This window comes from Lonchura striata, chromosome 14 (assembly GCF_050655825.1).
Source record: "Lonchura striata isolate lonStrDom1 chromosome 14, ASM5065582v1, whole genome shotgun sequence".
Taxonomy (NCBI): Eukaryota; Metazoa; Chordata; class Aves; order Passeriformes; family Estrildidae; genus Lonchura; species Lonchura striata.
In genome coordinates, this window is record NC_140716.1 from 2,723,232 (window position 1) to 2,827,112 (window position 103,881).

General features: G+C 56.6%; 2 protein-coding genes and 2 long non-coding RNA genes across 14 annotated transcripts; 3 read left to right on the forward strand and 1 right to left on the reverse strand.

Moving 5' to 3' along the window:
* The first annotated feature begins 548 nt into the window (after nt 1-548).
* Nucleotides 549-11,776, forward strand: SREBF1 (sterol regulatory element binding transcription factor 1). Its single transcript, XM_021549992.3, has 19 exons — nt 549-807; nt 4,046-4,429; nt 4,575-4,744; nt 4,814-4,954; nt 5,031-5,249; nt 5,339-5,453; nt 5,535-5,746; nt 6,224-6,428; nt 6,966-7,150; nt 7,237-7,498; nt 7,602-7,768; nt 7,841-8,009; nt 8,087-8,195; nt 8,267-8,376; nt 8,468-8,600; nt 8,773-8,935; nt 9,173-9,358; nt 9,441-9,552; nt 10,119-11,776. Exons 1-19 carry the CDS (start codon nt 702-704, stop codon nt 10,340-10,342), a joined length of 3,372 nt encoding a protein of 1,123 aa, XP_021405667.2. The 5' UTR covers nt 549-701; the 3' UTR covers nt 10,343-11,776.
* RAI1 (retinoic acid induced 1) lies at nt 11,669-85,730 on the reverse strand. 11 transcript variants are annotated; one of them, XM_085592100.1, is made up of 7 exons: nt 85,600-85,730; nt 73,591-73,702; nt 50,489-50,569; nt 15,295-20,878; nt 14,033-14,126; nt 13,682-13,731; nt 11,669-13,324 (listed from the first exon to the last, which is right to left on the reverse strand). In XM_085592100.1, the coding sequence occupies exons 4-7, from the start codon at nt 20,860-20,862 to the stop codon at nt 13,310-13,312; spliced, it is 5,727 nt and encodes a 1,908-aa protein (XP_085448226.1). In that variant the 5' UTR covers nt 20,863-20,878; nt 50,489-50,569; nt 73,591-73,702; nt 85,600-85,730; the 3' UTR covers nt 11,669-13,309. The 11 variants fall into 11 exon arrangements, with proteins under 11 accessions (XP_085448226.1, XP_085448227.1, XP_085448232.1 ...); XM_085592101.1 differs by lacking the exon at nt 73,591-73,702 and adding an exon at nt 73,455-73,554 and having other exon boundaries at nt 85,600-85,676; XM_085592106.1 differs by lacking the exon at nt 73,591-73,702 and adding an exon at nt 21,894-31,010 and having other exon boundaries at nt 85,600-85,638.
* Nucleotides 50,739-52,675, forward strand: LOC146766055 (uncharacterized). Its single transcript, XR_014958505.1, has 2 exons — nt 50,739-50,815; nt 52,334-52,675. It is a non-coding gene; the product is annotated as an uncharacterized LOC146766055 (long non-coding RNA).
* Nucleotides 85,731-85,845: 115 nt separating the features above from the next.
* On the forward strand, nt 85,846-87,249 carry LOC116184157 (uncharacterized). Its single transcript, XR_004148904.3, has 2 exons — nt 85,846-86,083; nt 86,979-87,249. It is a non-coding gene; the product is annotated as an uncharacterized LOC116184157 (long non-coding RNA).
* The last annotated feature ends 16,632 nt before the right edge of the window (nt 87,250-103,881 follow it).

The window sequence follows — 103,881 nt, forward strand, 5'->3', positions numbered from 1 at the left end:
CCCACACGGGCTCCCCGACCTGCTCCCTGGGACTGAGGGGGCTCAGTGCCCAGCCCAGGGGTTTAGAGCCCAGCCCAGGGGTTTGGTGCCTGTCCTTAGGGTTTGGTGCCTGTCCCCAGGAGTGTGTACTTGTCCCCAGGTGTGAATGACGTCCCCAGGGCTCAGTGGCAGCCCCAGGGATCGATGATTTCCCCGAGCTCAGTGTCCGTTCCTAGGGCTCGGTGCCCATTCCCCTGGGGTCAGTGACATCCCCAGAGGACGGTGTCCTGCTCGGGGCTCGCAGCCTGCGCTTCCCCCGGCCCAGCTCGTGGCAGACCCGCACCCAGCCCGGTGCCGCGGGGTCCCCGCCCGGTGTCCCGGGGGTCCCCGCTCGGTGCCGCCGGGGGTCCCCGCCCGGTGTCCCCGGGGGTCCCCGCTCGGTGCCGCCGGGGGTCCCCGCCCGGTGTCCCGGGGGTCCCCGCTCGGTGCCGCCGGGGGTCCCGGTGCGGCGGGCGGCGCGGAGAGGCGGCGCGGGGCGGGACGCGGCGGCGGCCCCGCCTCCACCCACCCCCCGCCCTCCCGCCCGGTGGCAGCTCCGGGCACGGTTCGCGGGAGCAACTTGGCGGCTCGTCCCCGTGGTGCCTGAGCCCGGGCCAGCGCGGCCATGGCGGGCGGGCGGCCCCGCCACCCCTAGAGCCGCCCGAGCCACCGGAGCCACCGGGATGAGCGCTCTCGCCTTCGACGACACGGCCCTGGAGGGGCTGGCACCGTCCCTCGGCCTCTCCGGGGCCAACGACATCGACACGGCCTTGCTCAGCGACATCGACGGTGCGGACCGGCGGGGACGGGGCCCGGCGTGGCCGGGGCTTGGGGCAGGACCGGGACCGGGCTGGGGCTGTAACCGGGCTCGCTGCACGGCGGGCTCCGGGCCCGGTGCAGTCCTGGGGCTCGGTGCATGACCGGGACCGGGCAGTGGCACGGCCGGGACCGGGCTGGGGGAATGCCGGGCTCGGTGCACGGCCGGGGCCGGGCACGGTGCGGTACCGGCTCCTGGAGCATGGCCGGGACATGGCTGGGGGTACGACCGGGGCTTGGGGCACAACCGGGACCGGGCTGGGGGTGTAACCAGGCTCGGTGCAAGGTCAGGACCGGGCTGGAGGCATGACCGGGGCTCGGTGCGTGGCCGGTACCGGGCTGGGGGTATAACCGCGGCTCGGTGAATGGGCGGGCGCGCTCGGTGCAGGGCCGTGCCCGGGGGGTCCAGGCTCGGTGCACGGTCCGGGAACTTGGTACCGGCATTTGGCCGGTCCAGCGGGATCGGTGTATAACCCGGACTCGATGCATGGCCTGCGGACCGGGCTCGGTGCCGGGCCCGGCGTGGGGAGGGGTGACACCGAGCTGCTGGAGCGCGGAGTCGGTGCAGAACCGCTCTGGCTCCGTTACCGGGGGCTGGTCCATGGCGGGGGGCTCGGGATGGGGGAACAGGGGACACCGGGACCCCCGTGCTGGAGGTGCCGCTCCCGGGACAACCCCGACGATCCCCCCCCGTTCCCGGTCACAGCATCGTGTCGCGGGTGGCCCCGCCTCGCCCGTGACGCCACCGGCGGGGTTACTCTCGGTCGTTCCCTCCAGGACGCCTGGGCTCTCCCAACCCATCCCACCGGCGTGTGGTGAGATGGGGCGGCTCTGCCCCAGCCCCGGGGCTGGCACCGCCAACACCCACCGCCCCGCCGCTTTGAGACGGGCATGATCCGAGGGAACCCGCTCCCGCAGGGAACCCACGTCCCAAAGGGACACGTTCCTCAAGGGGACCCACTTCCCACCGTCACAGCACCACGTGTGCCGAGTTCAGTGTTTCCAAGGCTTTAGCAAAAAATTTGGGATCCCAAAAAATTGAAGATCTCAAAAAATTGGGGATCCCAGCTCTCGGCAAGCCCCGCTCCCGCCTCGCCACGTGCCCCACCAGCTCTGTCGGTGGCATCCAGCACAGCCGGCGGGACGCGCGGAAAGGTGGCACGGGACTTCCAACACCTGCCCCACTGGCTGGTCCGTGGTGGTCTCTCCTCCGAGATCTGGGGTGGAGATGGCATCCCAGGTCTGCTGGTTCATCCCAGTGGCTGTTGGGGTGGATCAAAGCAGATCCAGGTGCCACCTGCTTTTCTTGGCGACGTTTTGGCGTGGGCAGGGAAGCAGGAGCGGTGCCAGGGCTGAGTGGTGCCGTATGGGATGAGGTTTTCCCACTGTGGGGTTTTGCCATGCTCCTTTGTATCACAGCCAGCCGGGCCACCTCGTACCCCACAGTTCCCCAAAGTGGGTTTGCCACCGGTCTCTTTTTGGCCACGGCTTGTCCCTCATCCCTGGACCAACCCTAGGGTGATGTGGGATGTGTGCCCACGGATGTGGGCGCCCTGAGCCTGCTAGAACCTGCCAGGACCCACAGACGAGTGGGTCTGCCCCACAGGTTCCCACGGTGGGGGTGGAGGTGGCACTGGTGGGTGCCCCTCGTCCTGCTGATGGCGTGGGTGGCAGCGGGTGCCACAGGATAGAAACACAGGATAGAAACATCTGGAAGATGCCAGGAGGGTGGGACAGCCGTGCCCACCCCAGGCTGGGCAGGAGGAAATGGGAGGGGGGACAGGAGGGAGCACCCCCTCTCTGCAACCCTAGACGAGGGAGCCTTGAGGGGAGGAGGGGTCTCTTGAGTGGAAGGAGGGGGCTGGGAGCCCCCCGGAAGGACACCCACCTGCGCAGGGCAGCAAGCCGGGGGCTGGCCGGGTGTTTTTGGGGTGTAGCGGTGCTGTGCGGACCCGGGGTGACTCCCGGGCGGTGAGCGCGGGGGTCGCACCGGGCTGGGGGGGCGCGGGCAGGGGGGTTCGCGGAGCGTGACCCCGAGTAACCGCGGGCGGCTCGGGGCCGGTGCCCGCCGGTAACCCGGTGCCGGGCTCACCTTGGGCGCCGGGGGCTGTCCGGGGCCGGCCGGCCGCGATTGGCGGAGTCGCATCACCCCATCGCCGGCCGCGCTCCAGCCCTAGCGCGGGGAGGGCGCCGGGGAGGAGGCGAGAACATGGCTTTAAAATATCCCGGCGCCTCTTCGCTGCCGGGCACGGGGCTCAGCGGGGGCTGCAACCTCCTCCTGGAGAGCCCTCCACTTCCACCTCCATGGAGTGCACTTTTGAAGGTACCCCCGCCTCGGCAGCCGCCTCCACCTCCTCCTCCTCCTCCTCCTCCTCCTCCTCCTCCTCCTCGTCCACCGCCGTGGTGCCTCTCGGAGTCTGCACCCCACGGGGAGGGCGGTGTCCGGGGGCTGTGTGGCTCGGCGGGGACATCCCGGGGGTGTGTGCGTGGTGGGTGCCCTGGGGGTATCCCGGGGTTTGTGCGTGCAGGGGGGGTGAGCCTGGGGGTACCGGAGTGTGGGGTACCCTGGGGTCTGTGTGCCCCCGGTGGGATGCGCCTGGGACATCCCTGCATGGTGGGAGCATCCCAGGACGCCTCGGTGGAGGACACAGAGACCCCGATGTGTCTGGGGGGCAGCCCAGGTGCCACTGAGTGGGACAAACCCCGCTCAGGCTGTTTTAGCCCTGTGCTTGCTCCTGAGGGCTGTTGTGATCAAACACACCTGGCACTGGGGTCTGGCACATCCCGGGGTGCCACCCCGCTGTCCCAGTCTGAGCACCCCCTCCCCTTTATAGAGGGGCTGATTTGGGGATTCTCGGGGTTCCCAGGACAGAATAAATGAATGATCTGGCACAAGCCCCCCTCAATATCAAAGACATGCTGAGATGTGCCCTGCCACTCTCAGAGCAGGCTGGAAAACGCTGACTGCTGTTGGTCAAGCCCTGAAAGCCCCGTTTTGAAGGCAGTGCCTCAGTTTCCCCAATGTCAGCATGGATAGGAGGCTGAGAGGAACAGGGTACAGCAGATTCATGCACTCCCAGGGAATTTTGCCTCTGGATTATGGGGATCTGCCCCCTAAATGCTACACTGCGGGGAGGGCAGGACTGGACCAGCCCAGGCCCACCTTGGGAGGTGGGAGCTGCAGCTGATGGCACGGGGGTGTGTTTTACAGACATGCTGCAGCTGATCAACACGCCGGACAATGACTTCTCGGGCTTGTTCGACTCACCGTTCAACGCCCCGGACAGCGCCGTGCCCCCGGGGCTTCCCTCCACGCCGGGCACCCTCAACACCTTCCTGGGTCCCAGCAAGCCGCCCCCCGCCGCCCCCACCGGCAGCGCCTTCACGGGGCCCCCCGGGATGGCCACCTTCACCCCGCCGCCCCCGGCCCCGCTCCTGCCAGCACCGTCCCTGGGTGTCAAGGAGGAGCAATCCGTGGTGCCCATCAGCCAGCCCCAGCCCGGCGTCATGCTGGCCCCCAGCTTTGTCCCTGCATCCCCCAGCCCGTTCGCTCCCCAGCCCTTGGTGGGCTACCAGAACCAGCACAGCTTCTCTGGTGAGGATTTGGGGGTGCAGAGTGGGATCGGGGCTCCCAGGGTGAAGGTCTTGCTGGAGGGGGGATGTGTCCCTGCAGGATGGGGCTGTGTGGGGTGGGCTGGTGCCAGGGGCTCTCTTAACGCTGTCCTCTGCTCCATGCCCAGCTGTGCAGCCTGGGAGTGCGGGGCAGAGCCTGCCAAGCCCTCTGCCCACCCCACCACCCAGCCAGCCCGTGACACTGCCTGGCCCCGTGCAGAATGTGGCACCCCAGCAGCTCCTGGCGCCCGCCGCCCCCACCACCCAGTCTGTGTCGCCGCAGATCCAGTCAGTGCCGGTAAGCCCAGGGCCAGGGGCGGGGGTCCCGCTGACCCCCACGGCCCCGCTGACCCCCGCTGCCCCTCAGGTTCTCCTGCAGCCCCATTTCATCAAGGCTGACTCCCTGCTGCTGACGGCCGTCAAGACGGACGCCAGCAGCGCCAAGACTTCCACCATCGCCTCCCTGGCCACCAGTGCCAGCGGCTCTGCCACCCCGCTCCAGGTGCCGGTAGGTGCCACCGCTGGGAGCTGCGAGGTGGGGAGGTGCTTCAGGACCCTCACTGACCCCACCCTGCACCCCCCAGGCGCTGGTGAGCGGAGGGACCATCCTGGCCACGGTGCCGCTGGTGGTGGACGCGGAGAAGCTGCCCATCAACCGGCTGGCGCCCAGCGGGAAGCCGGCGCTGGTGCAGAGCCGGGGCGAGAAGCGCACGGCCCACAACGCCATCGAGAAGCGCTACCGCTCCTCCATCAACGACAAGATCGTGGAGCTCAAGGACCTGGTGGTGGGCACCGAGGCCAAGGTGGGAGCAGGGGTTGGTGGGGTAAGGTCTGGCAATGGTGGGGGGGCTTTGTCTGTAATTTGGGCTGAACTGTCCCTGCCCACTGGCAGCTCAACAAGTCTGCGATCCTGAGGAAGGCCATCGAGTACATCCGCTTCCTGCAGCAGAGCAACCAGAAGCTGAAGCAGGAGAACCTCGCCCTGAAGATGGCCATGCAGAAGAACCGTGAGTGGAAGGGCAGTTCATGGGGTGGGGGGCTCGGCTCCATGCCCCCAAGCAGCCATCAGCTTACTCTGCTTCCTGCAGAGCCTGTGAAGGAGCTGGGCACCCACTGCAGCCGGAGCACCAAGGCAGAGGCCCCCATGGAGGTGGTGAAGGCGGAGGTGATGGAGATGCTGACACCGCCGCCCTCAGACGTGGGCTCGCCGTCCCACAGCAGCCCGCTCTCGCTCAGCGGTGGCAGCAGCAACAGCAGCAGTGACTCGGAGCCCGACAGCCCCCTCTGTGCCCATGGCAAGGTGAGGGTGGGCTGGGGGGATCTCCTTGCCCTGAGTGGGGCCGGGGTTCTGCTGCTTCATGTAGGAGGTGCCAAGGCAAAGTGTACCAGATGGGGACAGAGCTGAGAGCCCTGGTCTTGTTCTTTGAGGCTTATCCTCACAAGATTTGGGGGTGGGCATGGAGGCAGTTTTGTTCTACTCTAAAATGTGCCCTGTGCCCCATGCCTGTACCCTAAAATCCGTGCTCCTGTACTCCAACCTGTGTCTCATCACCATGCCCTGTACCCATGCCCTACATCCCATTGCCTGTATCCCATGCCCGTCCCCCATCACCACATCCTATATTCCATGCCATGTACCCCATGCTCTGGATGCCATGCCCTATATCCCATGCCCTATATCCCATGCCCTATATCCCATGCCCTATATCCCATGCCTGTGCCCACCACCCCATGTCCATGCCCGTGTCCCAGACTCACAGCAGCTCTGCCTGTGCAGGTGAAGCAGGAGAACCCGCCGCCCTCGCCCAGCAGCCAGGGAATGCTGGACCGCTCCCGCATGGCCCTCTGCACCTTCGTCTTCCTCTGCCTCTCCTTCAACCCCCTGGCCTCCCTCCTCCGGGGTTCTGGCTCCCCAGCCCCCTTGGGGAGCCAGGACACCGCTGGTCCCAGCAGGAGCATCATGGCTGAGTCTGGCACTTTGGGTAAGTTCTGGTGTGGGGTGGGAGATACAGGAATGGAGACTTGGAGATTGTTGGGATGGGTGTGGGATGGAGGCTGTCAGGTGGGCAGGGCTAGAGGCTGTTGGCGTGAAGAACATCAAGGGGTAGGATGTTGGGGTGGGTGTATGGTACGAGCTACCTGGCTCGAGGCTGTTGGGGTCAGCATGAGGTGAAGACTGTTGGGATGGAGGGCATCAGAGTGGTGGTGATCATGGTAGACATGGGGTGAAGGCCATCAGGAGGGAGGGCTGGGATAAGTCTGAGATGGGAGATGATTGGGGTAGCCATGGGGCAGAGGCCATCGGGTGGATGCCGCTGGGGTGGGCACAGGGTGAAGGCCACCAGAATGGATATCCTGCTGTGTGTGTGAGGCAGAGACCATTGGGGTGGAATCTGTTGGGTGGACACGATTGGGTGGAGGCTCTTCAGTGGACATGGGATGAAGGCCACTGGACGGAGACCCTGGGGCGGGCACAGGGCAGCATTGGTGGGGTGTTGCTGACCCCCATCCCTGCACAGAGGACCCGTGGGGGTGGACGCAGTGGCTGTGGCCCACACTGGCCTTCTGGGCACTGAACGTGGCGCTGGTGCTGGGTGCGGTGGTGCGGCTCTTCGTCTGCGGGGAGCCCGTCACTCGCCCCCACTCCGAGCCCTCCATCCTCTTCTGGCGGCACCGCCGGCAGGCCGACCTCGACCTCGACCGGGTACGTCCCGCCGTGTGCCGCGTGCCCTGCCCCACCTGCCCCGTGCCCTCGTCCTGCCCACACCCACCCGTGTCTCCGTGCCGCAGGGAGACTTCGCGCAGGGGGCCCAGCACCTGCGGACGGCGCTCGGGGCGCTGGGGCGGCCGCTGCCGGCGTCGCACGGGGACCTGGCCTGCAGCCTGCTCTGGACGCTGCTGCGCCACCTGCTCCAGCGCCTCTGGGTGGGCCGCTGGCTGGCTGCTCGCGCCGGGGGGCTGCGCCCGGACCCCCCGCCCCCTGCCCACGTCCGCCAGAGCGCCCGCGACGCTGCCATGGCTTATCACCGCCTGCACCAGCTCCACCTCGCCGGTACGGCCCCGCGCCATGGGGGCTGAGGGACGGCACCCCTGTGCCCTGCGCGTCCCCACGGCCCCCAACCCCATGCCTGAGCCTCCCGTCCCCATTCTCATAGGGAAGCAGGCTGGGGGACATCTGCTAGCCATCAACCTGGCACTGAGCGCTGTCAACCTGGCTGAGTGCGCCGGTGACGCCATCTCCGTGGCAGCGCTGGCCGAGATCTACGTGGCGGCTGCCCTGCGGATCAAGGCCAGCCTGCACCGCTGCTTCCACTTCCTGGCGGTGAGTGTGGTGTCCCCTGTGTCCCCTGGCACTGTGTGTCAGGTCCTTCCTGACACCCTGCTCTCCCCGCAGCGCCCCTTCCTCTGCAGCGCTCGGCGCGTGGCCCTGTCCCACGGCGGGGCCGTGCCCCCCGCCATGCAGTGGCTCTGCCACCCCTTGGGCCATCGCTTCTTTGTTGACGGGGACTGGGCGGTCAAGGGTGTCCCCAGGGAAACCATCTACAGCTCCGCCGGCAACCCAGGTGACCACAAGCTCCTGAACCCTGCACCCCAGATTTGGGGGTGTGGTGTACCTGCTGACCCCATCTCTGTGCCCCAGTGGACCCGCTGGCACAGGTGACCCAGCTCTTCCGTGAGCACCTCCTGGAGAAGGCGCTGTGCTGCGTGGCCATGCCTGAGCCCGGCCGTCCCACTGCCCAGGGAGAGGGGTGAGTGCTGGGGTGGGCACTTCTCCCCCTGCCTGCCGTGGGGCCAGCCCCCTGACAGCCCCTTTGCACAGCCGGTTCTCCGACGCCCTCGAGTACCTCCAGCTGCTCAACGGCTGCTCGGATGTCAGTGGCACACCTGGCCCCACACCCTCCATCACCTCCGGCTTGGCGGCTGTCACAGGTGAGGCTGGCCTGTTCCCCACTGGGGTCACTTCATGTGGGGGGCCATGGGAGTGGAAACACCCTGCTCCTGTGTCCCTCCTACCCCGCAGGCACTGACCCCGTGTCCAAGTGGTGGGCGTCCTTCATTGGCATCGTTATCCACTGGCTGCAGGGAGATGAGGAGGGGGCTGAGCGCCTCTACCCGCTGGTGGAGACCATGCCCCGGGCACTGCAGAGCTCTGAGTGAGTGCTGGGGACACTGGGGACAAGGGTGGCACCTCATTGCCTGCCTCTCATGCACTTTGCACTGGCACAACCTCACTGAACACACTTGGAGCATCTGGTGTTTATTCAGGAGGGGTGCAGCCGTGCACAGCGAGGGGTCTGCAGTGACCATGTCCCCTCCACCTTGCAGGAAGCCCCTTCCCCGTGCTGCCCTGCACTCTTTCCGAGCTGTCCGTGCCTTGCTGAGCAAACAGGACGGGAGCCAGGCCACCCTGGGCCACTGTGAGAAGGCCAGCAGCTGCCTGCGGGAGAGCCTGGAGCTGGGCAGCCCCCCCAAGGGCACCATCGACAAGGTGAGCTGGGCTGGGGAGGGACGAGGTGGCCGCGAGCCCCCAGCCCTGGCGGGAGGTGCCCCCGACCCTCGCGGGGGTGCATTGTAGTTGCATTGCATGTGTCAGACTGGGAGTGCAATGCCCCTGCCGTGCAGCCCGGCGGGGGTCCCGCGCAGCAGCACCTGCCCGCAGCGACCCCCTCGGCACCCCTGTCCTCTGTCCCACCCCCTGCTCACCCCCATCCCCTTGTCCCTGCAGGCGGTCCAGCTCCTGCTCTGCGACCTGCTGCTGGTCACCCGCACCAACCTGTGGCAGCAGCAGATGGGGGCGAGCCAGCAGCGCAGCTGCCTCTACCAGGCCTCCGCCCTGGAGCTCCGCGGCTTCCAGCAGGACCTCAGCAGCCTGCGGCGCCTGGCACAGACCCTGCGCCCCGCCATGCGCCGGGTGAGCCCCCCAGACTGTCACCTGCCGGGTCCCCTGGTGCCCTGCACCTGGCTGTGCTCACTGTCCCCCCCCTCCAATCCAGGTGTTCCTGCACGAAGCCACTGCCAGGCTGATGGCCCGGGCCAGTCCCACACGCACCCACCAGCTGCTGGACCGCAGCCTGCGCAGGAGAGGGGTGCAGGGCAGCAAAACAGGTGGGCACGGGGTGGGACACGGGGTGGGACACGGGGTGGGACACCTCACTCCTCACCTGCAGCACCTCAGCAGCTTTGGGTGTGGGATATGTGGTGGGATAGGGATGGGACACATCGCTGTGCACCCACAATACCCCAGCACGTTGGGTGGTGGGACATGGGGTGGGATACCTTTGTCTTCACCTTGGAGGATGGGAAATGGGGTGGGGCACCCTGCCCAACACTACAGCAGCCCTCACAAGTGTTGGGTGGTGAGACACAGAGTGGGAAACCCCATTCTGCACCCACAGCACCCCACCAACCGTGGGTGATGGATACGGGGTGAGACATAGGGTGGGACACCCCTTTCCCACCTGCAGCACTCCAGCACCACAGACGGCGGGTCACTGGGTAGGGTTCCCACCTGCATCACCCCAAGAGCTGGGACAGTGAGTTCCCAGCCCCTCCACTGCTGGTGGCACCAGCTCCAGAGTGAGCAAATAACCCCATCCTTGTGCGGATCACTGAGATTTAGTCATGACTTCCACGGGTGCCCTCGGTGCTGACCTTGGCTCTGTCCCCTGCAGCTGGCGAGCCAGAAAGCCACCCCAGCCCGCGGGAACAGGCCGAGGCGCTGCTGCTGGCCTGCTGCTACCTCCCACCCAGCTTCCTGGCGGGCCCGGGCCAGCACGTGGGCATGCTGGCCGAGGCCGCCCGCACGCTGGACAAGCTGGGCGACCGCCGGACGCTGCACGACTGCCAGCAGATGATCATCAAGCTGGGCAGCGGCACCACCGTCACGTCGGGATAGGTGGGGAAGGGGCCGCCAGCCCCCCTGCCACCCCCGTGGGTGCGGGATGCGGGGTGGCCGTGCCTCAGTTTCCCCACAGGGTGATGTTAGGCAGCGCTTTTGGGGGTGGAGGGGGTGGGTGGGGAGGGGTCGGGTGATGCCTGATGGGTGCGGGGTGGGGGTGCCAGCGTGGGGCAGACACGGGTGGGGTACCCGGGGTGGGGTACCCGGGGTGGGGTCCCCCCCCCACGGCCGTGTCCGTGTCCCCGGCCCGCGTGGGGCACGGCCGTGGGGCCCTCTAGTGGCGCTGTCGCAGTATTGCAGGGCACCGGCAGGCGCGGCAGCGACCCCCGGTGCCACCGGCCCCCCCCCCGTGTCACCGGCCCCCCCCCGTGTCACCGGCCCCTCCCCGTGTCACCGGCCCCCCCCCCGTGTCACCGGCCCCCCCCCCATGTCACCGGCCACTCTCCGGTGCCACCGGCCCCCCCCCGTGTCACCGGCCACTCTCCGGTGCCACCCGCCCCCACCAGTGCCACCGGCCCCTCCCCGGTGCCACCGGCCCCTCCCCGGTGCCACCTGCCACCCCCGGTACCACCCGCCCCCACCAGTGCCACCCGACCCCCCCGGTGTCACTCGTCCCACCCGGTGCCACCCATCCCCGCCCCGGTGTCACCCACAGCCCCCGCTGTCACCCGTACACACACTGGGGGTCCATCCTGGCCCCCCGTGGGTCCCACTGCTGCAGGACCCCTCGTGTTTGGGGTTTGCCTCTGGAGGTGCGGCCCCATGGCACCGGGAAGTGCCCCCTGCCCAGCCATGCCCGTGGAAGGCAAGGGGGGACCCCCACCCTACGCTGTTCTCTCCTCCCCAGCACTGATCCCCCCCCGTTCAGAGCTGCCACCACCCCGGAGCACGGACACGCTTTGGGAGAAGGGGTGGCAGGGTGGCACGGGGCTCCTGGGGGGCTGGCGGGTACCCCCGTGTCCTTGCTTCACCCCCTCTTGTACATAGACCCCCTCCCCTCGCCTCCCCCCACTCCCCTTTTCCCTTTTTAAACGGTATTTTCATAGTCGGACAGTTTTGTACAGACAATTAAAGCTGATTATTTATACTGGTGTGTGCTGGATTGGAGGGGGACCGACACCAAAAGTGGGGGACAAGGGGCCCCCCACAGCTGTGGACGCCTTGCCCTGTGGGGACAGGGGTGGCAGGGATGGGGACACTGGGTGCTGAGGGACCCCAAACACCCCCTCTTTACCCCGTGGTGTCCCACGGGTGCTGTCACATCCCGGGGGGGACCCCAGCAGCCCCCCAAGGATAAAGAGAGGCCATGAGCAGGGCGCCACGTACTTCCAAAACAATCGTTGTATCTTTATTGACGCTCTGAATGCAATGACCTGTTTTTTTACTCTTAAGGAAAATAAACATCTTTTAGAAACAGCTTGTTACACACAATCTTCAGTGTGAAGCAATATACTAATAAGAACACTAGTCTTAACATTTACAGTCTTCATATATATTATATATATGTATATGTATACATATATATACACTATATAATGAGGCAATATATAATACACACGGTTTACCATTTTACAGTCATATGTACAAGATGTCACTAAAAATAGCCAGATTTCAGGCAACACTGCCAAGGACACGGGAGATTTTTTTTTTCTTCTTTAAATTAATTTTTTTATTATTATTATTATTATTTCTACCTTTTTAAAAATTTTTTTTCTCACCTCCTCTTTTTGTTTTTCACTCCTGTGTCCGAGGCAGCTGCTGAAACAACAGACATTGTGTGGCCAGCAAACCTTGGGGTGGGTGGGATGGAGGGGACACAAGAGGCGGTGGGGACATGGGGCGCTGGCTCTGTGGAGGACATGGATGGGAGCAGCAGTGTGCCCCCCTCTGCAGGATGCTGCAGAGGTTGGGGGACAGCCAGTGGCTGTTTTTAGGATGAGATTTGGAGTTGGTTCACCCTGGGCTGGTTGCTACCTGTGTCGGGGTGTGGGTGACACAAAGGGAGGCTGTGGAGCCTGGGGATGTGGGCAGGGGTCAGCAAAGTGGTGGGCAGTCCCCCAGCTCCACTGAGGTGGCCAGGAAGCAAAAGCCGAGGGAGCTGAGCAAACCCAGGGCAGTGAGGGGTGAGCCAGGCCCATATGGAGGGAGGAAACAAACGCCTCCTCCTCCTCCTCCAGTTCAGCACGCAGAGCTGTGGGGTTCAGCACAAGCACAGGGAGCAAAGCCCCCACAAGAGGAGCCACAGAAGGGGTGCTGGTGAAGCCAAGCACAGGCAGTTTTGGGGGGTCCTGGACAGCAGGACCAGGTGTCCCCAGCCCAGCAGTGCCAGCGCCACATGGAGTGGAAGGGTGGGGGGTGCAATGAGTCAGGGTTTGGGATTTGGGAGAGGGGCTGGGGCAGCCTGGTGGATGCCCACCAGTCTGACCGAGTACCCTTAGCGCCCCAGTACCCTGGGTGTGGGTGGGGGCAAACAGGAGATGGAAGAACAAAACGGAAAAAGCAGAGTGGTGTTTCAAACAGCAGGCCGTTGTTTGCCTTTTTTTTTTTTTTTCCTCATTTTTCTCTTTTTTTTTTTTTTTAATGTATTTTTTTTAATCATCTTCGCTGAACTATATACAGACACCATGAGGTTTGCTGAAGGCAACATCTCAGATCAGATCAGTGTGATATTGAGAGCCGGGACCCACGGAGGGTCCGGCGGCCCCACAGTAAGACAACATCGCCGGGACCCCCCCTTGAACACGGACACCCCCCGCCCCCCTGTGCAGCCATCGCGGGTGGGAGATCCCGATCCGTCCCACGCGTTTCCAGACCGGGTTTTACCGGGACCCGGCGGGAGGGAAAGCCCGGCGCTGGCTCCGCCCGCCGGAGCGGGCTCGGGGGTCCCCGGCCCGGCCCCGCTCTGCTCCCGGCGCTGCCTCCTCTGCGGTCCCTCGCTGGCGGCGGGGCGGCTGCCCGCGGGCGCTACACCGGCTGCCTCTGCGGGGAGAACGGAGCTGTCAGCCCGGGAATCCCGCCGGAGAATCCCCTGGGTTGTCCTCATCGCCCCCTCCCCGCCGATAACCGGGCATCCACCCGGGACGCAGCGCTTTGAGAAGGGGTTCAACCATCGTTCACCACCTCGTCGGTGCTCAGGGAAGGGGATAGGACCCCTCAGATCCGTCTGGGGTGCCCCAGACCCAGTGGCTGGCCCACCCGATATCCCCAAGGATGTGGTGCCCACACTGAACTGAGCATCCAGGGCGGGTGTCCCCAGGAATTTGGGGTCTGAAGGCAGGAGTTCCTGCCACAGGGAGCTGCAGAGCATTGAGGGGTGCAGAGGGGGCCCTGGCTTACCTTATGTTTGGGACATCTCAGAGAGAAGCTCTCCTCAGTTAATAAGCAGCCTGTGAGGAGAGGACAAGGATGTGTCAGGGGACAGCCTGCACTGTGAGGCAGCTGCTCCTGAGCAGGGGAATGCAGTGTCCCCGCGGTCCACGGCCACCCACCAGCCACAGCGTTTGTGTGAAGGGCTCAGCTGAGGCCACACAAGCTTGTGACACCTGCCAGTGCTGCCAGCACAGTGGGCATCACCACCCTGGCAAGACAGCGAGCCACAAACCCCAGACCCTGGAGCAACGGGCCCCTCACTGAGCTGTGTCACAGAGTGCCCAGGACCCCGTGTCGCATCCCTGTGGCCGGGCTCACCTGTGTCGATGGCACACGCGTAGTGGTAGGTGTGGGGACACCCCTTCTGGCAGCAGCCCACGGTGGCTCCTGCTTGCTGGCAGCTCGAGCACTTCTGTACACGCACCCGGGAATTCGGAGCAGGCAAGGAGAGATGTGGAGAGACAGAGAGACCCTGTCAAAGCCCAGCACAGGAGAAGAGAACCACGACGGCCCCAGCAGCGAGGGCAACACGGGTGTCCCTGATCCTCTCCAGCCCCTCCTTGCCTCTTTCAGCCAACATTCTTCCTCCCGTGCCAGCGCACTGTGAACCACACCATGCCTGTCACTCGGTTGTCTGCAGCCATGCACGAGGTTTCTACCTGCCATACCACTCCCTTGGATGACACTGAGCCCACAGCCATACTCCATGAGGCAGGAGGTCAAGGGACATGACCTGGGTTGTGCCCTACCTGCCCCGTCCCCAGTGGGTGCTACAGGAATGGGAGCACCCGCCTCTGTGGTGAGGATGGCTGCCTCCAGACAGCCACGAAATGAGCACACAGGCTTGGGAATACAGCCAGCCCTCAAACCTGACACTGGGGGACTTGCTGGAAACCCCCTGCACGGCCTCTGATGGGAGGCTGTCCCCTTCTTCTCCCCAGCATTAAAAATCCATGTCACAGAATCCCAGAATGGTGTGGAAGGACCTGAAAAAGACTCATTCCAGCCCCCTCCCACAGCCAGGAATACTTTCCTCTAGAACAGGTTGCTCCAAGCCCCATCCAGCCATGAACGCTTCCAGGAATGGACCAGCCACAACTCTCATCCCCTTCAGCAACCTCCCCGTTTTGCTCACACGATGTGGCCTTACTCCAGCCACTGCGGGAGAGGAGCAGGGCAGGGTCATCCCCTCCCTGCACTTCCCTTTCCCCCGCTGCCCATCACGGTGGCATCAGGCCGTGTCGTGCCCCTTTCCATCTCCCACCCTGCAGCATCTGTCCTGCTCTGAGCCACCCCGCGCAACACAGGACTGGGCCAGGGGATGTGACAATCCCAGGGGGGCCCAGTCGCCTTCCTAAGACATAAACCGTAGGTTATTTCTCTAAAAGGGAGAGTTCAGGAGCTATCAGAGACGCAGCAGCACGAATCTCGCAGGGCCCCAGCAGGGCTCACGGTGCTGAGCACCTCTCCCGGGCAGAACTACTCATTTTCATCCCGACCGGAGGCGCAGACACGGGAACGACGTTGGCTGAAGGAGGCCAGCGGAAGATGCCGCCTCGGGCGTGCGGCCGAGCTCTTACCAGGTCGGCAGCCGCCTTGACAGCCTCCTGCAGCCCATAGAGCTTCCCCGCCACCAGGAAAACCCCAGCGGTCCATACGGCACAGGCCTCGTGCAGCCAGTGCTCCTGCGTGTCGCCCGCCGGCTCCTGCGGCGGGGACTCGCCCTTGTGACATTCGTGCCGCCGGGGCTTTTCGGCCGCCTCCTCGCCCTCTGTCCTCTCGTCACAGCAGTAGCAGCTCTGCAGCCGACGGAACATGCCCCGCGGGCTGGAGCGCAGCGAGCTCTGCTTGGCCGCCTCGGCCGCCGCCTCCGGCCGCGCCGCCTTCCCGCAGCCGCCCTCGGGCCCGCGGGGCGCCCGCTCGGGCACGGCCGAGTCCTCGCCCGGCCCCTCCGCCCGCGCCTTCTCCTTCAGCCGGGATTTCTTCTTGGGCAGGCAGTCCTCGGGGTAGTAGGGCCCGCACAGGTCCCCCAGGTCCTTGTAGTTGGCGGGGTTGCGGCAGAGGCAGCAGACGAGGCACGCGGCGCTCAGCGCCTTCGACACCACCGGCCCCATGTGCATGGTGGAGGAGGCGGGCAGCGCCGCCCGCGGCCGCGGCGCCGGCCCGGCCGGTCCCCGCTGCAGCCGCGCCTCGTCGCCGGGCGAGTTGACCACGGTGCAGGCGGTGGTGAAGTCTCCGCGCCGCTCCACGCGGACGTAGGGAGCGAAGGGCGGGGCGCGGCTGTCCGCCCGCAGCCGCTTGCAGGAGATGTACTTGAGGCGGATCTCGGGCTCGGCGGGGTGCAGCAGCGGGGCCTGCTGGGGCTGCCGCCGCCGCTTCCCGCGGCTCTTGCAGCGCGCCGGCACCGCCTTGGCCTTGCCGTGGCCCAGGCGCTTCCGCTGCCGCTTGGAGTAGCCGTTGTAGTTGGAGTGGTTGGCCCGCGGCTTCGGGCCCCGCGCCGGCCCGGCGGCGGAGCGCCCCTCGGCAGGGCCGTCGCTGCTCCCCGCCTCCTTCTCCTCAGTCTTTGGTTTCTTCTCCCGAGGCGCCTCCTCCGCGCCACCCGGGCCGGCAACGCGCTCCCGGGGCAGCGGTGGTGCCAGTGCGGGGCTCAGGGGTGCCTTGGCCATGCCCAGCGCTGCTGCTTTGCCCTTGCGGTTCCTCTTCTTGGGCAGGAGCCCCATGTTTTTGGCTACCATGTTGGGGCTGGACTGGGTTCCTGGCGTTGACCCACAAGCCTCCCCCTGGCAGCCGTCATGGGGCAGCTTCTTCCCACCACCCGGCTTCCCCTTTGGCGCTCGGCCATTGGGGTTCCGGCAGAGCGGCTCAGCCACCGGCATTGTGGGCACCTTCTGTGCTGCCCCCAGCCTGGGCAGCCTCGCTTCGCCCACTGCCACAGCCAGCCCACTGTGCTTCACCACCCGCTCCGCCCCAGCCGGGCTCAGGGAGGAGCCATAGGCAGCTACTGTGGCTGCCACTGCTGTGGCTGCTGGTTTGCAGGTGAACTTCTTCAGGTTGGGGGAGGTGATCTTCTGGACGATGGCTTCCAGCTTGAGGCCGCGGCCCTTGCGGGGAGGCAGCACTTTGGTCTTGGTGGCCTCCTGGAAGGCCGCCCGGGAGGTGATCTTGATGCAGACATCAGGGGCCTCCTTTGGCAGCGGGGGCTTCAGGATGGCTTCGCCAGAGCTCTTGGTGGGCAGCTTGGCTTTCACCTTCTTGGCCACCGGCATCTTCTTGAAGAGGCTGGGGGGACCCTCTGGCTTCTCCTCCTTCACGCCACCGCTGTTGCTCCGCAGGACCAGGTTCCTCTTCTTGGTGGGGATGGGGGAGATGAAGGTGGACTTCCTTTTCAGTGAGTGCAGCGGCCGCTCTGACATCTTGCCCCCCACGCCCGGCCCTGCTTTGGGCAGCTTCATCCGGGCACCCACCTTGCCCTCCTTGTGGGGGCTGCCTGGTGCTGGCAGCTTGAAAGCAGGTGGGAGGTGGTTGTTGGATATGAGCTTCTTGGGCGCCTTGCAGTTCTTCAGCCGGACATCAGCTGCCCGCTTGCCCCTCTGCCGCTTGGTGTAGAAAACCTCCTGTGTCTTTGTGCGGGAGCGCAGGATCATCGACCGCTGGTCCCTCTCCCCGGCTTCCACCGCGTCCCCCTCCAGCGGTGTCGGCCCTGCCACCTCCTCCGCCACCACCAAGCCGGGCACCAGGAGGGTGGCATCGCTGGCGTTTTGGACCACCCTGGGGGCCGGCCGGCTGTTGCGCTTCCTGGTTTTGAAAGCCACTCGCTGCTTCACGCCACAGCCGGGTTTCTTCCCCAGCTTCTCCTGGTGCGTGGGGGCCTTCAGTCCCTCCAGCGGGGCAGGGGCACGGGGCTCGGCCAGGGCGGTGAAGGAGCGGGTGCACATGCGTGCTGGCAGCCCCTCGGCTGGAAACCGGGGTGTTTGGCTCTGGGCGCTCTTGCTCGGTGCCTCTGTCTGTCCATCTGGCCCCAGGCTGGCTGCTGACAGCTCATCGAACGGACTCAGCACGGTGCTGCCGGGGCCATCCCCCTCTGGCAGCCGGCAGTGGACCCTCTTGTTGCGGAGGCTCTTGCCCCGTGACACAGGCTCCATCTTCCTCAGCACATTTTCAGGCGTGAGTTGCTGCTTCACCATGACCGATGAGGTGGATTCAGCATCGGCCGCCTCCAGGTGGGATGTCTCCCCTCCGCCATTCTCCTCCTCAGGCTGGATATGGGGCAGGGAGGATTTGAACCAGCTTTTCACCTTGGTCTCCGTGCCCACAGCAGGGCCCAGCAGGATAACAGACTGGCCAGAGAGGCGTGGGGTGGAAGCTGAGCTCTCCTTCTCCACTGTGCTGACCGTCTCCTCGGCAGATACAGGCACCTCGCTGGAGGACAGCACAGCTGGCATCTCTGGGGGCTTTGGTGGTGAGGCATCGTATGTCACTGACTTCTGCTCCGAGCCAGCCAGCTCACAGAGTGAGGAGTACTCCTCTGCCTCCAGGTCTGACTCCTTCAGATCCGGCGAGGAGATGATGGGGATCTCACTAAAGTCCCCAGCTGAGCAGCAGTGCCGGGTGTCCTGCAGCCACCTTTCGCTGTCTGCCTTTGTTGCTTCATCATAGGTCAGTGTCTCCTCCTCCTCCTCCATCACCTGCTGGCCAAAGTCCTGGACCGGCTCACTCTTGGCTGGCTGCTCTCCATCGCACAGGTCCAAGCCGCAGGCGTTTTTTTTCTCCTTGCAGGAGCTCACCAATTTGCTGGGAAACAAGCCCTTGGGGAGGTCGGTGGCCTGGAGATCCTTCCACCGCAGGCAGGCCTCACCCAGGCTCTCCTCCGGCCACTCAAAATGCTCCATGGCATTCTCAGACGCCACCGAGTTGGCGGTGGTATTTGAGTAGCAGCTGTAGCTGGTGGCTCCCGCACTTGAAGTCGCTGCTGGGATGCTGGGCTTGGAGTTGAAGGCCAGTGGGGCAGCGTCCTTCAGCACATCCTTGCTTTCGGTGGTTGGAAACTCCACCTGAGGACCCTCGTACACCTCCTCACTAAAGTCCTTCCCTGTGCTGGCCCCTGAAGCTTTGTCCAGCTTGAGGGGCTCGGTGAGCGTGCTGGAGTCACCCTGGCTGGGCCAGGCACCTTTCACCATGGAGTCCAGGCTGGGCCGGTGGTTCTCCATCTGGAAGGGGGACTTGGTGGTCTCCTTGCCCAGCATGGGCAAGTTGGCCCAGGCTTTGTCTGCCTTCTCACTGATGGCATCCTGCAGGACGATGATCTCAGAAGCCAGCTCCTCCTGGGACAGGGCGCTGAGGAGCAGTCGAGGGCAGTCCCGTTCATTGCTCACATACTTGGTGAAGGTCTCCAGGGGCAGGGTGGCGTGGATGCTCTGGAAAGAGTCATCTGATTTGGTGGACATGTCGTCTGGGGAGGTCACAGAGCAGGTGGACACTGACTCAGGCTTTGCCTTGGAGTTGCTGTTGACTCGTGCAGGGCTGCGGTTCTGGTTGCAGTACAGGAAACTCCTCTCCAGCTGGTCCTCTGACCCACTGAGATAGTCAGCGTCCTGTGTTTCAGCATGGACAGACTGGGGGGTGCTCAGCGGGTCGGACAGGGGGGTCCCCACCTGCTCTGCCGAGTAGGTGCTGCTCTCAGGACTGCAGTGCTGCCCCTTGAGCTGCTCAGGGGTCCTTGCTGGGGTCTTGATGCCCTTTTTCTGGGGCACAGCCGCTTTGGAGAGCAGCAGCTGCTGGACAGTGTTGGAGATGTTCTCCACCTGGGAGGTGAGTGCTGTCAGGCTCTGCAGGCTCAGATCTGACAGCAGGTTTTCGGGCAGCTTCTCCTTCTGCAAGTTTTTGCAGTTCCCAGATTGAGTGTCGGGGCTCGTCCCGTCAGTGGGAGAAGGGTTCAGCAGCGGCATGAAATGGCTGTGGTCAGCAATGCCGGCCGGGAAGGCACCAGCACTCAGGGGCTGCTGGCTGTATTGGAAGTTCTCCAGGTTGGGCATCAGAGGGGAGGGAGTGGAGCTGTAGGACGGGGACCTGCCGACGGAGCGAGCCGGCGAGTGGCTGGCGCTGGGGCTGAAGGTCTGGTAGTACTGCTCCGGCGTCCGGACGGGCGGCGCATCGCCCTGGCAGTAGGTCTGGCCTGGCTGGTTGTAATGTTGGTACTTGGCCAGGTTTTGGTAGTGGAGGGTCTCTGAGGCGTGATGCCGCCCCTGCATGGGCTGTGGGGGCTGCGGGGGCTGCGGTGGCTGTGGGGGCTGTGGTGGTGGCGGCTGCGGGGGCTGCGGCGGCGGCTGTGGGGGCTGCTCGTAGCCAATGCGGTTGGGTTGGTAGCCGTGCAGGTTGGGCACACGGGGGCCAGGGGCCAGGCTGGCAGCGCTACCCAGGGGCCGCTCCAGCGGCGGCTGCCCCGAGGGCGCCGTGCAGCTCTTGTAGGAGTGTGCCGGCTGGCTGCCCCCCGGCACCGAGGAGTAGGTGGAGGAGGCAGGGAAGGACTGGGAGTGCTGCCCGAAGTGAGGGCTCTGTGAGAAGGGCATGGGTGAGGAGACATCGTTGGGCAGTTTCTGCCGCTGCAGCTTGGGGTAGGGGAGCGCGGGCGGCTGCTGCTGCTGCTGCTGTTGCTGCTGCTGCTGCTGCTGCGGCTGCTGCTGGAAGTGAGTCCGGAAGGGCAGCGAGGTGGCCGCCGGCTCATGGTACGGCCGCCCACCCGCCAACGCCACTGTCTTCTTCATCAGGTTGTCCTCATACTTGGCCACGCCGCCGGGCAGTGCCTGTGGCTGGCCACCCCACGCCTGCAGGCTCTCGTCCCCGGAATAGCGGGCCGGATAAGGGCTGTTCTCCTGCACAGTGTAATTGGAAAAGGCCGGCCTGCCCTGCAGCTGCTGCCCCGCTAATTGCTTGTTTCCCCGGTGGTATTTCTCCACGGCGCTGTTCTCATAGCCCGCGTACGGCAGCTGCTGCTGACTGTAGTACTCCTTCGCCACCAGCCTCTGCCGCTCGCAGTTCGGCCCTGCCTGACTTTGATGCCTGTAATTCTCCAGGCGTGATGTATCTTGTGAAGTCGGCTGGTAGCTCTGCTGGTTGCCATGGAAACCACACCTTTCTCGAAAGGACTGCATGGCGCGGGCTCGTTATCTGCGAAGAGAGAGAGGCGAGAATTCAAATGAAGCGTCGCCACCGCGGTGGCCCAGGGTCCGAGAGGGCCGGTGTCACCTGCACCATGGGGACATCACTGCCTCGCCTCGCCTCACCTCAGCTGCTGGGCACTGCCCCGCTGGGCATCGTCTCAGGGCTGCCCTGGAGCACGGCATGTGATGCTGCATCACCTCTCATTGCCCTGCATTGTCTGGTATCACCCCGTGGTGCATTGAATTGCCTGCATGGCCTTGCGCTGCTCTCCAACGCCTCACCTCATGTTTCACCTCCCTGCATCTTGTTGCCTTGCATCACCCCGAACTGCATCACCCAGAATTGCCCTGCATTTCATCACCCTGATTTGCATCACCCTACATCACATTGCTTTGCCTCATCCTGCATCACATCACTTTCCATTTTGACTCCCTGCATTGTGTTGCCTTGCATTGCATCGCCCTGAACTGCATTGTCCTGCATCGCCTCCTCCTGCCTCACCTCACATCACCCTGCACCATATCACCTTGCATTTCATCTCCCTGCATCGTGCTGCCCTGCATTGCATTGGCTTGCATTGCCCTGCATCTCATTGCCCTGTGTGGCATCCCACTGCCCTGCATCCTATCCGTGTGCACTGTGCCACCCTGGATGGCAGCAGCTGGCTCTGTGTCACCTCGCATCACTCTGCATCGTGCTGTGCTGCTGTGCCTCACGCTGTCTGGGCGCTGCACCCCCACCTTGCAGCGTCCTGCATCCTCCTCTATCCCCTCTCCCTGCGTGGCAGCACGGTGCCCATGGGCAGGAGGGTGCTGGGGTCTAGTTGTCTCCTCCCCATCTTCAGTGGGCTCAGCCACCCTCCTGTCCCTGCTGCTGAAGCTGCCCATTCCTGCTGCCCACCCCTCCCTGCCTGATCACGCAGTGCAGTGACCCCCCACACCATCCTGGGGTCCCTCTGCTTTGTGTTTCACACATCCACCACCCCTCACACGCACAAATCACTCCCGCCCTTCTCACACACCTCCCCAGGGATGCCGAGATCCTGCGAGCGCCTCTGCATACCCCTCTTATCGCCATTCTTTTTAATTATTGGGCTAATTACTGGAAGCAGCAGCGCGGAGGGCCAGAACCGCAGGCTCTGCTGCAAAAAAAAAGTCATTTCAACTTGCTGGCTCTGCCCGTCTCTGCCGGCTGCTGCCTCCACAGCCCCCCCGGCCCCAGCGATCCCCCTGCCCCGGCGCGATGCCATCTGGAAGCTGTCTGCTCCCGCCAGCAGCCGTCATTACCGAGCGCCTCGCCACCGTCGTCACTAAAGCTCCCCATTTCCTCAGCCCGCTTGCTCTGGGAGCAGGGACACACCTGGGTCACTGGTTTGATCTCTTAAGGCAGTCAAGTGGCTTGTGGGGGCTAATGAAGAGCTTGGTGGCAGGGGGTGCATCCTGCCTGTCCTCAGTACCAGTGGGTTGAAGGTACTGGGGTGCACACAAGCCTGGATGAGATAAGACATTTGTCAGCCTGGGTTAGGGTCTGTGGCTATCCAGGGACATCCCCAGTGCTGCTCCCTTGGCAGTGACACAGTGGTGACACCAGTGCTGTCCCCTGAGCCTCCATCAGGGCAATGAGTGTAACGAGAGGAGGCCACAGGGTGCTGGCAGTATCTGTCTGACCTCAGCTCCTGGCACACTTCCCTGTGGTGCCAGGCAGCCTTGAGCTGGGACATGGATTCATGTGTGTCCCCACATGTCCCTCCATCACCCGCATGCCACTGCCACAACATGTCAAACACCACACGGTCCCTTTGCTGGCAGTTCTGCCACAGCCACATAAACCACACTGCTGGTTTGACAGGTCCCAGCTCAGCCCTTTACCTTGCAGCACCCACCAGTAACACCTCAGCACCTTTTTGGGGTCTACATGCACATGGGGCTTTATTTAATTCTGTTTCCACAAACACCAGCTGCTCAGGCATGCACCAATCACACAGTGTCTTCAGGCACCACTGCAACCAGGCTCAGTGCCACCCACACCAGCCCAGCACCTCATCCCTCCCTGTTCCCCATCCCTTTCTGGGATGTTTTCCATGTCACTGCCACATATTGCAGGTGCATCTTGCAGGCTTTGTGGGAAACTGGATGCAGCTAAAGCCTAAATTCCAGGGAAATGATGGGTCCAAAAATCTGGAAAGCTGGCTCAAAAGCCCCTACCACAGCATGGTATCCTGTGCCAGTGCTGCTGGAACAAAGGCAGGAAAATCAAAGCCAGGCTGTGGGGCAGCCCTGGGCTGTGGTGGGAGAATTAATGGGAGCAAAGAGCCCTTCATGCTGTGTGGGAGTGGGTTTGAAAAATTAAATCGGGCTTGATAAGACCCTGGGCTGAAGCTTTAGGGGGAGCTTTTCTCCCCTTTCTCCTTTATTATTAATTATCGCGATTAATTAATTATTATTATTAATTAATTGTTAATTTTCCAAACAGCTGGGACAATGTCGGGATGAGCAAAAGCGCATGGTGCGGGGGGAAGAATCAGTCACCGGCACACAGAGGTGGGGATGCACAGAGGGAAAAGGAGTGTTCCAGCTGAAATCCCACAAGCCCAGAGCCACGGTCCTGTGTCCCTGTGGGCCACCCGGGCACCGGGCTGTCCCTGGGAGGGGACGCTCGTCACCAGCAGCACCCGGAGCCGCTGGCAGCGCCGGAGGCTCTCGGATCTGCCACGGCGTTGCCGGGGAAGGGCCGTGCCAGATGTTGTGCCTGATGCAGGCTGTTTCCGAGCAAACGCTTTAATGGCATCAAATCAAGCTGTCGACAGCAGGGAGGTTGCAGCCTTCCCCCGGAGAGGGAGGTGGCTGCGGCTGGCCCCAGGGGCCCTGCCCACTCACTGTCCCTGCCACGTCCCTGCTGGATGTGCTCTCCTGACCCTGAAGAAGTTTCCAGCCACTGCCTCTGAGATGGGAATCGATACGGGGCTGTCGGTGCATGGCTGAGGCTGGACACCTGCCCTTGGCAAAGCTGTGCTGTGCCCAGGGCTCATGGATGGTGTGAAGGGAAGGGAGAGGGCAGGGACTTGGGGCCACCAGAGTGATCAGCACTGGCACAACCCTGTCCCTGGAACACGAGGAGCAGTGCTCACTGCTGGCTACAGCCAGAGCATCCCGTCCCCTTGGTCCCAAGGGAGCATGCACAGCCCAGCACAGCCCCTGTGTCACTCATGGGGGACACACAAGGACCTGATGCACCTCCCTGATGGACCAGGGATGACCCGGGGCCATGATGGTGCACGGGGTCATGCTGCCATGGTGCCGGGGGCTGATGCATGGCACGGGCCGATGCCAGGAGCCGAGTCGGGGCAAAGTGGCACTGCCAGGCCAGTCCGCCTGCTGCTCAGGAGGATTTGTGCTGCATGGCTGGATTTCGTGTTATCTTCCTTCCTTCCTTCCTTCCTTCCTTCCTTCCTTCCTTCCTTCCTTCCTTCCTTCCTCCTTTCCCTTTCCCTTTCCCTTTCCCTTTCCCTTTTCCTTTCCTTTCCTTTCCTTTCCTTTCCTTTCCTTTCCTTTCCTTTCCTTTCCTTTCCTTTCCTTTCCTTTCCTTTCCTTTCCTTTCCTTTCCTTTCCTTTCCTTTCCTTTCCTTTCCTTTCCTTTCCTTTCCTTTCCTTTCCTTTCCTTTCCTTTCCTTTCCTTTCCTTTCCTTTCCTTTCCTTTCCTTTCCTTTCCTTTCCTTTCCTTTCCTTTCCTTTCCTTTCCTTTTTCCTTTCCTCCTGATTGGCAGGAACATGACATGGTTGGATCTGGAACCCTCTGAAGGCAGCCCAGGACATCCCATGGCAGGGACCCTCGGAAAGCACCCACGACCCCCAACACCAGAGCCCCGTGGGGCAAGAGGATCCCCTGTTTCCCTGCACGCTGGCCTTGCCTCCCAGCTGCTGCTCATCCCGCGGGGGCCGATCCAGCCCTGCTGCTCCTCCGGCTGCTCCCTCGCCTTCGCTGCTGCACCATCAACAAGGACTCGGCGACTAAAAATAGCAGCGTGCTCTCGCAGGGGGATGCTCCGCCATCAGAGCGCTGCTGGCACCGCGGACACCCCGTTCCCACCCCAAAGCCCCGGCACAAACCCTCTCCCAGCCCTCGTCCCACTCCCAGGGGTGCAGCCCCATATGGTGAGGTGGTACCGGAGCTGGGAACGAAGCGATTGGACCCCCCTGGATCCCCCGGCAGCTCTCAGGGAGGGGAATAAGCGCCTATCGAGTAGCGTCAGCCCCGGATTTGTTTAATTGTGAGCTGGTGGAGTTTAAAGAAACCCTTTCTGGCTGGCTGCCACACCGCAAAGTGCTCCGGAGAATTTGATTATTAAGGGAGGAGAGAAAAGGGGAGGCTGCGGCGGGGGGGAGCCGGGGTGTGTGGGACAGACCAGGAAAGGGCATCCTGCCTGAGGAGCTGGGAATGAGAGGAACTGGGGGCATGGAATACAGACAGACCCCCCTCAGCAGTGCAGAGGGACCCGAGGGGTCGCCCGGGGTGCGGGCAAACCCTCCACGCGGTTGTGGAGCTGCTGGTGTTTGTCCCTGCACCCCACAGACACCCCGCTGCCAGGGCATCCCCCATTCAATGCCCCCTAATGTGAACCCCTTTAATGCATCCTCTCCCCAGTGCACCCCCCAATGTACCCTCTTACTGCACTGTCCCCCAATAAACCCCTTTAATGCACCCCAATAATGGTCCCCCTCCTCAGTGAACCCCTTTAATGCACCCTCTCCCTAGTGCACCCCTTCAATGCACTCTCACTAGTGCACCCTTGCCCCAATGCACCCCAATAAAGTGCTCTCCCCGCAGTGAACCCCTTGAATACCCCTCCCCAACACCTCCCAGCAGCAGCAGCATCCCCCAGCACGCCGGTGCTCCGTCCCGGTGCAGCGGCCGGGGGGCTGTGGTACCCCCGGGCAGCCGCAGCCCCTCGCAGCCCCCCCAGCCCCGCGTCCCGCCCCATTTCGGCGCTCAGCCGAGCGGAGCAGCTGTTCCCTGCACACTTCACTTGCCCGCAGATGATGATAAATGGAGCTGGGGCTGCGCCGCCCATTGCGTGGGGGTGGGCGGATGTGGCTAAGGAGGAGGAGGAGGAGGAGGAGGAAGGATGGGGTCCCCATCTCCCGCAGCCCCCCCAGATCACGCTGCTCCTCCCATCCAGCTGCTGGGGAATTCCCTGGGCAGGTCCCCCGCTATCCAAACCGCCCTCCCGGGGGTTGGAACCTGCCCAGGGAATTCCCATCGCAATGGGGGCGCTGATCCATCCTCAGATCGCTGTCCCATTTAGGGGCCACAGTCCTTCACTGCTGCCCCCCTCCCAGCTCTGCTCCTCCCCAGTGAGGAATTTTCCTTGGGAAAAAAAAAAAAATCCACCGCCTGCGAGCCGCACTCATGACTCAACGTTTCTGCTGGCCCCGGTTCCTCTGTCGCTTGCCAGGGGAAGCCCGTGGCCGCCCCAACCTCATCCCCTCACATGGAAATCCGGCTCAGCCGCCAGCTCCAGCCTCTCTCCCCTTGGTTTTTCCTCCTTTATTTTGGAAGGGGGGGGTTGGGTCCTTGATGTCAGGGATAGGAGGTTTGCAGAGGGTTGGGCTGGGGAGGATGATGGGAGGTTCTGGGAGTCAAAGCAAGTTGCTGGGGTTTTTTTTGTTTTTTTTTTCTTGGTGGTGGAAAATGTCAGTTGGTAAGGAAGGATTTGAAAAGGAAGGGAGGAAAAAAAAAGGGGGAATAAGAGGAAGAAAAAACTTCCAAAAAGAAGAAAGAAGGGCGAGGGGGGAGTAAAAGGAAAATTAAGAAAAGGAAAATATAAAGAAAAAAAAAAGAAAAACACAGATAAAGAGAAAGAAGAATAATTAGAGAAAAGGAGAAGGAAAAAGAAAAAAGGAGTAAAAAGAGAAAAAGACAAAAAAAAAAAAAAAAAAGAAGAAAAGAAGGGGGGAAAAAAAAGACTGAGGGTTCACAGCAAAACAGATACTCAGCCTGAGCCTTCCTGGGCAAATTCCCTCTCTGGAGGTGAACCATGTTCCACTCCAGAGCAAAATTCATGGCCGGATGTACCATGGAGTGAGGCTCCACATGATCCCACTTCCAGCCAGCGGCTGGACATCGACCTTGGGGCTCTGAGGGGAAGGAAAACCAACCCTGCAGGAGGCTGCAAACAGCTGTGAGGTTAGGAGAGCTCCAGCAATCCCAGGCTCCAAATCCAAATCCAAATCCTGCTGCAGACCTGCCTGGAGCTGTCAGCACAACGGTGCCAGGGCACCAATGGGCACAACGGTGGCCATGGGGTTGTTGTCACCACCGTGGTGACCTTCAGCCAACCCTCCAGCCTCACCCCAAGTGAGCAGCATGGGGCCAGCACAGGGCCAGCGTGACAGCCTGGCCAGTTCTCCACACGCTCACGGTTTTGTTCTTTACTCATTTTCTGCCTGACAGCTTGGGATCCTTCTTCCTTCCTCCCTCCCTCCCTCCCCTCCTGCTCTCGGCCTGACTCACTTCAATCCCAATAATAATTAACCATTCCAATCATTACTGCGACTGCTAATATTAACCCTCTGTTCTTCTCTCACATCCTGTTTGTCCCCTGCCTCAGTTTCCCCTTGAGGCAAGACAGAAGCTCCATCCCTGCCAGGAAAGGCGGGGAGCAGATGCCATGCCCTTGGCACCCTCCTCCGTGATGCTGATGCCCCAAGGGGTTCATGCTGCTTACAGCAAAAATAAAAGCAAATAATAACTCTCCCAAGTATGGAAGAAGAAAAGGACTCTCATCCCACTCTTGGATTTGGTCTGCATCTTGTGAGCTGGTTGCTCATGGATGAGGCTGGCTGCACTCCCTGGGGAATGTGACAGGGATGCCTCGGGGTCCCCTGGCACCTACTGCTGACCCTTCAGTAAACCCACCCCAAACCTGGCACCCACCCAGCAGCTTGGAGCTGGAAAATCCACTGGGTTGGAACCAGGACCACACTCTAGCTGTGCCTCAGTTCCCCCAGTGTAGAGCAGTGCAGGTTTGTGCTGGGGTCCAGTGCTGATGCTGGGAAGTGCCAGCCCAGGAGCAGGGGAATGCAGCAGGTTCATGTCCCAGCCCCAGGGTCCTGGACCTCCTCCCCAGTGGGTCTCCCCATCCCCAGCAGAACTGGAGACCCAAAGGATGACAGGTGGCCGTGACCCCCAGGACATTCCCAGCTCTTCTGAATGGGCCACTGGGTCCAGCCCCTCTGGCTCATCCCTGGTCACATCCTGTTCTTTCTGTCAGGAAAACTCAGCAAATTCATGCTGCCACATCCAAAACCAGGAGGCCTCAGCTGCTGTGGGATGGCTGCTGACAGCCAAGGACAGACCCTGGCACCATCCTAAGCCTTCTCCCCATCCCAAACTCTCTCTCCCTGTCCAGAAGAAGATGGGGTTTTGTCCCAGCATCCCCACCACGTCAGGCACATGGGACATTTATGGCTGTGTTTTATACAAGTGCTATTCAATTATCACTGGTGATCCCAGAGAGATCCGTATCTCACTGGGATTCGTGGTTATGGGGGACATTACCCTGCCTCCCTTTTACCTTTGGGAGCTCCTGCCTTCACTTTTGGGGCAGCCAATCTCACGACCCAGCAACCACCAGCTCCATCACAGCAAAATCTGTGAGGTGCCTTCGGATATGGGGACCCTGCAGATGCCCCGTATCCCTGCAGATGCCACGTTTCAGCATCTGCCCACAGCCAGGTCCGTGCACCGGAGCCAAGCCTGGCTGTGCCGCTGCCGGGCTCTGCCCTGAGCCGTCCCCTGCCGGCAGCAGACAGCTCGGTAATGAAGCGTAATGCTCCGACACTCCCCTGAGTGACAGTGGCCAGCACCGGCTCAGCACAGCCTCCTCTGCCTGCCAAGGATGGGATGAGCATCCCCCTGCCACGAGCGGGGCTGGGGAGTGGTCACCTGCTAGGGGATGCTGAGTGGAATCCCCCGGGGGAGAGGAAAAATAAGGATAAAATGGTGTTGAAAGAAATAAATCAAGTAAAAAAAAAAAAAAACATAAAAGAAAAGAAGGTTGAAAATAAAAAATTGAGGCTTGGTGCTGTGTGGTAAATTATTTCAGTATTATATATCCCCCAGCTTCAAATCCTGAAGACAAATACTGGGGCAGGTGAAGTGGGAAGCAGATTTCCAAAGGCCTTCTCCTGGCTCCAGGTTATTGACTCTGTCAATCACGGCGGGCGCCGTCCCCACCTTTGGCACCCTGCAAAATCGGCTCCTTTTGTTCCTGCTGAAAAACTGGGGGCGGGGGAAAAGGAGGGGAGAGGAATTTGGGGCAGGGAACTTCCAAAAGAGATGATTAAGGAGTTAATCTGCCTGAAATAGATAAGGAGCTTAAAGCTGCTGGTATTTGACTGTCCAAGTTTGGATTCAGCGTGTCTTAAACACTGGCTGGAATGTACTTAGATATGACCAAAGTACATGTCCCCCCGAGGAATTACCAGGTTGCCAATTAGATTTGCTTCCCAGATTCACTCAAACCTTCACAAGCTTCTTCAGAGCAGGAAAATTGCTGCCTGTCCCTGGGGAGACGCAGAGCAGCCGCTGCTGCCTGGCCCCGCAGCCAGCACAGCACGGCACGGCACGGCACGGCACGGCACGAGATCCCCGTGGGCAGCCACAGCATCTGCAGGAAGGTGGCACAGCCAGGATGATGGCAAGGAAGGGATGGATGCCTGTGCCAGGGTATGGGGGCATCAGGCATGGCCTGGTGGGTGCTGCTGGGGGAATTTGGGTGTTTTTGGGTGCTTGGGGTGCCAGTGTGAGCCTTGCCATGGTCATGGTGCTGGTGCACTGGGGGGGCTTTCACCAGAGCAGGCTCAGCATTCCATGGCTCTCCCTACCTCCAACCAGGCTCACAGTTCTGCCACGCAGCCAAATCCAACCTAAAACACCCCAGCTCGACCTCCAGGCAGGGCACACAACACAGAACAGAGCCATGATGGTACACGGGGAAGGCAAGTAAACACCAAAGCGTGAACAAGCCCCTGCGGTGAACACCTGGCTCCTGGTCCCTCTGGGCACCTGGCACACCACAAACTCAGCACAACCCAATGCTCAGAGCAGTGAGAACCCCTGCCTGTGCCAGGCTGAGGGTCACCACTCAGGGTCCACAACAACATACAGCACCAGGACAAAGTGGAGGTAGAAAAGCAAACACCAACCCCTGCAAAAACCCTTCACTATGCATTTATTTTAACCACTCCATTCCCATCCCATCCTTGTTATTAAAGGTGCTTCATAACATGATGGTGAAAGTAATGAAGTCTGGGGGGGCTGCATGACCAACACAGAGGGAGGACCATGATGGAGGATCCCACCACCAGCTCCCACATGCAGGCACCAACTTCCTTTCCCATCCTGGGCAGTATTTACTAAATCTGAGCTCAGTTTCTGTGCTGGCATCCCAATCCCACTGAAAAATGTTGGGAGTGGCAGCCAGTCTCACCAGGCTGGTGTTGGCACTGTTGGAGTGGCAGCGGCACCATGATGGAAAGTTGCTGGAACATCAGCTTTGGATGCTGAGTCCTGGTAACAGTTGCTATGTGAAACATTCAGAGGTGGAATTTACTGTCACAGTTAATAATAGATGAAGGTTTTAGAATTTTTGACGCTTTACATTTTAAGCTGTTTGATTTATAATGTTTCAGGTGAGGGTGGGGGGAGGCAGGAGATGAACAGCAGCACGAGGTAAACAAAGCAAGTGGGGAGGTGGGGAAAAGGCTCCATCCATCCATCCATCCATCCATCCATCCATCCATCCATCCATCCCCTACCCATTCCAGAGATGCACTGAGATGGCCAACAATGGGATGGGGTCTCCCCACCAACCACCAAAACCACTGAGCATCCTGGTGGAAAACCACGGCACGACTGGGACGGAGCCCCTCAATTCCACATCACACTTCATTTTGAGTTTGGTTTTTTTTTGCCTGCATCTCTTCTCCCTGTTTTCATTCCGGCAGGTTGCTGGGTTATTTACTTGCTGGTGCTCCTCTCCTCTCCTCTCTTGCAGGTGTATTTCAAGTAGCTCCGTAAATAGCAGCGCGTGGCGTGCCTGCGGCGGGGCGCGCGGGTCCTGCTGATTAGGAACACGCTGCCAAAAAAAAGAAGGGTCTCAATTCCCTGCCAAGCTGTTTCCACAAAGAGGTGCCAATGTCCTGTAGGGATGCTCTCCCTGGATCCCAAGGGGCTGGAGTGTGTGCTGTGTCCAGCACCTGGAATGGAGCCGGTGCTGTGTGAAGAACCTCGGTGTCTCATGGTGTCCTTTGGTGTCCTCCATGTCCCATTATGGGCACCAAAGCCCTGTGATGGCTTCAGCTCTGGCATATTCTTCCCACTTCTTCCAAATGCTGGAGCATTCCAACATTTCCAGTGTGTGTGTGGAGTATCCCAGTGCCTCAGATGTGTGGTCAGGAGGATTAATCCCAGCTCAGTAGGGCTTCAGGTCATGACACGAGGAGCAGAGCGGGACTCCACACTTCCTCCACCAATGCTGGGCATGCAGTGACATCATGACAAAACTAGGGAGAGAGGGGGTTCCCCTCTACTCCCCCAAACACAGTACAGAGAGGAGGTACTTTACAAAGCTGTTTGGAGGATGTGGTGACTGGAGCCTCCAACACCTGAAGACATTCCAGCCCTAACCAGCTCCATGGCTCCTGCCAAAGCCCTGAGTGCACACAGGGGCTGCCAGACCCCAGGAGGTGGCTGAGGTGCATCCCACACCACCAGTACCCTCCAACCCCTCTGGAGCCCCTGTTTCCCCCAGGACTGAAGATTCCCAGGGGTCCTGGGCTGAGCTGCCCCATGATGTCTCAATCAGGGCTGTGCATCTCCCATTTACATACACACATCCCAGCTGGAGCTGAGTATAATTTCCTTATAAAGCAGCTCTGACACACGGGGCAGCTTGCCTTAATGACAAGGGTTATTCCACAAAGATCTGTCACTAATGGGTTTGGGGCAGGCAGACACCCTGCATGCAGACTCCTGCTGCCAAACCCAGCTCCACATCACACCTGGATCTCCCCATGGACACAGCATCCCCACCAGAATTACACCCACAGCCAAGACAGCGCTGGCAACCTCTGGCTTGGTGGGATCTCACCCTGATCCCAGTACGATCCTGTACCTCTGCCTCCCTGCCTTGCAACAAAACCCACTTGGAGGTCCAAAAAGGCAACCGTGAGGCATGGAAACCACTCAACTCTTCCCAAAAACCAGTGCCAGGGAGGGAGATCAAAGTCAGCACAGCACTGGAGTCCCCCAGTATGCACGAGGCACCTGAAGCACCAAACCATCCACGTCCCTGTCCGCACAGGCACCCACTCTACCAAGGCACCAGCTCTGCCAGTGACCAGCCTGCCATTACCACAACTGCCTAATTAAAAAGCACATTAAAAAACCCGCGACTCCCCCAAGAGCAAGACCCTCCCTGCAGAGCCCTGACAAATTCAAAGCACCGGCCCATCCCCAGCACTCCCCCAGGGACCCCCGTTAGCGGCGGGTGCCTCGTTAGCCGCCGTTGTGCCGGCGATTGGCTGCAGCTCGTTCGTGGCGTCGAGCAGCTCTGCCCCAGACACCTTCTCCTGCGACCGGAGGCGCGCTACGTCCCAGGGCACTGTCACAATATATTAAGACGCGGCGCTAAAAATAAGCAACAGCAAAAATAAGCAAGAGGATCGTGGTCCCTGCCTGCCCCTGCCGGCCTCGCACCGGCGGAGCTCCCGCTGCCGCACACGCGAGCTGGGGAAGCACGTCAGGAACGAGAGGATTTTGCTGGGTTTTATTAAAATGATGTGTTTTTCCCCTCCCTCCGCCCCCATCTCCAGCCTCTCTGTGGAGCGAGCCCCGCGGTGACACGCAGGACTTGGTGACAAATCATCCCGGGGGTGGGCGGTTTCTCTGCATGCTGGTGGTTCCGGGCATGGCCACAGCTGGCGTGAGGCCCTGCCTGTCCCTGCAGGGCTGGAGCAGATCTTTGCCCACCCCGCACAGCCCAGGATGGGGCTCTGCCCCTCGATGGGGACACCCCAGGAGCCACGAGCGCTGCTCCGTGTGCCCAGCCTTGGTGTGCCACCAAAGGGCGGGTGGGTTTTGGCCAGCCCCGTGCTAGACACAACAGCCAGGGTGGCTCCCTGTGGTTATCCCCACTCCCAGAGCTCCCCAAAATCTGCAAACACCCCATTCCCCCCTCTCACTGCTAGCCAGGCACGAATGCCAGTGTGGCACAACCCATGGCATGCGAGCTGGGAGAATCCTCTAAATCCTCTACCCAGGAATGCATCTGGGAGCACCTGGGGAGAGGGCAAGAGGCTCTTCCCGCTGCCTGCTCCCCGGGGGTACCATCCTTCCTCCACGCGGGATTCCTCGGGGCTGTGGGAGGCACGGGCAGGGACACAGCCCCTGCTTGTCTCCGGGAGATGAAAGAGCAGCTCCGGGCGCGGGGACGGCTCCGTGCCCGCAGCCCACGGCGTGCGGCCGCCGCGCTGCCTCGGCTGCGGCTGCAACGAATGCGTGCACATACCTCTGCCCCGGCACGGGTGTTTGCTCTTCTCTTCCACGGCTGTGATTGATTAAAGGATCAGGGACATCTGAGAATGGAGGCAGCAGCGGCAGCAGCAGAAGCAGCTCCCTTTGGACTTGGAGAGCTTCCTTGCCTGCTGCTTGCTGCTGCCGTTGCCTGTCAGGCAGCTTTTAATCAAGGTTTGCTTATATCTGCAAAGGCCTTTCCCAGAGGGATGAAGGGAGGAAAAGAGGGGGGAGAGTATATTAACATGCCAGCCACCCTCCCTCTCCCTCTCCTTTGTTTATGGAGAGGGTCAGTGCTTGGAAACGGCTGGCGGGGACCGGGAAAGGCGCTTTGGGGGTGCTGGGTTGTGGTGCAGCTCTTGGCATGCCCAGGTCTCATGGCACAGCCAGGGGTAGGGAGGGCATCATACTCAGCTGGGGTGTGCTCAATAACAGCACCAGTCTGTGCAGGGAGCAGGACCTGGGGGCCAGGGCTGATGGCTTCCTTGGGATGGCCCTGGATGCCTGGCATGTCCCCCCAGGCATGGCAGGGAGGGGACCAACCTCTATAGCCCCAAATTGGGGTTTTGGCTCTGACAGACCAACACCAACCATATGCTGAGACCAGCACTGTCCATACACCAAGACCACTCAGGCACAGGGAGCCCAGGCCCCTCCATCCCACCCCTGGCCTCAGAACCTCCATCCTCATTCTACAGCTCATCCTACTGCAGTCGGGATGGCCACATCGCAACACCCCATCTCCCTTCTGCAGGGTGGGCTCTGGCAGTGAAAGCAGGGCTCAGAGAGACCAACACGAGCCCCACACCTGCCCCAGGGCTGGGTTTGCCCCATGGGACTAGGATTTCAGCACTTCCCCTGGCATCACCCACCACAGCCACCACCAGAGCCCTGCACACCCGTACAAGCCACGTGGGAGGACAGGTGACCCCCAGCCCCGTGTCCCCTCATCAAGCACTGTCTCTGCCTCCACTGCCATTCCTGCACATCACTTTGGCTCTCCACGTTATCTTATTGCTCAGCTAATGACCTGCTAAAAGTATTATGTGAAAAACCATGCTCTTAGCCAGCCATTAGACTGGTTAGGACCAGCGGGTCATGCTTTATTGCTTTAATAACGGAGTTTATGAAAGGTCGTCTCATAACTGATAACATGCATAATTTTTGTAACTTAATTAATGCTGCTAATATACTGGAGTCTCCATCAGCTGCTGGTGCAACTGATGCGCAGTTTGCATCCCGAACAGGGCTGGGAAGAGTATCCCAGGCCAGGCTCTGCCTGCTGTCCTTGCCAAGCAGCACCCACAGTGGGAACGCAGTTCAAATCCACACCCAAACCCCACTGTGCCACCTCTCCACCCTGGAGCATCCCATTCAGAAATGCTCCAGCACAGACAGGGAGTGCTGTGAGTGGGCAGAGGGAAATGGGAACAGATCCAGTTCCCAACCCCACAAGCCTGAAGGGAAGGAATTTCTTTGCTTCCACTCTGCCCAGCCCTGTGGAGAAGACACGGGCAGATGTGGAACCTGCAGTCAGGGAAAGTTTTACTTGTGGAAGAACCATAAAACCTCTGAGGGATGGGAACTGCTCCAGCAATCCCATACATCTCTGCCTGAAGTTACAGCTGAGCAAAGGAGTTTTGCCTTGACTGGGGATTTGTGGCTGTGCCCCAAGAGGGTTCCCCTGGGAACCCCCAGACTGACTCTGCTCCTCTGGTGATGCTAAGGGCAGCCAGGCTGGCATGGGGCAGGATGCTGCTGGAACTGCTGCCTTTCTTCCCAGCACTGGTTTTTAAGGACAATCTCACTGACAACAATTTTGACAGTATTTTTTGAGAATTTCTTTTAAGAACACCCTTTTGTGAGGCTGGTGAGGCACTGGCACAGGTTGCCCAGAGAAGCTGTGAATGCCCCATTCCTGCAAATGTCCAAGACCAGACTGGACAGGGCTTGGAGCAACCTGCTCTGGTGGAAGATGTCCCTGCCCATGGCAGGGGTTGGAAGAGGATGGTCTTTAAATCCCTTGCAACCCAAACCATTCTACGATTCTGTGACAAATACACACTTTTCTCATTAAAAGGGCAAAAACACAAAAGCAAACAACTTCTCCCCACTACCCGAGCGCACACCTGGGGGGTTGAGCTGGGAATCAGACACATTTTCCAGGCAGCAAAATCAAGCCCTTCCCTTGCACAAAAAAGAAAAAAAAAAAAAGGAAAAAGAAAAAAAAAAATCATGTAAATAGGAGCCCAGGTGCATGCGGTGTGCGAGTCCCTGATATGCTGCCACCAGCAAATCTGGTGAGCTGTGAATCCGCGGCACCGCACATCCAACGCTGCAAATCCGAGCTGCTCCAGTCGCCTGCTTAGTTTTGCAAATTCTTTCCTGCTGGCTGAGAAAAGCCAATATGTCTGCTGCTCCCGCTCCAGCGCAATAATTGTTCAGCACTGGTTATCATCCTGCCAGAAAGGCACGAGCTACCGCTGGGGCACTCTGCTTGCTGTAAATGCAGCGAGATGATTTCCTAGCAAATGCAAGTTTTCCAAGGAAGTGGGTGGAATCTGCTTGTCTCTGATTAGACAGCTTGGGTTTTTGTTTTCCTGGTGCTTTAGAGAGAGAGAGAGAGAGAGAAAGAGAGAGAGAGAGAGAGAGAGAAAATAAAAAAGGCATAAAAAATGTGGCTTTGCATCCCCTCTGCCCTGAATCGCAGGCTCACATGCATCCAGGCGATGGTCCCCTTGGGACTCGCAGCTTTGCCCACACTCTGAGCAATGATCCCGTGGAATGAGGCTATGATCTTTCATCAATCATTGCCGAGCGCTTCTCCCTCCCGCGCCCGCTCCCCGGGCTGTGCCCACTGCGAGCGTGCAGCCCCACAGCTCTGCTTCCCCTTCGTGCCCCCAAAACTCAGGGGGTGCAGGCTTGGTCCCCCAAGTGCCTGGGGGGTCAGGACTCTGCTTGGGCACAAGGGGCACAGGGCAGCCCCTCTTTCACCTTCTCAGCTCAGCACAATCAAGGGATGCTTGGTGGGGATGCAGGATGACGGAGAGGCTTGCAGGATGAGAGGGTAAATCCCGAATTCTGGCGCAGCAACCAGAATAGCCAGGATGCTGCAAGGGAGGTGGGATCAGGACAAGCCCTGAGGCTGTAGAGAGACAGGTCTGCCTCCCCGCCCTTGCCAGGGGAGGAAAAATGACTTGAAATTAAGATTTCCTGATGTTTGGGGGCTTGGAGACCTTGACACCCCCTGCGTCCATCTGGCTCTTCCCCTCTTGTGGCAGCTCACTCCTGCGTTCCTGTCTATCTGTGAATACCAATTATGGTTTAGGAGAATGTATATCTGAGATGTGCAAATACAAAAGGCAGGAAATAAAAGTCATCTCTTACTGAAGAGGAGAGGTAACCATGACTACCTGGGACCTCATTTAAAACTGTGCCGGCCGCAGGCTAAAAGGCAACGCTTCCTATTGTTACACACGTTTACGGAAAGCTTTGAAAACCCGTTTTCCCCCCCAAAACCAGCTGGGAAGTAAGAATGAAAATGAGAATTGGAGGCAGGATGGGGGGGAGGAGGACATAGAAGATATTTATTGGTGTTTGTGGGCTGGTTTTGCATCCCACCTGCACGAAAGCAGCCGGCAAGCTGAAACTTCAAATGAGCAACTCGGAAGGAGACGGAGCGCCAGCGCTGCGGCGTCGCGGCTCCGGTGCCACGTGGCAGCCACCCGGCACAGCTGCAGCTCCAGCACCCCTGGAGGAACGTGGGGTGCAAGTGAGCCTGCAAGTGAGGGCTCTCCATGCTGCAAACACCGCCAGGATGTGCTCAAGGTTTGCAGGGAGCAGTTGGTGGGTCTCAGTGTTGGCACCCAGACATGCTTTGCCCGCTGTCAGAGCCTGCGGTTGGTTGGATTTTGGGAGTGCCCTGCGCTTGCTGAGATGTGGCAGCTGCTGTTGGCATGCCAGATCCTGCAGCCTGCAGGAGGGATACCTGGGATGGTGGGGGATAACTGGGAATTGCTGGCTGCCCAGCTGAACATTTTCACCAGGCAGATCTGCAGGGCCAGGGGATGTCAGCTTGTTGTCCTCAGCAAAGACACCCCATTTCTCCAACACATGTGTAACCACAACCTGTCCCAGCCACATCAAAGACCAGGAAAGCTGTCTGCCAGCCACCAGCCTCGTCAGGACCTCACATTGCTCTTGAGCTCGTGGTTACAAGGCCAATGACCAGGCAATTAAACTGATTTTTGGTTCAAAGGCCATCCCACCTGGCACACTCAGATAGCAGGGACCACCTCAAAACCAGATGCTGCTTTCTCAGGGATCTGTGCTGGGCACCAAGAGGCATCACTGTGGATGCAGACAAATGTGATGCTCACCTCCACCTCCATCATTCCTGGGCACCTGCCACAAGCTCCCAGCAGCAAAGCCATGGTCCTGAGGCCCCTGTGCCAGCACCCTAGACCCACACCTGGGACCACACAATGGGGCTGCAGGCAGGAGCCCAAGCCAGGAATTATGGTCTGTACAAAAGACAATGACAGTGAATCTTGTTACTGGCTTTTCAGCAAACGTAATTCCTTTTTATTAGAAAATTAAAGGGTATGAAAAGCTTTCCAAGGCTGAAGAGCTGAAATGTGCTTTCATAAAATATGCGGCGTCTGATAAAACGGATTTGCTTGTCTGCCTGCCCCGGCCCCCTCCCCCTCCTGGCTATTATTCCTACTGGCAAGGTGATGCCTTTTGCCAAAACACTGACCCCAGCGTGGCCAGTGGAGATTCCTGGGGACCAGTGCTGACCCTTAGCATCCCAGTCATTCCACCATGAGGCACAGTGTGCACCTGCTTGAGGTTGGGTTTGGGTTGGGTTTTTTAGCTAAATAAAACTCTGAGGGGGAGTTCTTCCCCTCCAGTGTTGCAGGTGAAGGCTGACAACAACCCAAACCATCACCCCAAACGCAGCTGTGAGGATGCATCAGTTGCTAGCAGGAGAAGGTGAAGGCAGGCAATGGCAGACATAAAGAAGTGGATTCCCCCAGACATCACAGCAAGCAGCAAATCTTCAACAGCAAGCAGTAAAATCTTCCTGGGAAGTTCCCTCCTGAGGAGAAAGTCCTGTGCCCTCCTGTGCCCCAGCACTGAGCTGCATGTGAGAGGTGCCAAGGGCCCACGGCTGCAGCGGGCAGCTGAGGTAACAGAGGAATCTCGATTTCTTCCCTTTAATCGTTCTCTCTCTCTGTCTCTTTCATCTTTCTGATGGTTCAAGTCAACCTTACACGTTTGTGAAGTTAAAGATTCTTGCTGTCTCCCACTTGGGGCTGTGGGGCCGGCACAGGCCAGGGACCACAGCACCACAGAGCAACGCTGGCAGCCGCTGCTGCCTCTTCCATCTTTTGTGGGCAGGATGCCCCTTGCCAGCCCTCCACAAGGACCACAACCTTGGCGCTCACCTCAGCCCACCAGGTTTTTTATTTCCATTCCATTACCAGGTTAGTTTTGCCTCTGCAAGTCCCTGAGGATGCACAGCAATGGGAGGCATCCATCCCCACACAGAGATCCCCACAGGGACCTCGCTGTGTGCACAGGGCTGGCACCCTGTGATGGTTTGTCACCCTTGGCATGGCAGAAACAGGGGAAATGAAACCACGTCCTCTGAGTGCCATCAGGGAGCTGACACCTTGGCTGGGAGAGGACCTGGCAGCCCTGGCCACTGTCCCCAAATGACTCCAGCCCTGGCGATGTGACACGAGCAGGAGGCAAGGAAACAGCAGGACCCACTGCACATGCAGGACAAGCCACTGGAGATGGAGTCATTGGGCTGGTGGGACAAGGACAGGCAGAGCCAGCTGTGTTTCTGCCATGGGGAGACACAGCTCCAGCAGCAACACCGTGTCCCCACATGCCCCCCTCAGTTCTCTTGCAAGCAAATGTGCCATGACCCAGCTACAGCATCCCCTTCCCACCACGGGTTCCCCGTGCCACTGGCAGCGCTGTGTGAGCGCTGCCCGGCCGGCTATTACCACAGGAAAAGCTGTAACACTACAGCAAACCTCCCTGCTCAGCCCTGCTACAAATCAGGGTCAGGCGGCAGAGCTGTTAGACAGAGCCTGCCGGTACGTGCTCCTGCTCCTAATGTCCTCCTGCCACACACTTAATGGGGACACACAGGAGAGCGACGTGACGAGGCACAGGCTGGGCCCCCCTGCCCATCTGGGGGCTCCTGCCCTCAGAGCCAGCTCCCCACCACTGGCAGAGCTGAGGGTTAGCACCAGGGATGTTTTCTTCCCCGGAGCTGCTCTGGCTTTACCTTTAACATCTGCAAATGTGGTTAAAAGTTTGCCGAGCCTATTTTTAGAGCCTCTCGCCACATGCGATTTCTCCATCGTGAGACAGGAAATGCTGATGAGGCTGTTCGCCTCGGAGCTGCTTTCTCCTCCCTGGATGGCCTCTGAGCTGCTCTGGCCTGCATGGTGCTGCCACGGCCACTGGTGCCCCTGCTTCCCACCTCCCACAGTGGCAGCTATGGCAAACCCAAGAGCTGAGGGTGACAAACTGCTGGAGGGTGCTGGCCCTGCACCTGCCAGTGTGGTGGTCACACCAAGGTCTCAGACAGTGAGGGGACAAATGTGTCCCAATACCACTCAGGAACTTGAAGGCAAAACTGATCCAAGCAATGGAAATAAAAAACCTGGAGGGATGAAACCAGACCCCAGCATTATGGACCTTATCCACCGTTTTGCCTCGTGCCTCGGTTTCCCCAAAGGAACAAAATCTTGCTTGGCTGCCCACCCTGGAGCAGCACTAAGAGCCTTGACCAGGGGATGCATCAGCACTGGGCACGGGGACTGCCAGCAAGCAGAGCCTGGCACGGGTGTCCACTGCTCCCCCTCACACCCACTGCCCCCAGCACGAGCAACTCAGTGCATCCCCCACCATCACACTCCACACAGAACGCTCTGGAGCCAAAGCAGAGCCGGCTGCCCCATCGGCCCTTCCCGGTGCCCGGGTCGGTGCCATGGGCTCGGCAGCACGCAAGCGCGGCGGCGGCCGGGCGGCGCGGGTACCTGCTGTTTGAATGTCAACACCTCATTTATACATCTTGATTGGCTCTCATCAGCCATGCTGAGCTACACCTGATTGCTCCGAGCTGACGCAGGGTGCCAGGCTGCAGTGCCTAATTCCAGTTAATTGGCCCTTCATCCGAAGCAAAACAGAAATACAGGAATAAAGAAACAATAAAGCATCCTCCCCCGCTAAAAGAAAAAAAATAAAATTAAAATCTTGGCGTTCTGGGGGTTGGTTTTATTTCACAACCATGAGTAGGCCATGCTGTGGGCTATGGGAATTCCTTCCCTGGAGTGCTGGGAGATGCTCTGCCACCCCACAGGCTTGGCTCACTCGTGCTCCCCCTCATCCCACAGCGAGCCCTGCGTTCGTGTCACGCTCGCCTGTGCTCCTGCTCCCGCCCGCTCTCGCGAACCACTGAGGCTGAAATTTCAATTAAGAACGAGAAATAATTACCCGCCGCTCCACATTCCCTCTAAAATGGTAGCCAATGCCGGCAAGCCGAGTCACCGCCTCCCGCCACGTCCTGGCGCTCACCGGCGGGCTGGCATTCGGATGACATTTCCAGGATAATGCCGGCCCAGCTGCCGCACGCTGGTGGCTGCTCCCACAGCCACGCCGGGAGGCCGATGCTGGCGGATGCTTGGAAGAGATGCTCTCTTCCTCGGCGAGAGTGGGGCTGCTGCGAGCCCCTGCTGCCCTGGCTCAGCCTTTGATCCCTCTGCCTGCTCCCAGCCGTGCCCTGGGCTGGGATGCTGGTCCCCTGCTCTCCACCTGGCAGAAGTGGTCTGTGATAATGACTTGGCTCATCTCCTTCCAAGCCACACGTCACGGGGAACCACCATGCTGCTGTCCCCAGCAGCCGCTGTGCACAGGGGTGGGGTACACGGGGATGTTCCCCTCACTCCAAGGAAGAGGCTGAAGTGCTGGAGTGCGTCCAGAAAAAGGCAATGGAGCTTGGGAAGGATCTGGAGCACAAGGAGCAGCTGGGGGAGCTGGGGGGGTTCAGTCTAGAGAAAAGGAGGCTCAGGGGAAAACTTCTCACTCTCCTTAAGTCCCTGACAGAAAGGTGCAGCCAGGTGGGGGTCAGGCTCTGCTCCAGGCAACAGGCGATAGAACAAGGGGAAATGGCTCCAGCTGAGCCAGGGGCCATTGAAAGTTGGATATTAGGAAAAATATCTTCACCAAAAGGGTGGTCAAGCATCAGAACAGGCTGCCCAGGGTATTGGTGGAGTGTTCATCCATCTTGGAAGTGTTCAAAACAATGTTTGGATATGGCATCTGGGGACATGGTTTAGTGGTGGGCTTGGCAGTGTTCAGCTAATGGCCGGACTTGATGGTCTTAGAGTGGTTCCCAACCTTAATGATTGTGTGATTCCATGATTCTATGCAGGATGGGCAGCACTGGGACAGGCAGCAGCCTTGGCTGCACCTCTGACATGTGGAACAGCATTGGGAAAGGGCAGATGGACCCAGTTTCAGGACATGTCCCCAGCCTGGGGACGCCAGCAGAGTGGCTGTGTCAGCCTCCCCCATGGTGCTACTCCAGGCAGATGCGCCAGCCCAGCGCTCACCAGGGCACCTCAGACCTGCTCACAGCTGCAGAAATCACACTTCTTGCACTGTTTTAATTTAGCACAGCCAGAAATAAGAGGAACAAGATCCATTGGGGTCGGAAAGGGCAGAAACCCCAATCAGAGGAAGATCTGGCACCACACAAGTGCTCCTGCAGCTTTCCTTGTCGAGACAGCCTGTCCTGGCTTCAGCTCATGCCCGGCTGGGGTGGCACAACCCTGTCACAGCGACACAGCCTCACCCCAGAGAGCTGAGGGAGATGCAAACCCTGGGAGAAGGTAGAAATGGGACACTGACATAGGCACAAAAGGCTCCTCCATCATGAAGATGGATGAGAATGAGGGAAGAATGAACAAGGATCCAAGCTGAAGCAGAACCAGCTGATGTGGAAGATGTACCATGCCCCCAAAACCAGACCCTCTGCCATCAATGTAGATGGTGTCTTATTTTCCCTGGATTCTTTCCCATTCCCCTTCCCATAATCCAGAGCTGGGGGGGCCACTGCAAAGCCTGCAAGCCCCGTGACTCCAGTGGCAGGAGATGCAGGAGCCATGGGCAGTGATCACAAGAACAGGGAAAGCAGCAACCTCAGGTTGCAGATTAGCTTCATTTTACAGCCAGGGAGGCAGAAACCTCCCATGGTTCAACATCTTGCTGCAGACCACACAGGGAGCCTGGGGAAAGCCAGGGGGAGGTCGCAGGTCTCTCTGGGGTGAGAGCATCCTCTCTCCAGGGAGGGAGGGAGGCAGCTCAGCGCCAGCGGGACCCCACAGCAGCCCCAACCCATCGCCGCACCCCAAACCTCACCCGGGGCCCACACGCTGCACCCCTTCCCCCCCGACCCCGAACAGTGGGGGCTGCAGAAACCAGTTTGGCAAAGAGAGAGAGGCTCTTTACCCAAGTTTAAATGCACTTCCCTTGACTCGGTTCCCAGTTCAGCGTAGAGGAGACCCAGCTTGGCCGGCAGCCACGGCGCTCAGCTCTGCACGTCCCCGCCGAGAGACACATTCCTCAGCACTGCAGCTAAGTGCAGCACAGCCTTTGAGGCCTTCACCCCTGCTTCAATGATAATTTATGCCCTCTGACCCAACTCCCCCTTTTAAATCAGGCTGATCAATAGAGAAATCAGACAATCCTTTTAAGAAACTATCTCATCTGATCCTGCCAGCTAATGATCTCTGCTCTTCTTACAGCTGCTAGGGGAAGCAGGAGGGAAAAAATCCACTGGGCCAAATTCCTCCTTCCTCAGTCCAAGCAGGAGCAACAACAACGCTGATGATTTGCATGGAACCAAAACAGGAGATGCCAACTCCTGTTTTTTGGAAAACAAGCTGAGCATCATGCTGCAGGGAAGCACTAGCTCCCAAAATTTGCTCCCTCATCCATCTCACCACCAAACATGCTATTCTCCCATCCTGGGAGCCCTGACAAGACATCCTCACTCTTCTTACAGGTTCCAGCTTCCAGGCTCTCCAATGCCTCCCCACCAAAGAAAACCCAGCAACACAAAGCAACAACTCCAAATCTGGTTCCTGGCTGAGCCATGGTCACCCCCACCCTGCTCTGTGCACAGCAAGGCTCCAAGGGAACGCTGTGAGCACTTGGCTGGAAAACCCCCACTCCTCACAGAGATCCTCACTTCACCAGGGCAGCAAAAGCTCAGGGGTGCAGCCACCTCCTGCCCATAGAGCATCTAAACAAGATCAGCTGAAGAGGGAACAGTGTCCAGCACAGCACTGGGAGCAGTGTGGAAAATCCATGGAACAGCCTCCAGAAGGGCTTTATTGATGGCAGCTGCACTTCTATTTAACTGGCAAAGGAACAGGGTTAACCAGTGAAGAGGGAAGCATCAGAGAACCCTTGAAGTCTTCAAAGTAAATCAGCTCCTGGAACAAACATGCTCGGTAGCCAAATGTCCCTTCTCCTTTGTGTGTGCAGAGATACTGACATTTATTATGATGCCCAAACCACCCAGAGGAAGGATGCTCTCCTTGCATCCAAGGGCCATTTCTCACCCTGGCACAGCCACAGGGATTTCTCCCCTGTCCAGGCAGAGAAGCCACCACTCCCTCCTTTAAACCACCCAGGAGGCAGGATGGGACCGTGTCCTGGGGATACTCAGCACCTTCCCAGCCCCACCAGGAGCCAGGGACCAGGCTCCAAGCCCGGGACACCTCCAAAGTCCCTCCACCATCTCTCCCCTCCCACCCAGCCCTTGCTCTGAAGCCCAAGAGCAGATGCAAAAGCCAAGGGGTCTGAAGGGCTGCGGCAGCACAGCACGGTGCAGGTCCTGCCACAGCAGTCACAGTGAATTACAAGGTATTAGAGCCCCGTGCTGCCGTGTCTCTGTGCAGCAGCAGTCACGGTGAAGGACATGCTATGATAGGACTAGAGTCTCCTCTGGAGAATCCAGTCACTGGCCTGGTGGAAGGCAGTGGTATGAGAGGCCAGCCCTGTTCTATAGATCATGTAGTGACAGGCATGTGAAGGACACACTATTACAGGACAAGGAGGGCTGAGAGCCGTGGGGTTTGGGGAGGGGGGATGGCTGTGCCTCGCTGGATCACTGAGTGCCCACGCTTTGCGAGCCAGCAGCCGTGAACGTTTTTAATTATGCTTTCCTACTTTATCGAGCATCTCATTTTCATTTACACGCCAGCCATCTCCACCTGAGAACGTGGCCACTGCTGCTCCTTTCCAGCACTGCTCCCATATTCCCTCACGCATCAGCTGGAGGGACCCGGCAGAGCTGGAGATCCATCCTCAGCACAGGGGACCCATTTGGTGACAGAGCTGCCCTGCAGCTCCCCTACACTCCCCACACGATGCCAAGGACCGTGAGGGAGCTGGGCAGAGCCTCCCTGATGCTCGGTGTCCCTCCCTGTCGGAGCAGCCAATTTTAGTGGCTGCCATAAATGCAGCAGGAGCAGTGTCCTCTGGTGAGGCATCGAGCGGTGACTAAGAGCGGAGATGACAATAAAGCAGAGGAAGCAAGGTCTGACTGCAAAGCAGCAAACCACCCCCCCGAATCCTGCTGGGAGGCAGTGACTGATGATGCCCCTCCAAACCAGAGCCTGAGCCCAGTGAAGGAGGGCTGGGCTCACTGGGGCTCAGGATGAGCCCTGGTGCAGGCTCGGTTTGGGTGGAAATCCCATAAAGAGGAGGGGAGAAAGGCTTCCCCCATCAGGACACCGGGATGGAGTTCAAGCCTCTTAGCAAAGCACACAGGGAGACTTCTGTACAGCCCCTACAGATAAATCTACCCCCTGAAAGCATTCTCAGTGGTAAATGAGGTAGAGGCTGTGCAGGACTTGACAGCTCGAGGTGTATTTATGGTGCTTTGGCACCGGGGATACAACCAGTTGGGATTTTTGCTCGGCTCTACCACTTGGGCATAGCACAGCCACAACAAACCCATTTGAATACCTCTTGTTTCAACCAAGGCAGAGATCCAGCCTATTCCCTGCGGAGCAAGCGCCAGACCTGGGGCCAAATTAATCTCCGATGGATCTCCATCAACTTCATGGAGTTACAACTACAATTTGGCCCATGCCTGACACGTAAATCTGCTCATTTTTCTTCCAAATTGTCCAAATACCGCAGCATTTGTTAGCGCAGGAGAGGGGACGCATCCTCCGGGAGAGATCTCTTTGGATACCGCGCCAGCCCTTTCTTTTTTTTATTTCCTTTGCTGCCTGGGATAAAAGGCAAGCGAGACAGACCGTGGTACGTGTCTGAGCTGTTTGGGAAAGAAATAGGAATTTCCTCCTGCCATTCCCAGTCTTTTGATAGGCAGGTGGGATGCGAGCAGGAATAACTCAATCAAGACAGAGCAATTTTTAATTAATTTGTGGATCCCTTCACCGGCTGATTGCCTTGGAGACAAAAGGGAAGCCTCTCCTTTAACACTTGTGTGTGCCTGGTACTCTGAGCCTCCCCTTTTCACCGGCACATCTTTGGTCTTGAAAGCTGCACAAAAGGAAGAATTCCTTGATCTTTTGCCTCGGCTTTTGCTAAGATGGAGACACACATGAGGGGGTGCTGGGTTGGGGGGTTTTTTGGGTTTCTTTTATATTTTGGGGGGGATTATTAAAGCCCAAAATTCACATAAGAGAGAGGTGAGGAAGGGGAAAAAAAAAAAAGAAGGAAAGGGGAATAAAAACGCTCAAAGCTAAGAAAGGAGAGCATTTTCCGTCAACACCTTCTGCCCAGCCCGCTCCATCCCCAAGGGGAGGGAGTTGAAAGGTTCAAGCTACATCAAGTGGTGAGTAATGCAACGGGAGGCTCCTGCTCAGGGCTGGGCTCTCGCCCTCTGCCACCCTCCCTGCCCCATGCCCAGTGCTGGCGGGGCAGAGCCCAGCTCTCACCCTCCCCTTCTCCCCCACCAGCGACCGTGGGGATGCGGGAACTTCCAAGGCAGTGAGTGACACCACAATTATCGATTGCCGGCTGCAAAGGCTTGCTCTCGCCTCCCCCCCTCTTCTCACTTGTTTTCTTCTGTGCAGCAGTGCCAGCCTTTAGAGACTGCTGCTGTAAAAGGCTCAGATTGACGGGGTGTCAAGATATCCGCTGCCCCTGGCTTTTAACGTTCCCTTGCAGGGGGGAGCAGGAAGAGCCCCTGCACCGATGAGGGGAGCTTGGATAGCTCCAAAAGAAAGGGAGGAATGAAAAGCCTCCCTCTCTCCTCCGTTGAGGAGATGCTCTTGAACCACAAGCAGCTTTTTCAGCCTCAGCTTGGCTGCGTGCGTCTCGGAAATCTCAAGATGCTGGGAAGGAGGAGAGGCGATGTGCCAGCCGGCCCCTGCCAGTGCCGGTGTCCTGCCCAAAATCAAGGCACCCAGGAAACACACCCCGCTGCCCAGCAGGTCTCTGTGGGGTGGCACACATGCCTGACCACCCAGCAGGTTTGGCAGTAGCCATTTTAAAGGTGGGGAAGACAAGACACATCCAGGCCAGATAAGGTCACCCAGAAGAGGTTGCAGCAAAGGGACTGGGACACCCCAGTCTGGGCAAATCCTCTGCTGTTCAACACTGATGGCACAAGGGGTGCCAGATCAGAGGGTTTTCCTCGCAAAGACTGGCAAAGCAGAAACTCCAGGTGATCCCAGATCCCCTACCAAAGGCTGAGATGTCACCCTGCCCAATGGCCCTAGGATGGTCCCTTGCCAACCCTGCCCCCAGCTCAGCTGGCCACCTACAGCAAGTGCCATCCCTGCCACAAAATGGGGATGGTCACCTGTCTGTGGAGGTGTTTGTTTGCAAAGCCTGGTGGCACCTTGGGACCATGGCTAAGTGTTATGTGCTGGAGACAGGGGCCTGAAATTAAAGCCAGCTCCACGGCTGTCTGTGTCGACACCTGGTGATGGGAGGAGAGGGATCGATGATGGAGAGTCTGTCGCTCCTGATGCATCGCTGTCAGGGTCAATACACAATTCCCGGGGAGATCAGATGTCCAGGTTAACTGCTTTGCCTCCCTGCTAAGCCGATGGGCTGGCAGAGCCCCATCCTGCTCACACATCCTCCTCCCCAGCACGCTCACCCCACAGCCACCAAATGCCACTGACAGCAGCCCTGGGGCTTGTGGCTCTTGTTTTCATCCATGCAGAGCTCAGGTGTAGTTCAAATGGGTGCCCAAGGCTGGGAAAGGGACACAGGGACAGCAAGGACCTGCCCCCCAGGAGCTTTTGGCTGTATCAAACCAGCCCACTGCCATGGGCAGCATCACCATGAGACCTCGTGGGGACACAGGGCTTGGGGACACAGGCCAGCAACTCCTCTGGCCACCCGAGGGGGCTGGGAGGGGAAGTGGGGGTGATCAGACCTCTGAAGGGGGGAGCCCCATCTGCCAGTCTCCCTGAGCACCCCTGAATTCCTGAGCAACAGAAAAGGCAGGAGAAAAGGGAAACTTGCCCAGCACGGGTCCTGCAGGCTCAGTGGCTGTGTCCTGCTCCTCACCCTGGGTGGGCAGAGCATCTGCGTGGCTTTGGCACAACACCTGTCCCCTCCAGGCGACAGCACAGACCCCCGTGGGACAGAAGAGCCGTGCCAGCAGGGCTGCACTGTGCCCTCTGCACCAAGCAGGCTTGTGGCACTCCATGGCACCCCGAAATCACTGCAGTGAGCACAGGCAGGAGGCAGAAGCCGTGCTGTGCTCCCATTCCCGTGTGCCACGCCGGGCAGGACCCGTGCCAGGGGGTCCTGTGAGGACGAGAGCCACCCGCAGCCAGGCTGCAGCATCTCACCCCGACAGCTCCCGGGGGCTTTCAGCTGCTCATCTCCTCCTCCAGCACAGCACAACCTACCCGGGGGAGCCCGGTGTGACCCCCCGAAGAGGGGACCAGGGGGTCCTACCTGCTGTCAGCCCACGGAGCCAGCCTGGGGGGGACACAGCATCACACCCGGCGCAGCCAGACTCGCATCAGCCCCCCACAAAAAATCCCGAGAAAACAGAGCGCGGCATGAATAACAAAAGCAGCGATCAGTAAAGACTCTCCCAAGAGGCTGCAAGTTCTTCAATTAGAGCTCGCATTATAGGAATGAGAAACTCCACGCCGTCTTCCGTAAGGATAACACTTTTTTTCCCCCTCTCTTTTAAAGAATAAAGGGAGGGGAGGGAGAGGAAGGGCTGCATCTCTAATGCAACAGACAGGTCTGCTGAGATTCACTTTGGCTCTTATTTTGACTTTCATCTAAAAGAGCTGCCCTGGGAATCCATTAAGTCCAATTTAAATCGGCTCTCCGCCCTCACGGCTTCTCCCCGCCTTCGCAGCCCCCCCAGCTCCCTTCTCCCCCCTCCTCGGAAGCAAACAAACACAAAAGCAAGGCCAGGCAGGGCAGGCAGCGAAGGGCAGCACCGGCGCGGTTTCGGAGCCCTTCCCCGGGGGATTTCAGCCTTCCCCAGGGCAGTCGCTCCATCTTTATTTCCGCCCAAATAAACACAATCCGGCCACGTTTGGTATCCCCCACCTCGGCGGCTTTTTTGGGGGAGCCGGTGGGATTTTGGGACCTGCTTCTGCTCCCCGCACATCTCCCCCCCCCCCTCCCATCCACACACAGGCATATTTCCCCTCTGGTTTTATTATTTTTGAGGACAATTAGCTCCATTAACGCCGCAAGCGGCAAAGTTGGACGGGATGTAATCACATACTTCAGGTTGGTTGGGTGTTTTTTAGGGTTTTTTTTTTTTCCTCCTCCTCAATGAGCTTCCCCACCCCGAGATCATTCCTCTGCCTTTGGGAATCGCCCCCCCTCGCAGCCGGGCGAGGGACGGACCCCTCGCCTTTCATCTCAGCACACTCATTCAAGCTCTGCTTCTGTCGTATAAGCAGTTTTCCAGCTCTTCCCCCCCCCTCCCGCCCCGTAACACACCCGCTCTGCATTGCATCCTATTCATATGTTTTCAATCATCGCCGTTTCGTTATTTAAAACAAAAGCACACGGTTCCCCACCCCCGGGCAGCACTCCGAGCCCCCTCAACCGGGCTCCACGGCTATTCCCTGGTTTGTTTGTTTATTAATGTCAACGGAGGATTTGGAGGCAAAATTTGCCGTGGGAGAATGGGAGCGGGAGGTGAAAGTCCCATCAAGGGGGTTTCCAAAGGCGCAGCCAGATGTGCAAACCCCACGATTCCTTGGGTTATCTGCTAGATCCATTTTTCCCTGCCCCGCCAGCCACCGAATAAAAGAAAGAAAATCCATCAAGTCAGCGTTCTCACGTGCAGACAACGGCAAGGAGAGCCAGGCGCCCGCCCGCGGCACCGCCGCAACTTTTGGAAGTATAAAACCATGCACATCCATAACTCCTCAATTAAATAAGCCTTCCCGGGAAGCCTTCCCTCTGCAGAGGCTTTCACAGCCCCTTGCCCATTATTATTTTAACTTTCCAAAAGTAGGGATCCAGGACAAGCAAAACGAAATCCACCCCTTCCACACACAAACATTTCCAAGTCTCAGCTGTATCTTTGTTCAGACACCCATCAATCGGCAAGTCAGGAGGGGTTTTTGGACCGGTTGCAAATTTCTTTATTACTTCCAGAAAAGCAAAACAACCCCCCCACACACGCCCCCCGGCTCCTCCGTTGCTGCTGCAAATAGGACACACACACAACACACACAAGACACACACACACACACACGCACGTATAATCCCCCCTCCCTCCCCAAACTCCGCGATGCCGGCGCCCTGCATCCATTCAATCGCAGCAGCACACGAGTTGCACAAGAGAAAAAATAAATCCGGGAAAAGCTCTGTCCGCACACCCTCACCCGCCGCCCCCCCCCCCACCCCCTTCACGCCCTCCCTTCCAATTCTGCTGCGGCTTCAAGGAAAAAAAAAAAAAGAAAAAAAAAAAAGAAGGAAAAAAAGGAAAAAAAAGCACAAAGATGTAGCTTGCAACAATACCTGCGATGGTCCTCGCTCTCTCCTCTCTCTCCTGCTGGCTCGCTCTCCTCCTCTTCCAGAGCACAGTAGCCAGATTAGATCCTTAGAAAAAAAAATGTGAGAAATAGCACAATTCTCCTTTTTTTTTTTTTTTTTTTCCTTCCCTTCTCAGCAGCCCTTCTGAGCTCCTTCACTAACCATTATTCATAGACCACTAGGGGATATAAGGTAATTAGAAACGGCCCTATAGCATCCAGCCTGAAAATGTAATGCCAGCGGTAGGAGTGGTGGAGGGCTCTGGCTGCGGGCGGCTCCGGCAGAAAGTGCTCGCTGGAGCTGGGGACCGAGGTGAGAAGTGGGGTGGAGGAGAGGGCGAGCGGCAGCGGGTGCTGGCAGCTCTCCCGACACAGACCAGGGTGGCCAGGGACACCGAGCGGCACCGCTTTGGGTTGGGTTTGGGCTTTTTTTTTTTTTTTTTTCCTTTGGGTTTTTTGGTTTTTTTTGTTTTTGTTTTTTGTATTTTGGAGTGGGCTCGCCGTGCCCGTGTGAGCCGTGCTGGGGCTATGTGTGTGTGTGTGTGTGTGTGTGTGCGTGTGTGTGTGTGTTTGTGCCAGGAATAGCAATCAGCAGAGGCAGCACACAGAGCGCAAAAATGCCATCATGCAGGGTCAACAGAAAGCTGCAGACATTTTTTTTCTCTCTCTTTTTTTTTTTTTTTTTTTTTTTTTTTTGTAGGCTTAATCCTCTGGAGCGGGGGAGAAGGAAAAGGAGGAGGCTGCTGCCTTCTTTATAGTTTTGATTTTTTTTTTTTTTTCCTCTTCCAACCTCGTAGCACCAGATTAACCCCCCCTTCTCTCCCCTCCACACACACTCTCTCCAGCCCCAGCCATCCCAACCCTCCGCCAGCACTGCACCGGGGAGATGCCGGAGCCGGCGCAGGGTGGGATGCGGGTCTGGCCGGCGCGATGAGCTGGGTGGGATGAGCTAGGTGGGCTCGGCAGGGAAGCAGAGCAGGAGGGAGGCAGCGCGGGGGGGAAAAGGGGGGAGGTGGAGGCAAATGAACAAATCACACCTGCAGCTTTCTGCGTGCCGGAGCCAGCTGCAGCCCAGGCAGCGACCGGCAGGAAAAATCCAGGCGCGCTGGCTCCCAGCACCATCATCTGCGGGGATTTAGGTGCACGGTGAGCCGGTGGCAATCATCGCTGGGAGCGATTGATTTTCGGGAGGTTTATTATTAGCAGGAGGGGAAAAGGGAGGTGCTAACAAAGAAGCAACCCTTCCATACACACACACACACACACACACCGATTTTTTCCAAGGGGTAAATAAATAAAAGCCGTCGCAGAGGCGAGGAGGGGCAGCTGGTCCCCTCGCCAAGGGACGCAGAGCTGTGGTGGCCCTGGCACACCGGGCCACCCGTGCCGTGCCGGGGTCGGTGCCGGTACCGGGACCGGTGCCGGGGTCGGTACCGCGCAGCTCCGGTTGCTGCCCGAAGGGCGCAAACGCCCAGCCCTGCCTCCTCCCACGGCTCCGCTCTGAGCCTCTCGTTAATTGAACTAAAGCTGTTCACCTTGATAACGCAGCACGGCAGCAAGTTTCCGAGCCGTACGCGGGGGGCTGGAGAGCTATTTGATCCACTTCCAAGGCGCTGCCTTTCAATTCAACCCCTTGCTCTTGAAGGATGGATAACCAGGCCCTCTCTTTTCCCTGTTAATTACTCGAGATAGGAGCCATCAAGCTGCAAACCAGACCAAACCTCACAAGGGGATACAGTACCTGCAAAAGCAGACTGCTTGTTCTCATCTGCCATCTTTTTCCTCCCCATCCTCATCCTCATCCTCATCCCCATCCCCATCCCCATGGCAGACCCAGTCTGGCTGTTTGTGGGTAATACACCACAATATGTTCCCAGCCACCTCCAGCTTCACACAAGCCTCTCTGCAGGATGGTAAATCAAGCTGGGACCTCACGGCTCTCCAGGGACTTGGTGTTATTCCCCTTAATCACCAACCTGCCCTGCCCTTCACACACAAGAGCCTGGCACTGTTTGGCATCACAAACCGTGACTACCACCCTAGTAAAGCCAAGGTGGGATGGACCCAAAGGACGTCACCCCCAGCTTCTCCTCTGGGATTGACAGAAGACTAAAGGATTTGTTATTTTTACTCTACAATCCAATAAATTCAACAATCTGGTCTGTCCATGTTATTTCCCAGCTCTGGTATGTATGAAATTCCCACCTCCAGGAGTCCTGTGATTTCAGGAAGACCTCATCTCTGCTCTCCTCCAACCCTGACCTCACTGTGGTGGGGAGAAAGGTTGAAACCACAAACCCCAGAGAGCCCCATATGCAAATTAAATCACCACCAAACACTTTGATTACTAAACACTGTTATTTTTCTGGAACCTTTAAAGTTCAGCACCTACGATTTACGGGTTCAAAGAGGCTGATTTCATGACTTCTCAGCATTTCTGAGGCGTCAACACCCACATCACCTCTGTTTGCATGACACGGTCACGTCTATCTAAGCCCAACCACTGACTGGGTGGGAGACCACCACCTATAACACCAATTAACTTCACTCATTAAAACCTCCAAGCTCACAGAGGATGCTGCTGCTCAGTTGTGCAGATTGAAAAGTTTCCATCCCCTTGATAACATCCAGATCCAGAGCATTGTGGAGCAGATCTTCACCCTGAGCTACCACAAAACAGCACGACCAGCACCAAAAAGCCTCTTCCCACCTTCCCTGCCATGAGAGCAGGGCTCACCTTGCTGATCAAAGTTGGAGGCTTCCCTGGACGTAACCCCGCACCTCCTGCCCTGGAGAGGCTAAAAAATAATGACTCATTGCAATGTTATTTCTGGAGCTGCTAAAACAAAGGCACTCTGGCTCCCTTGGTGTCTCACTGCTTCAACCTAAATGATAAGGCATCCTGAGAAAACGGAGCTTTTCCCACCAGCCTCCTCATCCAGCCTTGACATGAGTGGCCAACCTGAGGTCCAAGGACCTCCCCAGCACCTACACAGGATGCTCTAAGCTGGCTCTTTTTCATTCATCTTTCTTTCATCTCTCATCCTGGCAGATTTTCCCTCAGCCCCACTCCCAGCCATCCCAAAGGATGGTTTTTGTCCCCTGGCTGGGGTGCCACACACCCCACGTGTGCGGTGGCTGCTCACAGGCAGGAGCAGCAGCCCTGCCCCAGCTCTCATCAAGCTCTGTGCATCGGCTCCGAGCGGATCCGATGGATTTTCATTTCCTAACTTTACCCTTCGGGCTATTTCTAACAAGCTTCCTCACGCTTAAAAAAAAAAAAATAAAATCCTTCATCTTGCAGTGTAGTGTCAGAACAGCAACACTCAGAATGACTGTGCCTGCGAGGAGGCTGGAAATTAATTATATCACAGTGGCTTTAGGTAGGGATCCATCCACTGACCTCCTTGTCCAGCTCCCGTCTGGGACCCAGAGAACAGCCAGAAATCCCCTCCCAGAGCAAACAGGCTTTTTTTGGCCTTGAAAAATGTATTTTTGTGGTGTGATGTTTGGTCTGTGCAGCACAGCCTTGGGCGTGGAGCCACCACTGTCCTCCCGTGACCCCGTGCCCTCCCCGTACCCCACGTCCCCAGCCTTGAGCCTCCTTGTGTAGCCTCTTCCAGCAGCACGGGTCCACCCACCCTGCTGGACTCAACCTTCCCACTGAGAGGGAGGAATCATTCCTGGGTGCCTTAATTTCCACTGATCAGATGTTTTAATGAGTTTCTCAGCGCCCAGCAGATCCCACTTCCCACCACCACCCCCTGCGAGGCCGGCCCCGCTCCCGCGCCGTGCCAAGGCCCCTGACATCTCGGAGGCTTTCCTTGGTGGGAGAGCAGCGATTATTCCTCTCAAAAGGTCTCTTATAATGGAAACCATCTCTGCAACCCTCCTTGGTCTCCTCCTGCCGTGACCCAGGCTCCATCGAGAGGAGCTCTGCTCCAAGGCAGCGCCGTGTTTCCATGGAAAGAGTGAATAGCAGAGTCTTCCCAGTGGTTTATTAGAATTCCTTTTACTCCGATGGAGAGTTTTAGAGCAAAGTAGAAAGGCTTTAATGTGGGGCTAATGGAGCCCCTGGGAAGTCCAGGAAGGAAATCTCCCCTGGAGGAGGCGTGAGGAGAGGGAGGGCAACTTTCAAGATGAATTCCTGGACAGGTTGAAATTTTTTTGCAGGAGCCATCTCAGGCAGTGAGAAATGGAAATGAATGTTTGTTTTATTTTTAACAGATGTTACAAAAGACCTGCCAGTAATTCAGTGAACGATGCAAAACCTAGATCCCACTCACTTTTCCCAGCATGTCTTCCATCCCCTCCCTCTCCTGCTTGGTACAAATGCTTATTTGCATTTAGCATATCATATTTTTAAAAAAATATTAAGCAATAAAATAACAATCATACGCCACTTCATTTCCTCCCTCCCTAAGGCTTTGGTTTCAGGTTAAATCCTTGTTTGGAGCAGCTATTAATTGTTTTTAATACATTTTTCTGTCTCTTCAGATTTCCCAAACCTATATTCTACTCACCCACTTTAGGGGGTGCCCTCTTGCTGTGCCCCCATCCCTCTCTCTCCCTGCTGTTCCCCCATGGAACAGCTCTTGACTCTGCAAAGTGTTTGGAGCCTCAGTGTGAAACACAGACTGCAGCCTCTTCTTTGGGAAGAAATACAGAGATTTGCAGTTAAGAGATGGGGAGATGGAAAGGAGAGGAGGTACAATGAGGGGGTCCTAAAACCATCCAGCCAGGGGCTGGAAAAGCAGTAAGAGCCTGGCTCTCCAAAAAACACAGTGCAGGAAGTGATCCATGAACACACACCACAGCATAGGGAATTCCAAAGCTGGTCTGAAACCACACCATGATGCCAGAGGGGTATTTGGGATGAGATACAGCATTTATGAGTGACACACACAAAACCCAGACCTGGGAGGCCAGCGGCAGTCATGGAATCCCAGAATGGTTTGGCTTGGCAGGGACCTTAAAGCCCATCTTGTTCCAAACCCCTGCCATGGGCAGGGACACCTTCCACTATCCCAGGTTGCTCCAAGCCCCTTCCAACCTGGCCTTGGACACTTCAAGGGGTGGTGCATTCACAGCTTCTCTGTGCCAGGGCCTTACCACCCTCACAGGGAAGAATTTCTTCCAAATATCCAATCTATCCCACTGTCAATGTGAAGCCATTCCCCCTTGTCCTGTCACTCCATGCCCTTGGAAAGAGTCCCTCTCCAGCTTTTGTAGTCCTGGCCAAAGGAGCCCTGAATCCCACGGATACCAGATTTCCTGAAAATGAGCAACTTTGGCAGCTCCTGGTTTAACTCTTGCCTGCAAATCACAAGCTGCAATGGTTCCCCTTTTCATGCCTAACTGTGAAATACCACTTCTCCTCTGGATACCCAGCTTTCCTAAGGGCAAGATACCAGGAAAACCTGGAGTGGGCAAATGCAGGGTGATTTTCTGCCCAGTTTCCTGTTAGCAACCCTGCATGTATAGCCCCAGGGGGCCCATGATCTCACACACCAGCATGCCTTGTTTGTGGGATCCCAAGCAGGAAAGGAGGAGACAGCCTCTGGGGAGCAGCTACAGCTCAGTGCTGACACAAACAGGGTGTCCCTGCACCCATTATAAATCCTAAAATATGCCAGATTTCCAGGCAGAAAATGGCATCCGTGTGCATTTCCAGGTGACGGAGGAAAAGTGGCTGTTTTCACTGAGCTTTCTCCTCTTCCCGTTACAATCCTGCACCTGGTTAGCAACTGTCGGAAAGAGGTTAATCACAGTCCTTAAATCAGGAACCTTGTTGTGGTATGCTTGGGATGCACATCTGTGCTCTCCATGGCTCATCCCCGGCGGCATTTGGGAGAAGGCAATATGCCAAAAAAACCCCACCCCCAAATAAGCCACCCAACCCCCCCCCAAAATGAGCGACAAGCATCCCAGGGTGCAGGATTGCAGGATCCTGCTGATTATTCCTTGAGCTGGCTCTGCAGCACACACGAAAGGCTCATGATTCCCCCAGCCCTACCACGGCCATGGGTTAAAGGCATCTCAGATAATGTGGTGTTGGCAAAGCCATTATGGGGCAGAAAAGTGCATTTGCCCAGTCTAGGTTTTCCTGGTATCTTGCTTTTGAGGGATTGGGGTTTTACTCACTGGCCAACCTTATGATGGAGAGGAGGAGGCATCACTGAAAATGCCTTGGGAGTAAACCATGGGGACCAGGGGTGGTCTCACATCCCAGCCCAGAGCTCAGCCTTTGGCAGAGTAAAGGCTGGAGCTCCAGCAGCCACCAGCTGCCCAGCTTGGCTCCTGATTTCCAAGCACTGCAAAGCCTGGCCTGGCCTTGCTATTTCTAGGCCTGTCCCAGGGGATTACCCTGCTCTCCCTGTTTTGGGAAAAAGAAGCATTCCAGAGCATCAGAGCCCTGGTGCTCAGCCGGGCCCTGGGCTGCCGGTGCGGCAGAGACCGAGGCCGTTCCATGCACACACACGTGCACAGCCCGGAAAATGGAGAGGAATTGATCCCGGAGGCAAATCTCTTTTGTTCTAACCCCGCTGCTGTAACTGGATCTCCCCAGGTTCTCGGCTCAGGAGCTGCGGCGGATCACATCGCTTTCATGCCATCTCCCAGTGCCAGCTTGTCACATTCCCCCGTCGCCGGGTGGGAAGGGGAGGCATCGCTCCCAGTGCTTGTTTACCTCGCCGCCGTGCACGGGGGGTGTACGGTGGTAATGAGCAAAAACCTGGAGGGAGCAGATTGCAGAGCCGCGGCATGAGACCACCCCCAACTCACAGGCTGCCCCTTTTTAATGAGGTCCCTTCCATCCTCCTCCCTGCCAGGCTCCCCGTGCCCTGACATCCTCCTGCCTTTCCCCGCTGTCTTGTTCCGGCTGCAGAAATGCTGATTCACAGAGCCCGGCACAGGAGGCGACTGGGAGGCAGAGAGAGCAGCACAACAGCGCCCGAATGCGCCCGACCTCCCCGGGCGCCTTCGCACCGCTCACTGGAGACCGATTAATCCGCTCTGTGCCCATCCCAGCACCTCTTTCCCAGTGTCTCCCTCTCCTCTCAGCAAGGTGAATCCATCCCCTCCGCTTCCCAGGAGAGCTCGCATGCGAATGTGCCAACCCTTTCTGCACAGGGGAAAGCAAGGTGAAAGGTTTCCCACTGCGCACGGCAGCGGGATGGGGTGGATGGCACTTCCCCAGGGCAGTACTCTGCTTTCCAAGCGGCAGGGCAAAGAGAACAGCACCCTGACCCGCTGCCAGGCAGGTGGCAGACCTCACTCCTGGATGCTTTGATGCATCACCGGCTATCCAGACCCTGTCTCCTCCTTCCAGGGCAGGCAGTGACCGGCAGCGGGGTCCGTGCCCCGGCTGGCTCCTGGCACCCACCGCCACGTCAAGGGCGCTGTGCTGTGACAGCAGCCAGTACCAGCAGAGCTGCCCACCCTGCCTCACCTTCCCTCTCCTCTCCTCTCCCCTCCTGCCAGCACGGTGCAGCTGGTGCAGCAGCAGGGCCGAAATCCGACACAGCAAAAGGATGATTTTTTGGAGCAGGCTGTAGGAAACGGTGTCCCCAGCAGCCCAGGGAAGGCAAATGGCTGCAAAAGCAGGGGATGACTGCCCTAAGATTTAGCTTCTCCAAAGTCCAAGTCTCTTCCCTCTGGGAAAACCACAACACACTGTAGGAGAGCTCAGGTGAATAGAGCCATCCTGTTCTACTCCATCTTGCATTCCGTGACCCCATTCACTTCTCCCCTGAGACCACTTCACCCCGAAGTCACCTGTGGTGCCACAATGGATGCAAACACCTGGGGACCCCGTGCATTGAACAGCAGGATGTGACACAGACTTTCCTGTCACCCTCACACTCCTCCCTGCTCCGCGTCCCTCTGGACCAGCTCAGCACTGCTCGGATCAGGTGGGATCCATCCCAGAGCAGGCCATGCAGAAGATAAACCCAGTAAGCCAGGCAGGGAAGCCAAAATTGAACCTAGCTCTGCAAGCCCATGGGAACACTTTGGATGTGTCAGGGGACACTAGGGCATCACCCCTTGCCACCACCACACTGCTGCATCTGCAGCCCCAAGGCTCAAAGATCAAATCCACCTCTTCTTTTAATCCTTCCACATAGTTTTTCAGGGTTTATCAAAGCTGTGCTGGTCCACTCTGCATAGGTGACCACCTGCCCACAGCCAGTGGCCAAGCTGGGCTGCTCATCTGGCTCCCTGAAAAGCCATGCTGCATCTGAATAGATTTCCACCATGCAACTGTAAAGGCCTCAGTGGGTTTGAATAGAAGCCCCTTGAGGTATTATCTCAGCAGTGCCTTGAGGCAACCACCTGAATCCTTACGTGACTGCTGCACAAACCTGGAATGTCTCAGGCAGCTGGGGATTATGGACAGACCTTGCAGAGGAGCCCCCAGACCACCACAGCACAGCCAGCACCATCAGCTCTCAGATGCTCCCACGTGCAGCCAATCCTCTAAAAACAAGGCACGGTGATGCTAAGAAGACCAAAGCCCAGATGCCAAGGCAGGAAACCAAGCTGAAGTTTTCACATTAATCATATCGAGCTCTATTCTTTTTCATCTATTTCAAGGCAAGTCAAAAAGAGGTTCACACTCTCCCCTGGCAAACCACAGAGGATGACGTGAGCCTGTCTCTTGCATTGCAAGTAGACTGTGTCAAGCAATTAGCAAGTCATCAGGAATTCAGATAGGGTGGGCAGGGTACAATCCCTCAAAGCTCTGTCAGGAGCATTAGCCACCCTGGAGTTTCCCATCAGGCACTGAAGGCAGCAGAGGGAGCAGGGGCTGTTGGTGAGCTCTCAGGAGCAGAGCCTGATGCCATAATACACCTCACATTTAGCCTGTGCTGTAGCTCAAAGGCCCTGGGCATTCAACTCAGATTTCTCTTCGCTCATTCCCAAACTCAGCAAGATGGTCAGGCCAATCCAAGATCCCTCAGGCATCCTGGAGGCCTGTTGGGTCAACCTGAGTACCTCACACATGACCCATCCCTGGGCATTTTTGGCATTGCATCAACTCTTGCTGCTCCCACTAGTTTCACTCCCTGCAGCTCTGACCATGCTGGTTTCCACTCATCCCAGCAGCCCAAACCCTGCTCTCCTGGAAGTTAGTGGCAAAATCCATGCAAGAGGAGGAGCAAGATGAGATTTGTACTTTGGTCCCCCAGAGCTGCTAAACCCACACCACACCAAGGCCTGCCACAGCACACAAGTGGAGCAGGACCATCTCACCAAGATCACCATGGAGGGGAACTTGGTGGCTTGCAGCCTCCCCAGACACCTGGCTGGTCCCTATGAACACCCAACCAGCCCTGAAAGAAAAGAGGAGGATTATCCCAAGGTGTGAGCAGCCAGCCTGGGCACGCACCTCCCTGTGCAGAGGGATCTGGCGTGCTGGGCAGGTGGCACAGGGGACGCCTGATCTGCCACCTGCCCTTTCTCCTCTCCATTGCCAAGGTAGCAGCAGACAATGCTATCTGCTGGCTTGTCAGCCGGCCCTCCTCCCGCCGTCTCTTTAGCCAGAAAACTCTCCATCTGTCTCCAGATGGGGTGTTTCTACCACTCCAGTCAAACCGATTCAGAGTGGAACAATGATGCTTTGTTAACAAAACAATTTTTGTATGTCAAGCCCTCCTTCTTGCGGGTTTTTCTTCCCCCCCCAGTCCCCAGTGGGTCAGCTTTGTGTGGCGTCCTACATTTTGTTGTTTCTTTCACATTTTAAAGGCTCCGTATTTTAGTACAAAAGGTGCCTGCGGAGCAGCTTTTATCTGCGAGGCAAGATTTGACACATACGCAGATCACAATTGCGACAGGAGGTTCGTGATGTGGTGGTTAAGGGTGGTGTCAGGACCTTCAGAGTGATGAAGCATTATTTCCAGTGATTTTTGCCTCCAGGATAAAAATTACAGCTGGTCCAACGCTGCATGTATGGCTTCTGTGAGCTGGAATCCCCCAAGGGCTCATGGAGGGGGCAGAGGAAGTTTGAGCTTGCTTTGGTACAGAACTGGCATCACCTGTGTCCATCCGTCCTTCTCGTGTCCTCCTGTGCAGGACAAGCCACTTCTGTCACTTGTGAGCAGAAAGAATGGGTACATGGAGCAAATCTACGTGCCTGTGAGAAAACTACAACCCTCTCCCCAGCACAATCCCTGTGGTGGCCAGCAAGATCAAACCTCAGGCCTCCTGTGGCCAGAGTTTCTGACCAAAGCTGCTGAGGAGTGCTTGAATTCTCCCCAGCTACCCGGGGCTGGATCATCCCCCTTGACCCCTCACCCAGCAGCAGGAAGGAGAGCCCTCTTTCTTCTTCCAAATACATCTCCACCACACAGGCCTCCAAGAAAACCAGCTCTTCCTTTATTTTTTTCTTTTTTTTTTTCCCCTGAAGCAACAAGCACACAAACCACCTTCTGCTCTGCACAAAACCAGCAACTCCCAGCAAACAACCAAGCCGCTGGCTCCAGAGCAAACAGCTCTGTGTTCCTAAGAAGGCTGGAAATTTCTACACAAGGGGGACTTTTTCTTCCAGCTCCCTCCACATTTGCAGGGAAGGTCCCTCCTCCTTCCTGTCCTCAGGTAACAGCATCTTCATGGAAACACCAATATTTTTATGAGTCATCCCCCTTCTTCCCCTCTTCTTCTCTGTGGCCAACACCCCTCTGCTTTCAAGATCAAAGCCGAAGGGGACCAGCTGTGTTGAGTCCTTTCCTTTCCAGCCCTTTCCATCTCCATTTGCAGCCGTCGCCAGCGCGAGTCCCCGCTGTTCTGACAGCGCCTTGTGCCGCCCCTCCAGCACCGCACCCGCCGTCTGCTCCCCCTGCATCCCTCTCCTGCCATCCCAGCTCCTGCTCCAGCCACGCTGGGAGCACAGGGAACCCTCCCTGGCCTGGGCTCAGTCCCCTCTGGCATGCATGGGAACTGCCCTGCTGGCTGCCCCGGCTGCCCTGCCTGTCATGTGCTGATTCAGAGGCAGAAATGTGCTCAGAGAGAAACGGGATAATCTGCTTCCACTGAAATCCCATCCTAATTCCCTGTGTTTGGTAACTCCTCTGCAGACCAGAGCATGAGACTACATCTCCCTTCCAAACAAGCAACTCCATGGGGACCTTCGCTCCAGGCTGCTTTCAGCAGGGGTACAACCTTGGCTGGGAAAGTCCAGCTCCTGCTACAAAAGCGGCTGAGGGAACAGGAATCTCCCTCCCTATCCAAAAGGCTGAACATCTCACACAGCCCCCGGTGCTGCAGCAGGGATTTGCAATGTGATGGGATAATTAGAGTCAGGGATGTGCTTCTCGTGCTTCTTAACTGCCAGAGGGCAGGGTTAGATTAGATATTAGGAAGAAATTCTTCCCTGTGAGGGTGGGGAGGCCCTGGCACAGTTTACCCAGAGCAGCTGTGGCTGTCACATCCCTGGAAGTGTCCAAGGCCAGGCTGGATAGGGCTTGGAGCCACCTGGGATAGTGGAAGGTGTCCTTGCCCATGGCAGGGGGGTTGAATGAGACGATCTTTAAAGCCCCTTCCAACCCAAACCATCCTGTGATTCTAGGATTCTTGATACATCCAGGAAAATCCGTCCATTTTTGGTCTCCCAGTGAGTGTCATTTGTGCACGTTTGACGGAAGCTGCTTCCATGTGCAGAGACTCACAGGTCTGACAGGTCCCTCTCAGGGTCATACACCCCATCCTTCATGACATCTCATCTTGCACCACGTGCACCTCCTGGGTGCTGCCATCACACATCCTGCCCTGATACAATCCCTGCTTCCCAACACCTCGCAGTAACTCAGCCCAAATCCAGCTTGGAGCTGTCTCTCCTACAAAGACTTTGAAGAAAGCATTGCACAGAATTAAGTCTTGGTGCTTTTTATATGTAAAACACTGAATTTAGCTGCTAATGGCAATTCCCAGCAGAAAAGGATGGTTAGTAGTGGTGGGTATATTTATGAATTCTTTCTAAGCAAATGCCGTGAGGCGGGAAATGTCTCGGTCCTCGTGGAAAACTTCCCGGGTTGCTGCTGCAGGCATCTAAATGCAAAGTTTCACCGTGACTTTTTGAGTTCTGTGCTCTGCTAGACATATTCCTTTCAAATCTCTTCTCTCAGGAATGCTTTCCCAGCCTCTCTCCCTGGGGTCATGCGTGTGTCACCGTGACCTGCCCGTCTCCATGAGGGCGGCAGCATCTCCGTCCTTCTCCAGCCACTCCACTGACTTGCCAGTAAATAAAAGTCAGGAGATCTACTTGACTGGTCTCCTTAGCTGCTCTCTCCAAAGGGCTGACTTATAAAATACCCACGTCCTGGATTTCTGGGAGGTTTTCACTGAGAGCACATTGTTTTTCCCCAACAAAGCCAGAAAAGAATTTACAGTCGGTCCACACAGCGAGACTGCTCTGCTTTCTCTTTCCTGGGACAGGAACTCAGTTTGAAACAGATTGCTAGCAGCTAAATGCAAGTTCCTTAGCAGCTTCCAGAGTGAAAATATTCCCTCTCCAGATCTCCTTTTATGTCCACAACACATTATTCCGGTGGAGGGCTCTCTTGCTAAGAAAAGCTCTGGTAACTCCCAGCCTCGTCTCCAAAGTGGTTCAGGTGTGGAAGCCAGCTTCCCTGCAAGCATCCCTTGGTCCTGCTGCCCAGCTGAGATGTCCTTAATTCCTCCATCTGTCCCCTCCAGGCTCTGGCTGGCTCTGCTCTCAGACAGTGAACACATACAGCAGGCTGCAAGGCTGCTTGTCCTAAATATACACTTTTCCCACAGCTTCAAGAGAAATGATGTCTTCTAAGTCCCCCAGCCCACTCCTTGGGGTGCTTCTGGGGCTTTCCATGCTAAGCTGCCTTTGTCCCACACACTGCATGCAGACAGACGAGAGGTTCACACCAAAACCCACCTCTCCTCTCTGCCTTTAACTGAACCAAAACAAAAAACAGATGGAAAATCAAATGCTGGCAGTGTGAAGCATGTGGGCTGCACTCGCATCAGCCCTCCTGGAGCTGCAGAGTGTATTCCTTCCTGCTCTGGGGTCCCAGGGCAAAGCCAGACCTCCCCAAAAGGGTTATTGGTGGGGGAGATCCTGCTACTCCCCCTTGCTAGCCACCATGCAGCACAGAGGTGGGACAGAGGGAAGGAAAGGAAAGACGGAGGCCAGAGCAGGCTCAGCATTTTAGGAAGTCCAGGAGGAACAATTTCAACCCCGAAACAGGATTTGCACAATGCACAGGGAACAAGACACTGGGGCTGCAGACAGAATACTGGGGGAACAGTCACAAACTGGACACTGAGCTGCTTTTAACCAAGCTCCATCCATTCCACACACTCCCTGAGGCAGAGACACTGCGGAAGAAACACCTTGAGACCAGAGTTAAGGCTGTCCCCTAATGAATGCATGGCATTCCATGGCCATAAGCTGCTCAGATGTCCTTAATTCCAGGATTTCTTACACGCTCCGTGCCTGACTTTGTAACTTAATAATGTATTTTTTAATGCTGCTCTTGTGTGCACGTGAGCGTATCTCCTTTTACTGTGGGATCTTCTTCTCACTCTCTTGTTAGGATAAACAATACCCATGACTCTTCCATGTTCCTCCCTGGGAGTGCATCAGTGTCCCTCAACTCCCCTGAACACTCTTCAGTTTTGCAGAACGAGCAGTGGGGCTGTCCAGGCTCAACTCCAGCTCCTGCTGGGGCCTTGGTCACCCTCAGATGCTTGGAGGTCGCTCCCACATGTGGATGAGCATCTGGATAACCCCAGTGGCACACCAAGGCTCCCTGCAGGAAGAGCAGGAGCAGAGGGAGCCCGCGGTGGGGGCAGGGACCAGCAGCGTGTTTGTGGAGTAACGCTCAAACTGCCATAACGGATTGCCTTGTTTACCCTGGGCCCACGGAAAATCACTCCAGGGACAGAGACACAGAAGCATCCAGAAGCCTCTGAGAGCAGGAGAAGCTCTTCAGACCCTTGCCTCTTAACTTTTGCTTACAAAATCATCCCCCCCCCCCTCCGCCTCGCCTCCTGCATCACTGTCAAGGGGCGGAAGCTTTTAAATCACTGTAGTAAGCAGGGGAGGGATGAGGAAAGGAAAGGAAAAGTATTATCGGATGGGAATGTGGCTTTTCCACTCCTCCTTGCCAAGAGGAGCCCTCAGTACCCAAGGACGCACCAAAAAGGGCTGCTGGGCCACAGGGTGCAGTGAGAGTTTCGACAAATTGCTGGGAGAGGGAAAAGAATAAATGGGAACCACCTTAAGGGAGGGGAGCCACCAGCAGAACAGTTAAAATGACTAAATACTTTCCCAATATCACTCCTCCACGTAAGCATTGCTGTAATTGCCCTTGGGATGTTGCACAACGGCGAAAGGGAGGGGCAGGTGCTGGCAGGGAGGGAGTGAAGGCTTGCAAACCTCCAAATCTCCATCCCAGGCACTGCTGTCATCGAGGAGAGACGCTCATGGATGTCTCTGCCACCTCGGGCCCTGGCGGATTTATCCCCTGAGGGGCCATTCCTCACATGAACTGGAAGACTCCCAGGAGGACTCACTCCTCATGCCTCTGAGACACAGTGGGCTGCCCCAGGGAGCAAGAGCAAAAGGCGAGGAGGAACAGAGCCCACGCTGCACTGTGTGGCAAAAAAAAAAAAAAAAAAAAAAAGAAAATAAAAGAAAGAAAAAGAGAGAGAGAGAGATATAAGGGCTTCATTCAAGCTCTCTTGCTCTCTGGAAGTCTCACGCAGAGCAGCTGGTCTTTAAGACTGTTGCAAGCCAGCCATGCAAGCACAGAGCCCTTCCATTCCTGGGTGCTTTCATTAGTGACACTCAGACAGGGACAGCCACTCGACCCCCACGAGAAGGAAAACGGCTGACTCATTCTGCCAGCAACGTTTGAGAGCAGGACACGGTGCTCGTGCTCTGCAGCAGCAGCCTGAGTCCTCTCCTGCTTCCTAAGCCAGATCACCGGATCTGGGCTCAGATACCACACACACACAGCTAATCCACAGACGTGCTGAGTCCCTGCACAGAGCATCCTCACAGAGCATCCTCACAGAGCATCCTCAGCCTTTGCCTCCTAAAGCTGCCCAGTGATGCTCGACTCAACAGGGAAACCTCTGAGAGATGCAGTCTTGAGGTTTAAAACATCTGTGGGCCATCAGCCATTAAATGGGATGCTATGCTGGTTTGCTGCTCTTGGGTCTCACGCCAGGTTCATCGCTGTGCTGGCTGGGTACCGTCCAGCAATGCATTAAGTGATGTGACTATTTCTGTTCTCATCACATGTTTGCTCTCATCCTCTCCAGGGTGTGTGCAGGGGGGAAAAAACACACATTCATTCTGGAGTGTCATATTTTGGTAAGGCTTTTCGTTTCTCTGCGTAACACCGGGCTCTTGGCAGAGGAGAAGGGGGATTTTGTTTTCCTAATATCCATGTACTCAGGTATTTCTGTTAGAGGAGGCAAAGTCAAAGAAATGCTAATCAAATATCCAGGAGTGCACAGTGCTGACATCCGCACCTCGCTACTATATGGCCTTTCATTAGCATTACCTAAATGTACGACCGTACAAAGAGCAGATTTCCTTAGCAACAGGGCTGCCTTCATATTTCCTCCCCACTACCCCCTGCCCTTAGAAGAAAAATGACTTCAGCTCTTTCTCTGAGCCCTGCTCTGTGCTGCAGCAGTGCTCTACGCCACTGCCAGGCTTTGCTATATGCTGCATCTGGGACGCCTGCCTCTCCACGCTGGGATCCACGAGCCATAAAGCAACCTCTTGACTTAGCTCTTCTGCACAGCCACAATAAAACTCCTCTTTTCCTAACGGAGCATATGCAAAACAGCCCTGTAACAGCAGAGGGGGGGATCCTCTCCTCCAGATGACTTACAGCTCCCATCGCTGAGGGAGGATGTCCAGCATGCTCAGCAGAGCTGGCATTGCTGGCTGGCGACTCCTTTGCTCCCTGCCACCTGGCTGAAGGGTGACAACTGCCCTCGTCCCCAAATGGCACTGTAAACCACCTTTGCCTTGGGCAGGGAGCTGCCAACCCCCCCTCTCCCCGGATCTGGGCCAGGAAGACGGAACACTTCATCCTCCGCGCTCTCCCCCGGTGCCACAGCCTGGTGCGCTGGGCTATTTTAAGAGCTCGTCTGGGAGACTGGCACACGCACCGCGCTGCCGGGAACTCCCTGCTTCTGTTTCAAAAAAGCTGGAGGCTGGGAGCCTGCTGGGACTCACCCCTGTGATTCCCAAGGTCTGACCCTCCTCTCGCTGGGACTGGCGCAACGCTGCTGAGTCAAACGGAATTAGTCCCAATTAGCACCGGTGAAACGGGAGGAGAATCGTGCCCTCCCCGGCATTTCAACCCCCCCAGCCAGAGGCTGGGACCTCTGAGCCTCCCCCTGCAGCCAAGCCCCTGCTCTTCATCTCCCTGCTCTCCAACCTGCTCGTTCTGTGTCGCCATTCCCTGCCTTTTTCACACGGATACTCAATCCCCTTTCCCATTATGATAGGGTCTTTGATTGCACGATCGCATAACTATAATGAGACAAATATTTATTTTGCAGATATGGGTTAATCAGACCGAAGGTATAGAAATATTTCATGCGTTAATCAGAGTACCTTCAGCAATCAGTATAGCAAATAACTCAGGTAAATTAACATAGGAGAGTTCCCTTATCAGGTTTTAGTCTAAGATATATGTGCATTAAGGACTAATTTGCTCTCGCCCCTCAGATTTGGGCTGGAGCCCAAGATGAGGTTGAGACCAAGGTTCCCTCCCATCAGCTTTCAAGGGAGCTGTGCAAGCTTTGCTCCTGGCAGAATCAGACGCCAGGATGAATATTCAGCAGTGTAAACGCCTTTGTTTTCTGTGCTCTGCACCTTTAAATTTCCAAGGGCTCTGCTGTTTTCAGCTCAGACAGCCTTTTTGCATTCAGTTCGCTGCAAGCTGACACAGAAGACACGATGGAGCAGGTTGTGTCTCCTGCTCTGAGCCCTTCACGCCACTCTGGCAGCGTTCAGGGGCCATATTAAGAGCTGCGAGTAATTAGTGAATTCCTCCTGCCCCAGTGCGGCGCAGAGCAGCCGTACCGGGCATCTCGTGGCAGGCTGGCGGTGGCCTGCGGGCACACGTGGTGCCAAGAGCACTGGTGGCAGTGGGGACAGAGGGGCTGAGAACAGGATGAGCCAAGTGAGAGCCCAAGAAGGGCTCCTGGGTTCAACAGGCCTTCCCAGGGCACTCACCCAAGCTCCTGCAGATTAGCAGTCCCAGAAGACACCTTATAGAATCATTAAGGTTGGAAATGGCCATCAGGAGTTGCTTGTAGACTCCTCAGGCTCAGTGTCCCCCAACTCCAGTGTCCCCAAACCAGGAGCAGCTGTGCTCCCGCCCCACAGCAGCTCCCACAACTGCATTTTCCCTGCTTGGCTCTGAAAAAGCTCCCGCAGAGGAAACACAGAGGATCTGCCCTTGCCTCTGTCATGTTTTGGGATCCCAGAGAACAAAAAGCACCGGAGGAATGGCAGGCATTATAGTAACGATGGTGACAAATTTAATTAGAGCAGGAAGCTCTGGAGTGGATTTCAAATGGCAACACGGCATTTTGTGTGAAAGCATTGCCTCGCTCCCCCCGCCGCCTCCACCACGCGGCTCCATCCAAACCCACCCCACCCTGCGGGATGCATCCCTCTAATTTTCCCACATGTCGTCCCCTTCATCCTTTTCCCCCCCTACACTCCTGAACCAACACATTCCCGTGGTCTGGAAAATGCAACCATAGAGCAATTCAATAATACAGCAGCCAGATGTGCAACAGTATATCCAACATGTCATTCAAAGGAGCCCTTCAGTGGAGCCGAGACATGCTATCCCGCAATCTTAACTAATACATCCTGAGGCCCTGGAGGAGTTGATGGATGTATACAATTCCCTTTCCTACAGCTGTGGTCCCTTTTAGAGGGGGCATCCAGACTCAACAATAGCCCTGCTGTTGCTTTCAGGACAGAACCTCTTCAGACAAACCGGGCTTAATCCTGACCCCGGTTACGCCCGCCCGGGCTCTGCCGAGGTCGGTGGGGTTTTGGGAGCAGGATCCAGCCTCATGGAGACGCTGTCTGCCGTTTCACCTTGTGCTACAGGCTCTGAGAAACCTTGGTAACTGGTTGGAATATAACCACCTTGGGGAAAAGGCAAGCGGAGAGGAGCAGGTAATAAGATTTCTAACTGGTGCTGGTAGAAAGAAGGAAGTAATATAACAGTTTAATTAATCTATGCCTATTAGCGTTATTAAAGAAAACAGGGAGCTATTGGAGGTTTACCTCGGAGAATATCATCAAACAGGGACCTTCTGCAGGGAATTTTATGTCTCTGTGCCCAATTTATAACCAGCACGGAGGTGTGGTGTTAGTGACAGCCAGTGCTGAAATGTCACAGTGCTTAGAAGTCATTAGGCTGGGGACACAGGGAGAGAGAAAGAGAGGATGGAGGAGGGGACAAGGGAGAAATGGGGAAGGAAGGAAAAGGAATTAATTTAATTAAAAATATCTTTAGAGCCTGTCTCTTGATTTGTGTGGTTTTGGGGCTTGGCAGAGCAGCTGAGAACGGTGTGGAAGGAAAATCAAGGTTGCTGGGGCTTTTTGAAGCTGATAAAAAAAAATAAGCACACTTTTCATGTTCAGGAAGATAAATCCCCATTTTCTCAGTCTCAAGACAATCCAGTTATTTACTGACAGTTTTACTGTGAAATAAAAAGGGCTTTAAGCTTCTTTCTACTTGATGTCTCCATAGCCTGAATATTATTAGATCCCAGCCTGGTGCAGCTGGAGTTTTGGTTAATAAATTTAACGTCATTAGACAGAAAAGCCTTCGACTGAATGTTGCAATTCTTCCCCCCCCACCTTTTTTTTTTTTTTTTTTCTGTTGCAGTCAGACTGTATGTAGGTGGTAAGAATCAAAAGAAAGGAAGTACGCTTGGCAAATAGGGGAGTGCTAAAAAAAGGTTTTGCTCAGGCTGGGGGTTCAGTGCGAGGGTGTTTCGCCCACAGACGAGGCAAGGCTGAACCCCCCTGCAGGGGATGCACCCTGACGTGGCACTGGTTTCAGCAGCATCTCTCAGGAGACCAAAACACTCCCGATTTCACAGTGATGGCGTGTCTCAGGGTGCTTGTCCCACTCAGAGGGTGGCACTGTGGGTGGCCATGCCACTGCCACCGCAGCGAGGTCTTGGGTAGTCCCTGGCAGCAGCAAGACCACGATGCTCAGGGGCTGCCTTGGTGCCACCACTATGGTGCTGTGCTCCAGGTGGTTTTTCTGAGAAGAAAAGTCTGCTTTTCCACCCAAAATCTGCCTCGAGGCCATTGCAAGGCCAAGTGTTGGGGCAGCAAAATGTCCTGGTGGGACAACGGGGGAACAGCCAGCATGGAGTGGGCGAGGGGAGGGCAGATGGTGGTGGAGCCACTTGTTCTTCCTGTGGGGAGCCAGCTGCGGCTCCTCAGCTCACATGAGGGAGAGCTCCCACCAAAATCCAGCAGGTCCCTGCTCTCCCCCTCAAAGCTGCTTCCATCTCCATCCTCCCTCTGCCACCAACTCTCCTCAGGTGCTGCCCCAACATGGCCGAGCCTGCTGCCCCCGCCATGGCCAAGCCTTCTGCCACCACAAAACGTGCCCACTGGGAGGAAGACGCTGAGGAAGACACCACAGCACTCACATTCCTCACCACACACCTCACCTGCCTCTTCCCCAGCTCCTGCCCTGCTGCCTCCCCACCGCACGCGGGCGGCGGCCATGGCCAGGCCTTCCCTCCCTGCTGAGCCTGAAACATGGCGGGCTCGGGGGGATGCTTCATTTCGGGGAGCTGGTGCTGGCGTGTTGGCTAAAAACATGTCCCACATGCTGGGTTTCTAACCCCAAAACCCTGCAGGTGTTGTGGACACCAAGAGGAACCTTCTGTGGTGGAAGTGGGATGCAGAGTGACCCCCCACCTGGCCATTGGCTTCACTCAGGAGAAAGTCTCCAAGTCCTTCACAAAATAAACAGCATGGCTGGAAGGAGAGGAGCAGGACAGGGGGATCAGGGAGAGAGCGAGGCCGGGGCTGGGCAGGGATGGTTGTGGAGCTGGGGTGCCAGGATGGGAAGGAAGTGGTTGTTGTGGGAGTAACGTCAGGAAGAGCCTCGGCTGGGGCCCGGGCGGGCAGGGAGAGGAGAGATCCGAGTTCATGGCACGGCTACGGAGGGAGGAAACGCCTGAGGGAGATGAGCCAAGGGAAGAGTGCAGTGTGGGGACAGGGAGGGATCTGGGGTGGGGACAGGGAGGGATCTGGTGTAGGGAAGGGGAAGGGTCTGGCGAGAGCCCAGTTTGGGGACAGGAAAGGGTCAGGTGTGAGAATGGGGAAAAGTCCATTGTGGGGATGGGGAAGGGTCCAGTGAGGGGACAGGGAATGGCCCAGTGAGGGGACAGGGAATGGTCCAGAGAGGGGACAGAGAGTGGTTCAGTGTGGAAATGGGGAAGGGTCTGGTGTGCGAATGGCGAAGGGTCCAATGCGGGGACAGAAAGTTGTCCAGTGTGGGGATGGGGAAGGATCCAGTGAGGTGACAGTGAAACAGTGAAGAGTCCAGTGTGGGGATAGGGGAGGATGTGAGCATCCACTTGGGCAGAGGTGTGCTGGAAGTCACCTATCCTGGGAGAACAACCGACCCCAAAATCCTGCTGGATTCCGTCTACTCCCTTTCCAAAGCGATTTCTAATAAAGAGTTTTTATTTATTTTTTTTTTTAATCCCCCCTCTGGTGAATAAAAGCTAAAACAAGTAACCCCAAGCAGTGAGGCTGGGTGATGAGCAGCAGATGGCTGGTGATAACAGGTACCTTCATACCTGTGCACCCCTTAGCCACAGCCTTCCCACTTGGAGCTCCCAAGCTCCCAGCTCTGTGGCTCTAGCCAGCCCAACAATCCCAACCCAGCTAGGGGATATGGGAGTGCAGACAGCAGCGAGCTGCTTTAGGGAAATCCAGTTTGGAGCCAAGTCAATGCATGCAGAGTCATTAATCTAGGTCTGGTGCCAATAGGGATGGCTTTGCATTAGCCGGGCCCCTTTGTAGTTCAGACAATCAGTTGCATTCAACCAGCGCAAGATAACGCTGCAGAAAGCTGAGACCATCGCAGCTCATTCCTCCTGTAAGGGGCGGGGGGAGAGGATTTACAGGCAAAATAGCATTGCATTAATGGGACTGCTCAGTATTCTGCACAGACGCTGGCGGATAATGTCTTTGCAAACTAACTGCAATAAATTAATTAAATTAATCTACTATGCCGTGCTTGTCCCCACCCAACATCAAATTCAAGGATGATCAGGGCTTGCCTTATCCTCCATAGCCTACGAAAGAATCTGATCTCACTTGCTCTAGAGTTTCTGAGGCACTGAATTGCAAAGTACCACCTGCCTCACTAAACTAATCACCAGCCTGGTGGTTTAGATCACATCAGTTTTACATGTAATTAAGACTGTCCAGGAGGGCATGCAGCTGCTTACATGGTCGTTCCCTCTTATACAGCAACGTGCCTCCTGCTCAGATAGGTGCAATTAAACAAGCCTGTTCACAGTCATTAAGCATTAATGCACCTCATTAGCATAAGAACTGGAAGAAGCTTTGATGCAGGGAACCCCGCAGGAGAAGGAGATAGAGAGAGATGTACATACAGACAGGAAGGCAAAGGGCTGGGCCACCACCTTCTCGTGGCCCCGACCAACCATTCCAGCTCCATTTCTCCAAAGCAATGAGCCATGCCGTGCCCTCCTCCCCAGAAATGGGTCTGGGTTATCTTTCTCTCCCCCTCCCCCTCTTTCTAAATTATGCTGGTGGAAAGGAGAAAAGAAAAAAAAAAAACAAAAAACACCACCACACCAAACTGTTGGGATATTAACCTAGCGAATCCATTAATAAGCTGAACTCTCTGTTGGCTTTGACACAGCACACTAAAGCTTTAAAGAGACAGGGCCCCAGACACTGGAGATAGGGGCAGAGACAACAGCGCTAACAAAGAGCCACTGTTGCCACGGCCGTGGCCATCTCGGGTAGGTCCAGCTGTCTTTGGTGTTCTGTTTTCCAGACACAAAGAGCAGACTGAACCGTTTTGGTCTGAATGGCTTTCATTTGATGGTAGAGAAAATGAGAGGGAAGAAAGAAGCTAAGTAAAGTGTCCAGGAGAGAAGAAAAAAAAAAAAAAACAGGAGAGGAAAAAAAGAGCATGGTGTGCTGCAGGTCTCCAGTGAGAAAGACTGCATCTCCCCCGAGCACAAAATGGGGCTGTCTCAGGGAGCAAAGTGAAGGTGACATGGTGATTTTGGAGCAGGATGGAAGTGAGGATCTGTGGGCAAGCAGGATGCACGCTCCAGGGGAGCTGGGATGGATGCTGCCTCTGCCTCACCTGCTTGCCCAGCGCTTTGCACAGCAGTGTACTCAGCACTGCCAGACCACAGACTGCAAATGGCTTTTCTAGCTGGGGTTTAATCTCAAGGGAACAACCAGTGTTTGTACAGTCCCTGGCCCCTCTGGGCTCACAGCCTGTTAGGAGCCTCTAGCCCAGACCAGGCGTGTTATCACACAGAGCCTCAGCCAGCTTCACTGTCACCATGGCGAGAAATGGGCTCGCACAAGGACGTGAATCAGCTGGGAAAAGTGAATCTCCAAGTGAAATGTCTTCAAGGAACCACCACATGCTACCATGGAGCCTCTCCAAACCCACACCTCAGCCCAAACTGTATCCTAAGGCATGAATAACCCTCCTGCTGCAGCCTCAAGATGCCCACATCATGCCCTTGCATCTCTGCCAGAGGCCAAACCTGTATCCTGTAAGCTTAAAAAACAGGCCTGAAATACCCATTCGAGGGTCCCCTATTATAAAGCACAGCTCTGAAAGCCAGAAGTGGAAGCTGAGACCAGATAAATCAGTACCTACCCACTGGAGAGCCACACAGGCTCATCCCTACAATGCGCTCTCTGGCCTCCATCTAGTCCAGCTCGTAAGTGATAAAAGCGTCCACGACTGCAGCTCTCATCTGGGAAGAAGAACAAACAACCCAAGTAGATCTTACCACTGGGAAATGGTTTCTAAGGGTCTCCAGAGATATCCTCTTTCCTACGCTCATTCCATTAGTGCTGTGCATGCTCCATTGTCCCAGTCTCTCCCTCCTTAGTGGTTACATCCTACAAACACAAACAGATTTCAAATCCCCCGTAGCTCTTTGGCCCATGATGATAATAATTTTCCCTCCTTGAGCACCTTTTATCTAGAGATCTGGAAGCATCTCTCTGGCATTAATAGCTATTAGCTTCTCCACCATTGTGCAACACAGGGTGAGCACCGTTACATCTCACAGCTGAGGGGAATTCGGGCACGGCACAATTAGGAATTCACTCCTGCCAAGTGGTGCATCCTCTTGTGCCCAATCAGTGGTGCAGGCATGGTGGTGTTTGGTCCCTGGATGAATCTGGCTAAATCCTAAAAGATTTGCCAACAGCGTCAGCAAGAGGAAGAGATCCCAGGTTTGTGCCTGAGTCACCAAACCCTCTGTTTTCCCTTCTGTGCCTACAGAAGTCAATGGGAAGACTCCCATGGATGGCAATGGGAAATTCAGGCTTTTTGAGTCAGTAAACAGCTTTTTTTCGAGGCGGGAGGGGAGGTTTGGGCAAAGAGGCTTTTACTGCACAGTCATTTTGATAAACCAAGGAGCCGAGCTTTTACCCAGCAACAGGCTGGGAGAATGACTGATGGAGACCATGACCCCAGTGAACCACAGCCTTGCTCCCCCAGTCCCTTCCCATTTGCCTTTTGTGATTACAATTAGTACTGGGGGCTGGCAGGTGGGGGAAAAATGAAATAAAATAAACTAGAAGCCCCCGCTGCCCCGCTGCCAGCCCCTCATTGTCTGCAGAGGCTGGCTGGGGCTCTGCACACTGCAGTCCTCTGCCCATTGTACTGCTGAGAACATGCGAACAGACGCTCTCGGGCGATGGGTTTTATTGAACGCAACTTCAATGGCAAATGGAGAGAGAAAGGGTGGGGAGAGGAAAAGGGAAAAAAAAAAAAAAAAAAAAGCCTTGAAAATCCATGCCAAAAAAAAAAAAAGAGGTGGGGAGGGTGTTTTTTAATGCAATCAATGGCTCCTTCCTATAACTCTGCCTGTTGTGAGGAAATTTCTTTCCAGTAGCAGCCAGCAGCAGTCCCAAGGCTGTGACATTGCTGTAACGCTTGGAGCTCAGCTCTCTATCTCTGGCAGCAGCCCCGTCTTTTTGTCATTATTGGCTGTGATTGCAGGGGGTGCACGCCAGCTCGCCGAGTGCTGAGATATTGCTGCCTTCCCCTCCCTCTGGACAACCTGCCCTCAGAGAGGAGTTTGGGGAGGGGATGAGGGTGAAACAGGGAGCTGAATTCTCTCTGCCTCCCCTGAGTACGCTCTGATCCAAGCCCACATGGATAGGTAGAGGTCCCCAAGGCCCTTTTCGGAAAGCTCATTAGGAAAGTAGTGACAGATGCATTAGCTATTAAAAAAAGGCGGGGGGAGAAGCTATCATAGAACTTTAAAAAAAAAGCAGCAGCAGCCGCCCGACAGTTTTATTGCTGTCAGATCCTTTTTTTTTGTGGGCACGTTGCAAAGCAGGAGAGGTTTGGGTAAATATCTGACGCACGCACGCACTTCCCATGCTCTGGGCTGTCTGTCAATAATCCAGCCGGGGTATTTCTCACACCCTCAGGAGGCAGCTGCCAGCTCTGCCCATTGCCACTGCAGCTACTCACCCTTCCTATCCACCCCCAGCACCTCCTGGAGGGGAGGTTTTGGAACAGGCATGTCTGGCTGCATGCAAAGCTGTGGGAAGAACCTGCCAGGATGCCACAGGGGGTGAAAAAAAATGGGCATCAGCTGCTGCCATCTCTGACTCCGAGCTGCAGCCTGGGGAGGACAGGTCTTGGCATGAGATGTTGCCTCCTGATCTAAGCAGAGGCTGCTGAGATGGAGATTGAGTCCTGCATGCCGGGACCTGCTGTCCCTGCAAGCTCTAGCAATGCTCTCCACGAAAGGACAGAACAGGTCACATTGTGCAACTGCACCCGACACTCAGGCCTCTGTCCATGTCCCACACCCACATCCCAGCCCAGAGCCCTGGGAGCTCAGGGAACAGGTGTACACACAACACTGGGAGGAGCTGCTGCCCTCACCCAGGATCAGTGACACATCTGGCAGCAGCTGGAAGCCACAAAGCCCCATGTAGGGACCAGGCATGAGGAAGGTGGGAAATGCTGGATACTGGATGAAGATGCTCTGTATGAAGGTCTGGGCTGGCGAGCTGTGGTGGGCAGAGGGGCAGATGATGGGGAGGATGAGGCAGGATGATGGCATGGGTTTTGTCCCTCCCTGTCCCATGAACCAAAATGGCCACCACTGCTCTTACACCTGTGTGAAGAGCAGAGCCCAGGTAGTAACAGAAGAACAACAGATGTTGCACCTGCATGACGGCTCCCGAATGGCACCAGCCGAGCTGGAATTCACATCTGAGCCACAATGGCAAAGCTCTTCCCACAGACAGCACTGGGAAGCAGGGATCAAAACACCACTTCCACAGACATGCTCCCAACACTGGGTCCTGCCTCCACACACTGCATTTTCCACGAACCATCCTCATCCTTATGAGACAGTCAAGCCAAACATGTCCCCTCCAAGGCCTCAGCATCCCTCAAAAAGGGGGCACAGCCATTTCAAAAAGAACTATGAGGGAACCAGAAGCAGCCATCAATCTGTGCCCCCCAACCTCACCTCCTGCCACATTCCAACCACAGTCAGAAGGCAGAAAAGGCAGAAACCTCGCTGGAGGAAAACAGCAGCAGCAGCAGCAGAAACCGTCCCCCTCGGTCGGGTTTTAAATGGCTCTCAGATCCCTTCAAACAAATCTAAATGCACCGATCCTATTGTGTGCATAAATCTTTGCACCGGGGCCTGCACGCCTCCACACTATTGATAAAGAGAAACGAGTCTTAAATATTTAATGAGCGAATAAACCCGTTAAGAGGATATGATTAACTGCACGCCACGGCTCTGCATTTAAGGTGTCCCTGCTGTACCTTTAGAGGGGTTTTATTTTTAAGGGAAATCGGCAGCAGCAGCTGGTGGAAGCCAGCAGCCGGGCTGTGCGGGTGCTGCACAAACGGGAACGCCGGCACAACGCTCCACTCCAGAGGCATAAATATGCCACGGGAGCCCAGGCTGTTCAGGGGGGGCTGTATTGACTCAGCCCCATGGCAGGGAGGGCAGAAAACAGAGCCAAGGAGGTTGGAGGTTTTAGGTGAGGTGGCAGGAGCCAGGCTGTCGGTTAGAGGAGACACGTGAACTCTGCACCTTTCCGTCTCGCCCGGCAGCGAGGGGGCTGCCGGGGGGATCAGGAGACCTTGGAGCTATTTCCAGCTGAACCACGGAGCTGGAGTGTGACCTTGGGCAAGTCACTTACAGTCACCCTCTGCCTGGAGTCCAGCTCTGTGTGAGGCAACTGGAGCCTTGCCTGCTGAGGGTGCGGATCGAGGCAGTGTGGGGTCTCAGGATGGTTGAACCTTCCTTTTCTCCACCTCCACTGAGCTGGGAGCAGCCTCAGCACGGGGCTGGAGCACTGAGGGCCAGGGTACAACACACCAGCCAGCCCACAGGATGTTTCTCATGCACACAGAGAGCAGCTGATGGAAGATTTTATGAAACCAAGTGCTATAAATGTCCCCTTGCTATGTGACTTTTTAAGTTTCTAAATTATTTTGATCATTATTTTTACCAGAGCGAGGTGAATAATATACAACAAACCACTGTGAATCATCACTCCAGTTTTTAGATATGTTAAATTTAGCTGTTTTGGTGCCACCTTTTTGTTTATATTCTCCAAGTGTTTCTTGCCAACAAGTTACCGGCAGGGATTTTTAGCTAGGAAGGAGAAGAAAAAAAAAAAAAGTGAGACAGATTGTTAATTTCTGTTAATTTTAAGCATCAACGAAAGATATTGGAAGAAAGTGGATTTCAAATTCTTAATTGCAACAGTTTCCCTCCCCAAACCTCAAGTCTAAAAATTAAGCCTGCCCAATCGGGAAGCCAAAACCCATCATGTGATGTGAGATCCCAATTAAAACGACTCTCATTCTTGAGACCAAGTATTCACAAAAGAGCAAAGACCGCGAATTATTTGCAGAAATTATCTGGAGAACAATTTTGAATACGATGGGGAAAATCGCAGTCACTTGGAATACTTAATGCAACTACAAAAAGAATCACCAACAGTTTGCGAACAGAGAAGAGGTGAAATGTGTGGAAGAGATCATTTAGCACAGTCCTGCCACCACCAGTGACCATTCCAAATGATCAAGGCCCCTGCCTGGCTGTAAATGCTGCAGGAATTAGCAATAGAGTCTGATGGACAGATGGAAGTCATGCTTGGAGATACACCTAATCAAAGAGGCTGTGCCACCACAGCCAACATGCCTGTGACCTGGTAAAATCAGGGTGAAATAACTCGGGAAACAGGATGTTCCAAGCAGCCCCGGGCAGGAGGAAGGGATGCTCCGGGTGACGCAGCCGAGCGGAGAGCAGCTGCAGAGGAAGAGGAGCCCTGACACATGCTGGCCAAATCCCAAGAGGCATGAGCACAGAGGAACACCAAGGACGAGCTTCTGTGTGATTGTGGCTGGTGGAAGGGGTGGGAGATGCCCTGGGAAAGGAGAGGCTCCAGGTAGGTCTGGATCAAACACAGGTGGATGCTGCATCACCAAATGCTGGCTCTGCCATGGGAAATATCATCCCATCAGCCAAGGACTGTGAGTATCCCTGGGTGTCCCCAGGGTGTGAAGCTGAGAGATGGGGCTCCAGCAGAACCCACTCTGCTTCTGCCACCTCTCTTCAAGTGCTGGGCTCAGCCAAACTCTGGCCTCACACTGAGAGCTGCTCCCACGGCCAGACGTGAGAAGCAGGAATCTGCTGAAAACTGAACGGTCTCTCTTGCCCAGGAGCCAAAATCTGCCTCTTTGTTAGATTTCCTTTATCAAAGCACAAGCTTTGCAATGAGCATGGAGGCCAAAATCTCACCACTGCCTGTAGAGTCCAGCTGGGAGGAAGGGTCTGAAGGGAGAAGGCAGGGAGAATCTGGAGGGCAGGAGCAGGCAAAGGGGTTTGGAGGACCTTGGGGAACCACAGCAGAGCATGCAGGAGATGGGAACCTTGTGGCATCAGGCAAAATCTGCAAGCACCACTAAGGTGGGGAGATGCTGGGCCCTTCCCTGCCCCAGTGCTGAGTGAGGAACAGCAGCAAAGCTCTGGTAGAGATGGAGCTTTTTCACATCCCAGCCTGGTCAGCTGACATTTATCAGGGTAACAAAAGGATACAGCCTGATCACAAGACAGGCTGACAGAGCATCTTCCCCTCCTGAGGAGGAAAGTCAAGAGCCAAAGTTGTAAAAAGTAGTCCAGTCATCTTTCATACCTTCTCTTTCCTGCATTTTGACATGTGCAGGGATACTTCCTCTCTTCCTTTGAAATGAAAGATGAAAGAAAAATGCAGAAAATTCTGCACTTTAGGTGCAGGAATTAAAAAATAAATCAAATTCTTCCAATGTTTCAGGTCAAATATTCCCCAAAGCTTCTGTTCTGGCAATTTAAGAATGTAGAGGCTGGATCTCTTAAAATCCCTTGAATTCAGGATGTTTCTATCAATCTGTAGCAGTATTTCAACAAGCCTGGCTGAGGATGCTCAGGAAAGCCTGGTTGTTATATGCCTGGACTGCGGCAACCAGAGAACCACTCAGGAACTGAGAGACTCATTATTTGTTATTAACTCACCTGGAATCTCTGATTTCTTACATGTTATTTTGCTACTTGTCTGCAGAGTGAAACAGCTCCTCAAAAAATAGAAAAAGGAAAAAGTGAACCACCCACCAGTGAAGGATTGTCTTTCCAGTGGATTCTAGTAGGTCACCAGCAACTGCATCAAGAGAGTGTCCTGGGGGCTTCAGTGTTTGCTTCTTGTGCCCCTTTATTTACTGTTGATTCCCTCTGTGGCAGCACTACCAGCCCCTGCAGAGATTGCCCTGTTCCAGCCTCTGTTTTTCCAGGTTCAGGCACTGGGTATTTATTGCATTTGGCTGTTTTCAGAGCGTGGGTGTTTGCTTCACATGTCCCCACAGAGCAGAGTCCCCTTGGAAAACTGTTCCAGGCAGGAAACTGCTGCTGCTCCTGGTAAGGGAATCACATGGGGAAAATCAGTTTCTTTTTCAAAAAATCCTCCAAGTGAGGAGTTTGTTCCGGAGAGATGGAGAACGGAGATTCCCATGGGCTCTGCTCCTGCCTGTCTGATGGATTCCCCCCAGCACCCATTTGGCTGGTACAGTGGTTGCTGTAATGAATTTTTAGGGATAACAATTTCCTGGGATAATGACTTTAGGTGCACAGGGCACATCTATGCCCCAGTCCTCCTGCAGCATCTGCGAGTTACCTTGCTAACCTTGCAGACAGAGAAACTGAGGCACAGGGCTGGCTCTGGAGAGCAGCAGCACCTCCAATTGCAGCACTCAGATACTCCATGGATGCTGCAATATCAGCATCACCCACAACCTGGCTGAACTTCCCAAGGTCCCCTGACAAGAGATCTCCCCTCTGTCCCCAGCTCAGCTGCCATGAGCTGCTGGCCCTGGTCCCTCTCCTGAGCATCACTTTCTGTCTCTGGCACCCAGCAAGCTCCTCTCCAACTGCTGCTGGTGACCTCGAGGTGCCACCTCTGCCTGCACCATCCCCAGGAGGGCATCACAGCAGGGCTGGTGCATCTCCACTGTGGCTGGGGACAGCAGGGAGGACAATGACATTTGCTGCAGGAGCCTGACATTGAACCCAGCCAGTCAGAACAGCGGGTGTTTTGCTGGCAAGGGTAGAGGCTCTGCTCTGACACCGTCAGCGAGGGGACAGGAGAGGGAGGGGAAAGGAAAAAAGCCGAAGCAGCAGCCAGACAGCTGCCTCTTCCTCCTCCTCCTTTTGTGCAGAAATGTGGTTTTGTTTGTCAGTCAAACAGATTGTTTTCTCCTTCTTTGCAGGCCAATTGTTTCTGCTCCTGCAAGATAAGGGATTGAAAAGGGCTATATTTTTATGGCACTGAATCTAGGCCCTCCGAATTGGAGGGGAGACATCAAGTGGGAGAGGGATGCTGGTTCAAACCAACATTCCTCTCCCCAGCTCCACTCTCCAATCCCATTTCCACCCCCATTCTCCTTTTTTCTCCTTCCTTCTCCTGCCTGGAGCTGCCTCTCAGCCCTCTCACTATTTAATCTCTGTCTCTCCAGTGGACTCAGGAGGTTTACACAGCTTCATCCTCTTTGCACCATCTGCTGAAAAGAATCCGCCTTTCCCCTGCTGGTCTGTCCAGCAGCTCCTCCTGCCACCCTCCCCAAAAAATGGGGAAAGCAGAGCCGGTGCCACTGCTTGTGACGTTGAGAACAAAACCCAGGAGGGGAGTTTCCTTTTCTGTGAAGGATTTGCCCAGAAAGCACCTTGGAGAGCCAGACCCCAGAGTGCAGCAAGAGCAGGATGCAGAGATGAGGGAAGAAAATGGTCTATAACAGCAAGCCCAGGCCTGGGTAAGACAGGAGGCTCCTCTCCAGGCTTCTACAGTGGGTTCAAGGAGGATGTGTCCAGTCTTCCTCTTCTTTCTTGTTGAACTCCCCCAAATCCACAGTCCAGATGGGATGCCGTGACTGAGTGATGGGAACGCTGGAGCGATGACCTCTGAATGACCGCCAGCATCCCCAAGCCAAAGGACATGGAGAAGGTCCTTGCTCCAGGGACAGTCAGGGCTGGAGGCATCCTCACCCTCACTGTATCCCAAGCAGGAGCCCTTTGCTCCCAGGCGCTGATCACATCACACACTGAGGACCAGAGGGAGGATTTGCCTCTCCTCCTTGGGGGATGAGAGGCTGGAAGGGGGCAGCGTGGTTCATATCCAACTCATAAGCCTCTCAGAGCTCAGGCTTGAGGACTGAGATTCACTCAATTAATTTTGCTTTGGCAAAAAGTCCATTTTTATTGCTATTTCATGCCTTCAGTATAGATTTTCCCTGCTCGTCTCAAAGGGATAATAAAACCCGACTCGTTCTTTTTATAAAAGTCTCACACTCCCTCTCTCACCAGGCTCTGTGTTCCCCAGCTAGAGATGTAAATTTAAAGGGGAAATGCTGTCATTTAAAACAAAACAAAACCAAAAAAAGCAACTCAGAAAGCCCAGCTTTGAGCATATTCCAGCTCTCGAAACTAGGCCGTGCAACCAAAGCAAAAACCAAGCTGCCACCTTCCCGCGGTGAAGCGGCATTCCCGCAGCGATCCCAACCTCCCACAGGGGAATGGGGGGTGACTGCCAGCCCCAGGAAGCCACTCTCCATCTTGCAGGGATGCTGGTGGCCCTCTGCTTGCTGGGACGTGTAGTTTTTGCCAGCTGGGTGCTGCTGAGAGAGCTCCTTGTGCTTGGATGCGATGCTGGAACCCCAGCACCTGCACCTGCCTCCCACCTCCTCCTCCTCCTCCTCCTCCTCCTCCATACCAGGTGAAAGCCTCGCTGCTGCTGGCCTCAAGCAGCTGGACCAGTCCTCCTGAGGGAAATCCCAAACCCACACAATTCCGAGCAGGTGGATTCTGAGCGTGTTTTCAGGCAGGCAATGGGACAGGATGGTGGCAGGACAATACACGGGCCTGCCTGCTCCACCCCAGCTGGGATGCATCCTGCCTGCTCTCCAAAAGGGCTGTAGCTGTGCAGGATCCCTCTGAGAGGTGAAGAAGGGAAAGGGAAACTGCCTTTCCTCTGCCTTGTGCCTTGCTGCCATGACCTTCTGGGGGGATAGGATGCGAGCAGCGGAAGCCAAGTGGAAGTCTTGTCATCAGTGGGTGGCAGCAATTGCCTGGGGACAGGGCGGGGTCCCCAGCACCACCAGGATTTAAGGGCAGGTTACACCGAGGTGCACGCTTGGCAGGGCTGATGCAGCCTGCTAGGACAGACTCAAGCCTGTGCTGCCTGCCTTGGCTGTGTGTCTGATTTGGTGACGTGCATAAATCCACCATCACTGGGACTCTCCCGGCTCGGCAGGAACCAGGAGCAAATCCAAAACAGAGCAAATCCAAAGCAGAGCAAAGCCGTGCGAGGCAAGAGACAACACACAGGTATCTGCACTGTGCCACCCCAGCCCAGGACCAAACCAGGCCAAGAGGTGACAGCCAAACCTTTCATATCCAAATGTTTCTCCTTCTCCCCATCCTGTACCCTTTTCCTGAACCTCCCTGCCAGGCTGACTGCATGCCCTGGCTGCCAGGAACTCGGGGCCCTGCCTGCATTTGGCAGGGCAGGCAGCACCCACGGCGAGAGGAAACCCACAGCTCTCTCTGCTCCTGCAGGTGTGCCCGCAGCAAACAAAAGTTGTAGGGCAGCTGACAAGGACGGGCAGGAAAGGAGAGACAAGGAAAAACCCAGGTGCTATCACACTCCCTGGCTAACTGATGGTGCAGCACCTCCAGGCTTACCTCTGGTGCCCCCAGTGAAGCTGTGGCACAGCTCCATCAGTTAAACCAAAGTTGTGCCATTTCCTCTGATGGCAGAATAAACGGTCCTTCCCCATCGTGGGCTGCCTGAGGGATGCCAAAGAAAATTCTGCACCTCCCCCGTTTCAGGGGAAAATCAGTTGGAGTGCCTAGATTTTCCTGCAGAGCCCTCACAGGACTCGACCCTCCAGGCTGGAAAATCCTTAGTGTGCTCTGACAACCTCTGCAGCTCAGGCAGAGGCGAGAGATGATTAAGACTGGCTGAAATCTCCCAGGACTCTGACATCTGAGAGGCCCCATGCAAGGCAGAGAACCACCCCAGGCTGCTCCTTGCAACCTGCAACTCCCCTCACCTTAGCATGGAGCTGAAGGGAGAGCAGGGACCCAGCGGGGCCAGGAACCAGGTCACCGCTGCTGGTTTCCAGGCAGCAAAGGTTTGGAAGAGCAGAGGATCATTTAGCAGAGCGACAGTGAAGGTTCAGAGCAGAGCCTTCAAATTACACGCTACAGAGCACTTTTCCTGCCTAAAAGGTCTCTGAAATGACTGTGGCGGCTCTGAAACGAAGCACTCTGTATGCAATTGTTCCCTGGGGCTTGCAGCGGAGACAGAGCCGGGAGAGGAGAGGTGGGTCTGCGGTCCCTGGCACGGGCAGCTCCTCATCAGATGAGGATACACACTTCTTCTGGGCTCCACAGCACAGCACTGCTGCTTCCCTAAATCTCCCTGGTGGTTTCTACCAGTCGTGGTATTTTTTTTTTTTTGTTTAATTTCTCACTTCCTGCCTTGAACTTCACACAGCTCCTGGCCTGGGCTGCAGAGCTGCTGCTGCTCAGGGCGTGGGTACCCCTGTGCTGTGCACAGACTCACACTGCACCCCTCACCATCATCACTCTCGCCACGCCTCGAGGCACACCTCAATCCTATGGGGGAACAGGGAGGGAAGAGCACTCGGGGGGAACATGTCCTGTTCTCCATCTCACTTGGCTTCTTCCCATCTTTCTCCACTCCATCTCCCAGCAGCTCGAGGTCCATTTTCATCAGGCAGTGACAGTCACCAGGAGAAGCAGTCTCAGCACAGCAGGCACCACGCACAGCCAACCCGTGCCTCGCCCGCCGCGGGTCCCCCCACCCTCTGTCACCAGCACACAGGTGACAGCACCCACATCTCCACAGCCACCACGGCGCTGCTCACCCACCTGGGGCACACATACTGCCACCCTGGGAAACACAGCTGTGGGGCAGGAGCGCTCCACAAAGTCCTGGCACACAGCAGGGAACCATTTCTGCACCATCAAGGAGGCTCCGGCGATGCCCAGGAGCTGGGGCAGCTGGAGCTGAGCTGGGAGAGCTCTTGGAAGGTGCTGGCACCACCAGCAATGCTCTCCCTCAGCTGGCACAGGGCCCTAGGAGCACTCTCCCATGCAAAACCCCAACTGTTGGGCTAGTTCCTCCACACCATCACTTTGGGAGGTCACCTGAGGGCAGCCAACACGGGCACCACTGGCAGCCAAGGGGAAAGCGGGCAGAGCCAGTGGCCACAAGAGCTTTCAGCAAGCCAAAATCTGCTCACATCTAAGGCATGGCACCACTCTCCATCAAAGGCAGTGGGGAACAAACATGCACCCCAGCAGCACCCCACTCTGACACCAGCGAGAACCTCCGGCAGGTCTGCAACGTCAGCCCAGCCACGATGCTTCCACCAGCCGGAGCGCCCTGGGGATGCCGACCCCTGGGGCAGCCCAGCACCTCCACTGGGATCCCACCGCCGCGCTCAAGGTGCTGCTCCAGCTGCACATTTCCAGGGAGAGTGGGAACGGGGACAACACACACACACACACACACACACACACACACACACAGAGGAATTCAAATGGAATTTCACAGCTGCAGCAAAAGGGCACAGGAGGGGCTCAGGGCTATCTCTCCGAGATGCACCGTGTCCCCGCTCGGCATCCCGGCACCACCGGCCGGTTGCACCGCGGCCACCCGCACCCGCGGGACCGGGGGGGCCGGGGAGCCCCTCCGTGACGTCACCCAGCTCGCGTTTTGGGGGGATCGAGGCGGGTTTGGGGGGAGTTCTGGGGGGGGCCGGAACGGGCTAGGGTTGGAAATACGAGTGCGGAGCGGTGGGAGCGCGGGCGGAAGGGAAGGGAAGGGAAGGGAAGGGAAGGGAAGGGAAGGGAAGGGAAGGGAAGGGAAGGGAAGGGAAGGGAAAAGGAAGGGAAGGGGATGTGGCGGCGGGTTCGCGGTGCCACCGACGCTCCAGCGGCAGCAGGAGAGCAGCGGGCCCGGCGGGAGCCGCGGTTGCAGCCGCAGCTGCGACGCGAAGCCCCAGCGGGTAACGGGGCGGCGGGCAGGGCCCCCCCCGCCTCCGGCAGCGCCCCGCTCGCCCGGCCCCTCCGCTCCCCTCGCTCCCCCCGCCGGCCCTTATCACCCGCCGCCCTCCCCGGGCCCTCCCCGGGCTCGGCGGCCCGCCCGGTTCGCCCGGAGCCGCGTCCCGGAGCCCTCCTTACCTGGCGGGCCGAGCCCCGCTGCCTCTCAGCGGCGGCGCTGGGCGGGGGCGGCCCCGGCGGCCATGCCCGGGCGGCCGCGCCGCTCTCCCGCGCCGTGCGAGCCGCCTCGGCGGTGTCAGCGGGCGGGAGCCCCGCGCGGCGCCGGGAGCGAGGGGAGGGACGGCGGGGGCATGACCGAGCGCCGTCGGAAGTGCACGCGCGCCCGCCGCCTGCCCGCGACCGCGGCGACACCTGCCGGCAGCGCCGCCGGTGGCACCGGGAACGGCGGCGGGGCGGCGGCGGCGGGAGCCGCGCACGCCGCGGGCAGCGGGGCGGCCGCTGGGCACGGCACGGCGGGCACCGGGGGAATAGGGAGCAGCGGGGCGGGCTCTGGGCGTGGCACGGAGGGTATCCGGGCACGGCACAACAGGCACCGGGCACGGGGAAAGGCGCTGGGCATGGCACGCTGGGAGACGGGGCACGGCACACCGAGCAGCGGGCAGCAGTAGGAACCGTATGGCAGCTCCCGAGCGGGGCACCGGGGACCAGGCAGTGGAGGGTGGAAGTGGTGTTGGGTACCGGGCACGCTGATGGGTGCAGGCACCGGGGGCCATTCGTGAGAGAGTGGCACCGGTGCTGGGTGCGGGGCAGCCCACGGGTAGCACCTGCCAGGTGCTGGTACAGGGCGCTGGAGGGTGACACCGATGCTGGGTGCAGGGCGTCCCACTGGGCAGCATCTAACGGGTGCTGGCACTGGGCAGGATGAGGTCCCTGCAGACACACACCAGATCCTGGGTCCAGGTTCGGAGCTGGAGCTGTCTCTGGGCTTGAATCCACATTTGGATCAGGACTGCACCACGTGTGGGTCTGCACTTGGGTCTGTGTCTGGATTTAGATCAGGATTTGGAACTGGATTCTGATCCACATCTGGATTTGCATTTGGAGCTGAATTTGAATCCACATCTGGACTTGCCTTCAGAGCTGGATTCAGATCCTCATCTGGATCGGAGTCTGGGACATGCATCTTTCACAAAGGATGGATGTAGCCTTTCCACCCCCTGCTCTCCGAGCATTCCATGGGTGCACAGGGCACCATCACCTCTCGAGGTGTTCATCACTGCCCACTTACCCTGCTCTGGGCAGCCTGGGCACCTTCAGGGCGAAGCTGGGGTCTGCAGCAGTGTGACAGGAGCCCTGACCAGGGAGCAGAGGGGAGGGACGAAATGGCAGCGATCCCGCTGGCCTTGGCTGTGCTCAGCGGTGTGTCTGGGGCTGAACGTGCTCCAAGGAGGAGCCGAGGTCAGGGAGGGGGATGAGTGCAGGAAACATATTAAGTGAGGAAAATTGGCTGCAGCCAGCAGCCCTGCCTGATGTTTGCCTGGGATTTTCCTCTCCATCAGGTATCCGGTGTAAGCCCTCGCTGCTGGGTGGTGGCAGCTGGTTATTCATGAGCCTCTTGGATGTGCCACTGGCCACCAGCACCTGCTGTGCACGGAGAGGGGTGGCACCCAGGATCCCCCCCGTGCTTGTGTCCCCTTTGCTGACACCCAGCTTTGGCCAAGGCGACATGTGCAGATATTTTAAGAGGAAGACTCTGTGCTCTCACAGCTTGACTGCTAATTTATAATCCTGTTTTCCTATTAAAATAAAAGCCTCTCTCTTATTCCCGAACGTGAGAGCCAAAGCGGAGCTCTGAGGAAGTGCCCTGTTTGCAGAACACACTGAAACACACAAAGGAAACGAGGCAAAACCAGCGTTTTGCACGTTTTTGAGCCTCATTTTAGCTGGGACTTGGAACAGCAGAAGGGAAATCTTTTTCCAGCAGGATGTGCACAGCGGGGGTGTGCGTGGAGCTGCTGGTGTCCCTTTGGAGCGGGGCCACCTGCCTGCCGAGGGACAGCAACCGCTGCGGTGGCTGCTTGTCCCCGAGGGGTGGCAGGTCCCTTGGGGATGCCGGGGATGAGGGATGGAGCAGCACGTCCCCCGTGGGGCCGGCCAGGCGGGGATGGCAGCCGGTGGCAGGAAATACCTGCCGCTCCGCCGCTTCCCGGCCGGGCCGAACAAGAGGGAGAGTGTTCGGAGAGCGGCTGCGGCCGCGTGTGGCAGGAGGAGCCTCCGAGGGACACACGGGCCATTGTTCCTCGAGGATGTGGGGCGGAAATTTGGATGGACCCGTTGCGTGCCACGCTCCCAGCATTGCCGGGACTGATCGCAGACTGAGTGGGTTCAGGGAATTCATTAAACACCGTGTCTGATATGGGTGGTGGGACAGCCCCAGAGGAACAACCCCCTTGACAGGGTTCTCCTGCTCCTTGCAGCTGGAGCGTGGCAGATGCCCAGGTGACATTTCCCCCCTTGCACAGCTCCCTAAATATTCTAGGCTAGCTCAGAGGTAAGCAGGCTGTGAGGGGAGGAATATCAGGAGATGGCAAAGATTTCCAAAAGAGGATCTTACCCCAAAATACATTGGTTCAGCTCTCTTTATTCTGTGATCTCCATGTGGAGAGCGGGGCAAAAGAGCACAAACAGGAAATGTCAGGGGTCTGTATAGACTTTGGACAGGGTGGGCTTCCCTGGCTCTCCCCCAACCCCGTTGGGGCAGGAAGGAGGGATCCAGGGTTATCTGATCAGAGTCACAGGGTTCTGGGGAAGGGGAAATAGAGTGCCCATGAGCTCACTGTAACACCCAGGAACTTTCAGCCTTTCCACAGCTCCTGCTGGTATTTGCTGTGGCCCTGCAGTAGCTCTGCTGTTTGCCTGTTCCACCCGCACCCCACCAGCCTTGCAGCAACCTGGAAAGACATTTAATACAGGCTGGGTTTGATCTGCACTTTGACATTCCTTCAAGTGTTCCCTGGTGTTTTCCTGTCGCTTGCACGCTGCCTTTTCCCACCAACGCTTCCTCACTGCTGTAGAAAGGAAGAAAAAGGCTTGCAGAGTGTGCCCAGCCTTGCAAATCCCTAATTACGCACCACACATCCTGGCTTCCCTCGGAGCAGTGTTGCTGGCAGCAGGGATGGGGTGCAGGCTCTCCCCAGTGTGGCTGATAATTCTAGTCCTCCCATTGCCCTTGCAGAGAGAGCAGAGGGGTTTGTCTGCCTGCTCCCACCTGGCTCTGCTCTCCTTCCCCCAGCGCCCATCTCTGCACCGGCTTCCAAATCTGAAGCGGTTTTTAAAGAGAGAGGCTGGAAAAGGGGGAGAGAAGAGAATGTGCTGCTCTCCTTCCGTGCTTCACCCTTTCTCAGGAACTGGCCAGATTGTTTCCATTAGGAAAAGCTGAGGATCCAAGTATTTGTCAATGACCAGGAGAAGATTTGCTGATGGAAGCTGCCGTTCCCTAGAATAATGTTGAGCGAGGTGCTTGGCGTGGACCCATCCTTTTATGGTAAAATTAGGGCTAAACGCTGTGGGGATTTGCATTTGAAGTTGATTGATACATGGCATTAGTGCACGCGTAGATAATTTTGTATTTTGAGATCGCTGAGCAAGGAATAATTTTTATTTTGGGTCAAAGATAAGGGCATTGCGTTGAGATGAAATATGAAGGGGTGCTGATCTGTGTCACGGACACTGCGTTTCTCTTGGCTGGGTAAGGGGATGGCAGACCTGCATTACCCATTCCTGCCCTTGCTTTTAAGTGCTTTGGGTCTGTGCCTGATGCAAGGAGTGATCCCCTGCTGTCACTTAATGCCAGGACACGGTTCCAACTTTACAAGCTTTGGAGTTTCCCCTTATTAAAAAAAAAAAAAAAAATCAAACAAAAAAAGCCAGAAGAAACCTCTGTTATATTTTATTTACTTATTTTAGTAGCTGAAGGCCGTGCCATGAGAAACATTAATTAAATAGAGCGGTGTGGCTTGATCATTACGGGAAAGGTGTGGGGAGAGCGTTGCCAAGCTGGCAGTGCCTTCCAAACCCCCCTCTGGCAACCTGGACTGATGCTGTCAGCAGCACCTCGGCCCTCCCAGCTGCTCAGTACCAGTCCCTGCCCTTGCCTTTGCTCTTGCAGCACATCCCAGGCCAGGTGGCACGGCTGGAGTCACACCAGGATGTGCAGCTGTTCCCTTGGCAGTAAGGACAAGGGTTCAGCACTGTTGGGGACTCAGGAGTGGAGGAAAGGGGCTTCCCTTTGGGTTCCAAATCCACAAGGGCTGAAGAGGTGGTGGCTGCTTTTCTAAATGCATCAGCACAGGGCAACTCCAGACACGAGGGGTAATCCCTCCCTCCCTCCCTCCCTCCCTCCCTCCATCTCTATCCATTCATGGAATCATTGAATCCTAGAATGGTTTGGGTTGGAAGGCACCTTAAAACCCATTCCACCCCCCTGCCATGGCAGGGACACCTGCTATCCCAGCTTGCTCCAAGCCCTGTCCAACCTGGCCTTGAACACTTCCAGGGTTGGGGAGCCACAGCTTCTCTGGCAACCTGTCACCACTATAATGGGAAAAATTCCTTCCCAATATCCCATCTAACTCTGTCCTCTAACAGTAGGAAGTGATTCCCCCTGTCCTGTTACTCTCTGCCCTTGTCCAAAGTCCCTCTCCAGTATATATATATATCCATCCATCCATCCATTCATCCATCCATCCATCCATTCATCCATCCATCCATCCCTCCATCCATCCCTCCATCCCTCCATCCCTCCATCTCCCAGCAGGAGCACGTGGACTCTTTTGGCAGGGCTGGGTGGCAGGAGCAATGTGGTTCATGGGGTACAGGAGCTCTAAGGAGAGGGAACTGCAGACATTAATTAGGCAGTCGGTGAGATCCTCAGGTGCTGATAACTCAGCACAAGCACCGGGCCATTTGCATGCAGGAGATGTCCTAGAGAGAAGAAATTATCCCCCGTGTCCCTCCTTGTCCCTTTGATCAGGTCCCAGGGCCACCACAGCTGGCAGAGCAGGGTGACAAACCCCCTCCTCCTCCACCAAAGCAGGTGGAGGGAGATAAAAAGGAAGGGGAAGGAGGAGGGAGCAGAGCTGAGGAGCAAAATCAGCTGCACTACAAAACGCCCCGAGCAGTCACTTGTGCTTGAGGCCATCCCTGCTGTGTGGCCGAGTGGCTTTTTCCAGGCCTGGCAGGAGAAGCCCGGAGGGGTGGGAAGGGGGACTGGGATAAGGGAAGGAGGAAGACGGCCCCAGTTCGAGCTTCGATAGCTTTCAGAGGTATTTTGGGGATGAAAGGTGCCCTGGGGCCCCTCCCAGCGAGCAGCATTGCTGTGGGTACGCTGCGAGCATCGCGTTTGGCTGGCTGGCAGCTTCCTTGGTGTGCTGAAAATGGTATTAAAAAAAATAATAACAAAAAAAGTAAAACCTACAACAACAAAAAATATAGCACCAGCCCCCCTCCACCTCCCCCCACCCCGTCTCCACCACCCAACAACAACCAAGAAAGGCAAAATCTTTCACAAGCCCGGAAGATGTCACCATAGAAACAGAAATCAGACCCACTCCACGGATCCTGCCGCCTGGGAAGGTGATAAAATGTTTTCTATCGATTGCTGTCGGGAAAGTCACTGCTGATAAGCCATCCGAGGAGAAATGGAGCGGGGACGCGGGGACGTGGGAGCTCTTCAAATGAGGCTCCAGATGGTCCCTCGGCTGCCCCTGTGCAGCGGGCGGCACCGAGGGGCCAGGGGGTGGCCAGGGGTGGCTGCTGTGCCCCGGGCTGGTGCCAGCGTGTGCCCAGAGAGGTGGGAGCGTGCCATGCCCTTGGCTGCTGCAAGCACCGAGTGGAGAGCTCAGTGTCTGCTCCTGCAGCACGGCAGCTGTTCCTGGCTTTAAGCTGAAAGAGAGGAGGTTTGGATTGGGTATTAACAAGGAATTCTTCCCTGCGAGGGTGGTGAGGCACTGGCACAGAAGCCCAGAGAAGCTGTGGGTGCCACATCCCTGGAAGTGTTCAAAGCCAGGTTGGATGAGGCTGGGAGCAACCTGGGATAGTGAAAGGTGTCCCTGCCCATGGCAGGGGGGTGGAATGAGATGAGATTTAGGGTCTCTTTCCACCCAAAGCATTCCATGAGTCCATGAAAAACACGCCACGCTGGGACAGATGAACCTTCCCCTGACTCCCTATGTGGCACCACCAGCATTTCACCTTCATCCATTCATCCTCTTGCCTGGCCTTGCTGGGGATCACTGTGATAATCCCCGTGGTGTTTTCCAGCATTCTGCCCTCCCAGAGCCCCCATTCCCGGTCCCCATTTGCAGGCTGGTGGCTGCTCTGCAGCTGGGAGCATCCCCGTGGCTGCGGCGCTGGCTGGGAGGTGTGGGATCTTCTTCCCAGGGCTCCGCACAGCGCCGGGGCCTGGCTCGAGTGCCCTTTGAAGAGATGGAAAATCCTATTATCTGCTCATTCTTCTCGCAGTGTGAAGCCTCCGAGCATTCAGCAGCAGTCGAGTGTGGTCTGCTGCCTGCAGCCCGGCGCTGCCTCCGCTCCCACCCACACGGGAAGCTCTGGGTCACCAGGGATGGGCATCACATTCCCATCCCCTGATCCCTGCATTTCCCATCCCTGATCCCTGCATTTCCCATCCCCTGATCCACGCAGCTCCCCCCACTCTGCTCCTTGCCATAACTCGGGGACCCAGCTGTCCCCAAAGCACCCTCCCAGCTCCCAGCAGTGGGGTGCAGAGGACACGCAGGGAAGCGCTGTGGGGGTCTGTGTGCTGATCCCCTGCTCCGTGGGGAGCCGAGGTTGCTGCTCCAGCCTGCAAATCCTCGCGTCATTAAGGCCAGGAAGGTGTAACCCATCTCACATCCTCCATCCCCGAGGCAGCTTTGCTGCCAGTAATTGGCAGCAATAAAAGAGGCGGTTAATCCAGGGCAGCGTGGGATGCAGGCAGAGGGATGTCTGCAGTGAAAGGCACCCTGGCAAGGAGGAGCTGAGGAAGAATATGCTCCTGGGCACAATTTGCAGCCCTGGAGAGCTGGTTGGATGCCACGGGGAGCATTTGCTGGGGATTTTGTTAATGATGTAGGCGCAGCCTTCCCAGCTTGGCCTGTGCTAAAGCCCTGGCTCACACAAGCTGAGGCTCTTTGGCTTGAACTTAGACCAGCTGCTTTCCACTGGCTGGTGGATTTTTGTCTCATTACTGGGTGGTTCCATGCGGGAGATGAACAAAGGAGCAGTCAGTGGGTGATTTCACCTTAGGGGGGTTTTTTTTGGAGGAGAAGGGAAGGGTTAAACCATGCCTTGTTACTGAGTTATTTTAGGATGGTTGTGCCGAAGGGACTGCGAGAGGATTTGTCTGCACATGGGAAGATGGAATTTAATCAATATTGACAAGAGCCATTCACCAAAACAGGCTCATTCGCTAATGAAAGCCAGACCTGGTGTGTCCCTGGGGAAGGACAGCTTTGGGAAACAGGGGAAGGAGGCACTGGAAAGACACAGCTCCCACTCCCATGCTCCTGGTCCTTATGAAACCAGGCTGCATTTGGGATTGATTTTCCCAGCACAGAAAGACTTTGGCTTGTTTGTCTTGTAGCTGCAGGATGCTCAGGACCAGCCCCTGTGGCTGCAAAGCAGCGTTCCCATTCCTGCCCAAGGATCCGGGTCCATGTCACCCCCTCAGGCACAGTGTCCTAGAGCCTGGCAGAGGCTGGGGGGGGATGTGGTGGCAGCAGAGCCAGTCCCACACAGACAGCTCGAGGTGCAATGGGGCAGGATGGGCTTGCAGGGATTTTTTGCCCTCCAGCTCAGATAACAGCCAGGAAACGAAGTCTCCTTCCATGAATGGACGTGATTCCATCCAAGCCATAAAATCTGTTGAGTCTTCTGTCACCTGTTTAACTCAAAACAACCCACCAAGGTGGTGGGACAAGACTGGCTTTGTCAGAGTCTTGTTTTCCCCTGTATCCTTGCAATTAAAACCAGGAAGTAGCCAAGACACCTCTGTGACCAGCCCCTCCCAGCAATGGAGAAGAATTTCTGTGGTTGGCAGCTGATATTTCCCATCACTGCCAGCTCTGTACCCTGGAGTTGGACTGAGCTGGTTATCCCACAGTGGACAAAAAGTCCTGCCATCCCCCCCGTTCCCCTGTGCATCCCCAGATTCCTGGAAAGCCATGGAAGACAGCGATCCAGGCATCATCCTGCTCCATCACAGCATCTGTGTGGAGCAGCAACCGGTCTCTGCTGTGTGGAGGACTCGACTTAATTTGTTGGGCACATTTTTTTCCCCTGTAAAAGGCAGCACCGTATCCCCCAAGCTTCTGGTGCAGCCGCGGGGCTGCTCCCGGAGCGTGGGGGCCGAGCGGGATGCGATTGGAAAAAAGGAAGATTTTGATCCCCCGCCAAGCCCGCACAATCCCATCCAAGTTCACACTGGCAGATAATGAGCTTTAATGAGCAGGCCACACTAATTGGTAAGTGATCCCAGAACCGGCTGTGGCAGAGGAGAGGGAAGAGCAGTGGCAGCTCAGGGGGAGGAGGGGGCCAGGGCTGAGCAGTCCCTGGTGCTCCGGAGGGCAGGGGCTGCCAGGGATGGGGCTACTGGCATCGAGGGTCTGCTTCCCCTGTGGGGAGCTGCCTGCTGGACTGCCAGGGGGGCTGCAGGCAGGGCTGTGAGAGGTTTTGCAGGATCTGTTCCTGGGTGCCACCCGTGTCCTGGGGAGCAGCAGCAGCAGTGTGGCCAGCGGGACACAGGAGGGGATTCTCCCCCTCTGCTCTGTTCAGGTGAGACCCCCACCTGCAGAGCTGCCTCCAGCTCTGAGGCCTCCAACATCAGAAGGATGTGGAGCTGCTGGAGCAAGTCCAGAGGAGGCCAAGGGCTCGAGCATCTCTGCTCTGGAGACAGGATGAGAGAGCTGGGGGTGCTCAGCCTGGAGAAGAGAAGCCTCCAGAGAGATCTCAGAGCTTCTTTCAGGGCCTAAAGGGGCTCCAGGAGAGCTGGAGAGGGACTTGGGACAAGAGCCTGGAGTGACAGGACAAGGGGAAATGGCTTCCTACTGACAGAGGGCAGGGTTAGATGGGATATTAGGAAGAAATTTTTCCCTGTGAGGGTGCTGAGGCTATGGCACAGTGTGTCCAGACAAGGTTTTGCTCCATGGGGTGATGAGTGACCAGCAGCTTTTGTACCCAGGGTGGGGCAGGGTGAGCCCAGGTGGCCAGTGAGCGGATGGTGCTAATCAGAGACATTCCTGAGGCAGTCCTAATCGGAGATCATTGTAAATTCCCCTCTCAAATGGAGTGGAAAAATGTTATTAAGCTAATATAACATCACTGGGAAGGACGCTCTGCCGCCGCCGTCTCCAGGGAATCCGGCTGTAATGAGGGGAAGGAGCAGAAGATGACAGCAGCTGGAAGGTTTGGGGTGGGGGGAGCCGCTCAGGACCTCCCAACCCTCCTTGGCTGTGCCCTGCCTCAGTTTCCCCATGGCCAAGGGGCCTTGAACTCTGCTTCAGCACTCAGGGGACCCCAGGAGCTCGTTGAAGGGCTTGTTTCTCGTTGAACCACTATAAAGTCAGGGGAAACTGAGGCAGGGGAGAGCTTGCCAAGGACATCATCAGGATCCTATCCCTGGGTGCCTTGGTGCCACATTCCCTAGGAAAGAGGTGTCTAAGTCATATTGTCTAAATAGTAACACATCCAGGAGAGCAGCTGGAGCAGAAGGCTCCAGGGTGACCTTAGAAGACAAGTTGAGCAGAGAAACTGTGACTGCCCCATCCCTGGAAGTTTCCAAGGCCAGGCTGGACAGGGTTAGGAGCAACATGGGACAGTGGAAGGGGGTGGAACTGGGTGGATTTGAAGGTCCCATCCTACCCAAACCATTCTGTGATTTGTGTTGGACATCGTGATGTGGCTGATTTGGGGAGTGCCTGGGCAGGGGTGAGGAGCAGCTCAGCTGTCTGGGGGTGCAGGGCTGGAGGGGGTGACCCCTGCTAGCACCCCAAAGGGACAAACAGGGGATACATGAGCACGAGCCCCATCAGCCCCATCAGCAATTAGCAGCAGAGCCATCGTTAGATGGGACCACCCGCACCCAGGGATGCTCAGGGGGCTGAGCAGGAGCCTGGGGACCTTCCAAGGAGCACAGGAGTGGCCTGTCCCCAACCGCGGCACTCTGCCAGCTCCCTGCAGCAGCCGTGCTCCCTTCCAACACTAAGTGGCAGCCTCTGCCCGGCTTTGGGGCAGCCCCTGGCAGCGCCCGGGCAGCGGCGCCTGGGCAGCAGCATCCTCGGAGTGGGCTTCAGCATCTTCAGAGTGGGTTTCAGCATCCTCAGGGGGAGCTTCAGCATCCCCGTGGAGGCCTTCAGCATCCTCGGGGAGGGGCTGCAGCATCCTCTGGCTCCCAGGGCTCCCAGCTGGCTGAGACCTGCCTGGTGCCAACCACACTGAGGGTCCTGCCAGGGGACATCCCCACGCCCACAGCCCTGGGTGCCAGGCTGAGCCCTGCCCAGGGTCAGATTGGGTCAGTGCCGCCTGCTAGGAGGGAGATAAGGCACGGGCTTGGCAGCTGTTGGTACCATATGCTGAATTAGAATCACAATCCACTAAACAAACACTGTCTTGGGATAAAAACGTGCTGCTTAAGGCAAGGAGGTATTTCTGCTGCAGGTATTGCTATGACCCCAGAACCCAGCGTGGGGATTTGCAGTGCTATCAAGAAGCACAGGGATAGAAATGAGTCCTGGGAGCTGAATCCTGCCTGTGTGCACGCCGGTGTGTCTGTGATTAGGGAAGCACGTTGGGACTTGTGCTGGATAAAGTGCTGACACTTCAGGGAAAGGCTGCTCTGGGTTTTCTGCCGCACAGGGTGGGAGGGAAGTAAAATAAAAATAGGTCAAATGACCATCAGGGTGTTTTGGTGGAAGGCAGCAGTTCAAACCAGCGTGGGAGATCAAAGAGACAGGCAGCATGACACAGGGCAGCCCCTGCTCCCTCCCAGGCATTGTCCTTGGCACAATGACAAATTTTAACCTTGGGAATTGTACCCAGTTTGCCAAGATATCCCTGTGCAGAGCAGGAGCCCTTGCTCCCACATGGAGCTGGTCCCACAGCCTGTCCTGCACCATCAGGGCACAAAATGCTGTGTCTGAGGTCAGGATCTCCCCAGCCCCAGCCCAGCTCAGCACGTGCAGGCAGTACAATCCTACACGGACTTTATAAAATAGAATTCTAGGCTGGTTTAGGTTGCAAAGGACCTTTAAAAGGTCATGTAGTCCTACCCCCTTCAATGAGCAGGGACATCTCTAAGTAAATAAAGTTGCTCAGAGCCCCGTCCAACCTGAGCACAAATATTTCCAGATATGGGGCATCCACAGGTTCTCTGGGCAGCTTATGCCAGTGTTCTACCACCCTCACTGTAAAAATATCTCTCTTATCTCTAATCTAACTCAGCCTTTTTTTTTTCCAGTGAGACACAGCAGGCTGTAATTTACGTGCACCTCAGCAGGGCTACGTGCTACCTGCAAGGCTGCAGGTGCTTTTTTTCCCCCGGGCTGGGGACAGGTACAGCTGATGTGACATTCCCCCCCTCACAGAGCCCCCTGAATATCAGGCTAGCCCAGAGGTCCGAGGCTGTGAGGGGAGGAATATCAGGAGATGGCAAAGATTTCCAAAAGAGGCTCTTACCCCAAAATACGTTGGTTCAGCTCTCTTTATTCTGTGGTGTCCATGGGGAGAGCAGGGCAAAAGAGGATGAACAGGAAATGTCAGGGGTCTATATAGATTTTGGACAGGGTGGGCTTCCCTGGCTCTCCACCAACCCCTTTGGGGCAGGAAGGAGGGTCCAGGGTTATCTGATCAGAGTCACAGGGTCCTGGGGAAGGAGAAATAGAGTGCCCATGAGCTCACTGTAACACTGATGGTCAGCCAAGGACACGGTGGCAGCGCTTGGTCGCATCCAGCGCCGCTCCCCGGAGCTGGCACAGCCACTCCGCAGCTGCAAGTCCTGATAAAAATCCCGATAAAAATCCCGATAAAAATCCCGATAAATCACGTGTCAGCCCCTCGGTGCCACTGCTTTGTCCCAGCCCAGCGCTCACGCCGGGTTTCTCCCAGCTGAGTCGGCTGGCACACGTTCCACTCCACATTTATCCCTTCCAATTTTGGAGCAAGCAGCCGCTCGGAACCGTCCGCACGATGCCAACAGCCCCGGGCTGAGCGCGGTGCCTGCCCGCCCGTCCTGCACCGCCCACGCTCCGGAAGGCTCCTTCTCCTGTTACATCAACAAGAGATGTGTTAAAACACCCCAAAATCCTGGAGAAACCCAGCCTTCAGCAGGCCTGGGAGGTCTCCAAGGGTTGCTCTTCTCCCTGGGATCAAGGGATGGGAAGTGTGAGAATGAATCATAGAATCATTAAGGTTGGAAAAGACCTCCGAGTCCAACTTCTGAATGGTGCAAAGTTGTGTTGTAGGGGGTGTTAGACTGGATATTTGAAATTCTTTCTTTCTGGAGAGAATGGTTAAACCCTGGAACAGTCTTCTTTCCTTCAATGTCCCAAGCTTGTCCAAGAAGCATTTGGAAAATGCCTTTAAGAACATGCTTTAGCTTTTGGTCAGCCTTGAAGTGGTCAGACAGTGGGACCAGAGGATCATTGTGAGTCCTTTCCAGCTGAAATAGTTCTATTCTATTCTATTCTATTCTATTCTATTCTATTCTATTCTATTCTATTCTCTATTTTAAAACTCATTCCCACATCCACCTTGAAACCCCTTTGGGCTCACATGCCTCATCCCCATGGCCAGTCTCAGGCTGCTGAGTTATTTCCATGGCCCCCAGATGATTTGTGGCCTCCTGCCACTGCTCAGAGGACAGGGACACTCAGATGAACCCTCCAGCCTCTCCCCCCAGAGCTCCCTGGTGTAAATCAGCAGAGCACTGGCGATTCCAGCCAGGCTGATTTATGCCAGCAGAAGAATGCTCTGAAGCCGTGCTGTGATTTAGAAATCCCATTAGGACCTGGTCACTTCTGCAGGAGAGGTGCAGGAGGTTGGTTTGTCTTCTCCTCCTGCAGTGCTGGCACTGGCAGCCAGCTGTGGCTGACTCCAGCAGGATCAGTGCTCCGAGAGCTTCATCCCAGGAGGGTGAAACCTCCTCTGTGATTTACAGCAGGCAGGAGAAGCCAATCCCATCTGCTACACTGGGCACCTACTCTGTTTTTTTTCATTAAAGCTAATGTGAGAAACAACAGGGCAGCAGGAAAAGGGACTTCCATGGGCAGGGTTCCTGGGGAGGGAAGAGCTGTGAGGAGCTGAATTTACCTCCATGGGAGCCCTGGAGAAGATGAGAGTTATTTTGTAAAAGGGAGAGTGAGGCTGACAAGCCGAAAACATCACCTAGGAAAAAAAAAAAATAATCTCTCAGTACTCTCTCATGCTCCTTTCCTGATCCTTCCTCTGGTCTCTGCACACACTCAGGGCTTTTTGCCCTACATGATGTTCTGCAGCTGGTGCTCAGCCACACAAATCACCCCTCAGCCAGGCTAACACATGACTAAACAACTGCAAAGGCACTTTGCAGCATCGTTTTTTTCACCAGCTTTAGCAGCAGACTGGCTTTTATGGCACAGCTCTCCCTTCCGTCGCTTTATCCAGCCTCCATAATGTACCACCCCCTCAAGAAAAAAAGAGGAAAGCAGTTTAAAACCAGGCCATTGCAGAGAAACAGCTCCCACATGGAAAATTGCTCCTCCAGGGGTGCTGCAGCCTCCCCTGCTGCCACGGAAAGGCCAATTAGAGCTGGAAAAAGCTCTCAGGGGAGTGCTCAGGTAGGAGGTTTGCTGCTCTTTTGGGGTGAGGCTCGGAGCAGCCAATGCTCAGCGTGGTGTGAGGGTCTGCAGGTCCCACAGTGGGAAAGGGGTTGCTGAAGACAGGGAGAACCTTTCTGAAGGATGCCTCTGCCATATTTTCTGGGCACCCAAAGTCTGGTTTATGCACTCCTGGTACCATTGCTGCCAGGAGCAGTGCTTCCCTTGCTTCTTGGCAGCACCATCACCAGGCTGCTCCATCCTTATTCCTGGAGTGGGGGTACCCACAGACCTTCCAGTTCCCACCACTATTCACCTTGCAGGGCACTCCCAGTGCTCTCTTCCTGAGGGATTTTTTAACATTTCAGTTCCTTTTTGCAGCTTGTTGTAACAAATATCCCGAGCCTGGGTTTTAGTGCTTAAATATGTTGTGTGTGCTGGTGCTTGTGTGGCAGCCCACGGAGGGGGTTCTGTGGGTTATCCATCCTCCCTTTTCCCTCCCTTCTGCAGGATCAGACCAAGCCACCAGCTCCTGTCCCAGTGTCCCCAAGCTCAGCACTTTAACTGTCTGCATTTGGGGAGAGAGAGAGGGGAGCTTGGGGGGAGAGAAACTCTGAGGCAGGACACAGAGCATCCCAGGGACACCCCCAGCCCCACAACAGAGTTTGACTTTCACAGATTAAATCTTCCCCCTTTCTCCACCTCTCTCATCCTTCTCTTTCTCCTGCAGGAAAATAAAACTTCTCACACAAAGCTTGGGCCAAGGAAATGCCATGCCAGCAGCCACAGCCTTGGAGAGCTGGGGACACGTTGTCCCTCCCAGGGAACTCCCTGAAAAGTCAAGGCTGGGCTGGCTCTGTGTCTAGCACGCTCACAGGAGGCTGGATTTACTTCTGACCATAATAATCATGTAATGCCACAGCCTTGCCGTGTGCCCTTGGTCACATCCCTGGTTCCCGGCGTTCCCCAGCACTGATGATGCTGCTGGAGACCGTGGGTGAAAATGAGAGAGTGATGGAGGGATGGAGCAGGAGGCTGCTGGCCACACACTGTGCTCCTGGCAAGGCTGGGAGCTGCAGACGTGTCACACGGCTTCTCCCGCACGGTCTCCAGGATTAGCTTAATAGCACAGGGAAATAACAGGATGAAAAATTCGCTCCCCTCCAAGCACTAAAAGCCAAGTTTCAAGGTTAATTGTCTGCCCTGTAGGAATAGCTTTTACACACTGCAAGGGGCTTAATTAGTGTCATTTTAGCCAAGCAGAGAGAGCGTGCCCTGGACCCATACTGCATGCCCCCAAGCCTATTTTCCTCTCCATGAGGGGTGATGGATTGCAGGCAGCTTCCCTGCACCAGAACTCAGCAGGGACAGGTTTAGGGCTGATCATGGAACCCCAAGATGCTCCTTGACAGCTGCTGCAGCCCCAAGCCCCATCCCTGCACCCACTGCACTCTTAGGTCCTGCACTGAAGTGCTGGAAAGTGGCTGGGTCCTGTCTCTGTCCCCACAGATGCCTCTGTCCCCACTGGCCAGGGAGCACCCATCCCACTGAGCACCCTTGGGAGAACACACTGCCAGGCCTGGCTTTAAGGAGAGTACAACGGGATGGAGGGAATTTCTCTCCCCAGTTAAGGTTGTCCTGGGTGTTCCTACCAGCTTTGGGACGTGGCCACTCTCCATGTAGCCAAGCTTTGTTTTCAGCCCAGCACTGATCCCAGAGCAAAGCCAGACACGATCCAGCTCCAAGGTGTGAGAGAGGCAGCTGAATACCAGGGTCAGTGCCAGCACGGGGTCTCTGGGGGTACAGGGCAGCCCATCTGCAGAGTCACTCAGGACTTGCCCAGCCCAGGGCAGCTCTTTCCCCTGGAGCAGGGAGGGAGCCCCCAAGGAGGGTCCCATGCCCTGGCTCGGAGCCACCAGCAGCCCCTGGCTGTGGTTTCCCATCCTTGCCAGGCTGCAGCTCACAGGTCCCACAGGGACAGCCGTGACCTCCCGTGCACTCCTGCCCATCTGGGCTGCCCACACCTCGGAGAGGAGCAGCCTGCTGGGATTTGAAGTTTTGCTCATATTGAAGAATTCATGGCATCCCCCAAGAAACCCTCCTCATTCCTGCTCCAGCCCCACTCCCAGCTGGGCTTTCCTCCTCCCACACCCCACACTCTGCTGTGGGGTTGTGGCCAGTGGGTGCTGGGGCCACCCCATGCTCCCAGTTTCACTGCAGCCTCTCTCCCTTTTCTTTCCCTGACCTTTGGATTCAATTTCTCCCTGTTAGCTGATGACCAAACAGGGTCCCAGGGGCTCTCCACCAGCAGAAACAAACCACAGCAGGAAACATCCATCCCGACAGACAGGGCTGGCAGGGAGCCCCCACACCCCTGGGCCCTGACCCACATCCCAGCTGCTTCCCTTTTTTATGGGAACCTGCAAAAATACCCCAATTCTTGGCAAGTGGGTGATGCTACAGGAAGGCACCGTGGCAAAGGGAATGTCTGGAGTTTGGTGCTTCCAGGTGGGTGTGAGAAGGGGAGATGCATGAAGGAGGGAACAGGGATATCATCTTTCTTTAGCACTGAAGGGATTAAACATCTTAAACCTGAAACAAGGTAAACAGCCTGCTTTGGCTTGGGTGGGGAAACCCCAGAACCTCTGCTTCATGCTATTTTATACAAAGATCAGTTTGGGCTGAAAAGGTAGAGGAAGAGAAGCAAAAACTTGGCTCCAGCAGTTTCTTTTTGTTGAAATGAGTTGAATCATGACCCAGTAATGGTACCTAGCTCCCAGTCTGGCTATGGGAGGATCATGGCAGAAATCCTGGTTTGGAGGGGTCCAAGGGCCAAGGCATTCACAGCTCACACTCCCCTCCTGCTGCTGTGGCTCCAGGCTCACACTGGTGAGGAGTGATGTATTTTTAATTCTTTTAAGGGAATTAAGCTCATCTGTGTCTGACTGCTCACACGGCCTCCGCTTTCATTAATTTCTGAGCCGCTTGCCTGGATTCCTCTGGCTCTGGCAGGGGTTTGGCATCACAGGGAGACCAATTTCCTGCAAATTTGTCAGATGTGGGTCGCTGGAGAGCAGCAGGAGACCCCATTTGCCCCTTTCCCCCAGTGGGGAGTAGTTTGGGTCACCCACCACAGCAGTCCCATAGGGACATTCTGCATTTCCCATCGTGTCCTGATGGAGAGCAGCGTGCTGGCAGCTGGAGAGCCTCTACCCTCCTGAGGTCCCCAACCTCCTTTCCAGCGTCCCCAGTCTTCTCCCTGGGGTTCCTGACCTTCTTCCCACGGTCCTTGACCATCTTTCCATCATCCTTTTGAAACCCTTCTGTGATGCAGCTCGTAAACAGACACAAAAGCAGGGGGGAAAGAAGAGATAAGATAAAAATAACAGCAGCAGGAGTGGGTTTGAAGTAAATAACAGGAAAACATCAAAGAGGAGGGGGAGTGATGCTCTGAGGAGGTATTTATAGCTGGCTCTGTGGTTCCTCAGGATAGACCTGTGTGTCCCCATGGAGCCTCTTCCCTGGCCCCCACAAGCATATGTTTGTGTCCTGCCTTGCAGTCAGCCCTTCCCCAGGAGTCTTCCACGTGGATTCAGCCTGAAGGCAGAGCACATCCCCACAGCTTTGAGAGACCACTCAGGGAAAGGCTGATGCTCTGAAAAGGCTCTGAGCCCAGCTCTCTGTGGCACTTGCTGTAGGGACCATCACACCTGGCATGAAGCAGCCTCCACTTCCAGGCTTTTTTTCCCTGCCAAGTCCTCAATGAGAGCTTTTTCTCCCTACAGCCCTCCTGGGGCTCACATTTGAGAGCAATGCTGATTGCCTGGGAAAAGCCAGGCACCAGCAGAGCAAGGGATGAGAGATGGCCACGGAGGGAATGCTTGGTGCTGTGACTCAGCCCCCTCCATATGATGGATCCATCCCATTCCTCCTGGATGCTGCAGTCAGCACTGGGCATCTAGATGGCTCAGCTAATGGAGACACCCTAATTAGATGTGTCTAGAGCAATGCACCTTACCCTTGGGCTGCTGATGTGCAGGGAATTTTTTTGGAGGCTGGTTCAGCCCTTTGCACCTGATGGGAAAAGGCACTGGGGGTGCACACGGTGGTTTGTAGGGGCAGAGAGGACTTGGAGGTGCAGGAAGCATTAGGGAAAGCTGTTCAGCCTCTTTGGATGGACCCAGGAGCAATGGGGGTTGCTCGCACGTCTGTCATGGGACGTGCCTGTGGCCAGGGAACATGGTAGCAGTGACCTTTTCAGCTGCCTTCTGCTTTGGGAAGCCTCAGCTTCTCTTAAAGCATCTGTCCCCATGAAAAGTGCTTTGGAGGGATTTAGGGCTTCGGGGGACAGCAGATTGGCAGTAAACCCTCCAACCAGCTGTGCAGAGTCAGGACCTTTTGGAAAAGGGAAATCTGGGTCATTTCCACCCACCTGGAGCCTCAAAATGTCCTCCTTTGCAGCCATCTCCCAGGCTGGGGAAGCAGCCGCTGCTCCGTGGTAACTCTGCACACCCTGGCTGCTGCTCTCTAATCAGACTCAGGGTTTGCAATTAAGCGACACAGAGTAACCCTGGGGACAGAACCTGCTGTTTGAGCCCAGCTCAGACGAGTT

Bases quoted from the DNA above. Each gene is read 5' to 3' on its own strand.
- SREBF1 (XM_021549992.3), top strand. From the start codon at position 702: ATGAGCGCTCTCGCCTTCGACGACACGGCCCTGGAGGGGCTGGCACCG. The intron at 6,429-6,965 runs GTAAGTTCTGGT...ATCCCTGCACAG, and splicing joins GGCTGAGTCTGGCACTTTGG to AGGACCCGTGGGGGTGGACG. The intron at 8,196-8,266 runs GTGAGTGCTGGG...CCCTTTGCACAG, and splicing joins CCCACTGCCCAGGGAGAGGG to CCGGTTCTCCGACGCCCTCG.
- RAI1 (XM_085592100.1), bottom strand. From the start codon at position 20,862: ATGCAGTCCTTTCGAGAAAGGTGTGGTTTCCATGGCAACCAGCAGAGC. The intron at 14,127-15,294 runs GTAAGAGCTCGG...GTGCGTGTACAG, and splicing joins TCAAGGCGGCTGCCGACCTG to AAGTGCTCGAGCTGCCAGCA. The intron at 13,732-14,032 runs GTGAGCCCGGCC...CTCTCCTCACAG, and splicing joins CGCGTGTGCCATCGACACAG to GCTGCTTATTAACTGAGGAG.